This window comes from Plectropomus leopardus, chromosome 13 (assembly GCF_008729295.1).
Source record: "Plectropomus leopardus isolate mb chromosome 13, YSFRI_Pleo_2.0, whole genome shotgun sequence".
Lineage (NCBI taxonomy): Eukaryota > Metazoa > Chordata > Actinopteri > Perciformes > Serranidae > Plectropomus > Plectropomus leopardus.
In genome coordinates this window covers 12,235,506-12,352,217 of record NC_056475.1, presented here as the reverse complement: position 1 = coordinate 12,352,217, position 116,712 = coordinate 12,235,506, and the positions used below count along the sequence as shown (strand labels likewise).

General features: G+C 38.5%; 6 protein-coding genes and 1 pseudogene across 9 annotated transcripts; 5 read left to right on the top strand and 2 right to left on the bottom strand.

Annotated features, from left to right (window-relative positions):
* Positions 1–1,322: 1,322 nt before the first annotated feature.
* Positions 1,323–9,732, top strand: camlg (calcium modulating ligand). The gene is made up of 4 exons (XM_042499439.1): positions 1,323–1,621; positions 3,399–3,871; positions 4,199–4,264; positions 5,227–9,732. The coding sequence occupies exons 1-4, from the start codon at positions 1,468–1,470 to the stop codon at positions 5,416–5,418; spliced, it is 885 nt and encodes a 294-aa protein (XP_042355373.1). The 5' UTR covers positions 1,323–1,467; the 3' UTR covers positions 5,419–9,732.
* A 1,059-nt stretch (positions 9,733–10,791) lies between these two features.
* Positions 10,792–26,925, top strand: ddx46 (DEAD (Asp-Glu-Ala-Asp) box polypeptide 46). Its single transcript, XM_042499177.1, has 23 exons — positions 10,792–10,902; positions 11,158–11,316; positions 12,398–12,520; positions 12,624–12,711; positions 12,805–12,973; positions 13,330–13,568; positions 14,414–14,521; positions 14,793–14,958; positions 16,293–16,413; positions 17,065–17,240; positions 17,724–17,845; positions 20,239–20,317; positions 21,428–21,510; positions 21,887–22,051; positions 22,248–22,410; positions 23,090–23,283; positions 23,432–23,569; positions 23,701–23,850; positions 24,069–24,296; positions 24,982–25,200; positions 25,514–25,658; positions 25,758–25,831; positions 26,429–26,925. The coding sequence occupies exons 1-23, from the start codon at positions 10,886–10,888 to the stop codon at positions 26,474–26,476; spliced, it is 3,174 nt and encodes a 1,057-aa protein (XP_042355111.1). The 5' UTR covers positions 10,792–10,885; the 3' UTR covers positions 26,477–26,925.
* Positions 26,926–27,945: 1,020 nt separating this feature from the next.
* c13h5orf24 (chromosome 13 C5orf24 homolog) lies at positions 27,946–33,660 on the top strand. Of its 2 annotated transcripts, none has more exons than XM_042499285.1 (2): positions 27,946–28,031; positions 29,322–33,660. In XM_042499285.1, the coding sequence occupies exon 2, from the start codon at positions 29,325–29,327 to the stop codon at positions 29,934–29,936; it is 612 nt and encodes a 203-aa protein (XP_042355219.1). In that variant the 5' UTR covers positions 27,946–28,031; positions 29,322–29,324; the 3' UTR covers positions 29,937–33,660. The 2 variants fall into 2 exon arrangements, with proteins under 2 accessions (XP_042355219.1, XP_042355218.1); XM_042499284.1 differs by having other exon boundaries at positions 29,319–33,660.
* Positions 33,661–36,072: 2,412 nt separating this feature from the next.
* On the bottom strand, positions 36,073–38,267 carry LOC121952180 (annotated as a pseudogene).
* A 1,122-nt stretch (positions 38,268–39,389) lies between these two features.
* txndc15 (thioredoxin domain containing 15) lies at positions 39,390–45,108 on the top strand. Its single transcript, XM_042498705.1, has 6 exons — positions 39,390–39,560; positions 40,974–41,290; positions 42,112–42,258; positions 42,776–42,939; positions 44,018–44,148; positions 44,765–45,108. The coding sequence occupies exons 1-6, from the start codon at positions 39,464–39,466 to the stop codon at positions 44,959–44,961; spliced, it is 1,053 nt and encodes a 350-aa protein (XP_042354639.1). The 5' UTR covers positions 39,390–39,463; the 3' UTR covers positions 44,962–45,108.
* Positions 45,109–45,602: 494 nt separating this feature from the next.
* Positions 45,603–64,643, top strand: LOC121952659 (pterin-4-alpha-carbinolamine dehydratase 2-like). Its single transcript, XM_042499461.1, has 4 exons — positions 45,603–46,093; positions 47,765–47,896; positions 61,245–61,325; positions 64,318–64,643. The coding sequence occupies exons 1-4, from the start codon at positions 45,980–45,982 to the stop codon at positions 64,411–64,413; spliced, it is 423 nt and encodes a 140-aa protein (XP_042355395.1). The 5' UTR covers positions 45,603–45,979; the 3' UTR covers positions 64,414–64,643.
* A 16,177-nt stretch (positions 64,644–80,820) lies between these two features.
* On the bottom strand, positions 80,821–94,968 carry pitx1 (paired-like homeodomain 1). Of its 3 annotated transcripts, XM_042499206.1 has the most exons (5): positions 94,866–94,942; positions 93,611–93,665; positions 88,153–88,302; positions 86,764–86,966; positions 80,821–82,061 (listed from the first exon to the last, which is right to left on the bottom strand). In XM_042499206.1, the coding sequence occupies exons 2-5, from the start codon at positions 93,654–93,656 to the stop codon at positions 81,513–81,515; spliced, it is 948 nt and encodes a 315-aa protein (XP_042355140.1). In that variant the 5' UTR covers positions 93,657–93,665; positions 94,866–94,942; the 3' UTR covers positions 80,821–81,512. The 3 variants fall into 3 exon arrangements, with proteins under 3 accessions (XP_042355140.1, XP_042355139.1, XP_042355138.1); XM_042499205.1 differs by lacking the exon at positions 88,153–88,302 and having other exon boundaries at positions 94,866–94,968; XM_042499204.1 differs by lacking the exons at positions 93,611–93,665; positions 94,866–94,942 and adding an exon at positions 88,407–88,541.
* Positions 94,969–116,712: the final 21,744 nt, after the last annotated feature.

Genomic DNA, 116,712 nt, shown 5'->3' with positions numbered 1-116,712 from the left:
AGAGTAAATTGCAGAATTGTGGACTCGAGTCACGTGACTTGGACATGAGTCTTAGACGATGTCATAAAAGAGTGTGCAAAAGGCGAGCTTTGAATCAATTCAGTATCACTTTGCGTGAGCTGAATGGAAAGGCACATTACACATGTCACAGGAACAACAGACCAAAGACACCTGATAATTTAATATCGAAAGCAATAAATACAGATTTTAAAACACATTCATTTATCTATTTAAATTAACTAAATGTTGCTCTGTTAAATGTCATAAATATGGTGATTATGCACATAACATGAGACTTACTTTTAAAATGCAAAACAATGGTTTTAAACCACCTCAGGTGAATCACGAATCACTGTAAAACAGTCTTTGATGTTCGTAACAACACTCAATATTTTCTCACCTCTATATGAAAATTCCATGCATACATTTGTAAATCTTAGTCCATGCAAACAATGAAAGTGAATTTTGAAATCTGTGATACTTTTATACCTATACGTCATTACAGATTCATATTGTTAACACAAAATTTAAATTAACTAATAAATTTTAATATTTTAGGGACTGTGCTTTATTTATCAGAGGAGGGGGTAGCTTGGAAGTGACTTTGTTTTTTGTGTATGACCCTCCCCTGGAGCTACAAATATTTTTCCAAAACAAACCTTGCAAAACAAAACTGTGAAATATAGACAAAATATACTCATTTAAATGAATGTGTGTGCTAAGCCAAAATTAAAAAAAAACCTCTCACCAGTTCCCCCCCAAGGACAGATGCCTTTCACAAATATTTAAACCATTGAAACCTGAACAAATTGGTGCAACTTCTTTCAAAAACGTAAAAAGGGAAATTTAGAAAATTATTCTTTGAAAGCAAGGGCAAAATGTCAAAGGAAAAAGATAGAAGCTATGGGGAAATGTATCATAATTACACATTAAATGCTATTTTAAACAATTATTCTGTTTTTATGCACTTTTTTCAAGTAACCTTTAAATGTATTTATTTATAACTTCCAGGCAGTTTTATTGATCCCCCCCCCCCCCTTATTTCTTGGTAATTTTTGGGTTATTTCTTCTTTCGTTGCTCATTACCCTCTTTCCATGTTTTGAGAAAAATCAAGTAAATTTGCCCAAGTTTCAAAGGGTTTAGTATGAGTACAATTTTGAATGCAGGACTTTCGTAACACAGTATTTTCCATGGATATACTATAGATATTTTCATCGCATCCGTGATTTTCACGCTGCGTCTCTGCTTCCTGCAAGTCATCGTTGAGGGCTGCAACACCTGCTGAAACTACTTTGTCATGCTTAACGATGATCTCATCACTGTGCGTCCTCTCTTCAGACAACGCTCGGTCCATTCCGTTGTGTTTACCGTGTTATTGATTCAGTGAGACGTTTGTGTCGCCGTTAAATCGCTATTTTTTGCATGTATCGGGAATACAGTTTGTAACCGACGCTTACATATTTACTATGGAGTCCGGAGAGGCCAACGAGGGAGAGAAGGCAGGCTCTCTGTCGGCGGCGCAGAGGAGGGCAGAGATCCGGAGGAGAAAACTGCTCATGAATTCAGAGGACCGGATGAAGAGAATCGTAGGCTACGCTAAAAACGAGTCCGAAAACAACGGTATGTTTTTATAGATGACCCGGTGTTGTGCTGAAGACTGTTTTCTCGTCGGTATCTATTATCCTTATCACCCGAGCTCCCTAAGGGACCGTGCTTTATTTGTCAGAGGAGGTGGGTGGCTGGGGTGTGACTTGTTTTTTTTTAATCTCGACCCCTCCTGAAGCTATAAGTGTTGTCTACCATAAATAACATTACTTTTGTATTCACGTCATATATAGGTGTTATTGGGGCCAATGCAGCTAACAAACACTGTGGGTGTTAGTTATGGCCAAAATAAACATCTCTTAAGCAAAATGCAAATCCTCCTTTAAAATGATTTGTTAAAGCACAGTTGGAAATTTTGTTTTCTGTTTTTACAGTCCTGGCTATGATAAATGGTGTGATTTGGCAGATTTTTTTGAGAAAACCTGCCTTTTAGTCCAGGAGGTGACACAGATGTGTTCTTTTCTGTAAAAGCACACATGAATTACTAAAAGGCGTGCGCATCATATGTAAATGCAGGGTGAATTAACAATGCAGCAATGCAACACATTAAATGCACTCTTTCAACTTGCTAAAAAGTGATTGCTGCTCCTATCTCGTCGCTGAAAGACTGTTTCTGCCTCTGAATGACTTGATTTCAGTCATAGTGAGTTAGTAAACGCGCACGTGCAAATGAAAAAATAAAATGCGTTCCCGTAATACAAGTAAATCACGCACACATTTTAGTAAGATGCACACACGATATAGTAATTTGTGTGTGTGTTTAAAAAAAAAAAAAATCCTCAAAAAACATTCATGTCATCACCCTGATAATTTATGGATTGAGAAAATTCTCCTACTTCTTAAACCTGAGCACATTGGTTTGATTTCCTTCAAAAACACGGGGAAAAGGCAAGCAACTTAAAAAGACATGGCCCAAAAATTAGCAAAAAAGGTTACGATAAAATTACCTGAAAATAAGCACACAAAAAAACAAAATGACCTAAAAAAGTATTATATAAGTATAACATATCTGTATTTATCTTAGAATTTTTGTCTATAACATAATTCTGAATACAAAACTGGTATAAATATATGTAGTTTTCTAGACATTTACCTATTTTCAGGGATATTTTTCAAATAATATTCTCATCTTTTTTTACAACTAGTTTTTAGATGAATTTCTTGACACAATTTACTAATTTCTTATAATTTGTGGGACATTTCTTAGCAAGTTGGTCATTGCCTTTTTTCACAAAAAATAATAAAAATAATATGCTCCTATTTCAAAGGGTCAAATAGATTGTAAAAGGCATCTGAACGCAGCACAAGAAAACCGGTGTCAATCAAGGACCCAAAATAATTTGGGTCCACATTCTCAGTGTGATTGTTTCTCATTCTTCTGTGATAATGCTAATGCTAATGCTGATGGTTATGTTTCACTATTTTTCTGACATTTTTAAATAAATGATTACTCAATCATTCAAGAAAAAAAGCAGCAGATCAATCTATTTGAAAATAATTGATGGTTGCAGGTGTTGCTCTATGTCTACAAATATCAATGCGAGGTCCTGTAAGAGAAATGGGTACAAATAAAAAAATGTGTCCGTTCAAGTTCTTTGTCCACATAATAACACGTCTGCAGCTGAAATTAAGCCGAACTAATACTGGATCCTGATCAAAATTTTAGAGTTAAAGGGCCTGAACTCATTCATTTTGGCTGATTACACCTTCTCTTGCAGACTGTGGTTATTTAACATCTCACTCACTCCTGTTTTCATTCATCTGATGTCTTGACTTTGTCTGACATCTCCAGCTGGAGCACTCCGGCGTCCCACAGAACCCCGCTTCCACCTTGACCTCGACAGGACAGATCCATGGTCATCATCGTCCTCCCAGAGACCGTCTCCCTTCCTGCCAGAGACTTCGGGGCTCGGCAGTCGCTCCCTCAGTGCCACTCCAGAGAGGAGGGGCTCCCCTCTGCCAGACTGCAGTGAGCCACTAGGCGGTTCTCTTGGAAGCTCTTTGGAAGACGAAATCGGAGGGATCCGGCCGAGACCGAGGGGGGAGCGGGCGTCAGACGACCTCAGCGGCTCCCCGCGTCGAGGCCTCCAGAAGTACCTGTCCCGTTTTGACGATGCCATGAAACTGCGGGGTCAGCTGGCCAATGAGAAGCCGGCCCAGGACGGAGGGTCTGACTCAGAAGAGTTTGATCCCTTCAGAATCTTCAGGCTCATCGGCAGCATCCTCCTCGCTGTTTTTGTTCGGATATTTGTCTGCAAGTTCCTGGTAAGTGTGCTCGCTTTAAACCACTACATTCCTGTGATAACTGTGAGATTGACGTGTTCGTTATTTCATATGTTAAAGGCTTCTGGTCATATTTAATCTTTGAGCACTTAAACTTAACAGTGCAGATATCTATTACAGGTTTTAGTAATTATATTAAAGTAAAAGGTCCTTTCAGGTGTGAAATGTTGCTTTATCATACATATGCATTTTGTGGGAATGTCAAATATTATATACTTCACTGGGTTCTGATATCAGCCCAGATTTAATAATAGTGCATCAGTCTACTTGAAACATGATGGTGGTCCTTGTATTTTTTTTTCATTTTAGTCAATATTTGCTCCATTTCTGACCCTGGAACTGGCCTACATGGGGTTATCCAAATACTTTCCAAAGGTGAGTTTGTATCAGATATTTTATGAAAAAATGATGTCAATGTAAAAATGCAAAAAAACTGCAGTTCCTCAAATGTGCACTTGAGGCTGGCTCCAGAAGCGAGTTAATCTCCACAGACCCACATGTTAAAATGGCCAACCCTGCAGCAGAAATAAACATGTTTGCAACCTTTTGCCAATAAACGGTTTTGGTCTCTATATCTAATTTCAACATTCATGACAATTGTACAGAGTGACGAATTTTTATATAACTCATCCATTTAAATTATTATTATTTAGGCCCAACATTACGTATATTTAAATGTGAGGCTGCTTGAGTAACAGCTGTCTTTGAGATGTAGCTACAGTCTGAGTCAGATCACATTATTTTATACAGTCTTTGTAAAAACACAGTTGCAGACAAAAAATAACATAACATTTCAAAATAAAAACATTAGAAGATATCAACATTTAAAACATCTACAGCCAGATGTGCCTGCTAACAAGTCAGGATCATTTTTAATGCATCAAAGCTACCCTTTTTTCTTAGTATACTATGGACAGTTTGTAGTAATAAGTCTTGGGAGAAAACCTAATAACTGCCCAGATATTTCTGTAGGATAGAGATCCATGGGTTAGAAGGACACAGTTCAAGAAAACCTTTACTGATTATTGAGGTTAAGAGATACTTCAGAAGTGTCTGTGTGGAAAATTTAAAACTGTGACATGAATGGTTTTGATTGATTTTAATGTATTTATGTGTCACTTTTTTTGGTCACTGCACCCACAGTAAAAATATTACTGAGAGTTCCCCAGTTACTTCTTTGAAACCCAACTTTCATCTGTTTTCTATTATTTCACTTTTTATTGACAAAACAATTGGTTAATTATCTATAATGAATAGACAGACAGACAGACAGTGAGAAAAAATCATTAATTGCAACCACACATTATTTTCTTTGCATTATACTCCTGTTCCTCCAGGTAGAGAAGAAGGCCCAGACCACTGTGCTGACCGCTGCCCTGTTGCTGTCCGGCATCCCCGCTGAGGTCATCAACCGCTCCATGGACACCTACAGGAGGATGGGGGACGTCTTTGCCGACCTCTGCGTTTACTTCTTCACCTTCATCCTCTCACACGAGATCTTGCTGCTCTTTGGCTCAGAGACTCCTTGATGGACCAGGAGGTTCACCCCGTCCCCCTTCTTGTTATCCCCTCCCTCTGTCTCCCATAGCAACAAGGCATGGTCATATAAATACTGCTGACGTGTGTTTGTTGTTGACAGTCTGGAAACGAGTCCTCGCTGCCTTATGATCAGGGTTGCGCGTCAGCTTCAGGATTTCACTAATGCTAAGCTACATGTGACCAGAGAGTCCAGTGTTTGTTAGAGATATCCGAGTCATTTTTGCTCTGGATTGAACCCGAGAAACAGAAAGGCAGCATGTGTTCACTTGTGCAAAGAATGGCATTTATCTTGCTGAGTGATATTTATTTGTCAGGTCTAGCACAGAAAAAGGTAGGGAGTGGACACCAGCACTGTTTTTCAGCAGTCTGGCAGCCACAGATTCCATTTAACTTATGAATGGGAAACACTGGAGTTCCTCAAGGGCTGGGCGAAATTTCTCAAACTGGCACAGCATTACTTTAAAAAATCTGATATCGATGCATAAGCAAGTAAATGCCAAACCACACAAAATCAAAAACAATCTGGTGTTTAGTGCAATGAACTGTCTTCCAGTACTGTGCATAACATCAGAAAAATCCTTTAAATTTTCAAAACAGAAACTTAAGAGCAACTTAACACCAGGCTGAATGGCAGTGCTCTGCCGCCCTCTCTGGTTTAATATTTAAAGTTTGTGACACCTGTCACCAAACCCAACAGTGACATCGTGATGTACTAATGCTTCAATCCTTTGTACGTCTGATTCAATAGTTCTGACTCTGCATTCCAGACATCTGATCTAAATGTGTCCCCTGTCCCATGCCAAGTCTCTAAGCTTCACAGCCATCTACAGAGGACATGCTTCAGTTACCACAGCGCCATTAGCAGAGAGAAACGACATATAAAATAATCACCAGTCTTGCTCGTCTTTGCTCATTTAAATACCATGCAACGCAAAATTCTGTAAATGGTTGCCGTGCATAATAGTGTGAAGTTATTATGTGCTTAATTTTGTGTAGACTTTAGTGAAGCATACATCAACTGAATGGAGATGGCAGCTACAATGTTGTTACGGCACATTTCACAACACATACATAAAGTAAATTATGAAAATGTCGTTTTTCTCAGTTCACTGTATGCACTGCCTGCCCTGTTGCTGTGACATCGGGTGTGTTCACATTGGCAAACTTTGTCTAAACAGATCATGCCCTGAGTTTACGAATTCTCAACTGGAATGACCGTTCCAAGGCACTTTTCTGTGTCGGAGGTAGTTTCTCTTCAAAAACAATAGATTGAAGCATTACACATCAGGAAGTACACTTCTACATCCCTGCAGTAAGGTGAGAATTTAAACCAACAGAAGGCAGCAAAAACATCTTTTTCTGATACTACCTAAGATGTACTTTAAATTTTCAAATTGTTTGATTGGAATAATTTATTTAAAGTGAGATTATGTACATTGTGCTTAACAGCAGCTATTGTAGCCACAAGCGGTAATTTCAGGAGGTGAATGCTAAAATTTCGTGCAACACTACAAAGAATAAATACTGGTAAGTTAGTGGACTGACTCACTAATGTCTGATATAACATTACCTACAATAACGCCGAATCACACTGGATACGGAAGTGCCCCGATCTGTTAATTGTCGGGCAGCTGCCCATTAGCAGTGGCCTGGCTCATCACACCAGGTGCGCATTTCTCCACGCTGGTCAGCGATTCTCCTTCTCTGCTCCTTTCTAATCACACAGAGAGCTCTGCCCCGGTCGCTCTGTCCCTGCTTGCTTGTGTGTTTCTGGCTGTGTACCTGTGTGTCTATGTGTGTCTGCTTTTCGCTCTCCCTGTCTGTTTAGACTTGGCTGACAAGCATTGTGTAAGCACTGGATGCATATTAAGTCATTTATTGAAATCAGATCATGTATATCATATCTAGCATATCCTTTATATTGTTCATAATAGAGTACTTAGTGTGCCGATTCACTTGCGGCTCACAGAAAAATTAAACAGACATCGAAACTATCGCTGCAGATCGTCAGCCTGCAGCAGAGCTCGGGGCAGCGAAGCGTCCAGTGTGAACGGTCTGACTGCTTAACAAGGGCATCGAAGGCAAGCGGCCAGCGCTCAGTGGAAAATTGGCGTGACAGTTCTGCGTCCGGTGTAAACCCAGTGGACCCTCTGTGGTATTGAATGAACACTGCATTTAATAAAATATTAAGTTCTTCAGTTTTAAGAAAATGAATTAAAAATGACATAGTCTTGCTTTAAATAATAGATTTTCTAAAAGCCGACCTAAGTCCTTCTGTATCCTAATAATCCCCAAAGATGGTGCATAAAATGGGCAGCGTGTCATATTCTCAGCTAAGGCGCTGCAGACTACTCCGCAGGTTACTGGCTTTGGAGGTATGGTACTCATATGCAGCACTATGAATATGTTTTTATTGTCTTGCAGTATGTCAGGCAGAGTTGGGGTCCATGCATTTTCAGGTACTTCCATTTACAGCCTGAATCTAACCTTCACATAGCCTGCTGGATAAAGGCTTTTCATGTAAAGCTTACTCCTAAATTTAAAAACGAAAAAAAAACATAACACTTCTTCACTGGAATTTAAGTTAACTGACAACAACTTTGGAGCAAAGAGGTTTATATGGAGCTCTTGGTCTGTCATGATTGACAATCGATGATTGAATTAAGCAGAAAGCTTAAGACAGATTATCATCAAGACTGACAGAGGCAGGTGGTTTCTTTGTGGCCTCATACATAATCTTGCCTCTGCAACTCAAGCAGGAGACGACCTTGAGGCTTTGCAGTTGCGTCACAAATGACAACCTCCATTGAGGTCCAAGAAAAAGTTTCCTTCAAACAAAAGTGTTTACATGGAGGTTAAGCACCATTTGTATAAAAATATATATTCTGAGATTAGTTTCTGATTTTATTCTCAGGATTCTTACTCAAATTTCTGAATTATTTCCTCCTTTTTTAAACATATTGCCCCCCTCTTCGCCTTATATACATCAGAAAGACAGAAAAGTAGAAGTCTCTTTTTTGCTGGATCACCCCAATTTCAAGGCTTGTTATTTTTAGGTCAAAAAGTATGAGGAACAGTTACACACGATCATCCAGCTATACTTTGAGTATCTGATAATATCCAGTTCCTGATGATGTTAAGTGTCTTAAAAGGAATATCTCAACCACAAACTGACCATTTGTAAGTCAATTAGTCATGGTTTTCTCGCGTTCCTCTATGGAAAATGGTGAACATAATGATTAATTGATTGATTGGGGACCATGTTTGTATAAAATAATAGACGTAGCTACTGTGATGTCACCTATTGGTTTGTGGACTCCCATTGTAAAGCCTAGAGTTTGGCATTTCTGTGGCTGCTATCTTGGTTTTTGCAGCCAGAAGTGACCATTATTTCTGCTGTTAAGTTTGGTATTTTAGCATGGAAGTCTATGAGGATTGCTTCTGGAGCCAGTCTCAAGTGGCCATTCAAGGAACTTCAGTTTTTGGCATTTCCATGTTGACTTAATTTGTCTGCCGCAGTTTTCTACACAAATTGAAGGTAACCGCACGACTGATCGATTTACAAATGGCCGTTTTGTGGGTCAAGTATACCTTTAAAAACTTGCGCTCTCCTTTAATTGGTAGATTTGAATCTTGTGTGCTTGTTTTGTGACAGATATCCTCATAGGTCCTGCTTTTAGTCATATTTTATGCTGCGATCTGTCATCCAGCGCTCAGAAGGGTCCACCCGTGTTACGAACCAGTTTTCCTCCTTTGAGTTGTGAGAAAAAGCATTTAGTCCTTGAATGTGGAGTGTATTATTTTGCACGGCTGTGAGCTTAAAAACGCAGTAAACTTCATATAGTGTAATGAAAAGTGTGTTTGACAGGAAAGTCTTGTCTTTTACTGGAAAGTGCTGTCGCTGCAAACAAACGTGGGGCAGTGGGAGTTTATGCGCTTATTTGTGTTGAGTAATTCTGGTGATGTGGCCTGCTTTGCTTTGTTTCGAGCCTCATTCATAAGTACTTCATATATATTCAACTTCTGTGCGATAATGTCCTCTCTCCAAACTTTTAATTTCATCCAAATTAATTTATTAGTGTGAATTAATTTTAGGTTTTTTGTTTTCATGTAAATAATATGGTGTGATTTATCCTACGACTTGTCTGACCTACTTGATTGTTTTTGATAAAGTTTACAGAATAACTGTTTTTAATGGCTCTTAAAGTGTCTTACTTAAGTAACCAGTTCAGTGTTGACATGAAGTAAACAATCTCTGATTAAAAACATACACAGGAATGAATAAACTGACCATTCATACCAAATAAATCCTACTTGCGTGACTTTCTTTCTTTCTTTTCATTCTGTCTTTCTTTCATTCTTTGTATTCATGTCAGCATTTTTGTATTATTTACTTTATTTTTTTATGTAATATTGTGGGCCTACTTATGTAATATTTTGTGCTATTATACATTACATTAATATTTATGTCTATTACTATTATTTTATTTAATGTTATTGTTACTATTATTGTTGCTGTTCATCTCTGCTCCCTCTGCCTCCCTTTCTCTCCCTATTTTTCTCTATCTCTCTCTTTCCTTTGCATCATTTTGTCATCTACTGTATTTTCTGGAACAGGGATCCCTCCTCAGTGCTTCTTCTTGAGGTTTCTAGAGTTTTCATTAGTTGATGTGAGGGTCTAAAGACAGACGGATGTCATATGCTGTAAAGTCATCTGAGGCTTATTGTGATTTGTGAATATTGGTTTATAAATAAAATTGAATTGACTTGAATAGACTATTTTTTATTCATTCATTTACATGTTTATGTATTTGTTTATTTATTTATACTTTTGTCATTTTTCATCCTTCATAGTCTTCCCCCTCACCATTGTAATTTATTGGCATCAGCATTTACGTTACATTGTTACCAAAGCAAAATAACAGATGAACAGATGATCGCATTTTGTGCAAGAAAGTTATATTGATTATCACAAGATAAGAAATACATTACAGAAATATATTTTAGACACATACTATATACATACTGTCTTGATTATGTAGTAACATTTAGTGTAGAGCTTGTTTCTCATAGTTTCCAACAACATTCAACATACTTTGCAGCTAATACTGCACACTGACTTTTCTCCCTGCATAGATATTTCTCTCTGATATTTGACTGAGGAAACACATATGCATTGTTTTAAAGAAAATTTGATAAATAACATCCAGAAGTGGCCACTTACTCAAGGTCCTGAAAACATTTTGTACTCGCGGTGTAATTTCAGTGCAGGTTTGCAGTTCTGGCCTCCCACCACGCGGTGGCGCATCACACCGTCAGCTTCACGAGTTTGTGAACCGCTGTCGCAGTTTTCTAACGTGAAGGTTCAAAGACACAAACAACCGTCCGTCGCACAAGACTCGTTGTTATCTGTGAACTAATTTGACTTTTTTAAAAAACATAACTTCGTGGAAAGCAATGGGACGTGAGTCAAGGTATGTCAGAATTATCGGGTGTATTTGGTGTTTTGTGTCTTCGGCTGTGACTACCTCCTGTGGCCGCTAAACTTTAAACATTTTCATTTCTGTGGCTAATTTCGATTAGCATGCTAGCTAAAACACACTTTTGCAAACCAACCCATTGGTTAATCTCATGTATCCGTGTAAAATGAATTAAAACGTTTTTAATTATGTAGTTTTTAATTAATAAGTTTTTCAACTGTCGTGATTATTTTGCTGTTTGGTCCTCAGACACTACAGGAAGCGCTCCGCGTCTCGGGGACGGTCAGGCAGCCGATCAAAGAGTCGCTCCCCGGACAAACGCTCCAAGAAAGACGACCGGAGCCGGAGGGAGCGGTCGCGGAGCCGAGACCGCCGCAGGTCCCGGTCCAGAGACAGAAAACGTGCCAGGTGGGTGCTCTGCATTATTGTATGCTAACAACGCGTGAGTGTTAAAGGAGACTACAGTTGTTAAACTTAAAGAGGTGAATTAGAGTAAAAAGAGACTTGGAGGAAAATAATTTGGTTGATTAAGGAGCTTTTTAAAGATCAAGATAAACTTCCACTGTAGGACAATTTATCTTGGGCTACAGAACTGCACAAATCTGCAATCACAGCTCCACTATTCAGTCTTTAAGTTAATTTAACTAAAACCATGAGCACCAATGAAGACGGAGTTGCTGGCATAGTATACAAAGAGATGCAAAGAAAGGTACCAGTAGATGTAGTCAATTATTTTTTTTAAAAAAGTGAAGGAAAAAATGTCCAGTGAAATATATTCAAAGTTGTATATTTGAAATTATCTTACTGAATTATTAAAAATATTATTATATTAAAAATGTAAGTTTTTTTTTTCAGTTTTGTTGCTGTTATTTTCTAGTTTTTTGCTTGTTTGTATTGGTTTGTTGTTGTTGTTTTTTTGGGGGGGCAAACTTTCAGGTAATTGTCTTGTACTTTTTACAGATTTTTTGTGAACTTCTGGGTCATTTCTTCTTTTGTTGCATTATCTTCTTCCCATGTTTTTCTTTCTTCCTTTTCTTTTTAAGAGTCAATTTACCGAGGTTTTAAAGTGTTAAATCAATAAATTGATCGTATTTCCTTCTCAGCTAAGCAACAGTTTTGTGTGAGAGGAATTAAAAGCCCATCCAACATAGACACTATTCCCAGATATAAGCCTGTTGAGTTCATTGGTTAAAGCAAATGATACCCTGGGCTAGTAATTGAAGTTTTACATTATGTGCAAACGTTGCTATGACTTTTTCAAACAAATGATTGCAGTTTCAACAAAACTATTCCTGTAGTGTTTTATTTTACACATTTGGGCTGAAATTCCCTGTGCAAAGGGTGTGAGTCATCATTAGAAATAGAGCTGGCTATCCTCTGTAACTGTCTGGTGTACAGGGACTCTGGGCTCAGCTAGTGAAGAAGAAATGAGACTGTCTCCCTCTTGTCTTGTGTGTTTTTATGCCATATGCTTGCCTTTGCTGTCCAGGCGCACCAGGAGCAGAGAGAGGAGGAGGTCCAGAAGCCGAGAAAGGAGGAGGTCTGGCAGCAGGAGCCGAGCCCGGAGGTCCCGATCTGTTAGCCCCAGCAAGAGCAGGAGACCAGATGAAAAGTAAGACATAAGAAAAAAAAATCAAACAGGATGTGACTGATGGCTCTGGTAACCAAAACCACGCAACTGTTTTTCTTTTTCTCTATTGGTATCTTCCTTACAGGTCAAGGAGCAAGGAGAAAGACAGCATTGATCCTTTATCTGACAAGAAAAAGATAAAAGAAGAGAAAGAGGATGAGAAAGTTGAGGATGTAAGTTACATATATTCAGTTCTTGCTTTTCTCAGAAAAGTCACCACACAGTAGATGGGAAATATTTTTGATATTTCCTCTGTGTCCATGCAGCAAGACTTTGACCAGAACAAACTTGAGGAGGAGATGAGGAAGAGGAAGGAGCGTGTGGAGAAGTGGAGGGAGGAGCAGAGGAAGAAGGCCATCGAAAATATCGGAGAGATCAAGAAAGAACTGGAGGAGATGAAGCAGGGCAAGAAGTGGAGCCTGGAGGATGACGATGGTAAAAAAATCAGCGCTGTTTGATTCCCCATCTGTTGTTTTATTGTAAAGAAATTTGGGAGTCTAAATGCGAAGACCCATAAATGTACCAAAACTACCCCTATCCAAGAATTATTTACATTTTTGATTGAACAATTGATTATTATTTAGCCACAGAAGTTAAAGTGATGTAAATACTGGAATAATTGTTTGCGTTGTGAAACTGTATCCAGCAAATGTTTGGTATTTGCACTTGATGGGTAATTAAATTAATCAATTCAAATAGAGTTTTAATCAATTAATATACTTTTATCAGCCAACTGATCACTTGACTAGTACAGACCTGCAGCAGAGCCTTACAGTGACTTTTTATTTCAGACGATGACGAGGATGCAGCTCCACTGGAGGGAGACGATGATGAAGATGGGGAAGGAAAAGGGGAGAGGAAAGAGAGGGAGACAAAGGAGGAGGAGAAAGAGGAGGGAGATAAGGAGAAGGAGACTCCTATGGAGCAGCAGACCGAGGAGGATGACGTGGATCCTCTGGATGCTTACATGGAGGAAGTGAAACAGGAGGTGAAGAAGTTCAACATGGGAGGCATGAAAGGAAATGATAAGGTGAGTGCGGGAGTTAAATACGGCGTTACTTTGACCCAGAGTTCTGCTTGGCTCTGATTTACAAGACTGGCACCCAAACTGGAAATGTGATGTAACCATACGCTGTTCAAATGATTGAAAGTATTCATTTTAAGACATTTTATACATATGAAACCAAGATTATGGATTTTAAAATGGAGGTTTTCAGGAAATACGATTTAAATGAATATTTTTTTTCATATAATCATGATATTGAGCAGCAAATTTTCACCGTTTATGTGCCTGTTTGTAACACGCTTGATTGAAGCAGCTCTCATTTTCTAGCTGCAGCAGAAGAAACAGCTGACACACAAGCCAGCAGCCAGGGAATTTAAACGTTTAAACAATAAATGATTATGATTGTTCTAATTTTATTTAAATACAGCCATCATCCAAAACCCCTAATCTGACCAGTAAGTTATTTGTTCATTCAAAACTGAACCAGAAATTAAAATCTGACCAAATACTCCCTGTGAATCACCTTTTTTACCGATCACAAGCAAAGTACCGGCATATACCTAACCCAATGCAGGACTATGAAGAAGAAGAAGAGAATCCCTCTAATGTTTAATAGTGGTTATGAAAAATTATTTAGATGTTAAAGGGTAATTTTTGGTTACAGTTAATTGTTCAAGGGTCTTAAAGTAATGTATGACTATAGTTGACTTCCATTAGAAACCAGTTGCAACTGAAGCAAGATTGACAGCCAACTCCTGTCAGTTGTCAACAACAGGATGTCTTCTTGTGTTTGACTAGAGGTCGTCATAGTGGATGTTTTCCTGCACTGTTTTGCCAGATAACATGCATGTTGTTTTTCTCTTCGACAGAGAGGAGCCATGACAGTGACCAAAGTGGTGACAGTTGTTAAAACCAAGAAGGGACCCACTCATAAGAAGAAGGGTGAGCTGATGGAGAATGACCAGGATGCTATGGAAGTGAGTTTGTTTCAACCCTCATCAGTGTTTGTGATGAAGGTCACACGCTCACCTGCGTTTCTTCAATACGAATGACTTTTCTTTCATCAGCAAAAAAGTGCTTATTTTCTCACGTATTTCTATAAAGTACCCATCAAATAATGTATCAGTTCTCCCAGAGAATTAAATTCAGATACTGATATCATCAGGCAGTAAGCTTGACAGTTTCATCTAGTTTTTTCAGATTGAACCCGCTGCTAAATATCCAAAATGTAACCGATGTGTTTGACAGTACTCATCAGAGGAGGAAGAAGTGGATCTGCAGACAGCTCTTACAGGCTTCCAGACCAAACAGAGGAAGATCCTAGAGCCTGTTGACCACGGCAAGATCCAGTATGAGCCGTACCGCAAAAACTTCTATGTGGAGGTCCCTGAGCTCGCCAGGATGACTCCAGAAGGTCAGGAAAACTAACACGAGATTATGATTTCAGTTAGTTGAAATGTTAGGCTATCCAGGCTAGTCTGTTAGTGTTTGTGAACATGCTCGCCAGGGAAAGTGAAAGTATCAGCCCCATTTCCATTCTCATGTGCACTGTGCAGGGTTCCCACAGTCATGGAAAACCTGGAAAAGTCATTGAATTTCACAGTCTCATTCATGGAATCAGTAAAAATCATTGAAAGTTTGGGAAAAGTCATGGTTGTGTATGATGAAATGAATTGTTATATCAATCTTACGTAGATGACCTGTAATGTCACATAAGAGTGAATATATTTTCTGTAAGTTAGCTTTTTATGTAACATACGTAGCGCCAAAATGTGTTGATTAGGGCAGCACAATACATAGTTTCAGTATCGATATTGCGATTTGCAATAGTCGCAGTGCAGAATGTGCAATGTCAAGCAAGGCAAAATTTACCCAGATCACTTATTTTCTTCCTGATACAAAAGGAAAACTTGCAGTGTTTTAATTTTCCAATAATACCAACCAAGCCCCCCCCTTCAAAATTTGTTTTGTTTTACCAATAAACCTCTCAAGCAAAAAAAATAAGATGAAAACTGAGAAAGTACAGGCAGAGGCAGATTCTCCACAGAAAAATACACTGTCACACAATCCCAGTGAATCAAAAGTGATTATGGAGAGGGATTACTTGAGTCTATATGTTGTGTTTTAGGAACATCCCCCCTAGTATCTTTAACGTCTGCATGGTATGAATGTAATTTTATTTATACACATTCGACGGTTACGAATGGTGTACCAGCCAGCTTAACAAGAATTGGTTATTGTTTATTATTTTGGCTGGGTATGAAACCTCATTACCTTTCTTAATGCTGCTCGAAATGTGTATATAGCACTTAATATTGAAATAAGCCAAGTAATATAAGATATCAGAGTTAAACACTTTAAGGAATTGTTAGTCTTTTTTTATTTAGTCTTTGTTGTAGTCAACCCTAAAATAAATATAACTCGGGATAAACAGAAGTCATCTGTTTTTAAAAGATACTGTTAAATCATTAGGAGCAGAAGCTATTGTACCTGTATATTACTCACTGCAGCCTTATTTAGCGTTGCTGTGATCTTTTCAATAATGATGAATACACATAAGCCAGTTATCTCGACATAGGTATGAACCAAAAGTGTAAAATGCTTTTTAGCAATTAAACTACCAAACACTGTGTTTTTCAGCACATAAACTGTATATTCCTTGCATGGTTTTATTGTTGCTTTGGTATTCAGAATATACATTTTTGAAAACCTAACATCTCTCTGTTTGGCTGGTTTGAATCAATATAGAAGTGAACGCGCACAGGCTGGAACTGGAAGGCATCACCGTTAAAGGGAAGGGCTGTCCCAAACCCATCAAGACCTGGGTGCAGTGTGGAGTGTCTATGAAGATCCTCAGTGCCATGAAAAAGTGAGTGACTGATGGTGACTGCTGATGTGATGGACAAGGCAACTTGTTGAGGGTGGAAAAAAAGATGATTTTCTTTTCAGTTTTATGAAAGGAAAGCACAGCAGTCAGCTTGTTTGTACATGGCTCAAGCAGTGATTTAGGCTCGTGCAGAGAGCAGCTCCCATTTTTTAAATGTCAAATAAAGTATTTCACAGTATATTACACTGAACATGAAGTTGCAGGAAATGCAGCAGAATCAAACATGTCTTTGTTAAAACATTATCAGAGAAACAATTGGCCGGTGTGTTCGTGCCACAACAAAAATAACCCTTAAAAAGCGTGACCCCTCTTTTTTTTTGGTCTTGCTGTATATATCAGTTTTGATTAAACATTTGCTAAAGGCATTTAAACAAAGTTTTTTGTTGGAACGTTTTCATTTTTTTTATTAATGCATATCGGTTCCAAATATCGGTTATTGGTCTCAGTTAGTACTAATAATCTGTATTGGTATCAGCCCTGGAAAACCAGTAACAGTCAATCCTTATAAACGCTTTTGGCTTTTACTTTTACACGGATCAGCCAAAAATCAATATTGTATGTGACACTTGACCCTTTATGACCAGAGACCAGCACTTCATATTTGTATTAATTCTTTCTCACAAATGTACCCAGGCACAGCTACGAAAAGCCCACCCCCATCCAGGCCCAGGCCATCCCTGCCATTATGTCGGGCCGAGACCTCATCGGCATCGCGAAGACTGGCAGCGGGAAAACCATAGCCTTCCTGCTGCCCATGTTCCGACACATTATGGACCAGAGGCCCCTGGAGGAGTCTGAGGGACCAATCTGTAAGGAACAGATCATTTTATACATCCTTCGGCTGTCATGTCGTGTCATTGTAAGGTTGACAAAATGCACAGTGGCGCCAGAGGAATGAATGATGAAACCATCAAAACACCTTTGCACTCTACTCATAAAAATGAGCATATCTCAAAAATTAAATAATGTACATAAGTCAAATAAGCAATACGCAAAATATTTCACAATAAGCCAAACTACCAGTGTAGGCACTGGCATACTATGTCTATTGCAGAGTTAAAAAAATAATAACTGAATGAAGTCAGAAATAGGATTGTGGGAAATAAAGGTGTGATGTCCAACTATTGTGCTTTTCAAAGACTGGGTTTAAATGTAGGTCAAAAGACTAAAAGAGGACCCATTTACAAGGTACAAGGTAGATTTATTTGTAATAGTAACCCACAGGCTGTTATGCTTCCACAGCATTTCTAATATTACTTATCAGCCATCCTGTTTTTCTTCCTCCGTCACAGCTGTTATCATGACTCCGACCCGAGAATTGGCTCTGCAGATCACCAAGGAGTGTAAGAAGTTCTCTAAATCGCTGGGGCTCAGGGTGGTGTGTGTTTATGGAGGCACGGGCATCAGCGAACAGGTAAACACACACATACACTAATTTTGCCTGTTTATGTTATATCCCCAGGACTTTAATGGTTTTCTAGTGGTTGGCAAAGTTGAGGTCAGTGTTGCACAATAATACACAATGTTCCTGTCATGGTCCATGATGATCTTTGATAAGTGATCTAACAGGAGAGCCTTAGTTGAACATTACGTATGTTATGTTATTGCAAGGGTTCTCAACCTTTTTTAAATCAAGGACCGCTTCTCAATGCTTTAGCACCAACCTCCCAAATATCTAATAAAAACAACATTATATGACAGAACAAAACAACCTAAGTAGTAAATATGTGTTATGCCACTTTCTCAGCTGTTAAGGTTGTGATGACTTTCTGTTGTGCCCGAAGCCTGTCCCTCTTCATTTAGAAAGATTGTATTGGCTTCCCAGCATATCCTGAGAGCTTTGTGTTTGGTGTTATCATCTGACAAGATTTCAACACATTAAACACATCTTCTCAGCATCACTGCCTGCCGTTATGAATCAAAATCTAATGTATTCAGGGACATATTTCCCTACCATGCAGTGTTTTCTCAAAAAACAAAAAAGTAAACACAACAAAACAAAACAAAAACAAAAAAAAGTGCATCAGGAACAAACCATTCTGTGTTACTGCACAAGGGAATGTTAGCCAGCTAACAGAAGCAAAAACACATCTGTTTCTGCCCGATGATATTAAAACATATTTTTCATTTAAATTATGCATTCTAGCTTGACTTTTTTCATTTATGTGATGTCTTGTGCAAATTTTGATGTAAAAGCTTTGTAAATTACCAAAAAAGTTACATTTGACTTACATCTTATCCCACTAGATGGCAATCTGAAACCCACCAGTGGGCCTTGGATCACCAGTTTAGAATAGCTGATTTTGCAGTTGTGGAACCTAGCAGAAATACACAGCGCACCACCAGCATGCACTCAATACCTCCACCCCCCCTTAATTATTTATTTATTATTTATTTATTCATTCATTTTCATTCATTCTTCTTTATTAATTATTAATTCATTTATTTATTCATTCTTCTTTATTATTTATTTATTTATTAATTTATTTGTTTTTGGGTATAACCCCTATCCTCGATTTTCCCACCTAGCCTCCCTGATCCTGTCCCCCTGCCTCCTTTTCTATCTTCCTTGAGGGGAGGAGAGAAAAGAGAAAAAGGGGACATATTGTCATCTCTATCATGTCTCTCACCTGTCCTGTGTTGCATCACACAACAAAGAAAGAATTGCTGATTTATAAAACACCAAAGAACTTAATGTCCCTTGTTAATGTTCCTCTTTTTGTCTGCTAGCCCATATAAAGTTAAGCACAAATAGAAACTGGGAGAGGTTGTTCTTTTATTTTCTTGTTTTGAGTGCTCCTTTCATTAAAGCCACAGTTGGTAACATTTATGAAAAAAATAACATTTCACATTTACAGTCACTCTTTTCACACAAAGCAATAACTGAGACAGATAATCTCTCTCTGTAGCAGCTGTCAATCATGTCAATCACTGCTTGTGAACTGCGGTCATGTTGTCAAAAAAGGCAGCACAGATTGAATGTGAATTAGTATTCTGTTACTGCACTGACTATTTCACGCCTCAGATGTTTTCAGAAACATGCTATAGTGTACTGTTAAGTTGTAAAATGAGAAAATTTGTGAACTTTTGAGGTGAGAAATGGGCAATGCAGTTACAGAATCCTGATTCACACTTGATCAGCACTACCTAGTCTTACAGTTTGAAGGAAGTTCACATCGTGTTTGACATGAAAGCTTTGTTTGTGACTTCTTGGCTCTGATTGGTTGTTGCTGCTGCCAGTCTGATTGGGAGAAGGGGCATGATTTTTTTTTTTTTCACAGCCAGTGTGTCTCATGCACTTCTTTCAGAATATAGACAGTTTCAGTAGATTTGACATGAAGTTTGTAGCTTTAAATGTTGTACTTAAAATATCTTTAATAATTTTTTGGCTGTATCTGAGAGGGGCAAATATACGTAAGCATACGTTTCAGAATAACTCAGGGGAAAAGTCTGACATTTTAGGAAATGAGCTTTTTCACTCTCTTGCCGAGAGTGAGATGAGAAGATCGATACCAATCCCATATCTGCACAGTTAATATGAAGCTACCGCCAGCAGATGCCCAATTTAGTTAGTTAATTAATCCATAAAGTGAGAAAAGGCCCAACTGATTAATCTGATGAGAATAATAACTGGCTAAAGCCCTTACTTGGTAACAGTGAATTTGATTATGCAAAAACTGTACAGTTTTTACATAATCAGCACCAAACAGTGTCTGGAAGATATGTAAGCTCTGCTACTTTAATAGCTGTTATATTTTAATTTTAAATGCTGCATTAATACTTTAACCTGCTGTCTTTGGCCTTCAGATCGCTGAGCTGAAGAGAGGAGCTGAGATTATCGTGTGCACACCGGGAAGAATGATCGACATGTTGGGGGCCAACAGCGGTGAGTTCATGCACCTTGACCCTCTCACTTCTTTATTCTTTTAGGATGTCGATGCAAATGAGCCTTTTTTTAAGCCTTGTGAGGCTTTTGTTAATTACCCTGCATGACATAAATGTTACAATATGATAAAGTACACAATTAACCAAGTCAGTACCACTTACTAAACTGTCAACATTATTTGACCATCCTTGGGCTCAGTCATATCGACAAGACAGTGGTGTGTTTCCTGAAGATCAGGGGAAATACAGGTAGGTGGACCTGGTGCTGCTTCCGTGGCTCTTCAACCTCCAAGCCAGAGACGATCAAAATGTTTGATAAGTGTATTGTAACGTGGGTGTAATCAGGATGTGTAATTATGTATTATTAAACAAGAGTAGCCTGAATGCTCAACCAGGGTTCTACAGTGTTGTTTTAGTTCATATACTCACATAAATAAATCAATTAATCAAAAAGCATGTGCAATTTGATAGTCAAAGCACAGAAAGACATTTTCCAGTTGTTTTCACAGACCACACATCTGTAATACCTCACCTGTTTAGCTAATTATTTTTAATTAGGAGCTCATGTGGCTTCTGGGAGTAAATATCACTGTGGAGCCCTGTGCAACACTAAGCTTTTGCATACAAATGTGAGGAAATGCTTGAAATGTGTTTAAGAAGCTGTAGTTGTTATATTTACTGACACTTTATTGTGTGAATCTTTTCTGAGCAGTTTAATAGAAGGGTTTTTGTTGTTTCCACACATGCGAGGTAATCTGTAATATGTTTCCCTTGTAGGTGAAAAGGCGCTTGGTCAGATAATGCTTGATGGGGCTCCATCTCTTGTTTTGTATCTTGAGGCTGTTTTCTGACTTTTACAGGTCCCTCATGCCCCTGAGATGGTACGCAAGACCAGAGAAAACAAACAAACAAAAAAAGCAGAACAAACTAACAAACAAACAAAAAAAATCAAAATAGAATAAAACCCTGGTCCCTTGGAAAATTAGTCTTACCCTGAAAAAGTTGTCTGTTTGTTAAATTATTTTTTTTTTGAAGAAGGCAGAATGTGTATGAGGACTAACCTTTCTTGAAGTTAACTGTTGTCCTCATGCTCCTCTACTTTGGTGTGCAGGTCGAGTCACCAACCTGCGCAGAGTTACATACGTGGTGTTGGATGAGGCGGACAGGATGTTTGACATGGGCTTTGAGCCACAGGTGGGTGTCACCCGTATTTATCAAATGTGGTTCCTAATTATTTTTGTATACCAAAGTCACAATTATGAACTTTGCATGTTTGTGAGCCCCAGAAAGGAAGCAGAAATAGTTGTTTATTGCCATGAAGAACAATTATGTAAACAGCTATCTCACACAGTTAGAGGCAAGTGGATGTATAATGTCAAAAACATGCAAAACTAGCAAAAATTAAGAAAAAATTCATTTTTTAAATAAAAATTGAATTACAACACGGTCACTTTCTTCTGTTACCTTGGATCTTATGTATCCAAAAAGAAACATAAAATGAAAAAACATTAAGCGAGAATGATTGGACAAAATCCGCTAACCCCCCGGTGTTATCTGGTTCCTCTACCAGGTGATGCGTATTGTAGACAACGTGCGTCCAGACCGTCAGACGGTCATGTTTTCGGCCACCTTCCCCAGAGCCATGGAGGCACTGGCCCGGAGGATCCTGACGAAGCCCATTGAGGTCCAGGTGGGAGGCCGCAGTGTCGTCTGCTCCGATGTGGAGCAACACGTGGTAAATCATCTCCGTTTCATCTCTCTTCTGAAAATGATTTATTAAAAGGGAATTTTTGGTTTTATTTGTCCAGTATCAAGACAGATGCCAGTATTGTAATTTAGTTTTTTTTTTTTAATTCATAGTGGCAACCAAGCCCAATACAGACACCTCACCGTCTCTCTCTCTGATTTCTTCTTTGAATATGTTTCTGTAGCTGGTGATTGAAGAGGACAAGAAGTTCCTGAAGCTGCTAGAGATTCTGGGTCACTACCAGGAGAAAGGCTCAGTCATCATCTTTGTGGACAAACAGGAGCATGCAGACGGACTGCTAAAAGACCTGATGAAAGCCTCGTACCCCTGCATGTCACTGCACGGAGGTAAGGAGCCACATTTGGGATGCACTGATTACAACTTGGCGATAGTTGGACATTGGTAATATATATTGTTTAAGTCCACATTCATGACAGTAAACTACAGAATTGTCAACATAAATGTATTAATAAATATATGAGGAATTAAAAATAACATTGTTAAGACACCTAGATTTCTGAGAGACAATTGATTCTTGGTGCTTGGTAGAATTAGTTGGTGTTGTGCTTAAGTTGAGAAACAAATTCATGGAAAAAGAAAAGCCCCTATATACACCGAGGGTCCTACAGTGCAAAAGCAACAACAATAAAAAACATGGTTATTTTGGACCTAGGAAACAATGCAAAACTGTGTTGCACTCAGGGTATCTTACTACCTGGTCTGACCAAAACACATGTAACCTTGGGTTCAGGAGAGCATTCTCCTGCTCTTCTAACAACAATACAAGATGAACTATAATCAAGTAGGACATTTTGTGATATTAAAAGTATGTAAACATATAGATTGTAATATGAGTCCACTGTCAGCCAAATTGGGCAAGTTTGTCCTTTTATGACGTCTCTAGTAAAACTCTTCCCACAGCTACATAGGGGATGAATATATTCACTATCACAGGCTCTGAATCCTGCCTTATCATAATTCTTGATATTTGGTCTTCAGTATATTCCTTTCCTGCTGCCTCTTTAGGAATTGACCAGTACGACAGAGACAGTATCATCAATGACTTTAAGAATGGAGCGTGTCGCCTGATGGTGGCCACCTCTGTGGCAGCCAGAGGCCTTGACGTCAAGCAGCTGATCCTGGTGGTCAACTACAACTGTCCCAACCACTACGAGGACTATGTCCACAGGGCCGGACGCACTGGCCGAGCAGGCAACAAGGTCAGCTACTTAAAACTGAATTTGTGTTTGTGTTGAGTGTGTTTTTTTAGTTCTTTTTCTTAACGTGTTAAGTGGACTTGTTAGCGCTCACTTAATGGCCTTAATATTCAGTGGTTAACACGTCTCTTCATCTTGTTTCTCCTGCTAGGGTTACGCCTACACCTTCATCACAGAGGATCAGGTTCGCTACGCTGGAGATATCATCAAAGCCTTGGAGCTGTCTGGCTCTCCTGTCCCGCCTGAACTGGAGCAGCTTTGGGCCTCATTCAAAGACCAACAAAAAGCGGTAAGATGAGGGAGTAGTTAAATCAGTGTGCTGTCTTAATTAGCAAGTAGACCCAAGTAGGCATTCTAGAAACTTGTATACTTGTAATCAACATTTATTTATCTCCTTGTTTCTTCCCTTCTCCCCTGCAGGAGGGAAAGACCATTAAGAGCAGCAGCGGCTTCTCTGGAAAAGGCTTCAAGTTTGACGAGACAGAGCACGCATTGGCCAATGAGAGAAAGAAGTTGCAGAAAGCCGCTCTTGGATTACAAGACTCTGATGATGAGGACGGAGCCCTGGATGTGAGTAACATTTGAATTTCATTGTTAATTTCATTATTCTAAGTTTTCTTGAAATTGGCAACTTGCACATTTAACAAAATGCAGTGCTCAGCTGTTTAAGATCAGTTTTCTTTTTGATATCTTCTGTTGGCCTTCCTTCTAGGCACAATTACAACAGTTCATTAATTAACTACTTGTTCTAACCCATCTCAATCTTCTCCCCTTTTGTCCCTCTTCAGATTGAGGAGCAAATTGAGAGCATGTTTAACTCCAAGAAAAGGGTGAAGGATCTGTCTGCTCCTGGGGCGGCTGCCGGTCCCACAGGAGCAGCTGCCACCACAACAGCTGTCCCCGGGGGGCTGCCAGGCTTCGGACCCACATCTGCAGGAAACATCCAGAAACTGGAGATGGCCAAGAGGCTGGCGCTCAAAATCAATGCTCAGAAGAACCTGGGTGCCGAGGCTCAGGTACGTCACACAAAGAGGAAATATATTAGTGCAGGTGTGTCTGGGGAGTTTTTATCTCTAAATCTTACATCTATAAATTATCACATATTCTACTTAGCCATTAAGGACTTAAAATGCAGTTGTATCAGTCAGCAAGTGACCTTTTGTCTTAGAATTGTTCTGGTCAAAACACATTTACTGCTTGGCAAAATTTAAAAAAAAAATAGTTACTTAAAATATTAATTAATTCATTTTCACCATTTTTGTGTGTATATTATCTCAGTTAATACTGAAGTAAGGTGCAAGTCATTAGTATCACAACATAGTGTAATCATTTATATAAGAAACATTGAAGTTTTTAAAACCTGTGCTAATAAGAACATGAACTTTATTTTTAACATGAAATGTCCAATCACTGGCTTTGAAACATTGTTTTTTCCACTTCCTTAAAATAATAAATGTGTGTGCACCTGTGAGCCTCATCTGTGGTTGCTGCCTTCAGGTTTGTGTTCCAGGTAGCTATAAACTTATTGAAAGAGTCCATGAGTTCTTATTTGACATTTAAAAACTTTCCACCTTTAACATCTTTTTTTGTCATTTTCTGCCACTCATTGCATGTTTTTTGTGTTTGTATCCTCTCTGATCTGTTTGTGTTTCCGTCCATGTAGTTCAAATAAAGTCACATTGGTTTTCTCTTCGTGTACAGGACGTAATGCAGCAGGCTACCAACGCCATTCTGCGAGGCGGCACCATCATGACGCCCTCTGTGTCGGCCAAGACCATCGCGGAGCAGCTGGCGGAGAAGATCAATGCCAAGCTGAACTACACCCCAGTGGAGAAGCTGGAGGAGGAGCGGCAGGCGGCTGAGCAGGCTGAGACCATCAAGAGATACGAAGAGGAGCTGGAGATTAACGACTTCCCTCAGGTCAGCAGCATGCAGTGCAGGGCTGTACTGAAATATTTAGCAGATTCACGTTTTAATTTTGATCTTTGTTTTGGGATTTTCTGTAGTTTAGCTCTTTGCCATTCAGCTTGGTTTTGTAGGTGCCCAGGAGCAACAGATAAGAAATGAAAATACAGAATCTCAATCTCATTGTTTTCTTTGAAAAAATATCGCAAATAGATCTCAATTTTTTTGTGAAGTGCAATCCCACATAACCATCAAATATTTATCTATAATTGGATTTTTATTTGTTTGCAAATTCATGCTCTTTTTTTTTCTTTTCTCTGTTCCTCAGACGGCCAGATGGAAGGTGACATCTAAGGAAGCTCTGCAGAGGATTGGTGAATACTCTGAAGCTGCTATCACCATCAGAGGAACATATTTCCCTCCAGGCAAAGAGCCCAAAGAGGGAGAACGCAAGATTTACCTGGCTATTGAAAGTATGTGTCAGAGAAATTATTTTTCAGTGTTTTTTTTTATTTTTACACTGAAACTTAAAAAATGTATATACTGTTTATAACTATGTATTTGTTTTCTAGGTGCAAATGAACTGGCTGTGCAGAAAGCCAAAACAGAGATTACTCGGTTAATCAAAGAAGAGCTCATCAGATTAGTAAGTATCTTCTACCTCTTGAAGTCAATAACCAGTGATGGATCTCATGCTGATCAGATTTTCAAGGTTCCTGCAGTCATGGAAAACCTGGAATAGTCATGGATTTTAACAATGGAATTTTTCAGTCCAGAATAAGTTATAAAATTACTGATAATCATTGAAAGTTGTGAAAAAGTCAATTTTGTTGTGTGTAATGACATTGTTACAGTAAACATCGGTGGATAATCTTCCACATACTGTAACATAACGGCAAATCTATTTTTTGTGGCTGTCAACATAAGATAGCTCTCATATGCACTGATGTGTGACAATGTTTTGTTTACGTATGCTCCGTCTCTCTTTTCATATATGCCAGCTAACTGTAAATACGTTTGAATAGAGATTGCGTCTGATATGTTTGAAAAATGCCAGTCAAGTTTAACAAACGTTTTTGTAATTATGGTTTCCTATAAAGTCATGGAACGTTGTGAAATTTTGTCCATGTATGAAAATGTATGAACCTTGTTGTTAAGATCAGTAACAATGAAACATGGTAGGTTGTTATTCAGCAGATATCTATGAAAGATGTCACTTATTGTCGCTTTTTTTCTTTTTCAGCAAAATTCCTACCAGCCGACGAGCAAAGGCCGTTACAAAGTGTTGTAGAGGAGGAGCAGGCTTCATGGTCGGGTTTTCATCTCCCAGCACTCTCCTGTCATCTCTACAGTTTCATCAAAGTGGTTTAAGAATATTTTAGTCTATATTTTTTAATAATGTTCCTTTTCATTATCTAAATTCATGGTCTGGTTTAATTTTTATTTTTCATACTTTTTTCCCCGTAGTTTCCACTGTGCTTCACTTAAATTCCCTGATTTTATACCAACAAACCATGAATACCAAAATGTCTGATACAGTTTTGTCATCGAACTATCACAACCTGCAATATGTCTTAAATGTAAGACATGCTTTATATAAGTGATATTTTTTTGGGTCAGATTTCACCATCTCGTATGTACAAGAAACATCCCAACCATAGTCTTTACGAAGAAATAATCAGATGAAAGATGTTTTTACTTTTCCGCACAATAAAACAATGTGTTGTTAAGGAAAAAAAATTGTCCAGCTGTTTGCGTTAACAAAAAACTAGTACATTTAATATACTTCTATGGAATGCCTTTAAAGTAAATTTTAAATACATAAATAAATAAATATATAATAAATAATAAATATAAAAATAAAATAATAAATAATAAAATAACCAATCCTAAAATACACGAATGATGTATTATATTTATAAATAAATGCAATTAAAAATGTATGAATTAGTCAATATAGTTAAATAAAACATTTTTTTTTTCATTAGAATTTTTTGTTATGATTCAACATCTATTTATTTTAGGAGACTTTCATTACCTAATGTCACGTTTATTCCTTATATTCCCCAGATTTTATTGCTCTTTCTATTTCCATCTGTTACAAAGAATTCCAGAAAAGATTCCTATAACATGGGAATTCACTTACTTATTTGTTAAACCATACTGACTATTATAGATTTCTATTTACATTATATTTATTTCCTCATTTATTTATTGCAGTAATTAATTCATAGCCAAATTGAACTATTTCAGAGGCATATGCATTTATTTATCTGTTTATTTATTTATTTAATATTGATATAAATGACATTCCATATGCTCCTGCCCACTGTTTCAATTATTCAATAGCCTCTCCTTTGTATATTATTCATCAGTAGTGGGGTGCTGTTTGGTAAGCATTGAAACTGCATTACGGTTCAATTTCAGGACAATGTCATCAAAAACAATAAATCAGGATTTTGCAGCTTTAATAGGTTCAAATAAACAACGTTTGGATGTGAAAGTGGTTCAGCAGAGGAAGGAGAAAAAGCTGTCCACATCCCCTGTTTGGTGCTCTGCGCATGCTCAGACTGCGCTCCCGTCTTATTAATTTTTAATGGAAAATGGCTGCGTTTCTTATCCAAACCTCTGGAGCTGGGCAATAAAAAAAACCCGTCCGAGCTGAAGCATCTCGCGTCTCGCTAACGTGCACACCGAAATAATCCGATGTGGTGATTATACGACATTTTACCGACGTCCTGTGGTGCGAAAACATTTTTGGGAAAATGGATCGACTAACGCTTTGAGGGATGAAAGATCATTTTTGTGCTTAACCCTTTCTGCACCGAGATCTGCGAACAATCGAGGTACAGTAACCTTAGAGCTAACGTTGGTGGCAGGGAGGTGTGTATAGATTAAATATATATATTAGATGTGAGCAGTCAAATCGTATTAATGCACACTTTTCCACTCTTCTGTTAAACTGTTAAAGCATTTTCTTGAAAACCATTATTCGGGCCAGGCTGGATCCAGCCGTCAGTGCTGTAACGTTACACAGGGGCAAAGTGACATGGAGAGGATGAGCTTTTGTCGACAAGGATGCAGAATCCATGTGCATATTTTTTGTGAATGAATATTACTACAGACAGACAGTGTGGTGTTTGTGATAGTAAAGTCCACACCTCCTCGCACCCTGTGTCCTCTGCAGAAGAGACAGTCTCATCAGCTGCAGTCTGTCCTTTTGCCTTTAAGTATTTATAGCCTCGAAATTAGTTAGGAGCATTGCATTGCTAAAATTAAAGAGCAGTTGTAAACATTAAGCGTATTAACTAGTTGTAAGCACTGTGTTATTGTTGATTGATGGTCAGGTTCAGATGCGGACCACCAGCTTGTAAGTATTCAGCAGATTGCTCAAAGGCACTTCAGCATCACTTTAAGTCTTTGAAACCTAAGTAAACTGACTTAATTTCTCTTAAAAACATGGAAAGAGGGCAATGAGCAACTTCACAAGAGTTGGCTCAAAAATTAGCAAGAAATTAATTTTTAAAAAATGTAAAAAATCAAACAACAACAACAAAAAAAAACACAAACCAGAAAATTGCCTGAAAATAGGAAAAAAAAAACGAAAACGAAACTGACACCAGGAAAGTGCTAAAAATAAAATTTTCCTGTAACATAATTTTTCCTTGGGTTTTTTTTTTAGAATATCGTTTAAGCCTCCCCATCTATTTCTTTAGATCATTTCTTTGCCACCTTTTGCAATTTATTTTTATTTTTTTGCTGTTTGCAGGACATTACTTGCCAAGCTGCTGATTATCTTCATCCTGAACATACAAAAATGTAAAAAAGTTGCAATATAGGAGGGGGAAAAAGGCAAATATAGTGGTATACAATTTAATCAGTTGACCTACACCATAGGTTATTGCAGTGCAACAACTTTGATAATTAGAAATGACCTCTCTTTCATTTAATAGATAATAACATTGTGTATTTTAAAGATATTGAATGCCAAACTCAAAACATCCCCTTCTGTTATTTCCAAGATCTGGTCACCTTATTGTACCAAGACAACAGCACTGACTCCACACAGAGGTATTAGTACTTCTTATCTCTGAGTGATAATAACACAGTTGCAACTTATTTCTGACCCCCAGCAGAAGATGATGCGCCAGGTGACAAGCAGTGACTTCTGCATGAATAGCAGGCCGTCATGCCTTGCAGAGGACGGCCACCACCCTGCCTCCCACTTTGACCTGTGCACCCAGGCCAACAAGTTCTACCCTCCTCCTCCTCCATCGGCCCTCCAGATGACGCTGGCTCCCATGACCTTACCTGCTCAGAGCCACAAGCCCATGGTGTGCCAGAGACAGGAAGTGCTCGGGAGTTCGCCTGGAAAAATACCCAGCATTAAAAGCACTGATCAAGCGCCGGATGACGGCAAGAAGAAGAACAAGGCTGCCGGGAAGACCGGCAGACGCGGGAGGCCTTTGGGAACCACCAAGCTTGCTGGATACAGAACCAGCACAGGGAGGCCCCTTGGCACCACCAGAGCCGCTGGCTTCAAAACGAGCCCAGGAAGGCCGCTGGGTACAACCAGAGCGGCAGGGTACAAGGTCAGCCCCGGACGGCCCCCGGGTAGCATCAAGGGTCTCTCTCGCCTCAACAAACTGGCTTATGGTAGCACCTGCAGCGGGGCGGCTTTCCCCTATCCGCTACCACACAAGGAAATCCTCTGTGAACCTTCCTGCAAAGAGAAGACCGCTAATGAGTAAAAGGCTCGACTCTGTTTCCACTCACCCTCCATCCACTGAATAAGAGACGCATGTGTACAGGTTTCCTGCCAGATATTGGGGGTGATTGTAATCTCTCCCAGTCTGCTGTGAGGCTGAGAAGAGGAGATTTTTTATTCTATGTGTTGGTGTCATCTGTGTGCCTGCCACCTGATATAACACTGTTAGTATTCCAGTGCTGGAGATCTTTTGTGTGTGAAAGATTTCACGACACACAGCTCAATCTGTGTTCTTGGGGGAAAATAATATCAGATGTATTGAGCAAGGGGCTTTTATCTTTCTAGCAACTGTAGTGGAAGGTCAACTTAAATTTTTAGTGTGCTTTATGTAGCATTTTAACACCACAGGATGATCGAGACATTGTTTTATTACTGTAAACAAAGGAGACCATCACGGGAAGACCAATTGGTTGGGCAGCAGCACAAAACAAAGACAAAGTTTAATTTTTTAGTGTTTATCCCACTACAGTTTGAATAACACATTGGATAATGTTGTCGGATATTCGCTCTTGTAATCTTGTTACATAAACAAACATGTGCAAAGCAAGAAAGGAGGAAAAAGAGGGACAAAAATTGTCTTTGCAACAGGAAAGTTTGTTGAAATGTGGTCTTTAATTTAAAAAGCAAAATGCTATATGTAGCACTTTTTATGGGTCACATTTGTAAAACAGGAGGCATCTCACTGGATTCAAACAGCTGGGGGTCAAGTGCCTTGCTCAGTGGCACTTCAAAGACAGATATACAGATAATCCTCCAATGCTAACCAGCACCCCGAAACTGAAATCCAATTACTCCAAATTTCTCCACTCGGCTCCAGAACCAACACTAAAAAACATGCTTACGATGTCGTACTGTTCACTCTATTAATGCCACCACGGGAAATGTCTTCATATTATTTGCATGCAAATGTCATCAAAGCAACTGAGTCAAGTTACAGATTGTTGTGAGGAATAACAATGTTGTCCAAGTTTTTTTTACTTAAGGTATAAAACTAAAAAAAAATCATAAACATTGAAAGCAATTTAGTTCACCTCCTGATTTTCTTGCTAAAAATGGACCCATGTTGACTGTGATAGATCACCATAGAAAAATTGTTAGTGGGCAATCATTTGGATGAACTTTGTTCGTATATTCTGCTTGATGCTGGATACATTACAGTACAATTTGAGGTAGTTGTCATCCACTAGACAGTTTAACCCCTTTTTTACAGAAGTCTCACTGCAGAAACTGGACATTTGTGTGTTTACTTCCTTTAGAAATGTTATTTTTTCCAGCTTCCCTAAAGGCTGGGTATCATGTAAAAAAGTGTCATTACTGAACTATGAGTTCTGCGGCAGATACCAAAATGATACATTTCAGAACTCACTTTGTTTTTTTTTGGTTTTTTAAATTTTCTAAAAAACCTCACTTATTTCTGTTAAACAAAACACCCCAAACATTTTAGCTTTAATTTTGTCTCAACATAAAGCAGCTGCAAAAGAACTTTGCTGAAATCTGATTTAATCAAGAAATATCTGATAAAAGATTAACTAAACAAAAATCAGGTGAAACGTTCCAGCTTTTAATACCTAAAGGATTTTTTCAATGCATTTTGTTGTGTTCTAAAAAAAACTCACAAAACCAGCTCTGTATCTTGCCCTTATTTCTAAAATATTTAATTTTGCGGTTAGAAATGATCAGATCTGATCAAAATTTGAGATCTTTGTTTAAATGTCCCCAAGGTCTGTAACAAAATTTGGTCTTATTAGGTCAATCTTGTACTTTTGTGACAGTCTTAATACACACATGTGCTGTACATCAAGTAAATTGCTTTTCTTTGAAAGGGTCACCTTGTAAAATTATTTTGTCACATTGTAGGAAAAGTCTGTCACCCAAAGAATTACTGTGTATCTTTTGTGTAATACTTTTAAACAACAGGTTGATTAAGGATTATGATTCATATAGTTAACAGTCTAGTCATAAAACAAAACCCAAAAAAACAACCTCAAACTTTCTTTTTTAAAAACACATTCATTTGAAGTGATATTTGTGTGACAGACATTTACCCCTGTTTTCCTTTGCAAAAAGAAAACAGGTTTTGATTTGCATTTTAATGCTGAATCATAAACAAATGAGACCATCACTGACAATCACTGCTGGCCTCTATTCTGAGTTTTTACCAATCCAATCAACAGAATTAATATTGGCATTGTACATTTCTGCAAACAACAGATATGATACATTTCACATGAAGCAGACATGTTGAAAGTGTATGTTTATTAATTTAAAATTGATGTTGTGACAAGCTGTGGTTAAAATGGGGTTAAGTGTAGGCACAAAAACCACTGGATTAGGGTTAGGAAAACATATTTTTGCTTGTATGAATATCTTGATTGTCAGCTACAAACACCGCTGGACATCTCCTGAACTACTGTTAAAAAATACTCCCCTTTGTTGTGAAAACTGGGCCAGCGTTGTCCTGAACTTGCATTAAAAAAGACCTTCTTTTGAAAAAAAAAAAAAAAAGATCTGTATTTGTTGCTACAGTGTAGCCGGACATGTCCTGAACTTGTGTTAAAAAAGTCCTTCTTTTGTTGGTCTTGAACAGTCAGATGCTGCTGTTTGCTGCTCTGCAGCTGTCTGGTGTTACACCATCCACTCCCAAAGTCCCAGCCTCCCAAAAACACATAGTCTGAACTATGTCATGCATATAAAACATACAAATGTAATCAATCTGTGGTTTATAGGAACATACAATGCCAACATTTTATTCTGGCAACTTGTCTCGTTGGTTTTTACACTGTGAACCACCAGGTACAGTTGGTGGGAAATGTGCAGACAGGGGGCGCTGTTTCTGTCGAAGTAACTTTAAGTTGAAGTTATATCAGAAACAGAGGGAAGCAGTAAAATCACCTCCATTACACTGAACAGCCTAAATAAATCTGAAGAGAAAAGAACATTGAACCTGGAGCACTTAAAACCACTATCACAGCTGTGAGACAGACCATCTCAATCATGGTCTCATTTGTTTACAACCATCACACTAAAGATTTTAAGAATTATGTATTGATGTTTTGTTTTGTTTGAAATCGTACATTGATCTTTTAAATTTTGATTTTAACAGTGAGTTCAAATGTTGTTAATGTTGCTATTTATTATTTGGTTTTAGGTACATGACATTAGCCCCGTAGATCACTTAAATCTGACTGTTTGGAAAGTTGGTGTTTTTTGTGAAATGCTAAAGTAAAATAATTTAATGCAGACAGAGTTGAAAGATTTAGTAGTTTAGGGTTTGATATTTGACATTTCACAACATGCTTAATTTATAGTAAATATGGCAGATTACATAGAGTCAAATAAGATCCACTGTTTGGCGATTTGACTATGTGTCACAATATTGTATTCAAATTTTTATCATTTTGATTTTTTGGTATTATTCATACAAAGACATTTCAACTCCTGAGAGTGAAGAAATAGTGTAGCTCTCTCAGGATGAAATTATAAATTGTTACATTTTGGTGCAATAATCTGTTGTACGTATGTATTGTACTGTGGAAACTTTGATACTATCACTTTTTATTATCGTTGTATTTTTATACTGGTGTACAAGGCCTTCTATCACTTGTTTTGTTGATGTGTGTCGTGTTAACAGGATACAGAAATGTCACATACAAGCATCCTTTTCATCCTCCTTTACCAAAGAATATGACGTTATCTAACTGTAGGCATTTATGCTATTCGATTTTTTTTTTTGAAATCCAACATCTCACAAAAAAACCTTAGCATGAAAGTTACTGTGCAAAATGTAAATGAAAAAGCACTTGGAGACCACTGTCCCATTAAAGATAGTATGATTGTTTGAATTAGTAAAAGACAAACAAACAAAGCTATTAAATGCCATTTTTTTTGAATGCACTGTATATTGCCATCCAGTGATGACGTAAACTTCGTTCCTTACATTTTATTATATTTATATTTTCTGTTGTTCTACTTTTAAAGTAGTTTTTTTCTATGTATAATTCTTATGTAGCCATGTTTGAATATTTAACTCTGTTTTTCTCCTTTTTTTAAAGATTATGGACGACATGATACCAGGCTATCTCACATTTTGAAATTTTTAATTTTACAGTGTTAATCTCAGAATGCTTTTTGTTTTATTCCTTATTTTGTTTTTCAGGCTTTTGATACATGTGATGAGGCGGATCCTGACGGGATAAACATGCAGGCAGGATGCACCGTTAGCCATATATTCACAGAGGACACTTTGACATGTCACGGTAGGAAAAGCACAGTCACTGTCACACTGTTAAAGCGTCCTGAGACACTTAAATAGATTGTTATTGTCACCGGTAACACCTGATGTCCTTCTGTGACAAGTCAAAATCTCTGCTCTGAAAAGCCAAAACATGTTTTTTTGGGTCCATATTCTAGTGTAACTGGTTTAGAGTTTGGTTCTCTCAATCCACGTAATGTGTCTTTCATCAGTTGTCCATATTGTAAGATAGACAAAGGTCTTGGCAGTGTTTGGTAAAGGCAGCTAAAAACAGCATTATAGCAAAAATATCCCTGTTGTCTGGACATAAGGAGTCCACCACGTGCTGATGAGCACGGCTGCGTTGTAAGGACTTGATTTTTAATGATTTGTGCTACAACAAATCAGTAAGGTCTTCTCACCTCTAGTGGAAGAGATTCATTAAACTTAGAAATGGAACAAAAACCCGAGAACCATGTTCAAGCTTTTTTAGAAAGACAACACAGGAAAGAAAGGCAATGAGCATCAAAAAAATATGTAGATTTAGAAAATTATTTTCAATTTTTTTCATTTATTTATTTTTATTTTTTAAAAGCTAGGGCGCAATTTGCAGAAAACAGTATGCATAATTGTCATAATTACATATTTAAAAATATCTGACAGAATTTTCAAGTGTTTTTTTTCAGGTCTTTTTTTTGTTTTTACTTTAATTTTTCTTTCTTTTTGCTTTGCTAGCTTTAATGTTATTTCTTTGCAACTTTTTATAAAATGTCTTGTGGGTTTTTGTGGATTTTCTTTTGAACTTACTCATTGCCTTCTTCCAAGATTTTTGAAAGAGATAAAACCAATTTGCTCCCGTTTCAAAGGGTTAAATAAGTGTTTGACATGACACAATTTTCTGTCATATTATCTCAGATTGTTAGGTCAGATAGGGTGGTATGGGGGTGTAGTTAGCACTGTCACCTTACAGTCGCTGTAGGGTTCTGTGTTTGAACCTGGTGGCCGGTTTGGGCTCCTCTGGAGTTTGTGTGTTGTCTCAGTGTCAGCGTTGGTTTTCAGCAGGTTCTTCAGCTTCCTCCCACAGTCCAAAGACATGCAGGTTAGGTTAATTTGGCTTTCTGCACTGTTAACGCCTTCTTAATTCTTAATTAATCTTAATTCTAATTACTTAATTTCTTTCTTGAATTTTGTTACCTTGATGGACGGTACTGATATTTTGATTCTGACCCTTCGGGACGACATGAAGGGATGATGATAGAATGTGGATTACACTCAGTAATGTGGAAAATGTATTAACATTCCCGGCAGCTTTAGTTAAGTAAAAATGAGTGCACAGGAAATGATAGTATATGTTTCTTTTCTCTTGTTATTGTTTATTGGCTGATTTTCTTGTCCCTCCGTCATCAGCATTAAATCAACACATGGTCTGTTGTCTGTAGATGATGATTTCAAAAAAATATTACCTCACATTTCGAGTGTTTTTGAGATGACGTGAAGCCCAGTTATCACTGAAGAGTGACTGGCGAAGCCTGTAAAGCTTTGTATAATTCCCATTTTATTCCTGCATGATTGTTGTGGAATGTTTAAAAGTTGTGTAATAAATCTGGAAGTAACACATTCTGCTAAAGTATTGCCCCGAAATGTTTTCCTCTTCAAAAGAGTCAGCATTTTACAAACTTAAAAGCATTGCATCATTGTGCTATTTCTGGTGGAGTATTTAAAAAAAATAATCACCCTGTGTATTTGTCTGATACCAAATATTTTTCAAACAATATATATAAATGATTGGAGAAAAACTTAGTAGAAAAAATATACATTTCTGCGATACTCTGTCGTTGAAAGAAAGAATATAGAGTGTTTCATCAGTGCATTTCTTTTTTAAAAACAGAGGTTTACTGTAAAATGGTTACAAGTCAACAATTTATTTATTTAAAGGATTTTGAACATTGACTGTTCATGAATGTTTCCTTAAAATTGTTACCGTGTGAAGACACTTTGATTCCTAAAAAGACTATTAGCAAACTCATTTTCTAAGGTTACATGTAAAATTACTCCAGTTTTTTCCATAAAGCATGTATGTGGAATACCAAAAAGAAAATGTATACAAATTATGTTTATGAAGATAACTGCACAGCTAAAATGACCTTTGAACCCCAAACTCATTTTAAAACTTATTGCATTCATTTTGCATATGTAATATTTTCAATGTACTGTATGTCATGAAATGTATTAGTAAACATAAGAATCAAATTTCAACAGAAAACATACTTTAATCTCTATGTAGCAAATTAAAAAGACTTTTTTTTTTTATCAAACCATTTCATTGAGTTGCTGTAACATCAGCAAAACAACATAACCCCCCCCCCAAAAAATTTTTTTTTTAAAAAAACAGAGGTCAATCACTTTTTAAACTCCTGTCTACTTGAGCTCACACAACTCAGCAGTGTCTCCGCCAGAATTTGGAAGCCAGAATCCAGGATGGAGAGGCTGAGTGAACGTGGTCTGGACTCTGTGGAGTAGAGTCATGGTTTCAGAGACGCTGTAGTAAGACAGAGTACCGGCTCTGTGATCCAGATAAACTCCGACTGTGGAGGACTGAGGGCCGGAGATGGAAGTAGCATTATTGTTATGTCTGAATTGATAACCTCCACTGTTACACTGTAATGCCCAAGATTTGTCATTATTTCCAAATCCACTTTCATATCGGGTCCCTGTTCTGCTAATATTCTTGTATGCAACGGCTACATTAACATGCCTACTCCACTTTACCTCCCAGTAACAGCGCCCAGTCAGACCCTCTCTACTCAGGACCTGCCACCATTCAACAAATCTGTCTGGGTGATCTGAATATGACTGTTCTGCTTCCATTAATGTTGCTTTTCTGTTCTTGTCACTCAGTAACAAATGTCTGTTTGCTGTATTTGGATCCAGTGTGATTTGACAAGAATATCTCATGAATTCAGCTCTGGTTGTGGGCAGTAAAACTTCCACTTGAGTCGCTGCCACTGAGATCTTTGCCCACTCCTCACTCAGAACAGCCTGCAGTTTATCTCTGACCTCTGACACTGCCGCTGTCACATCTTTAAAAGAGCTCAGAGTGATATCAATGCTGGGTACGTCTTCAGACTCACTCAGGTGAGACAGTGAGGAATAGTTGTTTAGGAAATGCAGGTGATCCTCTGTGTGTGGAGAGCTTCTCTCCAGCTCCGTGTCTTTCCTCTGCAGCTCAGTGATCTCCTGCTGCAGCTTCTCCTCCAGCTCTTTGGCTTGACTCACTTTAGTTTTCTGTTGGGATCTGATCTGCTGCTTCACTTCAGATCTTCTTTTCTCGATGAGACGGATCAGCTCAGTGAAGATCTTCTCACTGTCCCTCACAGCTTCATCAGCAGAAAGATTGAATGCCTCCACCCTCTGCTGAAGCTGCTCGATATCTCTCTCTCTGTCCCGGACTCTCTGTGGATGTTTTGGCGACTCACCCCGAGCTGCGTCTGCCTCTCAGCCCTCTCTGCTGCAGCAGAGACGATGTCATGGCCTTTATGATCGTCCATGGAGCAGAGATAACAGATGCCTGCTGATCAGTGCGGCAGAAGATCTTCATCACCTCGTCGTGGCGAGAGCAGATGTTCTCCTGAAGCTTTAAAGTGGCTTCAACCAGCTTGTGTTTCTTTAATGGAGCCACATTGTAGTGAGGCTGCAGGTGCTGCTCGCAAAAAAGAGGCCATACACATCAGACAGGACTTGAAGGCTTTCAGCTTCATCCCAGAGCAGAAATCACAGGCCACATCTTCAGGTCCTGCATAGGAATGATCAGGTGAAGCAGCTTGAAGTCCAACTTTCTTCAGTCCCTCCACTAACTCTGCTAACATGGTACTTTTCACCAGGACAGGCCTTGGTGTGAAGCTCTGCCTGCACTGAGGGCAGCTGTTTGTATTCTTGTTCTCCTGCTTCTCATCCCAGTACTCTTTAATACAGCTCATGCAGTAGGTGTGCCCACAGGGAATAGTCACCGGATCCTTTAGAAGATCCAGACAGATTGAACAGCTCAGTTTTTTCTCGATCCAGAATCACTTGCTGCGCCATTTCTCCTCTAGACAACAAAGTGTCAGTAAGTTTCACTCTCTGTTTCCTGATAAAAGGCTGTGGCTCATTTCCTCATTCTCATTCTGATCTGCAGTGTATGAGCTCACAGCTTTTACATTTGATCACATGGTGTTTACACCCATCTGCAAACTGGCAGATCTGTGGAAGGGGAGGGGACGACAAATTTCTGAGCTGAACAGACTTTGAGCAGGAGGTGGAGTTATAAACATTTATTAAATAAGTTAGAAACAAGTTGTGCTTTATTCCAGGAAGAGGAGCAGTTTTATAGTGTCAGTATTACATAACTACACACTTAGAATATCCACTACTACTACTAATATAATACTATTAACATATGTATCACATTTCAAGTAAAATGCATTTTTGCGGTGTGTTAATCGAATTGTTAGGACATGTCAATGAATACATAATGTACCACCCCTGGACAGGACAAGGACCATATAAAGTAACAATATTTTTTATAAAACCAACACCAGAAGTCAACCCAGATTACTAAAAAGAATTTCAGAGAAATAAATGTAATTAGACAGATCAGTTATACTTCTGGAAATCCATGAGGGCCTGTTGGTGTTAATTGAATCAAATAAAAACTATTCACATAAGACAGGACAAGGAAGGCCGCTTTTATTTTTTAGTCCTATAGGCTTCACATTTCAAACATGGACAAATTAAAGTGCTTCACACCGGCATATAAAAGCAGTAGAATGACATTAAGAGCAATCACCAACCATACATTTTTTTTAATTTTAATTTTAATTTTTACATGAAATCAAATAAGATAGGCGCACAAATGGAATATAGCAGAGATGGGTTTACGTAGAGTAAGAGAATACCCAACCTTAATCTTATTCCAATACCTTTTTAATAGCCTAAAACATTTTAAAACTACACATAGTGTGTTTAATTTTTCTCTCTAACTCTGCCTCTCTGCCTGCTTGGTTACATAACCTAGCCAACAAATTCTTCACAATCAAAAAACAGTTTTCTTTCTTTCTTTATTTCTATTTGTTTGCGCGTTGGCCCTCCGGAAGTCGGATTAATATCCGGAAGCAGAATTTAGAGGTGCAACATTTATTTTCTTCCGCTTCAGCTTGAAATGCTCTTTCCTACGAGCCGAACAGGACCGCCTCACAGCTCAACATGTCGTGATAACTGTTCATCTAGTTAAATCAAAAAATATGACGGGGATTTCGAATAAACTTCACTTCTCGTTTGTTTTATTTTTTATGTCCTATCATTTGGATGTTTTGAGGTTTTCGGCTGTGACCGCTCAAGGTAAGAGGCTGACTGACAGCAGCTTGTTAGCACAGAGCTAACACAACACTGTGACAGCTAACGCTAACTAACAGCTTAATAAGCGCTCCGCACACTAACTTATTACTCACTGCATTTAATGTCAGGAAGCTTGCTGTTGTCTCAATGCTGTGCTCACGTTTTAAGCATATGGTTAAATGACAACGCTCAAAACTCGTGACTATTATTATTATTATTATTGATAATTTCTTCTATCTCTTTTATTATGTTTTATTTATTTATTTATTATTATTGTTAATTTAATAACTTAACTTAAAAGGAATTAAATTTGTATTTTTTAATTAATTAATTTTTTTTTTTTATAAAGTTGTGGCCGTTATCATGATTTAATAGGGATGTTTAAACGTTATACTACTAATCAAGCGTTTATGAATACATTAAAAGTTTATGTAGGACTTAAGTTTAAAAACTAGTGATGCTCTCTTTTTGAATAACATAGTAATTTAATTTAAAGCAGACTGCAAAGCTGCAATAATTATTGTAACACTGCCTTAACTGTACAACTAATTCCAGCAATAATTCAACTACAGCAATACTAATATGCATTATTCAACTGTGCCTTATTCTTTTCATTATCTGAATTTAGTCCTACCAATACCACGATTTAACCCTTTTTGAAACCTTTCTTTTTTCCCTAGACATTTCCCCCTGGCTATTTTAAAATAATTTTCTAAATCTAATAATTTCTTGCAATTTGTGGAACATTTCTTACCAAGATTTCTTTCAAAAACATTGGGAAAATGCAAGTAGCAGAAATCACACCAATTGCTCTGAAAACACCACAACAAAGTGATGTTGCTCCAGGTTTCAAAGGGTTAACAATATGCTGCACGTATTGTAAAGATTTCTTATTGTTGTTTCTACTTATGTATATATTGTGTTGCACATTGTCGCATTCTACACATATTTTTGTATTTCTAACTTTAAAAATGATGATTTACATTGTAATGTAGCATAAGGCACATATTTCAGTGTTGTTTGCACATTTTAAATACTCAGCAGATCATCCATATTTTGTATTTTTATTTTTTACGTACTAGTTTTAACACTGTAATGTAATGCACATATTTTTACTTTTATATTTTTTGACATACTTTATTCATACACTAATTTCTGTGTCTATAATTCTTGACACTTTACATCAGAGCGACTGTCACATATAATTTTCCCCTTGGCAATCAAGCAAGTATTTCTGTTTCTGTAAGAAGAGCAAGAGATTAGTTTATAAAAAATGTTATGACTTGATTTTATTGGGCGGGACCTAGCTAATTACTTAGATAATATTAAAGACACTTCTTATATAACAGTTGAAGCAAACATACTAATGAAGGCTTGTCATAATAGAAATCTCTTCTGTTGTGTCTGTTTTCTAAGAAAATGATGAGTCACTGGAGCTCATGCTGCCAGAGGATGCGGTGTCCGACTTGGAAAACAGCCCCAAGTTTGTGGAGTCAGAAGACCTGGACTCTCTGCCGAAGAGGCAGTTCAAGACAGCTGAGATCGCAGATGCAGTGATGGGAACCGAAGCTCCCATCGATCCATCCGACATCGAGTCCCTATTCCCCAAAAATGTGAAAGACTTCCAGTCAGGCTTCTCTCCACCTTGTGATGAGAACAGCGCTCAGTGCGGTTCAGCTGCTCTGGCTGCTAAAGAAGCCTCACAGGAGGACAGCAGCGAAACGTCACAGCAGGTAACACACGAGGAGCACTAAACTATGAGCAGGAATAGTTATAAACTGCAGCTGAACGACGAAGGTAATGTCAGTCCATGATTTTGGGATAAGAGAAAAATCCATCTCTATAATGCATTATTCATTGTGCAAATTAAATATTAGTTTTCACATGTAGTTGCTGCAAATTAACTTATGCTTCCTATATTATTTTAATCAAGTATGATCAAGTCTCTTGATATTTGAATATTAATTAAATCAGTTAACCCCCCCCACAAAAAAAAACAAAACAAAAAAACAAAAAAAGAAAGTCAAATGCTAAAATAATGTAGAACATATGCCCTAAGCTTTTTTTCTGGTATAACTGAAATGATAGTCAATTCATGGATTATTTCACCACAAGTTTATCAGCACCGCTAATCGTAACTTAAGAAACTAATTAAGTGGTTTTTAAGCGAAACACCATTCATTCTGTGGTTACAGGATTTACTGTTTTTCTTCTTCTTGTGTGATTGTAAATGGAATAAATGGTCTTTGACTTTTGGTTGAGCAAAACATTTTAAGACATCGTCATGAGCGAAAAGAAATGGCTGTGTTACTATTTTCCAACTGATTATAAACCAAACAACTATCAATAAATTGAAAAAAAAGTTAGTTATATAAACAAATAATGAAAATAAGCCAGTTGTCGCCTTAGTTTGGATTTTAGATTTTGATGTCACATTAAATTTGCTGATTTTTTTTAAAGAGGCATGCCTCAGCTAAGACAGTCAAAATAGACAATGATGAGTGCAGGAGTAGAAGCAGTGCTTCAGAAGTTGTCTTTTGATGTCTACCTCCAGATCACTCTTGACATAGTGCGTGCGGACATCACGCCAACCGAAGAGCAGAACACCACAGAGACCGCCAAGACGTATAAGGTCAACTGCGACAAGAGGAACATCACAGGAATGGACATTTTTACTGTGCAGGTCCTCAACGCGTCACAGGTATTCATGCTGCTAATTTTGCATCATTGTAATTGACCCGAGGCTGTAGGTTTTAAAGGGACAGTTCACTCCAAAATCAAAAGTGGGGTGAAGTGTCCCTTTAAGCTAATAATGTCTGTCAGGATTATTTGTTAATTAAATTTAACGGAACAAACATACAAACTACTTAAGACGCAAGAACAACTACCTTAGTAGAGGTAATTGTATCCTTTGTCATGCAGTATATTAATACTAACAAACTGGGTTTTGCAGACTCATTTGCAAATAAATTATGAGCGAGAATTACAGCAATACAGAGAGAAAGTTGATGCATGTTCTGGGAAAAGGGTTTTATAAGCTGTCAGATCAATCCAGGGTTTGTTTTATTTTTCTTTGGCTTTCATTTCTGCTTTTCTGCAATGTGTCCTTGATATGAAATGTTGCTGATAAATCCCATAATCACAATTGTTTTTATTCCTCAAATAAAATGCCAGAGGAAAGTATCCATCCTTCAGTCTTTGTTCCTCTTTTCTCTCAGGACCTGATGGAGTTCCTAAACGCTAACAGCACAGAGTGCTCCGTGGTGCTGTTCTTCACCGCCTGGTGCCAGTTCTCAGCCAGCCTGGCACCTCACTTCAATGCTCTGCCGCGAGTCTTTCCCAGCATGCACTTCCTGGCTCTGGATGCCTCTCAGCACAGCAGGTGAAGGGTCATGTTTTCTGTTATTATTGTGTATCATCCCCCTCTCTGTGAAAACCCGCTTTAAAGCAGCATTAAGGGATTTCTGATTTTTATTACTTTTTGTGTCCTGTGGCTCCGGTAACATTAGTCTGTATCTGATAGGAATAAAACTCGCAGTTTTATGAGCAACGAGTAAACTAGCTAATTGGATTAGGGATCCTTAAAAAAACATAGAGAAGTGTGTGTGTGCATGTTAGCAAAAATACAAACTGTAAAACAAGGTTTTCTTTGCTTTAAGGGGTTAATAATTTCCCTCAAAGCAGCCAGTATGTTAACAGAAACTGTCTGTACATTTATACCAGTGGTTTCCAACCTTTTTAGCTTGTGACCCCCTAGAATAAAACATTTTTTACTTGTGATCCCTCATCACAGGTTATGGCCTCAGTGTGGGATATGGGCCATAAGCAGTTAAAAAAAACAATTTTGTTTTCTTCTCGGATTTATCAGATGCTAGGAGCTCCCCAGGAGGTGAACGTTTTTAGTAAATTACAAGTGAAATGCAAAAATGATTTAAAAAAAAGAAGCATTTTTTGTATTTGCTTTATCTCTTAACCATCTAGTGAACGGCTGCCTTAGACTTGTGCTTTGCGTGAGACAAAAATCAGAACAAATAAAAGCAAAGCCAAGCGTGCACGGAGATAACCAGGAAAATATTCATTTTGAAATTTTCAGTTTTGTTGAGACTTTCACAGATGTTTTGATTCCATTTTATGACGTTTTTATTTAATGGTAGATTGTATTATATTGAGAGGTGTTTATAATATTCCCTCGTGTGTATGCAAATGTGTGTGAAAAACTTAAAAAACACCCTTGAATATAATGCAGAGGAACCCCACATCAGACACAAAAAACAACACAGAGATCAATCAATGACCTTTTGAAAGAATCTTAACCAAACCTGAACATTATATGCATGTTTATATTTATTTAGTCATTTTTTTTTTTTTGTTTAGATCAGAGCATATCAGCAAATATCTAAAGCTGAATTGTCATTTGTCATTTTTTATTGTTTTGTGTGTCTCCATCCTCCACCAACCAGCCTCTCCACGAGGTTTGGGACTGTGGCAGTGCCCAACATCCTGCTGTTCCAGGGGGCCAAACCCATGGCTCGCTTCAACCACACCGACAGAACACTGGATACGCTCACCTCCTTCATCGCTAACCAGACAGGTACGCACTGAGTAGAAGCAGCCTGAGATGACGTTATTTGTAGGTTTTAAGAGAAGCAAATTTCTCTGGAAAGAGTGCTGACTCTCAGCTGATTTAGTTTTGATCGGTCACTCTTCGTCAGTCACACTTGATGAAATAATAACTTTACAACTAGGACAGAGGTAAGATATTCCTCTGCCCATTTGTTTTGTAAACACCGTGCTCAGTAATTTTAGACATGCTGTGTGTGCTGGATAAATGAAGCTCTTTCACTTGTCAAATTTGCAAAGGTTGACTTAGACTTAAGTTCTACAACACAAGGTGTTGCTACACCTGAATCTCAGAATCCCCAAAATTTAGTGAATGATAATAGATTAAAATAAAAATATATATTGTCAAGTGTTTAAAAAGTCTACATTGTAAGTTGACTGTTCTTGGTCCTGCACTCTGGACTGGGTCCCAGGTGGTTTTAAGAAATTTGGGTGGTTTGAAGGCACTTTTTTGACAAGAAAAAAATGGATCACTCCTGTGCAAAATGAATGATGTGCATTTTTTTCTGGTTGCCATTAGAAACATCTTTGTATGTTTCCCATCCCTGCTCACCAAGCCTGCTGTATTTTCTGTTAAACTCTTCCAGGGTTTGAAGTCGGCCCCGACAAAAACGTGACAGATACAGACCGTCTCGGCCCTCTCCCAAGCGTCCCAGTGAAAAGCATCGACTGGCTGCTGGTCTTCTCTGTCCTCTTCATCACAGGCTTCACTATGTACGCCATCCTGCGGACAGACAGCATCCGCTGGCTCATACCGGGACAGGAGCACGAGCATCAGGACTGAAAACACAGACTGCAAGTCACTGGATGTAAACGATTATTTGATTAATGATTTAGTTTGTTATTGAAATTAACAAATGCTAATTTGCTTTTGTTTCAAGTGTTGGATGAACAAAATAAACTCATTTGAGCCATTGTGATTTCTAATTAAGAATGTATTCATTTGTTGCTGTTAATTAACATTTTAGGCAGTTAACGGGTGTGTGTCTTCTATGCTTTTTTATTAGATTTTCTCTTGGTGAGGAAGGAGCTGGTTGGCAAAAAGCAGGCATGTCCAAAGTCCGACTTGGGGGCCCGCGGACCAAATTTAAACGGCCCGTGGCTTGTCTTTCAAAATTTACAATATGTGGCCTTCCACAAAATAATGATTAATCAAACAAAATCGCTTTGCATTTTTTGTGTTCATGTCATAATGCCAGGACTATAATAGCTTGTAGAAATGTACCACATGGGAATGGAACTAATTTGTTTTCATAAACAGGTGGTAAACAAGCAAACAAATGGTTACCAAACAGCAGACAATTCCTTTGACGTAGCATACATGGCCACAGCAAAGAAGTGCAAAACTTTTTCACTGAAAGAAGAAACAGTTGTGTTTCATTTTTGTGTTTTTTTTTTCAGCAACCCATTCAAAAAAAGTTTGGACACCCCTGGAATAAAGCAAAAAGCTGCAGTGGAGACAACTAATTTAATTCATTGAAAACAAAAAACAAAGCAAAATACACAAAATATTTCCCTCTGAGAGTGTGGTGGAGTAAAAGTATAAAGTGAACAAGTACCCCAAATGTTACTAAAGTGAAGTACTTGAGTAAATGTACTTAGTTATATTACACCAATGATCACTAAATTAAACACTTGGAGGAGACCCTTAGGCATAACCAGACTACCTTTGAAAATGTTGGATTTTAATCAGGCAGTAAACTGAACAGCTCTGGTGAAGTGTGTGAGGACAGGGAGAGGACAGGCTGGGAGCAGAGGAGGTGGCAGTGGAAAGAGGGATAACAGCTGACAAAGAGCAGGTTATGTCGGGGTTAATGTTTAGCCTGAGGACGAGCAGCTTATGGCCCTGCAGTCGTGTGTTCAGACTGAGCAGTCTGCTGCTGCCTCCGCTCTGCAGGAACCTCTCGTCAAAAATGGTGAGTGCTCCAGTGACAGTCTTTTAGCTTTAGCATGTGTAAGTTTGTATATACCTGTTTCATATAAAGTTGGGGACATGTACGTGTGAGTGTATCTCATGAGACAAACGACAACTGAACAAGCTTGTAGGCTCTGAGGTAGCAGGTGGCGATTGTCCCACGCGTATTAAGAAATGCGTACGCCAAACTCCATTCAAAACGCTCTAAATTGAAAGTTTACACGTTCTCATGTAAAATGAAACATGTTTCAAGCAGCGTTTGTGGTATTTTTGGATTGATTCGGAGCTCTTCTTTAATTCGGCGTAAATAGTTTGATGAATATAACACACCAGACAATATTATGAGTTCATTCGTGCTCTTCCGTCCTTCACTCGACACTTTAATTCTGTAAGTTGCCTGTATTTACAATGCAATTAAGTTCAAGATGTCGACATTGAATTGTTATATAGGTGCCGAATTGAAGAAGGGGTTGTTAGAATTCAGGCAGTTGTTACATTTGTATAACTTTGCGTGTGAATTTGCAAATAAGTAAGTTAATATTAAATTGATTTTGAAGTAATAATGAAGTTCGGTGTGTTCTTTTTGTAAAAAAAATTAAGTACAGATTGAGGATTCAAGCTCAGAAATTATATTCATACTTTGTGATATTCATATTTAACTATATAACTCTTGCTCTCTTCAAACATCCATTGAAAAACTTAAATATTATGTGTGGCCATTGCTTCTTTGGTTCTTATGCAAGCGTTTATACTATTATTGGTGCTAGGCTGCCACCCTGCGGACGCAGCGTTATTAGCTTAACTGACACATCTCAAACTTTACTTAAAAGGAGTAACCCACCCACAAAATTACTATTTTTTCAAATTTGTTTTACTATATTCATGCCCTGTTACCTTGGATTTGAGAAGAAAGCTTTGTTTTTCTTGCATGCCTCCACAGAAAATGGTGAACATACCATTTATTGATTAACTGGGGGCCATGCTTAAAAACAACAAAAGTATCTCAAAACACCAGTTTACAAGCTCTGACACACAACTCGTGAAGTATAGGTGAACTATCATATAAAGCTGAACACTGAAACTTATCAATGCTCTTTTCAAAGCCAGACTTTTTTTTTTTTTTTTTTTTTTTTAGCAAAAAATGCATGTGTTCTTAAATTCTGAGCATACTGGATAAATGAGACTTTGAGTATACTGCATGAGCTGTATGAGGGTTTGTAAAGGGGTGTTTTTATATAGTTGTGCTGTTGTTAACTGTGGTCTCCTAACATTCAGTATCTTCCCTGTTGGAGGCATGCAAGAAAAACACAGTTTTGAATACAAGGTAACACTAACTGATTTACAAATGGTCATTTTGTGTGTAAAGTATTTCTTTAACACCTGTGGTTCCACAGTGGCAATAACCTAAAACATAAACGTCAAGAGCCACTGATAATAATGCATCTGTCAGGTACAAAGGCAGTTTTAGAGATGTGATGTTGTTGAATAAGAATTACTTACTACTTTTTTGCAGCTGAAACAAATACAGTATTTAATATGACCCATGTAGCACACCACAACAGACTGAGGAAAGCAAATAAACACAGAACAATTGTGTATTCCAAAGTTATTACCGTGACGAAAACAGCAAAATTAAGTTGCACATGTTCTAAATTTTTATGTTTGTCTCTAGTCGTCAGACTCCCACTGGCTCTCCCCTGCAGACCGGGATCAGCAGGTGATGGACCTGAGGGCCACAGGATGGGTGGAGGTGGAGGACCGCGATGCCATTTTCAAAGAGCTTCATTTCAAAACCTTTAATCAGGTGTGTTTGTGATACACTTTTGACACGTTGGAGTCCGCGTTAGTTGACTTTCAGTTCACTAAATTTTTGTAAAATTAGGTTATTTAATCACTTCCTTTGGTTTAGGTTAGGGTTCAGATTTTGGTTTAAACTAAGATTATAATGAGGCAATGCTGACAGTTCACAATGCACAAGAACAGAGTGTACAGCAGGTAATCGTTGATGATTTACCTGCCCTGTAAATAAAAGGAAAACAGTCATGAATTCAAACAGAATTGTGAGAAAAAAATAGTTGATCCTCAGATTATTGAGATTAACAGTAATAACTAATCACTGGGATCACAGTATTAGAAGAATGCACATGCACACACATGCATGCACACATGCTCGCATGCACGCGCACACACACACACACACACACACACACACACACACACAGAGGTATCTTCTATCTGCAGCTGTCTTTTTTGGTTTTTAACCCAGGGGGGTGATTAGAGCTGGAGCTGAAACTATTTTTTAAGTTTTTTTTTTTTAAGAAAAAGAGGGTTCAGCTGTGGTCTTCGGAGGGCTGTTGTAAGCTGGCTGGAGATTTGTTTGTTGGGGATCAGGATGCAGACCACCAGATGCACGACCATCTCGCTAACCATCGGAAACACAGAAATTCATCCGTGTTTATATGCTGATTGGTTGCAGGTGCAGCAGGGAGGCAGGTCCCTTTTTCACTGGATTTTTTTTTGGTGCTTTTGGTTCTTACCTGCAAAAAACCCCACTAAGTGCATTTATATGGACATGAGTTACCCGTTTAAAGGCTTATCCTGGTAATAATCATATACGTAATTGGAATACTCCAAAACCTCAATCATAAATGGGTTGTTCATATCCATGTAAATGTACTCACTGATGACTCCTACAAGGTTTTTGTCTTAAGAGAAAAAATAATAAATATTGAAACCTGTTATAAACTAGTACATATGAAACGTTTTGTTGCTATGTCAAAAAATAGTCATTTTTAAAAAAAATTAAAATAGTGCTAATTTAAAGTACTTGGAAAAGTTTTATCAAATCTAGGGCTGCACTTCCTTTTATATTTTCAATACTGGCACTTATACAATATCAGTACTATGTGTAACAGTACAGGTAGAGCTCCCATACCAAAATTATACTTTAAAAAAAAAAAAACTTAATCTGAGGAATATTTAAATGTTTTCCTACAATAAAGGAATATTTTACTTTTGTGTCATACATCAAAGTGGCCTATATGTAGCAAGATTATGATGTAATGCACTATAATGTTCAAAAATACCACAAAAAATCCTGTAGCTGACACACAGTTCAAAAGGAACAAAGATCAGTGCTGCATGTTTTCCTAAACAGTAGTGTAAAAACAGAAAGCATAATTTACACATAAAGCAGAATAGTGACATAAAATATATCATCCATTATGCCTGTAAATCACATTTGTTCTCTGTGCCCATGTGATTACCAAATAATCTTAATGTGCAAAATTGTGTTTTAACAGTCCTTCCATTATTTGTAAAAAAGGTATTCTAATAGGTGTTTAGGTTTTTATTTTTAAAGTTAAATGAATTACAGACCAAAAATCTTGAATTGTCTAAATCAAGTTTAACTAAACAACATGTTTTATATCAGAAAATATTTAACTAGAAAATAACTAAATAAGACAAATTCTAAACAAGAATTCAATGCCAAGTTTGGGAACTTCATTACTTTATTTTGCAGTTACATTTTGGTTGGCACTCAACAAGTTGTGGGTTTGATACCAGTCGTCAGTTCAGGTCAGAGGTGTAAAACTTGTATTAGTGCACTGGCCACATGTTGCCTAATTTGATCTCACATGGGCCAAATCAGTTAAAGCGTCACATAATGACCTGTTAATAGCAACACCTGAAAATTTTCCCTTTATTGTATTTTAAAGAAGTTAAAGAACTGCAAAACAAAACAAAAGTTTCAGTGAATCTGAGGATTGACAATATTTTTTTCACCGCCCTCAATATCTGTAAATATGAGCACAATAAATATTGAGTGTTTTTTCAGAGAGCCGTATTGTGGTTAGGGTCGAAAGGCTCTGAAGCACCCACTGGTGACACCTGACACCTCTTAACCTTGTTCATGTGCATCAATGTTAGGTGTGTGAAGTCATCCAGTGGTCAGATGGGACCCTTGTTTGGGCTGGTTCTGGCCAACTAGTGTGTGTATTTGACTCCTCAGGTTTAAGGGATGTAAGTCTCTTTGGCACTTAGTGTTGCTGAGATCGTTTCCCCATGCACACAAGATCTGTGTGCATCCTTTGCATATTTTTATTAACAGAATGTTTTACTTTTGAGCGCTTTTAAAACCACCCAGAGACATTGCACATGAATTCTTTAAATTAGAAACAAAAGGGATTTTTTTTAAAAAAAGTGCTAAACAAAGATACAAACAAAAGATATAGAAATATACATTATATTTCATGTTCGAATGTGTTGTGAGAAAATATGATTGAACTTTTGAAACCAGTACAATACAACAATCTGCGCTTGCATACAATTCACAGAAGCTTGTGCAATGAAGAAAATACAAAGTCTCTCTGTGACATATTTTAAACACAAGTTTCACTTACTAGCCTTCTCTGGAGATTTCGACAGTATCCAACAGCCCTCTTTAACAAATGAAACTTGCTCTGCTGTTACTGTGACACCCAGTTTACGATGTGGTCAATAACAAGCCATCAAATGAAGTCATAGAACAGAAACAGGTGCTGGCCTATTGTTAAAGCCCTGGGATATGATTGAAAGCTCCAGAAAATAAACTAGCAAGTGAACCTTGAGATTAGTTTATTTTACCACACGTCAGTCTTCCCACAGATATGTATTTGCAGCATGCTTTTGTTGTAAAAGGAGTTCATTTTTCTGCCTCTTCTGTGTAACCGACCTGCTTCAAGTAGCTCTACAAAAACTTGAAGTGTTTAATTTAAAGTGCTTGTTGTACCTGACAAGTGCGCTCCCAACAATATCACACTTATTGTGGCAGTTCATACTTTCTCTACTACTTCTGGGTGTAAAAGAAACACTAAAAGTGATGTATAAATGTTTTCTGGCAGAGCTTTGGGAGGCAGCTTGCTACTTTGCTTCACCCTGTATTGTGAAGTAAACTGCAACATCTCAAGGCCACTTAGCGGACTTCCTCTAATCCTGTCGTTAGTTGTTTTAGCCCCTAAAATAGTCTGTTTTTACACTTCCCAGTGTTTGAAGTCGGGGGGCGAGCGCTGACCTCCCCCATCTGCTCCGCCTGGCTCTAAAGCCTCTCCTCTTACCCCGACACGTCAGGCTGCATTACCCTGAGACACGCCAGGCGACCAGTTGGCAGCAATTGGGGTTTCGATCAGAATGATTTCTTTCACAAACAATCAAATTGGTTAAAATGTTTCATCTGGTTCACAAACCACTAACAACCCCATCATTCCTCCTGGTAGATGTGCATTGCTTTCTTTTTTTTTTCGTGCTCGTTGCCACCCTCCTTTCCCCATCTCTGTCTTTGTCTGTGTCTCATTCCCACTCTGTGCCCCATGTTATTGGGGAATGAGCTCATGTTGTTCCAATTTTAAATGTTGGCAACTCTCTCCGTCTGTCCTCCTTTTTTCGCTCTCTTTTATTCTCTCTCCAGCCACCCCTCCAGTTCTCTGATGCATTTTCGCAAACTCTCTAGCTCGTTTTTCATGGCCGTTCTTAAAGGGCTTTTACCAGAGGGGAATGGAGATGAGGAGTGACACGCTGGCTGATTTCCATTCGCCACTTATCTGCGAGTGATGGGCTTGAAGAAATCAGATCCCCAAGAGTTTATAATGAGAATAACAAATCCCCTCTCAGTGAGTTGAAACACTTTGTCTTGTGGTCTCTAGGGGGCGGTAGAGGCAAGTCTATGACGTGCAAACCCACAGTGGCAGTGTGTCGAAGTGCAGCTGAATATTTGAGGCAGAGGGCCACTCATGGCTGCAAATGAGCTCAAAAAGAACATGACAGCTGGATTTACTCCTTCTTTTTTTTAACTTTATTTTGTCTTTGAATATGGCAAGTGGAAAGTGTTATGATGCTGTTGCAGCTCGGTAATTTAACTGCGGCATGTGGGTAAACTGTGCGTCGATAGTGGCAGTAGTCTGAGAAGCAACTGTGAGTTATTTTCCTCATCAAGTCCAGTGATGTTTAATCAGGTTTGAGAGGTGAAATCCTCTGTCTGGAGTCGCTTTGGTCAGTGAGAATCCCTGCAATCATATGTGGAAACATCTGTGTGTGTGTCTTTAATACTGTAAATTTTGGTTGGAAATAGTGCTTGTTCTTTAAGTTGCAGTCACTGATATTGTTTACGCATTGAGCTTTATGTTATGCATGTTTACAGACGAGCATCTGCTTTACATTTCAGTGGATGAAGTGGAAACATTCATGTGACACAAGTGAAATGGGTAGCCTTAAGATGCAGTTTGAATAGGAGAGGTGAGCTGTGCATGCTCAACTGTTGTGTTACGTTAGCTGAAGCTGACAATGATGGCATTCCAGCTCTTCCCACAAATACTCAAGTGGAGGAGACGGATTGACCTGAAAGCTGCATTCAGGATGGAAAAATGACTTTTTTTCTTGAGTATCTCCTGCAAAGTGAACCCCACCGCCTTTAATGTGGAAGAGACACTTTTAGTCAGGTAAATGTCTGTGTCCAGTGTAAATTGTTTTTATTTAAGGGTTGATGAGGCAGATGAGGTTGTCCATTGGGGAAAAATTAATTTAATTTTCTAGGTATTAATAGGTTTAGTGCTGAAATGATGCGTCTGTCCACCCCCCCCAAAAAAAGGATGCACAACAATTCTTACAGTCACTTAAGTCATTTGAAAAAATGCCAAACATGAGGATTCACCTCCTCTCTCTGTTTTTATATATTTGTAAAGTTAATATAGAGTTTTAAATGTAGGGTATTTGTATCTTCAGACAAAACAACCAATTTTGATACATCACAAAGCAATGTTTTGTTCACTAGGTGGTATGAACCTCGATGGTTATCCTACCATGTACTTCTGCTTAGCTATGGAATAAAAAAAAAAAGCCACCAGAGAGAGAACCTCATCTTTATTTTGCTTATTTTTTACACATGCAAAAAAATTGTGTCAAGTTCTACTTATGATAAAGCCTTTGTTCGACCCAAAAAAAAAATCCCTAAAAGATCACTTTTACTTATAATAATAATAATGATAATAGTTTTACCATATACGGTGAAAACGTTATATTTCCCGAGTAGGTTATCATACTTGAAAATCTTTTACCTCGCAATGTCGCCTGTATTTTTTTCTTCTTTTTTTTTTGGTGTGTTTGTGATATTGCCGGGCACAGTACACAGTTGTGGTTAGGATTTTACAAAAAGTTAATGACCAAGTGCCAGACCATAAGCAGCACGCATCCAAGAAGCTACAAAAACTGCAGACACAGCGCTGAAAAAACACAAATATAAAACACCAAGTGGACAAAGCTAGTTCCAAAATGAGATTGAATCTTGGGTTGGCTATCAATTTCACATTTTTGACAATACTGTTTACAAACAGTAACCAACAATTCCTATATAGTATACCTTTACCATAAGCAGTAAAAGAATATTGTCTGTAATGGTGCAGCCACTATACAGCCACTATGGCTACCAAAGAGTTAGAAATGAGCAAAACTGACATATTTTACTCTCAAATAAAAATTTTAAATATTGGCCATTTTCAAACAGTATTTCCTTGTATGTCCATGTCCAGTATTTTGAATGAAAATGGTGCAGGGATTCACAACAGTTATTGTTTTATAGGAGACATGCTATATTAACCAATATGATGCATTATATTGTTATATTCCTCATGAGTATTTGCAGTATTTGCTCTTATATTAGTGGGGGCTGCATAAATGCAGCAATTATGTTCTTCTAAACTTTCAGTGACCTCTGCACATGTCCATGTGTAACATGAAAAGACATCAGTCTGAAAGGGTCAGCGATCAGGCCTCCACATATTTTAAGGAGGTGTGTTAGCTGGCCACATTCAACCTCATAATGAGCACATAAATGTCACAGACCGATGCCGGGATGCAGTAAAACTCCACAAAGCTGCTTGAGAAACTTACTTGAGGTCATATTAAAGAGCTATTTCGTGTCTTTGGATTGCTAGAACAAAACAAATACCAAGTATTATTCATAAATTCACAACATTTACAGTCATATTTGTGCAAAAAAAAAATAATGTCAAACAGAATACGACACAAACTTTGAGACAAACAACGCGCCAAAGTTGTGGTTAACCACAGACGACAACCGCATTACAAGCACCGGAAAAAGCTGCAGGGTCCACACACAGCTTCTGGACTTAAGTTCCAATTTTGAGACTGAGGAGAGCGCTGCTGTGTTCAGACAGCTCCCTCCGCTCCGCTCTCTGAGGCTGATACCCCTTTTTATATTCAGTTGGGGGCTCCCTCTCCATCAAATCTCCTTCAAGCCTCTGCCTCTCGTTACGGGCCTTGCTCTGCTTCTGTTGAATAAGTTGTCCTACAACTAAAACTGAGCCCCTGGGTAAACCAAACTCCCAGAGCCATCCCCCTCCTGCTTTACACACACACACACACGCACACACACACACACACACACACACACGCACGCACGCTTCTGCTGTATGCATGCATCTATATCGCCATATTGTGCTACCTACTGCTGAATACCATTAACAAAACTGACTACTTCATTTCATTCTTTTGCACAATTGAACAATTAATTTCAGGTGTTTTTTGTGTTAATACATATAATTATTACATACAGCTATAATTATAAATAATTAAATAAACTTTGCTTATTACAGCCTTCCAAAGACATATAACTAATACAAATTTGTAAAAAAAATAATTAAAATTAAACTTTGACCAAAAAAATACTAGAAATTAATACTAAATGTGGATAAAACTATTAATTGAAAAATTAATAAATATATTTATTAATATTATAGATAATCAGCCCTTACTCACTTAATTGTTCAATTAGATTTTTCACGGTGTTCCGAAAGTATTCTAAAGTTTTCTAACTATGGGACAGGTGTAGCCAGTCAATTTGTTGTGAAAGAGCTGCTAACCCTCAAAGAATTTAGTCACTTGAGGACAGATTTACTGACATAAATCAATTGTTTCAATGGTTTTCCAGCCTGACGAAAAGAAAATTCTGATCTGAACACACAAAAGAAAGCAGTTTTCTGGCTTGAAAATATTTCAAACTTAACGTAAAGATATTCAAAATCAGTCCACCTGCTTTAAAACTCCATATGCAAACCCGAGTATTTACACACGCATGTATACATAATCACCCTACACAAGCGCTCACACCATATCCCTTACTCACAGCGAGAGGCCGGTTAATCGGCTCAGCGGTGTTCAGTTCCCACCTCCGTCTCCAAAATGGAACTTTCCCTGGGAACTGGAGGCATCACGCATTCATTTCATCTTGTGAAAATGGCTGCAGGGAAGCAGCGAGGTGTGGCGCCCAAGCGGAGGTGGTTAGATAATCTGGCTATCAGTCCGTGGGTAAGCTAAGATGGCCCTGACGTCTGCTGTCTTTTGACGAGCCCAATGTCTTTTTAAGCCCTTACTGGTAACCCTGCAGTTAATGAGGGGGTTTGCATAAGTTGGCCTTAACGCCATGCCTGAGCATTACATGACACTCTTTACATAAATAGGAACTGACTTGCGTGAACATTTGTTACACAGGATATTAGTCCCTTAATGAGTGTTCACAGCATGCAGCACCTTTGTCAGAGTGTCAAATTGGAGCCCCTCAGTGTTTCTCAACTTTAAGAAGGTGAATTCAAGAAGATTGTGATGTTACACATGCCCAGCAGAGCTCTCTGTACTGCACAAGAGAACTTCAGCGCTTGGCAGCTTTGCTTCATAATTATTCAATATTTTGCTCTAAGTTACATGTCAACTTAGCGGGCAGCCTTGTCTGGCCAGCTGGAAGCTTGCGAAGAGCTGTTTGGGAAGGGAGAGAAATGAGACATAAGAGGTGTGGTCGTCATCATCATCATCATCACCACCATCGCCGTGCAGTTCACAGCATTCTTGCCTTTCACTGTGGAGGAGCGAAGGTTTTCCAGGGGGCTGATGCTGACGCGGGTGATGATGGGGCTCGCAGGGGTAATCATCGGGTAGTCATGGTGGTGTGTAATGGAGGAGAGCGGCTTGTCTTCATGTGTGTAGACACGTACTTGTGTGTACGCTGAAGAGGTTTGCATATGTGCATTCAAACATGCATGTGTGTGTCTGTCAGAGTAAAAGTATAGGCACAATCTGCATGCACTTAGTCCTGGCAAGACAGAGCAGGCGTTTCTAAGCCCCTGGACCGCGCGGCGGTGGAAAACCGATCTGTAAATAACAGACACATGTGTTTGAAACTGAGTCCTGTATTCCAGCCCACGGCCGCAATGAGAGAGAGAACACCACTCTGCTCCGACGTCAAATTGTCTCATCCAGTGTTGTATGACAATCATGCCGTAATAGCACCAAATCGGCTCCTCAAAAGCGGGTGTGTGGGGGGGAAAGGGGCATAGCGGGGGTCTGCCGTCGGGTGTTTCTGATTATTTGAGACGGGGGCCTGCATAATGTCACGTCAAATTATCTGACTCTGACAGCTACAGCTTGTTGGGCCAGTTGGAGAGAACGGCTGGCTGGCTGAATAGGTGGATAGCGAACTTAGTGGCTGACCTGTTGGCTCGAGAAGTGTGGCCCGCACAATACAAACGGGGTAAACAAAGCACTTTGAGAGGGAGAGTCCTTGACCTCTGTTGACATAAGACCTCAGCTGGGAGTTGAGGGATGGTTTTATTTCCTTGTTTGGTCCAAGTGGAGGGCGTTGAGATGACCTACAGGTGACAGACAGGCGTAGCTCCGCCACTTCGCCGTATTGTGTCCTGCTACTCTCCTTACTGCCCCCGAGGGACCACCATCGATGTAGGCCGATTTTTCAGGCCTTTTCAGGATTTCAGGTTATTTGGACATTCAACTCCAATTCATTTGTAGTAGGAGATTACGGCTTTACTTGCCTTTTTCTTGCCTCATTTTTGTCTTCCTGCTACAAGAAGAGTTATATCTTAGGGTTCATGTTGCATACAGGCTAAACGTCTCATCTTATGTTTCATATTCTGCTGTCCTCCACATTACATTTTTGCTCTGTGGTTTAATGAGGTCTAAACATGAACATGTAAAATTTTGGGGAGTGTGACACTTCACTTGATAAAAGCAGTGCCACCCGTGTATTGTGCATCACTTTGAAGTTTGGATAATGAGTATAAGCTCTGGTTAGCGTTGGTTCACTGTCAATTCTGGCAAACTTCATCATGCGGTGAGCTGGCTTTGGAAGACAAATATACTTCTTGAATTAAAACTGAATTGATGTGACCAATTATTCATCCAGACTATGAGTTCCTTCATCTGCCAAGTTTTGAAATCTGTGGAAACACATCGTACAGATGTGACTGCAGATGTACCAGTTGCAGAACCATCGTAATGTCAGCGAATCTACAACTGTGTTATTGTGATATTGTTGCTTTAAAGTGGCGTGACCCAGTTGGCAAATGTATAGTGTTAAAAGGGATCCTCCCTCTATTAAAGAGGGAAGTACACCCATTATTCACACATACTGATCAAGGCTGGGAGTCTGAGAACAGTTCATCTCCAGCGGGAATAAATATGAAACTCTTCCAGCAAAATGCAACCCTATATTCTTTCAGTCATGTAGACGGCAATAATCAGCATACAGTATTTGAGCTGTTGACCAAAATCCTTGAATTTAGGCAACAAATGTAACAGGCACTAAGTAGAGCCTGACTGGATTTTTTAGGCTGATACTGATATTATTTTTCTCAATACAGTTTACAGTTGCTACAGCTGTAATGCAGTACAAAGACATCTGATAAGTCATAATTGGCCAATAATATTGATATGGCTCTAGCATGGATGTATAAAGAGAACTGGATAAAGGGTTGGAGGAAGGAGGTTACATTCATTCCTATGAAAGTTGCTCAGTGGCCCTTGAAGCCTAAAAAGCTTGATTTATATAGTATGTAATTACTCGAATCGTCTGCATTATTAGGCCCATAGAGAAAGCTTCGACTTACTTACTTACTTACTTGCGCTGGCTGAGTGGCTAACTTTTGTTTTTTTGCTGCGTTCACATGGAATCAGTCAAGACGGTAGACGGCATAAGGAAAAAGGAAAACACCTCATAAAGAATGGAATAAAATGTATTAAATAAAATGATTTTAGTTTATTTTTAATGTCCAGTAATTGTTCAGATCGCCCATGTTTTGCCTTGTGTAAGGGAACTATGTAACATTTGTTTATAAAGTTCCTTGCCAGTATTCTCTGCCACCGTCACCTAATTTTAGCGTCCTGCAGTCATGAATTGACATGACATCATGACACATGGTTTGCTGTGTGCTGTATCCCATGTGAGATTAGCATTAACCCTACGCTAACTTAAATAAAAATAATTTAATCATGTGGCTGTTTTAGACTTTCAAATTTTATTAGACAAAACAGATAAAAATCTACCATTAGAATGAGTCATTTGTCAGGGTTGTGATGTTCTAAAAAGTGTATCCACAGACATATCATATTGCTTATCATTTTTCTGATAAGTTTGGTTTTAATTTTATGCTTTTAAAAGCTGGTGTGGCATCATGATTGACAGCTTTGTGTGTCAGTTGGTGTGCACATGATCATTGGCGCTGTTTGCAATTGGGTTGGACAGGTGTATGGGCAGGAACTCGTTACTGTGGCTCCACTTTGTGAACACTACTACGCAGATTCTGGCATCAAAGTGCAAGATGGCTCTGTCTGGGATATATTTTGGCTTAATTTTGTACATGGGAGGAAGTGGAGACCCATCGTCCATCTTTGTATACAGTGATGAGGACAAGCATCATTAGCATCTGTACTTTGAAGGTCCAGAGAGTGCAGACACACTGAATCAAAGAGCGTCTGGTGTGAATGATAGTGGCAAAAATAAAAATGATTGGTTTAAATGCTTTTGTAAATAAAAAACACTGTCTTCATGCATATTCTTAGGCCATGTTTAGCCAGTCGGGAGTGTGTCAAGCAGATGACTTTTTGTTCCATAACAGAGTCCAGGCTGGAAAGTGAGTTTTTGAAAGAACACACTGTTTTGAAATGGGACAATGTGCAGGAACCCTTAAGTGATCACACAGAATCCTTTTACCTGTCACTCAATGTTCCTCAGCAGCAGCAGATTAGCCTGAGCTCGGCCCTGTGAGAGAGAGAGACGACATGTTTGGACAACACCTGACATGACAGGCTGCTTAGCCATCTCCATTAGAGCCAATGAAAACTGAGAAAAAGCAGACCGCCTCGGTCTCCAAATTGGTGCCAGTGGGGTCAAGTTTCAGGAATATGCCAATTACTTAAATTGATCAGGAGACGGTTTCCTTGATAACCAATTTGATCAGGCTGCCGATCGTGTTACATGTGTCGCGCTGCACGAGCACCAAACAGGACGTCTCAGAAATTGGTTACAACGCGCTAAAAAGGCTAAATGCAATTCCTTCTGCGAGAGTAATTCTGTTTCGTCATGTCAGGTGGTGGACGGGGCCGCAGCCATGGTCTGTAAACAATGGCGTTTCAGTTGATTTAATTAGGCAGGGAGGAAGTATTTAGGGGCTTAATTGAGATTGCAGTGGGAAATTGCTCTGAAATAGGTCTACCTGATTTTTTTCTCCTCTCTTCATAGTGGGCATGACGAGGGATTTCACTCTCCTCTTTGTAGATAATTAGAATAACCATAATCACTCCCTGGATGGCCTGTGATTGGAGAGAGCCACATGCCAAACTCTAAATATGAAGAGTGTGTATGTTTCTGAGTGTGTGCCTGCATGCTGTCTGCTCCTTACATGGGTGTGGAAGTATGTGCATACCTTCATGAGGGTTTTCTGCATGCAGAGAGGCGCCGGCTTGTTCTTCTCTGCACCTCAGATGGCAGCATTGCTCCTTGGGTTGTGTGCATCCAATGCTATATTTTACCAATTAATTTGCAAAAATTAGTCAAAAATAAATCAGCTATGTTGATCATTTATCTTCTTGAGTCATTAAATAATAAATTTGAAAAAAAAAATGCAGAAATTCTGAGGTTCCAGTTTCTATTACATGAATATTTCCTGGTTTATTAGTGTTCTATGATTATAAATGGAATATCTTTGGATTTCAGGCCGTTTGTCAGACAAAACAAGATATTTGGAGGTGCAGAGGTGTAGACTTGAGTCACAGTGTGCCACAAAAAAAATCCCTACATTTTTTTGTTTTTATTTCATTAGACAAAAAGCATGCAACAGTATAGAATATAGCTTTTAATAAAGACTATTTTTCATAGAAAATGTCTCAAAGATTTGGCAAGAAAACGTTATACACAATTTTCTAATATGAGATGAGATAAACACAAGAAGTCATGACAGGAACATACAAATATCATTCAGATTAATAGCTGTATGCTTTGAAAATGTAATATCGGTACTACTTTTTCATGATTAAGTTAATTTGCACTTGTTTTAACAAAAATAAAACAAATGTTAAAAAACACAATTGTTATTAACATAATATTTTGTCAATCTGTTGGCATTACATTTGGTAAAGAACACAGTATGACTTGTTTATGACTCAAAAGTTTAGGACTTGGGAGTAGAGTGCAAAGACTTGAGACCTTCTTGAGACTTGCAAACCATTCCTGACAACAACAAGGTGCTATCTCAGGGTTTGGGAAAATATGATTGGCATTTTTTCCCCATTTTCTGCCATTTTTATGTAATAATTAGTAATCTTATTAATTGAGAAAATAACTCACTGATTAATATAGAATGGATATAATTGTTGTTACAACCTTACTTTTTTTCATCCTGTGTTTCTTGATTGTGACCTTATTAGCAAAGGTTGAATCAGTGCTGCAGTACATTTCTGGCCATAGTGTCATTTGTTGTGGTAGAGCATTATAATCTTTTAGGATCACTTTAAGACGGATTATATTAAATTAGCTTTACTAAATGATTGCATTTTTATTGTCTGACAGTTTTTTGAGTAGCTTTTCTTTTTTTTTGGTCATTATCTGGGAAACACCAGCAAGATTGGTCAGTGTTTATTCAACTATATGTGCTCTATTTTGGAGGCTTTAGATGCTTTTTAACTTCTTTGTATTATACTGCTACCACTCTAGTTATATCAGTGAGTAACAAATCATACAAAGATACTTTTTTTTTATTTTTGGAAGAGAAATCCACCTTCTGTGTTTGATTGACGGTTGATTGTTTCCTCCTAACCAGGCGTTTGGCTTCATGTCCCGAGTGGCTCTGCAGGCAGAGAAGATGAACCACCATCCAGAATGGTTCAACGTTTATAATAAGGTAATAACTTTCTCCATATTATGGCCCAAATCACAATTTGTAATTGTGACTGAGGAGTCACTCACAGCGCTGAATTTGTTTAGTATCCATTACCGAAATCACGGCTTGTAGGCTCAAACAGCGTTATCACGGCTACATGTTTGAGTTACTGCCATATTTGCAATGCTATGGTTGGCTTATGACAAATTACAGACACACCGAGATCAATCAACCCCGGATAAAGTCAGATTTTTTCATGTCAAACAATCCTCACTGGTTCTGGAGAGCTCTCCACTCAAAACCTGAAACACACTCCGTTAGTCAGAACGACAAAAAAGCGCAGTAGCTTCACACTCTAATCCCATCGTTTTTCTTGTGAAAAGCTCTGCAAATATCTCTACCTCCCCTCCACAACCCCAACACTCACACACACTCTCACTTTCCCTGCCTCAGAAATAAAGTAGTGGTTGATATGACAAACCCAGTCCCTGAAAATCTCTCAGCATTAGGCTGTAGCCGCTGAGTTACTGTGTGGTGGACCGGGCCGCTCTGACAGGAATGCTGCTCCTAATCCACTCTTTATTAAAGTGGCTGTAGAACTGTGCTACAGGTCTCTGGGCCCCCACAGCACTTTCCACCAGACACTTACACATAAATCCCACTCTGACTGAGCTTCAGCCTCAACAAAATAGATGCTGTGTACACTGAGCTGCTGCTAATGTTCTGTTAATATTCATTCATGCTCTGGTCTGTTGTATCGGATCTTTGAGATGGAGGTTTACAAACATTTCTTCCTGAGCCGGAGCGGCGCTCCAAGGAGTAACCTCATTGGTTGAGTCAAATGCAGCCTGTTGGACGTGAAGTTTGAAGTGCACCGAATTTATTATATTATTTTACCAATTAAAAGGACAATATATGTCTGTGTAAATAAAAGAAATATATTGAGAAATATGGTCATTTCACTTTCCAAAATTTAGAGCAGAGGATCAGTTTCATGTCTGAGTGTGGCACTATATCAGTTTTTCACTACACATGGCTGAAAGAGTTTATGATGATGATATTATTCCAGTATTTGTAACAAAAAAATAGAAAATAATAATAATGCTATCAGTCAGTCTTTAACTTTACTTATTGCACGTTTTGTGAATTGCTCAAAATACAAGTGTGGGATGTGGAGAGAGTCTGTAACTGTATTAGAGTGTACAAAAAGGAAAATTTAGCAAACACAGCTTATTGGAGGGTGCAAAGGCAACCAGATGGAATTGGGAGAGGAAGACAAAGCTAGAACTGGAAGAAGCAGAAATGATTTTAGAGGCACTAGGTTATTTACACAATATTATCATTTTTGTATTATTAACATGATATCAATGTTTTATTTTCAAATATCACGGATATAATCAGTACTGGTATAGTGCAGCACTCCAAGCACAGAGTCAGGATGTAGCATAAAGACTGGAAAGAGGGGGAAACAGACAATCTTGTTCTGTCCAAAGTAAGAAAAAATACACCTAACATCACCTCTGATGCTAAACAGAAATGCAAAAAGAAAAATTTGTGGTTTTAGGGAGATTTGTGTTTTAGAACTACATTTTGGCAGTGCCTGTGTGCTTTATGTGACATTTTAGTAATGTCACATAAAGACCAAAATTTAAAAAACCATCAGCTATTGTCTGACAATGATAAGCCAATATTTTAGGTGATCCAGTGTAGCTTGCAGATATCCAAGCCAAGACTTCCTTTTACATGCGCTGGTTATTGTGTATAGTTTAATTTCGCAGCTTGAGACAGGTCCAGAAAACATTTCAGCTAATATCTATAAGCAGATAACTGCATATGAATGCATGAAAATTAGAAAACAGTTAATAAAAAGCCAAAACCTGGTCAGACGATAACCAATGGGTTGCAGCCAATGTGTCCTCTCTTTTGCTCTTCACGTGGATCATTAACCAGCAGGCAACCAAAGCCCACTCAAACGTGATTGGTCAATACTATGAGGACTTCAACGGAAACCAGAACCAAAATCTTGTACTGTTGTTTGTGCATACATAGACAGGTACCTATTTATAGAGGCTACACAGAGACATAATCAAGACCTGTGCTCAACGGTTGAATGTGGTAACCCACACTGTAACTGGAGATGCTGCACAGAAGTGCTGGTTTGGTGAATAAACTGTTATTAGTCAAGAAATACCTCCAACACCTAACTCCCCATGAAAGTAAGTTTTAAAGTCAACAACAACATAATTAGGCACAATTACACCCACCAGTACACAGTAATGTCAACTTGTACCTCTACAAGCATGTTTCTTCAAAAGACTACTGTACCGAAAAACTGTGTCTCGATCAAATTCTACTGTCGTCTCGGAAAGTGTCTCTGTATTCAGCATTTACAAGGGATTCCAATGAGGACATTTTTAATAAGTGTATAAAATCATACATAGAAACCTCTGCTTTTACATATTCCACCTCACCCGTATTGATTCAAAAATTATTTAGGGTCCAGATCCTTAAAAATTCTTAAAAGTCATTGAGATAATCAGTCTAAAAATAAGGTCTTAATTGGTTTTACAATGTGTTAAAACGATTTTTAAGTCTTAATGTACAGACATAAGAGACATAAAGACTAAAAGGTAAGATTTTATGAATTTCTAGTAAAATCAGTCTTTAATTTCATTCTGAGTGGCATTTAAAATGTCTTAAAAAGTCCTATATTCCACTTGCTGCAAACTGTTGGCACCCTGTATATTGAGTTTACTGAAAGTTTCATTAAAAAAAATTCAGTGAACTCAATGCTTGACCCTTACGAAGACAAGCGGTTACGGACAATGAATGAATGAATGAATGAATTAAATTTTCATTGTGCCTAGATGACATGCACTCAGAAAAGAAGTGTTAAACACTAAGATTGATTTTGTAGTAAAACAAAGATTACAGCAAAATTCCTTTTTTTTTTTTCTTTTTTGGTTGACCTTTTATTGCTTTGCGATTGCAAATAATGTGTGTGTCCTCACAGGTCCAGATTACATTGACTACACATGACTGTGGAGGGCTGTCAAAACGGGACATCAAAATGGCCAAATTTATTGACAAAATTGTACTCTCAATGTAATGCTTTGACTTTAATTAGACAGTGTTTCTTGTTCCTTTGCTTTTAGTCACAACTCAGTTAAATCAAAAATGATTCCTTATATAAATAAGTTTGCTGTCTCATATAGATCCATAGACCTCTGGGTTCATCTCAAGTGAAATCTGTGATATTCTATTTTTTATGTTTTTATTTTGTTCGCATTGCATTTTGTACAAGCTTTCTGTAAGAATAAAACATTGATTTTGTGAAAAGGTGTTGTGTCTGTAATTGCTTCACAGTATTATAGATCTGCACAGACTCTTGCATAAGATGAGGCTTTGGAGAAAACCTTGCCCTGTGGTTTAGATTCCATCACTAACTGAATCTGGCAGATTTAATTTCGCTGTGTGTGTCACCGTGTGGTTTTCTTGTTTTCGGCAGTGTTTATTTTCACACATGGAATTAAAATGGAGCGTAATTGCTCTGCAGTGCTCTGTCCGGTACTTGCCAGCGATCCAGAGGATACTTTTCCCTGTCAGTCCCTCACCAGACCACATGTTCTCCTTTTGGCCATGAAGAGTGGAGCAAAATGAGGAAGGGGGTCAAAGTCAGTAGGAAGGGGATTTATGTGATTTACGGTTTGGTAAGGGATGAGTCAGATAGGGCTGCTGTGTTTTTCTGACCGGATCGCCATCAGGAGAAGATCAGCAAAGAGAAAAAGAGTAATAAAAGCCAAATCAGTAGAACAATGTTCATGCTGCCAACCTGTGCAGCTAAAAGCCTCTCTCTCGGTCCTGTCTTGAGCTTCATACCTTTAGCTTGGAGAAAGGGATGTTATGTTAAGTTATGTAGCTCTTGTTTCTCTTAAGCTGCATCCAGGTAGTGTTATGCTGAACACCTCAAGTGCTCTGTTGGATGGTCGTGATTGCTCAAGGAAAATTCAAATTAGTTTATTGTTCCATATTATGGGAAGTACACTTATTTACCCCGTTGCTGAGTTAGATGATATCTGTATGGTAAATGTAAAGCCATAGCCAGCAGGCAGTTAGCTTAGCACAAAGACTTGAAACTGAGGGAAACAGCTAGCCTGGCTCTGTCCAAAGGTAATAAAATCTGCCTGCCTGCACCTCTAAAGCTTGCTAGTTAACATTTTATAGCCTATTTTTTTTATACATACAAAAGAAGTTTAGAAACAGCAGACTGATAGTAATAGTAATACATAGTAAATACATTCACATCACACAAGAAGGCTGCATTGCTTCATCTTTTATATGAAATGTTGCAAACAAGGCATTATAGTGATTGCAATGTTTCATATGAAGACAAAATCAATTCGGCCTTCTAGTTTGCGGTGAATCTACTTATTTACTATTAAAGCATGTGATTTTGAAAGTGTAAAATGTAATAACAGTTAATGCAAAGTGGGATGGCCTTTCTAGCCGCTTATCTGCATGTTTATTAAGATTAAATATGCTTCTCTCAATTTACCAGTGCATTGTGAAAATGTTAAAGTTCAGCGTGCTTGTAATTTCTAAACCTAAAATGTCTCTTTTTGCTTGGGTTGATGCAACTTGGGTGTCAGATGCGTTCATTAGTTCAGAAAAATCACCAAAAACATATCTGATTTACTCATAAAAGGTGATGAATTGAAATTTGCCATCCTTTGGTGTAAGGCATTACAGGTTGACTTGAGTGTATTCTGTGTAGTTCACCATCAAATTACCTCGTTTTTGGATAAGTCATGTTGAAAAGCTGGTGTATAATGTTTTTTTCAGATGACACTGCTGGATCACAGTTCTGTTCAAACACATAAATCTCCGTTTGTAACCTACACTTGACTGTTGCTGTTGAAGCTCAGTTTTCCTGTTTTCCTTTAGGCCTCAACTAACAGAGTAACTTAAACCTCATGGCCCGCAGACTGCCTGCATTTACATTAGATTAAATAATTTGTCAAATTTTCACAGTTTCGCCTTTTTACAGTGAAGGCCATTCAGGCCCACACATGTTGGTTATAGCACATGCTCAAAGTTAGATATATATCATATTGCAAATATAACTTGTGAGCATTTAACCTCATGTTCATTAATTTGTGTAGTCAAGTTCTGACTAAAATTAAACAACGGTTGCAGCTGTTGTGTATTAAACCGCACAACACTGACCCACACAGCCACCAGTCGTACTGCTTTTTGTTCTGGAAGACAACTGCAAGGCTGGAAACAATGCGAGACGTATCAAGTCAAACCACTTTGCCTCTTGAATGTAATGTCCTGTGTATCTTGTGTATTGTAGTAGGTGGGCACACCAACATGATAAGACCTTCATCTTTGTGCAGCTCTTATTGATGTTTGAAGGATGTGTGTAGGAATCCTGTAAGAAGTGGTAAGTACTCAGATACTTGAAAGTAGTGAGGTACAAGTTAATACTGTAAGTAGCATGTTGCAAAAGTGGTTCTACAGAAAATGGTCTCTTGAATATATCACACTTTAGATTGTTAGTGATGCATGAATGTGCACGTATTATTTTACTGTTGTAGCTGCTTGAGCTGTAGCTATTTTTAAATACTGTGTATACAGTTAGGTTGTTTAATCCACTGGTTCCCAGTCTAGGGGTCAGACCCACTCCTGAGGGTCACAAGATACATCTGAGGGGCTGTAAGATGATTAATAGTGCAGGAAAGAGGAGAAACCAAAGTGAAACCATCTGAGTGGTTTAGAGGGTGAATCTCTCTTTGGTGAAACAGATAATAACTGATCTCAAACTTGGCGGCTGACTGTCATCATATATTTAATGGACAGATATGAAGGAGGTATCGATGTTCTCATCTAACTCATCTACGAAGAAGTATATTTCCCAAAATGTGGATTTAAGTCCAAAAACCTTACCAAAAAAGGAAAAACAAACAATTATTAGGCGATGTGCTGCACTTCTCAGGTCCTTAGCTGATGCGAACTAATTGAATCTTCTGGATCTATAATAGAGGACGGGAAACTATTCTCTCTGTATACACTCAGGTGTATTTAATGAAGATCAAAATTAACCAAAAAAAAAGATGTAGTATAGAGCTTAGTCATCAGCTGAGGCAGTGCATGTGAACCACTCACTTTTCATTGCTAGGGTTGCAACAAATTCTTTTCTTTCCTCAATTAATGTGGTGATTTTGTTTCTTACTTATCATTTAGTCTACAAAATGCCTTGTTCACTTGGTCCATCACAATCCAGTCCTCACATTTGTACGGCGGCCAAGATGCTCCGAAAAAAACTGCATACCCCAAACATTTGCAATTTGAAAACACAAGCACATTAATGGGAAACATAAATGCAAAAGCCCCAGCACAAACGCAATAACCAACTATTATTGCCGACACATGAAAGAGGAAGGTTTTTGCCCATTTGAATTGAAATGTTTTTTGCTAGCTATCTATGATTAGGCCTACTGTCACTTTGAGCAATGTTGTTCAATTTCGTTATTCTTTCATATTTCTGAAAATGGTTCTCTGGTTGGAGATGACTTAAAACCTGTCGTTGAAGCATTAATTGAAAATGAAGCACGGCTGTTTACTTTCTGTTGAACAACATTTATCAAAAGTGTTCAGTGACCTCACATAAATCAGCGTTAATATTGCTATGCCTCCATACATAGGTACAGCTTGGGTTATGATCATCTGATTGACTAATGTTAGTTAAATGACAAAATAGCTTCATGATAGCCTAATGTTATATGGCAGAGTACATAAACATAATTAATATTAATGCAATAATATTCCAACGGCAAAACCAGTCAGTCTGTTTCATTGTCAACATCCGTTGACGCTCAATTCTGTTGCAGCTTTTACATTTGTCTTCCATTAATACACTTGTGATTTTCAAGTTTGCAAAATGTTTTGTATATGCAGTTCATTCAAAATGTCTCAGCCACTGTACATCTGGAAAGCTGGAACCAGTTAGTGTCTGGAAATGTTCCTTGATGTATAACTTAAATGATTATCAAAGAGGCTGTTTATTAATTAATTTCTATCAGTCAACAAGTGGATTAATTGAGTGATTGTTTCAGCCTTACAAGCCTCTTTAGCTGCTAGGCCACCATCATCTGTCCTCTGAGGAGGAGGTGGAAGAGGAGGAGGAGGCGGAGTAGGATGAGGAGGAGGAGGAGGGGGAAACTTTTAAGTGACCAGACACCAGTTCCTACAAGGCCAAGCTGGGCCAGACCAGGCCAGATGTGGCCCCTTCAGATAATTGGCCTCAGCTGATGGCCAGAAGCAGCAGGCAGCCAAGCCAGCCCTCCCATTAGTGAACTCCCTGGATTCTGGCTCCTTAATCCGTTTTCAGCTTCACCTACTAATTCTGCACCGCCAGCAGTCCAAAGCCTATGCACACACACACACACACACACACACACACACACGAGAACCAGAGGGAGAAAGACAGACAGACAGGGGAAGGAATGAGGAAGAAAGAAGCAGTTGAGGGGGGTGAAGAGATTGCAGGGGAGTAAAAGACAGACGGGGAGAGAAGAATGGAAAGAAAATGAGTCGAGAATAGATGAGTGGGATGGGCCAGGTGGGGGATGCCTTTTTCCCTTTTTTTGTGCAGACCTTGAGATGGAAAAATAATAATTCTCCCCAGTGTAAAGCGACAGAAGAGTAGAGAGAGAAATGGAATGGGGGGGTCATCAGTAAGTGAGAGAACAAACCACAAGTAGAGCAGGAAAGAGGCTTTCTGGGCTTTTTCCAAGTAGCGGCTGTGCGTGATAGCGGCCCATATTTCTCCTCCAGTGTGTGAATCACAGTTTCACTCCCTGGCCATGTGGGGAAGAGTTGGGGGACCAGTAGTTGCAATCTGATACTGCCAAATAAAGATAACAAGGTCATAGAAAGTCAATCTTGACTTAAGTCTGCTTTTGGAGTCTCCAGGGCGAGTGCACAGGCCAGCGTTTAGCATGTGGGCCCGTCTGTTGTGGGATTCACTGCAGACACTCCGCTGATAGTAATCACAGTGTGCGCTTGATGCCAAAAAGCAACCAGGAGCTTAACATGTGCAGAGACATTTGTATGGCATTTGTTATTTGATCAAATGCACCCCGTTTGTCCTACATTTCCCATGTGGTGTGGCGGTAACTACTGGTCGATCACTGGCTGTTCACATCTGTGTTAACAGAAACATATTGTTTTCTGTTTTGCTGATGAATGGCAGTTTCACGCTGTCTTCTTCCATTTAAAAGACAAGTTGTCTGTAGTTCTTTTTTTTGTAAAAAGGAAAACACATTTTCTCTGGGATATGAGGGATCATGGTAATGGATGTTATGCTGATGCCAGAGTGAAGTAAAGTATCAGCAACAGAGAAGCTCCCTAATACAGACATCCATTATGATGGTCAACTTTTCCTGAGTTAAGAAAACACTGTTTTTAGCTTTGTGGCGATACGTTTTTATGACAGTCCAATAGGATTTTAAACACATACAGTACATTATCTGACATATAAAATAGGAGGGACATGTAATTCTTCAATTTATCTAAAAATTGTAGACGATATGTGGACATAGCTTTTTTACAGGAAAGCAATGTTCTATATGGCTGTTTAGTAGTGTCAAATTGAGTCCAGTTTTTTTTATATACCAAGGAACCATTCTAAAAATATGTAGTGTGTAATATAAACAAAATCACCATGTTACACTAACAACAGTCGCTTTCAGTGATGGTTAATTTTAATTGTTGAGATATGTGAAACTGGCAAACTTGTTTATTTCTGTTGACACTTTCAACCGTAATTATAACATTTAAAGATATGTAGTAAATGTATGTATGACCTACTCCACATTGAACTGCATTTGAACATGTAGTAGTCCATTCTGATAGATATTTGTACCTGACAGAATGACCTACTGTACTCCACATTTGACTACATTTAAAAAGGTAGTAGTCCATTCTCAGAGATATTCATACCTAACAGAATGACCTACTCCACATTTAACAACATTTATCCAGATAGTAGTGCATTCTGAGAGATACTGATGGATTGACCTACTCCATTGTAGGTGTATTGTTGATACCTGCACTGAATGTCATGGGAATTGACCCAATAGTTTCCAAAACATTTCACCAAAAACCTCTGATTGTGGTACTATGGGAAAATTCAGTGGTTAAACAAAATGATTAGGCTAGGTCATCTGAGGACCAGAATGTTTGCACAAGATTTCATGGCAATCCATCCAAAAGTAATGAGATTATTCAGTCTGAATCACATTCAATCACATGTCGATGTGATGTTCCTGTGTCCATGTACTTTTGAACATGTACAGTGAAGTTGCTATATTACTTTTTTTATTATAGCCACTTTTTTGTCATGCCCAGCCTGCTGTTACTGGCGATTTCCTACATTTCCCAGCATTCTCTATGTAAAGTGGTTGTTTCAAAGAAAGCAACAGTTGAGCTCAGGGCTTTTATTTTTTATTCCTTACTATGAAGGTACAGTAACTCTGCACACCTGCCGCTGATGGGTTTTGATGAGTTAAATCAGATAATTGGCTTCCTTCAAAATAAATAAAGTATGTTGAGCCAGATCCTTCGTACAGTAGGCTTCATTCTTTACTCAGCCACCCACAGCTCTCTTTAGTGTGTTTTAAGCACAGACTCACACAAAAACACTGGGCCGTGAAGTCACTGCAGTTTGACTCAGCACCGTCACTAATCCCAAAATGACTGTCATGTGTCAGCTTTGTCAGAATTACTGCGGTACTGAGACACAGTCTTGGCGGTAATTACATCATTTTCTCAGGACACATATAATTATAGTAATTCATGCTGTTGTACTTTGGCTTGCTGCAGCATGCAGTTATTGGCCAAATGCTCCTTTGACTATGTGATCCAGTATTTTGTAATAAATCTTCAACTCCATAAATCAAAGTGGGTTTCTTTGCAGCACAACATTGATGTTGGCTTGTTATAGCTGTTAATATTGGAACTATTAAGATAACATATTGAACTCTGGGTGCATGCTCAACATACTCAGCAGATTTAGGTTATATAGTTAATGTACAAAATTCAGTGAAATATTGGAGAAGAGGTCAAATTTGCAGAGGACATTTGGCTGATGCTCCTATCCAGGAAGAATTTGAGCAAAGTGTTGGTTTTTAATATTTTGTTGGAAACTGTGGGGGTTGCATAGATAGTTTAACCCCTTGAAAACTATTCAAATTGGCTAAATCTCTTTCCAAAACATGAGGCAATGACAATGAGCAACTTTAGAAGAAATAAGCCCAAAATTAACAAAAAAAAATAGTGAGAAGTACAAAAAAATTACCTAAAATTAGCACAAAAAGGAAAAAATAAAGGTGTGCTTTGACAGTGCAGGTGCGCTGCTCCTTTAAGTGACCTGCTTCTTTAAGACTTTTGACTATTAAAATGAAATAAGAGGAAAGTTAAAAAAAACAACCACAAAAAAGACAAGAAAATGACCTGAAGAAAAATGCTTTTGAAAAAGATAATCATTCGTTGATATCATTTTAAATATGTGATTATGATAAAAATTCTGTTCTCTAGACATTTTGAAAAAAATCTAAATCAGCTAAATTTTGCAATTTGCTGAACATTTCTTGTAAAGCTGCATTTTGGCCAGAAATCACAGATCGCCTGTATAACATTTGAAAAGTTTACATTATCCATCAATACAGTAATTGGAGACTGTAAACAGATGGATAAACAAATTTGATAAGATCTGAATAAATAGGACTAACAGGGTGTGGGTGCTTCTATGATTTCCTGTGCAGACTGAAGGCTGCGGGAAAAGTCAGAAATCTGTCCGACTTGATGGCAGCTTTTTGTCACCTCCTCCTGCTCTCGTCCAGGCCAGGAGCAGTCCAGCTTGAACAAACCCATTGTCACCACCCACTGCACTGGAGTACAACACACCTCACACAACCACCCATTTTATTCTCTCCAAGCAGAAAATTGGAGTGGACTGCGCCATCTGTAGGGGGGCTCACCATGCACATATAGACAGACACTTTGGTCACATAGATATTTACTATTTATACACTATTGTTTGCATATCGCCAGCGTCAAAATATATTGTCAAACATATATGTGACCACCAGCTTCAGAAAAACATCTTTCATGAAAAAAATCAAACATGGTGTTCCCCCCTTTTTTTATTCAAACATGGTAGAACCAGGAAGTATAGAAAGAGAGGGAATCCATTTGAAATACTTTTGCCTGGAAACCAGAAAGAACATCACCAACAAAGGTAAGAAAGAGTCTTGAAAACACAAATATGCAAAAAGTGCTTTATTTACTGTCAAACATTTACAACAAACACACTTTATTGTGTTACTGGCCCACCTGGTGGTGTGTTTTTTGAACTTTGTGGAGCACTGACTTCCATGGCTGCAAGAAGTGCAGACTCATGAATCCTCCTCTGCTGCACAAACTCAAATGATTACACACAGAGCATCAAATGCTTTGTTTGCTATACAACAATCACTTCTGTGCTAAAATAGGCACTGACTTGGCTTATTAAGTATAGCACAGGCCAGTTCATTTTTTAAATGTGTGTGTGTGTGTTTTTGTCAGGCATGCTGCTGCATCAAAATGCTCACCTCAGCAGTGTTGATACCTGCACAGTGTGTGCTTACTATGTGATTTAAATGACATTGATATATTCTGTAAATGAGAAGGCTGTGGGAAATATGAGGGTGAGACTGTTTTGCCCTCACAACAGACATATGAGGCTACACTCAGCTCACCTTGCATGCTCTGCTCTTTATTGTCTTCATCAAAATCAAAAAGAGATTCTGAAGGAATAAGAACTGCTGTGTGTATTTTATTAATGACATTTTTTTAAAAAAAGTCTCCTTTAATGATGAAAGCTTAAAATCTTGTGCTATGAGTGACAAATGTCTGCCAATAAGACTTTTAAATTGAATTTGGTGTGATATGTTTTGCATACAGGATGACACTCCTGGGCCAGATGGGGATGAAGTATCGGAGTCATATTTTAGTGGAAGTGCAGATGACTGAGTGTGTCTGGTGTCTACTGTAAGTATCAAAAGTAATTTTATGTCAATAAATTTACTATATTGCCATGCCATATTGAAAGTAAAAGTACAAGTAAATACTGTTAATTAAAAAAACAAGCTGTCAGAATTTTTAGAAATATGAAGTTTATTTCTTTGTAACAAACACTGCCTTAAAAATGGAGCAGTCATCACACATGAAGAAAAACTAAGTCTCAGGTTTTAAAGAACTAAATCCATTTTTTCTTCTCTTCCACTCCTTCATTCATCCATCCCCTCTTCTTTTCCTCCCCTTCTTCCCTATTTGGTAGTAAGATGATTCGAGGAAATGTAGTGGAGTCAAAGTAGATATTTTTATTTAGGGAATGCAGTGGGGTAAAAGTAAAAGTTGAAATACAGAAATAAAACCCAACTCAAGGTAAGTTCATGATACTTCCAAAAATACTGAACTACTGAAACAAAGTATTTTTTCTTTTTTACAAAGCATTTTACTTGGTTTCATTACACTGCTGCTTAAGGCTAAATGCAGTTTAGTGTACGGTCACATTCACCTAGTTTTGACTTGCAGTTACAAATACAGAAATCAAAGACTTCAGTTCTTAAAGTAAAATTAATTAATCTGTTTTCACAGGATGGAATATAAGACTTGAGAATGTCAAGCAGACCGGGATTAAAGCGGATACCACTCAGACTGATGGGAAATATGAGGCCCAGCCCCATGAAATCTGGGAATGTGGGAGGTTCTCTTGCTGCAGCTGAACAGGTAAAATGATTTATCATTTTTGTAGGATTTTTGTGGGTTGGTCTTAAACTGAAAATGTATTTGATAGCTGTTTACAGAGGAATCTCAGGATTGAGCTTCTTGTCATTTTTTGATCACGAGAGTTAGAGACTGAGCATATCTACCCAAATGAGAATTTTCTTTCAACATGAGTATGGGTATTGACACTGTTTACCTGCAAAAAGTACATAATTTGTACTGAAAGCTTGTTTTATCCGAGCACTCGGCTTAATAGTCTCTTACTACACAGCACAAACAAAAACTGGACATTAAAATCTTCATGAAAGTAGAATTTATTGATAAATTGATATATGACAAGACTCTGCTAGCATTAGTTTGGTGTACCTCATACACTGTTAACTGAATGTTTTATCCTCAAGAAAATACCTGTTTATGCTGATTGAAAAGCTGATTTGTATTGTTTATTTTGCTCAGAATACTCTGGTGAGGAGAAATGTATCTCTAAAATATAGTGCATCCTCTACGTGCATGCAGGATTCTAAGAAATATGCGTTTCATTTGAATTGTTTTGATTTATGGTATGATACATGTATCAATACCGAATAGCCAAAACTGAACAAAATATGCGGACACTGAAACATTACAGCAAATATGAGATTGTTGAACATCTCATTCCAAAACCACAGTCATTTTCATACTGCTAGATTGGGCTCTTCTTCTTTAGGAAAACTTTCCACAAGATTTTGGAGCCAGGCTGACAGTTCTTCCATGCCAAACTGGGAAAATATCCCTTATGCACCTGGCTTTTTGCAGGTCATGTTGAAACAGGAAAAGCTCTTTCCCAAACTGTTGTTGTGTGCTTCATCATTAAGATTTCCACCATTAGAATGAACTGAATGATAGCCCAAAATATGGAAAACAGCCCCAGAAAAACATAATGTATGGAGTGTCCACATACTTTTGGCCATTTCATGATCAAGTCACTTTCTTGGAGGATGTACATATTCAGCTGCACTGGTCTTACTATAGACTTCCTTACTGCTATATTGATAATGCAAAATGATGTCTTAAGCTTATGCACATTGTACCCAACACAGCTTTATATATTGGCGTTTATATTTGGCAAGTAATCCAGAGTCATGTGACTTGTGGTGCATGGTGATTGTATTTGAACATTTCAGTTAGAACTGGTCAGTCTTGTGTCACTCACCTTTTGCAGTTGCCATAAACTTAAAACCCCTGAGCCGCGGTTAGCTTTCACCGCAATGACACACACATCAGGAGACAGAGAGACAAACAGTGACTTCATGGTGTGTGCTCTCTGTTCAGTGAGAACTTTAAAGGGACATACGATAACCCGTATTGCATTTGAAACAAGGAAAAGCAAAAACATGCAACATCTTGAGTTACTGTTTGTGATGCAAGTTTCATGGCAACATTAATCCAAAAGCAATCAAACGTGAGCAGAAGTTCAGGATTCAGCCTGTTGATTCACCTTCTTGTAATGGTGTTTTTAGTTCTCTGCAAGTCTGAGATGTGAAAAAACATCCATGTGAGTGTAAAAGCGATGGTGTTGTCGTCCAGGATGACATTGTGAGGCTGTAAAGGACCATGCAGCAAGTTCAACAACATATTTTACATCACTGTGAGTTTTTTTTTGTGCACAGCATTTGGATTAAATGCATTTTTTCTCCACTGGAAACGCATTAATAAGGCTCAAAAACAACTGGTATGCTTTAGAAAATGGTCAGCAGTAATGTAAAGCACATAGAACTGATTTGTTTGGGCTGCTGTCTTGCTTTTGGGGGGCAGCAGCTTTGTTTACACCCAGAGATAACTGTCACTCTTGAGTCTGGTGCTGTCCTAATAGACCACTGCTGCTATTGTTTGATCCCAGGGCCAGTATTATGATATTATAGAGTCTAGGTGATGCCTCTGAATAAACTACAGGTTTGGATCTAAACTGGGACTTTATATGTTTATGGGATGCAGCAGCTGTAGTGCAGATTTCAGGATCGGATTGGCTGCAGCAGGGAGCAGGCAGCAGCAGAAAACTATCAGAAGCTGAGCAGCATTGTAGTCATAGCTGAGGGAAGGCCTTGGTTTAGCAGTGCTTGTTTTGTTAATTAGGGTACACCAGATGGGCGGGGTTATATAGACTATTCAGTTGTCGGCCACTGAAGCATAGTGACATTCAAATAATGGCTTCAAATACAAGTTTTTGCCTTTTAATTATGTCAGGGTGGTATTTTGTTAAATTGTGCGTGTCGGACACTTTGATGAAATATATACTTGTGTTTCTGTCGCTTTAATAAGGGTGGGTGGTGTTGTCTCTTTGTTGCAACTTTTAAGTGTAGTGCAAATACTGCTTGACTCTTGGTTTCTTTACTAGATTTTCACCATAGCCCACTTCCTCAGCCATGGCCGTATTAATCTCTCAGGGGGCCCCATGGCAAAAGATATGCTGCTGGGCCCCCCTGTCCAACCCAGTTCCTAAAGGCCCAGACACACTTTGTTTAAATCAAAGACCTTGTGGCCAAGGAGGATGACTGTTGTGTCACCTCATGTTGCCTGTGACTCAGACAAAAAGTTGCACTTGAGCACACTGCAAAGGCTACAGTTAACAGCCGAGCACGCTCGTTCTGCTCCTGCATGAAAGGAAATAACTCTCCATAGCAGCAAGTGATGATAGTCTGTCATTCAAAAAGGAAACAGGAAGACTCGCAGGAAGAATTCAAGACATTAGATCCCCAGTTAGTAAATTAAAAACACAACCTGATGTTAAAAAACAAAGGACATTTACCGTGCGTCAGCGAGCAATAACTCTCAGTGGCTTCAAATAGGATCCTATATTTTGTTTTGATCTCAGGCCCTCTTTATTCTATTAATAATGTGTGCTCTTTATTCTCTGTTTTTACTGCATGGTGCTGCTACATCCCAATTTCTCAGTTTTGAGATCAATAAAGTATATCTATCCATCTATCTATCTATCTATCTATCTATCTATCTATCTATCTATCTATCTATCTCTTGACCCAAACCTTTGTTTGCTTTCCTTACTGAACTGCCAATCAAAATGATTTAATACACTAACGGGCCCCGATGTCACTACATCAGATTCAACATGCTGACTGGTCAAATAAAGATATCAGAAAAGGCCACATGAGGGCCAACTATGTGGGAGACATCACAAAAATTAAGGTGACAGATTCTCTTAACCTCATGACATTGTCCACAATTGCCAACGTTCAACTTGGTGTGTCAGGGCCCTATTGCGCTCAGCTTCAGTTTGCTGTAATTTGATTAATAAAAAAAACAGTTTTATTTAGAATTGAGCATCATGTGAGCACTGTAAAAATTATAATTAAAAAAAAGTCTTGAGATTTCAATAACAAGCTACAAGTAAGTAGTAGTAAAATCAGTTTTGGACTTTGGGACTTTCGGGCCCCTCAGTATGCTCATGTTGTCAGGAGGAGCACCGATGAATTCTAAAGGGGCTCATGTAAAGCCAGTGTGGTTATTTACAAAATAAAAATACAAAAGGACACATAAAAATGTCGTAAAAACCAAAGCTTGCTGGTTGAATTCTCTTTGAGCTACATGACTAATCAGTAAATGTCTGTGACAACATTTTAAAGTCCTGCATTATCTCTGTTTCACGATGTCTTGATTTAAGTTAATTTGCATTGATTGTGCGTCCAGTTTGACTGCAGATCCCTGCTGTGACCCTATTGTGGTGCTGCAGCTAACAATTATCTTATCATTTGAATGTTTTCCCTTTAAAAATAAATAAATAAATATGAATATAAATAATATAATATATTAATAGAATAATAATGACAATCAAAATAATCCAATTAGGCCTAGTAATGTCATAACTTGGTATATTTTTTTCCAACACTTTTTTTTTGTGGTGTGTGTGTGTGTGTGTGTGTGTGAGAGAGAGAGATTGAGTGAGTGGGTGAGTGAGTGAGTGTGTGAGAGAGAAATAATTCAGTAATCCTGATTTCCACTGTTAAACACATAAACATGGACAGGCTCGCCCACACAACACACGTGGTTACATACTGTAAGTCTATTCTATTCTATTCTATTCTATTCTATTCTATTCTATTCTATTCTATATCCTTGCAGTATTTATAGTAATGCAGGAGAAGTGGGGACTTCCATCCTCACCAGAGAAACACTAGTTCAAATATTTACCGGTTATAAAGCGGCATGTTGAACTTTGCCCTCCGGGTTCAGGCGCGTTCACGGTGCCGCGCGCTGTTATTTATAACCAGAAACAAGTATTATGGGTGACGTGACATTTACGACAAGGTGCGCGCTTTGTTTTCGTTACGAATTACCGTGAGCCTCTTGTGCGCTTTGTCTTCTCGTCAAACATTTCCAAATCAAAGCGGACAGTTGCAATTACAGCCGGTGCGCATGCACACCCTGAGTAAACGCTCTGCCCCTCCGTGCGCGTGGGCGCGCCCAAGGAAAGAATTTGAAGCCGCGCGCGCTGCTGATGTTACTGTTGTGACTTGTTATGAATGGTGAACCTCAATGACAAAAGAGCTTCAGTAGGCTAAACTTGTCACAGAGTTACAGTTACAGAAATAGTAACAGCTGTGTGGCTAATATAATTTTTATGAAATGTAATAACATTATGATATAAACCGTCTAGGAGATAAAATCCCCAAAACGCACCTATAGGTAAACTCACAAACAAGTTAGGGTAAAATATTACAGGAAAAATGATTATAGGAATGGAGACAATGAAGGAGATACATTTACAAACAAAACACCTGAATTACTCTTTTGAGTGTCAGATAGACTATGGAAAAATATTAAAGAGATATTATTCAGCTCATTTTCCAAAAAGGCACTTAATATTAACCTAAACTCGCTTGTCAGTATCACAGACACAATACAAGTAAAGATAAATTAATATAGAAATATTGTTAAGGCAGGAGGATAAATATGAAAAAACCACCATCAAGGTTAGGAAACTGACTTTTGAGTGCTAGACCAGCACATGCTGGCAAAATATGATAGGAATATTAAAAATCCATTAAAAGAGAATAATAAAGAGAAATAATGTTAAATGTTATAGTAAAATATTAAATCATAGTCCCTATAGGAGACTTCTTTTTTTTACTATAAAGGGTACTGTAAGCTCAACAGGAACTTAAGTTGCTACAAATTAATATATCATTTGATTATATAGGAACTATAACAATTACTAAAAATCCATTTTGTGGTCAAGTAAACTGTTGATTGTCAGTCACACTATGTGGAATATTATAGTCATTGACATACTCCAAAAAGGCACCTTATTTGAACTCACTTCAGAGTATTGCAGACACATAAGTGGAGATAAAAATAGTGACCAAAAATCCACCATGAATTCACCATAAACTCACTTTTGAGTGTCAGATGACACTGAAGCCTATGATAAAATATTAGAGGACTACATTAAGACACCAAAGTTAATATAAGTCAACCTTTGATAGTTAAGATAATTACAGAGAGGTGATTAATTTTGTGTCATATATTTCCTGAGTTGTCATAAACTGTTTTTATTAGTCATTAGAAGCCTGTTTTTCATTTAATGGTTTATTCAAGTGCTGCCTCTAATCCTAACATCCTCCCCTCACAGAGCACTATCAGTTAAAGCACACAGTCATTACTGCTGCATTTGTGCCGCGCGCTAATATCAGTCCTAACGGTGAGTAATATAGATATGGGGATTTCTGCAGGTGTCAGAAAACAAGATATGGTATTGATTAAATTCATTTTGTTTGCGCTTGGGCAAACACGGCGTGGAGTGGTCGCTGAAGAAGAAAGATGCAGTTTTTTTCAGGGGTTTTACGCATATTGAGACACTCAGCTTCGCATTTTTTGCAGCTAAAAAAACGAGAAAAAAGTGGTTTCAACTCACATATAGTACACTTTTCTTAAATCCTGTAATTAGTTTAAAATGTTCAGGTTGGATATAATTATTTGAGGCAGAGACACACCAAGAGCCATAAAATGGGAGTCGGTTATAGGCCCATTTAGAAAGGTGAAGGCTCCTGCCAAACCTCAGCCAGCGACTCCAAATTAAATCTCGTGGTGCTAAAATGATAAAATGAGAGCAAAAATCAAGTAATAATAAATATATTTGCACATATCATAAAATAAAACGGGTGTAAGGCTCTTTACTGTATTGGATATATTCATCTAATTACAATGACCCATGATATTAAAAAACGGCTTTAAACAATGATCCAATTTATTCCTAGGAACTATATAAGGATATAAAAGTCTGGAAGTTTTCAAGATGCATATAAACTCCGGTGGATTTACTTCCCTCCGCAGAGAAAGTGCAATTTTGTGTGCAATGCAGTGAGGGGAAAAAAGCAATAATGCAGGAATACGCTTCAAGATAATCAAAATAAAAAAAAATAAAATCTTGTAGTTAAAGCCCAGATAACTACAGGCTAGTCCCATTAATCCCTAAAAATCTTAATATTCTGAGATAATCCTTTTAAAGTGAGTAGATCAATAGGCTACAGAACTTTAGCCATGTTCTTCATTTTGCTCCTCTTTGGGGGGAAAAACTGCGGTTTCTCTCGTTAAACAAAGACTCCTCTAAAACATACTTGAAATAAACCTCTCTTTTCCTGGAGTTTATTCAAACAAACATGTTACCATAAACACACGAGGACTTTGAATCACCTTTTGTATACAGTTTAGGCTAATGAACTTACTTCTGCAAAGTCTTACATTATCGTACAAAACACGTTTCACTCAAGTTTAAACATGCGGGGTTTTCTATTTCAGCAAACAAAATGGAAACAAAAAAACATTTCAAAGTAAAGTCACTGAACGGGAGGCGTCAAACGGGCCGGTGGCACCCTGCATAGACGGTAAATAGAAAGCACACAGAAGCAGTATAAAATATCTACAATATAGGATTTCTTTTTTCGAATTGAGTTGATGATAAGTTCGACACTTTATTTTTTTCTTCTTGCAAATCCTTTTTGAGGTCAAGAATCCCCCCAGACAGTCTTCAAAAGCAAGCAAGCACAAAAAAAAGAAGAAAAAAATCCCATTGTCTTTTCCATATGTTAGGCCTGTATATATTTACATTTATATATGTACAATGCAGCAATGTAACACGTCTTCATCATTTAAAAAATCCAAAAAAACCTGGACATTTCAATTGCTGTGCAAGTTCATTGGTAAACACATATAACCCGCATAATCCATTTTTCTTTTCTTTTTTCTTTTTTTTTTGAAAAATGATTGCAACTAATCCAGTTTAGTTGTCTTTGATTTTTTCCCCCATCCGCAGCTAAGCTCTGACACCGTGTCCGTTTATCACATATATATTTATTTATATTTGTAACATATTTTGGCCCGTCAGCTGTTGTATTGACACGCGTTCAGGCTCGAGCCGGGGCTCTGCAGGCCGCTGTATCCAAAAGTTGGATGCTGTTTGGATTTGAGTCTGAGGGTGGCCAAGCTGGAGTTGCAAGTGTCCCGGTAAACGCTGTACGGAGAGCCGGGGGGCCCGTACGGACACGCGGACGACGACATTGCTGAGTTGATGCCGGACGTGCCGATCCCGTTCAGGTTGCTGATGTTGTTGAGGCCCGGGGTGGGCATCCCCGGCACGGCGGAGTGGCCCATCCCGGAGGCCATGGTCATAGAGGAGATAGAGTTGGGCGCAGAGAACATGGACTGCGAGGTGAGGGGGCTCATGGAGTTGAAGAAGGTGAAGTTTTTGGTGGACAGAGGCGCCGGGGTGAGGCCCTTGTTGGTCCAGTTGTTGTAGGTGTACGCCGGGTACATGTCGTCGTAAGGCTGCATGAGGCCGCTGAACTGCGGCAGGTAACTGTTCTTACACAGGTCCATCTGCTGGTTCCGCTCGCGCTTCCTCCACTTGGCCCGGCGGTTTTTGAACCACACCTGGCGGACAAACACACACACACACACACACACACACACACACACACACACACACACACACACACACACACACACACACACAGTCAGTACTGTGGAGACTCAGAAGCACCTGCACTGTAAAATTTGACAAATTGATTTTACCTAAAAAAAAAAAAAAAAAAAAAAGGACAGACAAGAAAAAAAGAAACCAATTACCTTGAAAAAAGTTAAAATTCAAGTTAACATGACTATTAGTCTTAATTTATGTTTGCTTTATATCTATTCTTTACTTAAAATAAAGTTAATATATTTAGGCTACTTAATTTCGTGAAGTTGTTACAGCTTTAAAATGAGTTTTAGCAATATTTGTTAACCATGTTTTCTGTGCTAAATATCTGTAATATGCCGGTATAAGCAAGCTTAACAATCAAAGAAATATTGTTCTATCACGATTTACACAGTTTACGACATTTAGGGGGAGAATACACTGTAAAATCTGACGAGTTGGTTTTACTTGAACAAAATCTAGGAAACCAATTATTTATTAAATATAAAAAACTTGTTGCAACTGAAAAATGACAAGTTTAATTAAAACAATCCTTTTAAGTTTTAGCAACATTTATAAACCAAGTTTCCTGTGCTAAATATCAGTGTTTGCATGCTAGTCAATCATATTTGTATTTTCTTAAACATGTTAACAAAACAGAATTTACACATTTACCTTCATCATTGCCATAATCCTCTTTTACAATAGCAATGTAAACAATTACATTTTAAACACAAATGAAGATTAAAAGTTCTATTTACTTTTTTTTTTTTTTTTTTAAAGGCAATTGGTTTCCAATATTATTTTACATAATATTAACCTGTAAGATTTTACAGTGTGAGTCACTTGAAGAATGAGTGAGGGAATACAGGCCATGCAAAATTGCCAAATACGTCCTGATTTTGTTTTTGCCATTAGATTAAGAACACTTAATTAACTTATTGTCTTATTGCCCCAAATCTCCAAATGTCACAAGTAGTGGCAGCATCTTATGTTAAACAAATCCAAGTTTCCATTTGTACACTGAGATCTGATAAATTGATCTTATACTTAAAATAATGTTAGACACCGACTGCCTTGAAAAAGTAAATATTAATCTTAATGTATGTTTACTTTCTATCCCATTAAGTTTACTTAAAAAATAGCTTTATTTAATTAATTATGTGAAGTTGTGCAAGTTCAAAGTGGAATTACCTTTTTATATTTCTAAGTGTTAACTTCAGTAACCAAGATTTTACCTGGTAATCACAAAGAGGATTATGGCAATGATAAAATTAGGAGATGTGCAAATTCTGTTTCGTTAACACATTTAAGAAAATACAATATGACTGACTGTAATGCAATACAGATATTTAGTACAATGAACTTGGTTTACTGGTGTTGCTAAAACTTCAATTGATTTAATTAAACTTCTCATTTTTAAGATGCACACAGTTCTTCACACAATTAAGTAAATATAACGACGGAAACTGGTTTCTTTTGTTCAAGTAAAAGGAACTTGTCATATTTTACAGTGTATTTTTTTCCCCTAAATGTAATAAATTGTGTAGTGTAAGAATAATATTTCTGCCATGGTTTAGTGCCCCCAAAGAATATGTTTACAGCAATTTGTAAACGGCAATAAAATAAAGTCAAGCACACACACACAGGTTTACTTGCCTCATGGTCAGATTAATGGTGACCAAAAAAAGTTTGTGCTTTTTAAAATGTAGAATATTACACTTTTTGCCAGTCAAATTTATAATCAGTTTTCAGTGGAGATTACAGAGTTCTTCTCTTTTTTTCCATAGTGAACATATCAAACTGGACTTGGTCCTAATTATCCTTTACCACTAAAATCCTCACAGTCAGTCCGTTTTTTCTGCATCGGGAGCCTACATTTAAATTAGAAGAGCAGCTGCTGCACTATAGAGTCCAGTACAGACTTACACTTTAAATTCATCCAGTAAACTCCTCATTTTAATAACTCCAAATAACTTATAAATAAGAAGTGAATATAACTGTAACTAATATTTGTGGAAGGTGACTTGCTAACTCGGAGTCTCGTAGTTAAAAACTTTTTTTGCACTTATTTAGAATATGGTATTTATAAAAGCCTTATTTTTAAAGCCACAGATGTTTTGAGTTGTTTAGCTACTCTGCTAAATGCGAAGGGATAATTAGCCTATTTTTGTCCATGATATTCCCATGTGTGTTTTTTAAATTAAAAAAAATTTCTTGAAATATGTGATTTCATATCACGACAGATAAAAAAAAAATTGCGCACGAGTTCATGCGAATGAATCTGATTAAGTTTTTTCGAAAACATTGTTGTAAATAACATCAGTCCAATTCAAACAAAACAACAGTAACAACATAAATGCGTTTTGACTCTCAAGACAAGGGTGCGAGTGTTTAAACGGTAATAATTCAGAGTATTTATTTTATTTTGTATTGCTTCTTTTCTAGCAGTGGAATTAAATCAGTATGTAGGTCAGACATCCCGAAATAAAACCAACAAGTTTACAACATGAATCAAAGTGGCGCAGGGCATGACTGTAAATGAATCAGACACGTACTTCTGGATATCCTCACGCCTTATCGAAACCTGACAAAATATCCGTTAGTCGGCACTCTGCGAGTCATTTTTAATTCACAGTAGAAACAGTTTACAAGTAGAATCATCAGACGGGCCCGTGGAGCCTATTTATAGCCGTGCAGGGAACAGGGTGCTGCGGACAAATTGTCCACAAAGACAAGAGCGATGTGACAGAGAGCTGCCGAGGAAACACGCAGTGTGGGGCTGCAGTTTCCTCTACCGAGGAACAAAATTATGATAACATTAAAAAGAAAAAAAACCCCAAACAAAACAAAAAAACATCACGAGAACTAATTAAACAACATTTAAAATAGCTAAGCCCACATTCAGTCTCAATATATTATCTGTCAATCTTTACTGAACACTGATGACCTTAAAAGGTCAAGTCCAAACACTTTAAAATGTCAAAACATTTTAATAAATGCTCAGATGTGATTCAGAAACATTCTGGCAGTGCTGTGTGACGCCTCGCGTTTTACAATGTTTTCTTTTTATTCCCCCCAAATAAAAGACTCTTCTGTTTTAAATTCACCCTCTTTGGCCCCAGAAATAAAAATCCAGCACTCTAAACTTGTTTAGAGACTTTTTTGAAAGAAGAAAACCCGTTTCCCTCTGCACTTTAAATAGCTGTATGCATTTTTTTATGCAATTTGAGACGGTGGATTTTGCAAGGACGGCCCGCCAGGCGCCAATTGCTGTAAATGAAACCAACTGCAATTGTATTGTGTTTAACACACGCTTCTTGCATCCACTTTTTTTTGCTCAGAGAAAATGCCAGCCAGCATAAATACCTGTGTGTAAAAACCGCGTATTGAGATGATTCCAAAATGCTTAGTCACCCGGACAAAAAAAAGCAACTTAGTGGGTCAGCTATTTTCCACTGTAAATGGGCGCTATTATAACAAGAATTCAAATACATGAATTACTAAAGACGAAAGCTGTTCATAGGAGACAGATATTGATCAAATATTTCCCCAGTTAATAAAATATATCGTCCTGACGCTGAAACATCCTCCCCAAATAATTATAATCACATGCTGTTCCTATTCACTGCAAAGCTCCAGGTAGATTTAGCTGCATGAACCGTCTCCTCCACGGGGACAAATAAGGGTCCAGCGTGGTGATGATGTCATCATAAGACAAATCCTCCATTGGCTCCATTAGCAGCGCGGATACACCCTCAATCAGAGATGTCATTTCCAACAGATCCAAGATAGTTAACGACAGCTTGTATTTCTGCTAAATATTTAACATGAAATGTGTCGACGCGAACGTTTTTGGTCCTATAGGCTATACTTGTGTGAGAAGTGCGCGCGGTGTTGAGAATTACGCACTTGTTTTAATAATGGAAGACTTGCTTTTTTGGATGCACCGCAGCAGTCAGGGATGACTGCAACTTAATATGTGTTAACACTAGAAAATCTCCGAGGTTTTTGTCAAAGGATTTTCTGCAGCGTGTCTTTGAATTCTATCACACGTTATTTCTAAACCGCGTTATTTAAAGTTATTGCAGTAATTTACTCCGTTATGAAAATGCTGGATTTTCACTCTTTCATTCAGTTAGCAGTACAAAAAAAATCGGTGGGGGAAAGGCGACACTTCAGTACCACGTATAGTATGATTTATGATAAGGATGTTGTTGCCGGCTTGTCCTGAAATTAAATGGAGAAGTTAGAAGAGCGTTTTGTTGTGTTTGTTGTTGTCAGTGGCTATTTGTCCGCAGTGTCTTTTTAAAAGTAGCTCAAATAAGGCAAATAAGTAGTAGTAGTTTTGCACCTAAAATTGTATTTGTAGCAAGTAATAAATAGTAAAATTCAGCACACCTATACACCGTGTTACTCTTTTATTAAGCCGTTTATTCTGTGAGTTTTGTATTTTTTTAATGTTAGAATGACTCTTTGTTAATTTTCTTAGCGTTTTTAATTTCGGGTATTTTGCCAAACATTTAAATATTTATTTAGTTCATGTGTATTGGAGTTGTTTCATTCATTTAGGCAATTGCTAAAGTTTTCGCTAACCCAGAGTGCTCTAATTTATTTGCCAAATCGTCTTTAGGCATGCGTTACGCGCGGCCGGCTGCCTGCCTTTTGGCCTCTTACCCGGACTCTGGCTTCGGTCAGGTTGGTCCACACGGCGATCTCCTCTCTGGTGCTCATGTCCGGGTAGCGGTTCCTCTGGAAAGTGGCCTCCAGCTCCTGCAGCTGCTGGCTGGTGAAGTGAGTCCGCTGCCGCCGCTGCTTCTTCTTCTTGGGATCGTCCGCGTTCCCGTCATCGCTCCTGTGTTCGGCGCTCCTCTCCTTTTCTGTAGATCATAAATCGGGGCGAAGTCATTGTATGCTACAGATATGTTACTTTGAATAACATGAGAAACACTGCTAAAGAGGTTTTCACCCTAAAAGTTATTCGTTTTAGACTGGAATTCGGTGCTCCAACGTGCAAAAAAAAGCCCCCAAAACTAAAACTTTGTATCAACTTTAACAGCAAAGGCCTGTCAGTATGAAATAAGCAACACCAAAGCTATAAATGAAGTATTTACAAAGCTGTTCATGAAAAATAAGCTTCAGAAGAGAAGTGACGGATTACAGCCAAATATTTACAAACATGTCTGGGAGTTTTGCATCGATTCTGTCAAACACATTTGGATGTGCCTCGCTTTAGGCTGACAGATCAATATTACTTTCTTTACGACTGCCCACTCTTATCTCACAACTGCTATCTCGTATTCGTGTCCTAACAAGAGTGCCTCATTAAACTGACGGGTCAACACGTGCAAAGGTTAATCACAAAAAAAGGGAATAGCCTCTTGAATGTTTGCCAAAAATAAAAAGCAACTTAAAGACACATTATTTTTTATTCTAAGCCCCATAAATAATTTTAAAAAATGACATCCACCCGTGTTTCTTATTTCTTCCTCATATGGAGAGAAACAGAGAAGAATTTTTCTAAAAATGTGGCCAAGTTGAAGAACAAAAAGCTTCTCCAAGAATTGTTAATAGAGACCTTCTGGCTTTCAGTTTAGATTGGTGGATGGGCTGAATATTTATAGTTTGTTTTAATGCATTTACTGACAGCAGGCCAGGCTGCTCTGCACATTTTTCCCTGACAGCCCTCGGTATCCTGCCAAATGTTTGGTTCAGCCAGCGTAATAAACAAAATGGGGTGTAACTGCACCAAAACTGGATAATTTCCTCTCTTCTGTTGCATTTATGCGCATAAAACTACAGCAGAAATGGACCAAACTAAGATTTACTGCAAATGTGTTTTCATGCATTTTATCTATGTGCACGTTGCATCGTAACACACGGAAATAAATCGTCATTGCAGTGAGAATAAGCAAACACTGGGGCACAAGTAAATTTAGTCTCCTTTTCTCGTAGTGTTAAACAGCTGAGCCCCTCTGTGGAAGCCCGTCGTAAACGTGCGTAAAATAAACTGTTATTGCACTCTGAAGAAAGAATCGAGTTGCTGAAAGCACTCTGACTGTGTACCTGCCAACTCTGTGTCTGAAGACTCGCTGCTTGAGTTCTCTAAAGTTTCTCGACTGCTGTTTGGAGTTCTCGGTAAATGAAACGCGGGGGCCACGTCGCGGGGCGGCGGTGCTCTCACTGCCTCTGCGATTCTGTCCAAATTCATCCCACCTTGAAGAGAAGGATGCGTACAAAGAGGAAACGAGGGTGAATCCCGGGAGTGCACAAAGCTTCACCTCAACTGCTAAAAAATCCACCCGATGCCTGACACACACCACGACATGAGAGGATGAATCGTGCAGGGAGGATTTCCACGAGAGTTAGGTTCCTCCACGAAGTGTTAAAGGGAAAAAAATCACACAGCCCACTCTCCCTCCTCTACAGCAGTGACGGCCAGTGCGCTCTCCTTCTCTCCGCTGCTGGGGAAAGCTTCTGCCCGCTGTGACCGCGAGGAAGCTCCGGCTCGCCAACCCACACATGAGATCCACCCATCTGCTGCGTTTAACCTCCCCAAAATGAGAGTCCCACCCACTAAGCCTGCCCGCTGCAAGAAAACATCCACCCAAACAAGTCTGACGTCGAGCTAAAGCATTTTTTTTTTTTTAAAAAGGCTATGATTTTATCAGACGTTTGGTGTACATACGCAAATTAATTATCTCCTATCCAATTTAAGTGAAGTAAAAACGTAAAAAGCGTCCTTTCTGACCCAATTAGGCTATTTTTTAGCAACTGGATTTACTGGCCATTGTTAATATGCATACAAGGCTCTGTATTTGGCTGGATGTGTGGTTCATTTCATCAGACATTTTTTGCAGCGTTCATTTGATTTTTTTCGGTTGTCGGGAGCGCGCAGTGCAGCGTTTTGCTCTTTAGGAGTAAAATGGACCTTTTATTCGTGCAGGCATGTTTGAAATGTGTCCAGCGCAGCGCAGCTGGGTGCGCTTATACACACACGCACCCACACAATGTATGCCTCGGATATGTACTGAGCTGAATAAACATTTGCCATCTAACACGGGCCTGCCCAGTTACTGTTTTTTTCTCAGTATGAATAGTGCACGGCGATATGAAGATTATTGTGTTTATGAATAAGGACACGCACTGTAAACTGACAAGTGTCGCTCTATCAGCTCATTGATTCACTTTGACAAACAGTCAGCACTAGTAAAAGCCAGGCACAACAGCGCGCTCATTACTTCACACACAAACACCAGGCTTTTTTCTAGCAAATAAATTAGGGAATAATAATCTGTTGACAGCAGCGCATCCCTCTGCGCTGCACCTCCCCACAAACAGCGTGATATAAACATGATTAACAACTTCTAAACTCAATGGTCTGACTACTACAGTGGTAGATCTTAATCTCTCATCACAAAATACATTACACAAAACATTACACATTATGATTGATGGTCCGAAATAATAATCTGTTTACAAAAAACTGTGCTATCTGACGGTGACACTTTTGCCTTCAGCCCGTTTTGTTGACGCACAAATGGCAGTGGTGACCAGTTGCAGGCGCGCCGTCATCACAGAATAGGCGAGATTGCGTTTATTATGTAGTTGACGGCTGTGGAGACTGAATGTGAGCTAGCAGAGTCAATTTGGAACCCAATCAAGCCCTGTGGTATCATTTCGAGTTGTGGAAGAGCTATAACTAAAATCTGAAAATGAAAATTCCAATCAGATGTTATCTTATCAGAGTGTTTTCTGGTCTGATTAGAATCTGTCATCCCTCGCACGCATGCTCAGCGCGTGCGCTCACTCCCAGCGCACTGTAACCCCTATGAACATTCATAGGCCTGTGTGGAGAAGTGCAGAGCTTCGTCCAGATGTAGACTTTCTGATCTCAGTGTGTGCTGCACTGGAGTAAAACATGCAGTAAAAAACTTGCAGTAATAGACTACAATAGCTGCAGGAGAAATGAGTTCATTTTTTTTCTTTTACAAACTAATTTCTTTGTTAGAAAACGCAGCAGCCTGCTGGAGCACGTGGGCCAAACGTCTTATTTTTAATTAGTTTGTAGTCAGGTTGGCGCCAGGTGAGACCTTAATCACATATGAGCAGATCTGGTGCATCTTTGCACCCTGGGAGGGCAGGAATGGGTTTTTTTATTTTTATTTTTTTATTTAAAACCTATAAGAACTTATGTTGTGTGTGTTTTCACGCAACATTTTCCCGGACACACTACGTGTTCTGCTTATAGTATAATTGACCCTTGTGTGTGCTAAGCTCTCTTTTAGTGTGATTGCGCTCTGTTGACCAACAGCCAAATTTCAGGCTTGAATAGTTTTCTGTAGTTCTATAAAGTCTTAAAATAATATATTCTCCCCTAAAAATGAGGCAAACTTTGCCAATGGAGACATAAACTTGTCTCCATTAAACCTATATGTTTCTCTTGAATTAAGTGCACTGTTTTTGCCAAATAATGAAACAACCAATGAGTCCAAGCACAACTGGAAAATTAACCTTTTGAGGGAAAACAGCTCTGAGTGACGCACAAGACATATTTTACGGTGTCTTTGCGCAAATATACGCCAAAACAGAAAACCAAGTGCAAAACAAATTATGTCAATTTAACCATTTTTGTTGCTTACACACTGTTACCTTTAAGTTTCTCCTGCAACATGAGAGCGGCTGACCTGCTGACTCGCTGTCTCGGCCTGCAGACTACATGTGTCGGGTAAATGCGCACCGGCTCAGGCCTCACCGTCAGTCTGAGGCTCGGACTGTCACCGGCGCCAGTCTCGAGCATTTTTGGCCTTTGTATGACAGTGACTTCTGACATGAGATCCCTGTAAGACTGGAAAACTCCCCCGAAGGCCCTTTCAAAAGACAATTGTGCAAGCTCTCAACAATCACTTGGCTTTTTCCATTTTATATTTGTTCAACCTCTTTCTACACAGTGCGTGTTCCGAAGATAATGAGGCTCATTTAAGGGCCTGTATTATATTCCTGAACATTAATAAAAGGCGTACCGTATTAAAAAATCAGACTAACTACAAATTGAATTAAGTAGTTTAAGTGGTTTTTTTTTTTTTTTTTTTATATCATAATGATGTCATTGTTAGACTATCCAGCTCCAGCATGCGTCATGGTGGCCTGTTGTGCGCAGTACAGGCTTGTATCTCTCTTCCAGAGAACCACTGTTGCCTACCTGTTTTCTCATTGTTTTAGCTGTGGGCAGGTGCGTAAAATGGTTTTGAACAGATATTTGGCGCAAAAAAAGACAAACTGAACTGCGGCGTTTGGCCCAAGCGGGTAGTAAGTGGAAGTGGGATGCGCTGTGAATGATAAATGATGCATTTTGTAAAAAGTGACCTCGAGGACCTGGTGATCCCATTGTGCCAGCAGGTGGTATTTACTATGCAGACTGGGAAAACTGAATGAAGTGAAAATGGTGCGCGTTAGTTGGGGGTATAGGGACACTGCGTGAAATGTATGGCTCTGCTCGGGTCAATGCAAGATGATTTTAAAAGCAGTAGTGTAACTGTGTCCTTAAAAAAGAATTTAAGTCTTTCTTAAAGAACTTTAGGGTAACAAAAATCAATTAAAACGGGGAATCCTATACAGGTCAGTTTAATGTAAGTTACAACTTGGACACTGTTGTTTAAAAATACTTTTTCCTAATATTACATCAATATTACAGCAACACCCGTAGAATAAAATTCACAATAAACCCACTGACCCTTGAATTCCCCACAGGAATATTAAAGGATTTACAGCACATGGAGATTTTCCATGGAGGGGCTCCTGTGATTCTACCTTCCTCTGTCCTCCAGCAGATATTACAGGCTGATAGATGGGGGTAATCTAAATACCCAGCCTCCTCAGCCTGCGTCCCTGCCCGCGTCCTGCTTCTCCTCTGCTCTCGAGGGCACTTGCGTGTGATGGATGACTTAAAAAGCCTTTCCATCCGGCAGGACAGGTTAAAGGCCAGTGGAAATGCAAACACTCATATTTTTCCTCCAAGAAGTGAAAACAAACTCGGCGACCGCCGTTAATCACACACCAAACACACATAAAAATACAGTCCGGGTGTATTTTCTTTTAAAACTCTCCTAACTGTAAAGCAACCAAACAACGTAAAGCTGGAAGCGCGGGGGGCGAAAAAAACAAAGCATATAGAAAATTAAAGCTGGCGAGCAGATTCAAAGGCAGGGCAGCAGTGGAGATGTAACAGGACACGGTGGGTAACTGGAGAAGTACAGAGCTGATTATTTCCTTGGTGATGGTTTCCCTGCTTAGTCCAAGGCCTGTTTGACCTGAAGCCTCACAGCCAACAAACAACCTGGCAGAAGGGACGCAGGTGTAAATAAAACAATAACCTCGAATGGCCATCACAGGGAAGACTCGGAAGAAACGGCTATAAAATGCTGTAAAATGCCGTTTTTTCGGATTAAGCCAGTTCGGCATGCATACTGTACATTACAGTATGTTTTTCCCCAAAAGCAGCGCTTTATTGTGGTTTTATAGAAAAATAAAAAATGGTGACTTCAGATGGAATTAGTCCTCAAAAAAAGTCACACATGAAAAAGAATTCCCTAGTCACGAATCATAGAGTATTTAAAAAAGAGGAAAAGAAAAACAAAACAAAACAATAAAACGCACATGTTTATTACCAACATAGATTCCACTGTAACTTTAATGAAGCTCCATTTAGTTTCCAACCAAACGGTCCAAACCTCTTTCAGTCGGTTTTACTTTAACATAATTATTTTTTCCAACCTTTAAGTTGAAGTTGCACCATTATTATTATAAATAAGTATTTCCTAAAGTACATTTAAAAGGATTGTACACAGACAGTCTCTGCCTCACGTGTATGTCTGGCATTTTAATGTCATAAAAACAGTGGATTTTTTCCAAAGTTTTCACATTGGACGCTTTTTGGGTTGGGACTTAATCCGGGTTCACAGAAAACCTCATTTTAAAAAAAAAAGTATTACAAAAAAAATATTACATGCCAACCTCTGCTTTTGGAAACAATATCCATTCCAAGCTTTTTTATTGCTTGCTGTTTATCTAGCTTGTTGTTTTTCTATTTTTTTGTTGTTCAAAGGCAAAACTACTCACAAGGAATTAATCATCAGAAACCAGACACACACAAATAAAGCAGAAGACGGTGTGCAAATAAATAAACATTAACTATATGCTGCATTGCTGAAAATGTTGTTTCAGTCTGCTTTCATTTTCTGTCCGCACGCTGGCATTTGCATTTCATTATCTGATATTTCCGCATATCATCATGTCGTAAATGCCATGCGCATTAATTCATCACATATCGAACATATTGCGTCTAAAAACAGATGTCTGTGAACACGCACAGCTTTTATGCTGCGAGATTTACCAAAAACAAGTTTTGACATTGCGCCAAAATCAAGAGTAGGTCCGACCTTAGACTGCAGCATCATTTTTGCTTTAAATTATAGTGATTTTCTCAATATAATAATTCAACAGCTGTGAAGAGAACAAGTCATACCTGGGTCCCCACAAGAAATCACATTTTTTGACAGATTCAGTTCCATTCCAGTTACCTGAAAATCAGAAGAAGAAAGTTACATTAGAGGAAACATTTTCTGCTTATCACACTTTTTAAATTAAGAAGTCGTATACATTTATTTTACTTTCTTTAACCCACTTTAACCAAACAGTGCGAAAATTATAATCTCTGTTTTTTTTCGGATACACATAATATACAGTTAAAAATTTTTTTTTAATCGTTCAAAACCAACAATCAGTGATCTTGCCATACATTTTTTTTTACACAGCAAACTTTAAATTAATGTAAAATTCTCTTTGCGTCCTTGTCTTCTTCTCAAACACTTTATTATATATATATATATATATAATATATATATATATATATATATATATATATAACCACCACCAAGCAATGAATCCAAGGCAGTGCAGCCAAAGCACAACAATAAAAAAATATTATTAAGCAGTAACCCAAAACATTTCACCCAATGCATCATGATTAAAATTGTCATTCTATTTTATTATGAAACATTTCCATGTAGCGCTCCATGTTTTGGACCCTCAGTAACAACCCTAACCCAACATCACAAAGTTTACCTTTGCCATGATAGTGTGTACACGCGCGCGCGCGCACACACACACACACACACACACACACACACACACACACACACACACACACACAGATCCCCTCTTATCTACAGGAATCCATTTGCTGCTTCTCTGTCCTCAGTAAATCTTCGCTCAGCTCTCTTCTGTCCTCCGTGTTCACACGCTTCAGTGGCGCGCACCAGCCTGCACTTTATATTCATTTGGTTCATTTAAGGAGTCAGTCAGAGATTAATGCAGGAGTGCACTTGGAAATAATAAAGTGGTCTTCGTTTCTATATCTGGCTGACAATGATGCTCAAACACCCTGAATAGCACTCACTGTGTTTTGGCTGCTAACTGATATTTTCCAGAGACGCTGCTGTTTAACTCCAAAAATGTGCGTAAAGCTGCATATCCTCGGTCTCATGGCCTCTCTACGGCCACTACAGCCTCTCTGACCCGACAAGCTGACAACAATGCACTGGTTTAATGGACTGTGCTAATTATTTCTTTATCATTCTTAACAAGGGCTTTTGTTATGACTCATATTTGCTACATCTGAAGCATAAAACGGCCAAGAGGGAGATGCCAGCCAGCCCTCTGACCGATCCCCCGAGCTACAATTCAGCAACCCGACAGACGGTGGTGTGTGTTTTACTCACCAGTTGGTCCCCAGCAGAGGCAGACGACAGAAAAAAGGAATAAAGCCTCAGAGTTTCCCCATGCAGGTGTTCAGTAAATCCACTTTATGCGTCGGCTGCGCGTAAACGCTGCGTCCGCGATAATCAACGCTTTGGTTGCGTCTCTTCGGTGATGCTTTGGTTTTCTTTCACCAGCGCTCTGCAGCACGCCTCGCGGTGACGTCACGACACCTCAACCCCCATCTCTGCCCCTCGCCGCCGCCACAACCCCCTCCCACCTCCCCCGTTGTCATCCTCTTTATCCTCCTGCACCTCCAATCTCCTCTCCATCCCAGTGCTTTTGATTTGAGATTCATCACTTTTTAAATCCTCATCGAATTCCACAACGTTTTCACCCCAATTTCAACCCTCAAATTCACCTTCATTGTCTTCATGCCAAAATGTATCTCAGTTTCTGATATTCAATTCAAAGTTTTATTCTTATCCTCATTTCTCATCTCCAATATGAGCAAGGAGCAGAAAAAATACAACTATTGCTAAAAATACCTAAAATTCAAACATATAGCCCAATGATGACGGTGCCGCTGCTGCTGATAATAATAATAATAATAATAATAATAATAATAATTTATTATTATAATTATAATAAGAATAATAATGCCGCTTTATTTAAATGTATGATTTTAACAATATACGTTTCTCATATTGTCCTCTATTATTTGTATGTGAGCTGTGACAGCGGCTGTGAAAAAATGCTAAGGCTTAAGAATTTTTATGAGCTCATCATTTGTGTGCAAGCTACCTTTTAGCCGCTTTTCTTTAAATTTACACAGATTGCATTGGACATGGAAAAAAATGCGACATAATAATAATAATAATAATAATAATAATAATAATAATAATAATAATAATAATAATAATAATAATAATACGATTGTGATAATGATGATGAAAATTTCTTCTCAGGTATAATCTGCCGTCTCACACATGTTGAGGAATGAAACACACATCTGATAGCCTATTTAATTTAATTTAATTATTATTATTTTTACTGTGTTAGATTTAGCTAATATATTTACTCATTTATCCAGCGTCGTTTCTGAATGTGCGTCTCACACACGAAAAATCACAATGTTTTAATCCTACGGTTGGCAGCAGTTCATTTCTTTAAATAGTGTCGTTATAGCTATTAACAGCTGTTTTTGCAGATTGTTTGAGGGCTGTCTAATTACATTGTAAAGCCCTTGTCAACGGATGATTATTTCAACAATTAATTGTTCATATATGAATATTTACAAGCACGTTTAAGATACATTTTTTTCTGCTTTTGGTATCAAAACATTTAATTGCGTCAACATTCCATTTGTTCTGGGCTTAAATACTGTAAACAGGGCTGAATTGAATTTCTTGCGTTAAAAAGTAAAACAATTTAGAAAATAATATCTTCTGGATTAAAAAAATATTCCGATGGCAAAGAGAGACACAAAGAAACAAAACACAACGAAAGCGACGGAGACACAACACTTTTATAAATCCTTCTGCTACAGCAAATAAACCAATGATTTGGGTCAAATCTAAAGCGTTGCAGCACGGCTGTTAATAGATAACCCAGCCTAAAAGGCAAAGTAACAAAGTAGGCCACAAGTAGCCGAGATTAAAGTGGGTTTAGACTGTAAGCCGTGGGCGGACAGGATCAGACATGAAGACTTTTAATAAATAAATCCATGCATGTAAAAATCACACAATAGAATATTTAAAGAATAATTTCATTTATTGTAGGTCTTTTGATTTTTTTCATGTCCTTATCACCATCTCAACTGCAGAACTGATCTTTGAACAGAGACAAAAACGCGCTCCCAGGCCGGTTTTTAAACGTCCACGGCCAAAATATGCAGCCCACGCACAAGCCAGTTCCACCACTAAACCACCACAGCGTCTGTGTGGCAAAGAATATTTCCAGCTTCACATTTTTGGTTTACGAGCTCCTTCTTTTGGCCTGAGACATGGGAGAAAGTGTGAAATTTGTCCCACCCTTACACTTTCCTTTTTAACTCGGCCAAGAGCTGCGCACGAAGCAAAGCCGGGCTCTGAGAGAGGGATCCTGGAGGGATTAAAGGGGAGCTGCGGGCCTCCCTCCAGGACACGGACAGGCCTCCTTCCCATGGTGCCTCTCTGAGACACTCGGAGGCTCTCTCACCTATCCTCACGTCAGCTGTTTTTCTTTCCAAGGAGTACATCGGGTTACTCCTGTAACAAAATGGAAGTGTAAATATGCGCACTGCGCATCCAGGTGAGATGCAGTGATGCAAGACTGAGGCTTGAATCTGTGCACGAAAAATCCAGATTTTTGGAACAACCAGATGTTTACATTTATAGTCAGCAACAGGGCTGCATATGTAAGCACTTTCCTTAACTGATTATTGGTAAAATGAACGATCGATTAATCAAACACCATAAAACGTTGGTGATTTCAAACAATACCAAATGCGTTTTTTTCACAATCAAAGCTCACAGTGACATATTGCATACAGCATTGCATATCTGATCGATTATTTGATTAAATATCACATGTTCGATTAATTTCTTAACAATAGATGAACCAGTTGTTGATTAATTGTTATCAGCCATAGTCAGGAACCATTTTTTGAGTCAAATAAAGTGAAAATCTAACTAAATTGTACCACAAGAGAGCTACAAACACTTGTAACATCTAAAATTAAATATTAAAAGTTACATTCGACCAAATAATGTGACAGTATTCAATTGCTGCAAATGCAAAAAGTCTGCACTTAAAGCCTAAAGCATGCAGGTCATCCTGCTTAATTGGGGCCACATTACAAGTGTGTTCTTGCAGGCTGCGATACTGACCCCAGCACCTTAGCAACTGTATCCACAAAATAGCAATAATATGCAAAAATCAGTGTAATTGTCTACCTGTGAGGCCTGCATTGCTAAATAATGAGTCTTTCACACATGTACGCACACTCTCTATAATTAGGTAGTAGGCAGGCAGGTAGGAGAATGCTGTGATTACTCAACGAGTGACTCGAGGAGTTAAGTAGTGCCCTGCAGGTGAGGCCGTGGCCTCATCTCTCCTGTGTAAATAGGTGGAGGGATTATTTAGCCCGTTTGGTGTGTGTGTGTGTGTGTGTGTGTGTGTGTGTGTGTGTGTGTGTGTGTGTGTGTGTGTGTGTGTGTGTGTGTGTGTGTGTGTGTGGGAGGGGGAGGAGGAGGAGGTGTGTGTCTGTGGCCAGGACCTGTCTGATGGTCACCCACCCCACAGCGTAAATAGTTATTCCTAAATAACAGCAGGGCTGATGCACACTGCAAAGAAAATTGGAAAACAAGCTCACACCCCTTCAGGATAAGGGTTTGGAGGTGTGTGTGTGTGTGTGTGTGTGTGTGTGTGTGTGTGTGTGTGTGTGTGTGTGTGTGTGTGTGTGTGTGTGTGTGTGTTACATTGGACACACACACACAAGCATCACACACTTGCAGATTCATGTGTTTTTCTGAATCATGTTAATCTAAGAATCAGCTGTTTAAATCAGGTCCAACCCAAAGAAAAGAGGACTTCTATTTAATGTTCTTCATCTCTTCAACCAGTGAGCTCCCCATCCTGGACAACCGTAATAAAGCCGAGCTGGTGGCATTAGTATGTAAGGCCTGCTTCCGCTGAGCGAAGAGCAGAAGAAGTGCTTTTGAACTGTATGTCGTCCAGACTCTGTAGAATCAATCAGGAGGGTTTTGTGAGCTTGACGCTGGGCAGCTCGACAGGATGGAAAGCCTCTTTGTAACGTTGAAGCCGTGTTTCTAACTGGGTGCAGAGCCGGAGAGTCCGCCTGCATGTCAACAAGCCAAACACTCCACCAGCCAGCCTGCCCAGACAGACACACAACAGTCTGTTAGAAAGACAGCCCTGATATTTACTGCATAAAGTTTCCACTATGGATATCCATCCACTTCAAAACATGTGAGGGGACGAGGATGAAGTCACCCTCTCATCACTGGGGCTATTATGAGGAATGGATGCTTCCCAGTTGCCTATTTTTTTTCTTTGAAGCAGTCCCCCTTGAAGTGTGTTGAAAACGCAGATGTCACAGTTTCCAATCGGCAGTGAAATTAGTGATGTTTTGATTGCGCAGGGCTCGGAGATTACCAACGTAAACAGGTCTGGTGCATAGATCATCATTTCAAGAGGAGGCATCATCCCTTTTTTCCACTTAATCCAAACTCGGTGGGCCTCTTTGGCTTAGTGCTGATGAGAAGCGGACGTCCAGCTTCCAGATTTTCATCTGAGCATAAACCTAATGCTGGCTAAAGTGATATTTCCTTTTGGTGGAACATTTAAATGGGCGACCACCAAAACGGGCAGCTTGAGTACCATACTTGGACCAAGCCAACATATTTCATTTCCATTACTTTCTTTGACTTAATAAGTAAAAACAGGCAAGTTATCAATACAGTATCATCTTCTTTCACTCTAGATTTTATCATCTCTTCAAGAAATTGTTCCTCTGGTCAGATTTTGATGAATCCAGGAGACGTTTAGTGGCTTAACACTCCTGGTCTCAACACTAAATGTAACAGTGTAAATGTAACAACCTTACTCCACTCACTCATTATTCACTTATTGACTACTGGTGTGAAAATGCAGCACATCCTGGTTCGGAGTTGAAGTTTAGAGTCGTCTCTTAGGAGACTGGTTTCCAACCTGGTTGCTATCCTCCATTAGGAGTTGCCAAAGCTTCACTGGGGGCCCCAAGGCCTTCTTGGTTTTTAAACGGTGTAAGAAAACCTTTAAAAATATTATACAGTAGGCCTATAGCAAAGCATTTCATTATTTCTGTTTTAAAAAACTGCATTAAATTGTAATTTTTATTGTTTAGATTATTATTCAAAACATAAACTGAAAGAAAATCTTACCGAATGAGGGCATGGTGAAGACTTGAACACAAGTCATATTCACAGAGCCTTGACTTTCTGCTTAGCAGCCCCATCCTGCATAGAAAAGTATGCAGTTTAAAAACAACCAAAGAGCTGACAGAACAATGGCCAAGTGTGAGGGAGAAGAAAACACTGACTTTGTCAAAAGTAATCCTATTAAATGTGCATGGCTGTTAAAAAAACAAGCATAAAAAAACCCCCAATTCAGACAGAGAATTGTATAAAATGTTACCAGCAATAAAACCCATCTCTGATTCCATAGTTAGAGCAGATATGCTCAAAATGCACCAAAATTATTTTACACAAACTTCCTACAATTATTGTGTTCACTGTTTTGGCTTATTGTACAGTTTATCAGTCCTTCTGTACTGTTATTGATATGCACCCAATATAATGCAAAATAACCATAGAATATGTGACATAGGCATGAGTTTACTCAGTGATAGGGGTCCCTCACAAGGGATCCTTTTCAAGATCAAGGCACAAACATTCCCAAAGATACCAAATATACCAGAGTGAAATTGGGACAAACATGTATAAAAATGTTGCCCAAGACATCAAGAGTATTTCCGTTTGATGTGAAACCATTTCAACAGAATGTATGTTGAATATTACAGGGATGGCAGGTTTCCAAGAGACAAGGGATCAAGTCATTTGCAAGACTAAAATCATGTGTACTTTGTGATATAGTCACAAGCACAAACTACATAATTCAGGTAATTTAGTCTCTGTCTGTGTTTTAGGGGGGATTTGGGTGCATTAAGAACCCTCCAACAAAGACAAAAAAACAGAAAACTATCTGCTTGATCTGTCTATGATTTTATAACCACAAGAATATCACTTCATGTACCAATTCTTGAACTGAGAACCAAGGCTGCACCATGCTATTGTGCACGGTGGCGGCTCCAAATGGCAGCAACAGGTAATGTTTAAAAACTCAGTGAACCTCAATACCCAGAAATCCCTAAAATCCTGTAATGTGACGTCTTTAAAATGCACATGGTGTTTTTGTGTTTATCAGCCCAGTATGAACCAAAGCAAAGAGCCAGAGATCAAACATAGTGAAACGAGCACTCAGTTTTCCACTTCCTGCCACTTGATTTACTTCAACCTGACACCAGAAGTTCATTTGGGCAGATTAGGTTAATCTGTTGTTCACTGTTCACTGTTCACAACTGAGACTGAGGCAAGATAAAATGGGCATACACGTGTGTTTTATATAAAAATCCCTACTACAGAAGCTGTAAATCCCCCAATTCTCTGCTTCCTCTGTGGCACGACATGGCAATCCAAGAGCTTTACCATTAAAATGTGAAGTTGGAATCTGAGTAGTCCGCCCCCTTTGCCGTGTTTTGTTTATCACACCAACTGAAAGCTGAGAAAGACAAAACAGCAGCCGGGACACGGGATACAAATAGGTCCTCCAGGATTCAGTCCCGGGCCAGCAGGAGTTCATGTCCAGAGGCAGAGGTCTTAAACAATAAACCATCACTATGCTCAGCACAATGAGATTTTAAGCTGCGGATATTTTTTCCACAATGAGGTTTCCATATCTGTTTATCCCTTCAATCCACCTGCATCTATAAATGATAAAAACTAATCCAGAGGAACAGGCCTGTTTTGTATTCAGAAACACCTTGAGCTGCATGGAGTGCACGCTGCTGTAATATGTGTGTTGTCCCAGTTGGGATTAAAGGACTGATTCCACTCACTGAGGCAGTTTGTATTGGACACAGCCTCATTGATAATTGCTTAAAACAGATTTCCAATATCATCTGCAGGAAAAAAAAAACTCCCCTCTTTTTTTTTTTTTTCTTTTTGGTTCTTCAGTTTTGATAGATTGTTTTATTTACCGTCTCTCTCCAACATCTGGATTCTGGCCTCTGGAGCGGCACACAGCACTGAACAAGCTTGGCTGTGGCTCGGCGAGCTCGGAGATTTATGGCAGAGGCTTACAGCACTAGGCTGTGTTTGGGATAGCGTAGCCTTTCGCCGTCCCACTCAGATCACCATACGCTCTCCTCCCCTGCTTCCCCGCTTTCAATCCAGCCTCTGGCTCATCAAGGAAACCCCCCCCCCCCCCCTTTCCCCTCTCAGTCTGCTTCTGTCACCAGTGAGGGACAATAAAAACCATAAGGTCACGTGGCTGCTCTGATTACAAGAGGCTGTTGACTGTTGGGTTTGTAGCGAAGAGGCTCAAGTAGGCCGCGTGCTTCTTTTCACAATCACATTTGGGTGATTTAAGGGATTTTTAAGCAATAAAAACAGCAAAATAGATCCACCTTACCTCATTATTAATTGTCTTTTGATAGAATAAACCCAAGAGACCTCAAATTCCAAGTTTTTATTGAGGGATAAACTTCACTTTGGCACATCAGAGAACAGACAGCACCGGTTGACTGGTCAAACATTCAAATGACCAACTTTTACGTTTCCCTGTAATGGACAACTTTCAGTAGCACGAATAACAGTGTTGTCAGTGAGGAGTGAAGACGAAAGTAGCATGACATTACTGTTCTTTGGTTTACGGTTTCTTCTAACCCTAATCAGGATCTTTTCTCAAACCTTAAAGAAATTGTCTGATATTTTGGGATTTACATGTTTTCGCTTTGTGGAAGTTACGATCGGATTCACACCACTCTGATGTCTCTCTGTAAAATATAAATTTACAGTCAGCAGTTGGTTAGCATACTGACTGGAAACAGGTTAAAACTGCTAGCCTGGCTCCAAGGAAACAAATTCTGGCTAAAGCTGGGCATACACTGTATGATTTGAGTGCATTTTAGAATCGTTGTTGCTTAATTCCAATTCCCACTGTACGATTAAAACATTTGTAATGTTAAACCAAAATTCATGATTTATGTGCAGAAACTGTGCGGTCTGATTGTCAAACCATAACTAAGGTGCCCACACTGAAAGTGTGAAATTTAGCAAAATAAAATGGTCCATCGGCTATTGTGGACTGTTTTGTTTATTGACAGTTGTCCGTAAAGATTAATTTGAAAGCTCTGGTGCTGTGGGTAGAAGTTTGTTTGCTAATTGAGGTATGGTTCACAGTTAGTCATCCCTTGACAGGCGAGCCACCTGTCAAGGTGAACCTCCAATTGGACTGAAACAGCACTTTACAAAGAACACTCATGCACTTTTCTCAACTTTGCTTGAACTTACTGCTAAACTGTTGTGATGCTGTGTGTTTTAAATATTTTTGTGTGTCTGATATGTCTGTTTAGTTTTTATCTTAGCAATTTGATATTGTTTGTATTATTATATTTATAGTTGTTTTTATAATATTATTACTGCCTTTTTTAAAATGCACTGATAGGAGCCGGTGAGAAACGGTATTTTGTTTCATTCTGTGCATGCGAATGCTCTGGGAAATGACAATAAAATGAATCTTGAATCTTGAATCTTGAGCTAGTTAGAAAGTTAGCAGCACCCACAAACTAGCTTGGTTTGGCTACACTGTACAATTGATCAAGTAAGAAAAAAAGCAAAAACCTCGGGATTCGACTCGTGGCCCTGCTTCACTTGTGCGAGAGCATAAAATGAGTTGTGCACATCAAAAGTCTGTTCAGAAATGGGCTCAAATCCTTTAGTGTCCGGCTTGCTCAATAACTAGCATGTAACATTTTGTTTGTTTAACTAAAAAGCAAAAGTGTAAAAATGATAATTTGCTGTTTTGTGGCAAGAAATAGGCTGGATTATTGCAACGCAGTTGCAAAGCAACCAGCAGATTCCAGAAAGTGACTGCATTAGAGCTAAGAAATAGTCAAACACATAACCCTGAGTCATTGCTTTTGTAGGGATTAATCAAACAAGACATAACTTGTTAATTAGTGAGCTTTAGATGTGCAGTTTTTGGATTTTGCTACCTTTGGACAGAGCCAGTCTGTTTGCCCCAGGGTCTGGTATTTATGCTAAGCTAAGCTAACTGGTGGCTGACTATAGACGTATATAACAGGCAAATGTGAGAGTGGTGTCAATCTTTCATCTTAAACTTTGCCAGAAAGAAAGCAATCATATTTCTGAAAATATCAAACTTTTGCTGTGATGAGGAAGATTTAATTGCATCAAACTTAGCTAAACCTATATAGGTGGAAGATTGATAAAAAAAGAAGTCATATTATTTAATTTTGTAATAGTCATTTGAATGTGGAGGCTCATGCACCTCTTAACAAACCTATGAACTTTTACCTCATGTCTGTAGATTCTTACTAAAATGGAGGTTCAGATAAGCAGCATGAAATGGACAGATTATTATCTGGTTAAGGTTATTTTTTAGTAAAGCTGATGTTTAAATTAGTGCTGGAGGTCATAATGACTTTTTGGCTATTGCTGTGAAGATCTTGTACTTTTTCTCTGGCTCAAATCTCTCCATTTCTCTTGCCTATGTCAGTTTTTGCTGCTCCACTTCCTTGTTTTTGGGCTGAGAGAGGCAAGCATGTCCATTTTTTTCATCATTTGAGGTGCATAACTTTCCCTCCCCTCTTTGTCTTTTTGACTGAACTTCATCAGGGCTGCCCAGAGTGTCTGTAAAATCCCTTTGGCCTTTTGTGAAGGGTTCCCATAACAAGAGATCAGTTTAAATATAATGACATTGTACTTGAGGAGTGATTTCTAGATACGTTGTTTTTGGCAGATGGACCAAGAGCTCGTAGCTTACTCAGCACATAGCTCTATAATTGGATTTTTTGGCACATGGCCACAGGCGATGGATCATGTTAGAAATGTGTGACAACAAAATGTTTATAGCATGATGTATAACTCTGCGGATTCTCAGTGCCTTGCTCTGAATGGGCATGTGAAGGTAGCAAAATGTAGGGCATGAGAACTGCCAAAGGTTACTCAGAGGAAGGCAGCTCCAGCCTCTGCACTGGGCCTGATACATGTCTATATAAACCTACTGACAGCAGGCTGGAAAAACAACCTGGCAGAGAGAGAGAGAATGGAAAGTAGAGTGGAGAGTAAACCAGGAAAAGAGAGAGAGAGAGAGTGTCCAATCCGACCCACCCAGGTTTCGACCTATAGCTCTCTTTGTATTCCCCTGACACAAAGATTTATTATGCAAACATTACCGTTCCCAAAAATACATATTGAAACAATTTTTGGACAAACACAGGAGACAAAGTGAGCGTCCTGCGCTGTCACGGGAGTTTGGAGCTCAGGGCGAGGCGGTGAGGCTGTAGGGAGAGCAGCAAGTGCATTAGTAGTCTCGCTTCAGGAGCCCTGAAAAGGGAAGCAGGCCGGGGCGGGGATGTGGGCCGTCACACAAGAGCGAAGGACTGTCAAAAGAGAAACAAAAAGGAGGGAGAAATGATTAAGAAGCTGCCACGGCCTCCCTGCCTGTCAGTGTGTACCTGCCTGCTCAGTGGAACCAGGCTGAGCAAAGGCTTGAACCCAGAGAGTGTAAACAGTTATAAACACACTCCCATATACATGTGCATGGACACACACACACACACACACACACACACACACACCCCAACTTGTACAGCTGTATGTCCTCAAGGCACATGCACTCACACATGTATGTATCGCTGCAGCTTTGAGGTCATTTACTGCTGGCTCTGTGCTGATTTATTCTGCTGAATTGAATCAGTGTGGTACCTGTTCCACAGGTGCCTGTGGTGGCTCTGCAGGTATGGTGAGTAATTGTGATTCACCTTTTCAAAAATAGGTTATTCAAGCTATGCAAACAGTAGGAAAATGTGATTGTGCAGCTTCTGCTGCCTCATGTTACCTCTTACTTCCTCTAATGGTCACACCAGAAAGGGACAGTGAGATTCTGTCAGATGTTGCTGCAAAAAAAGAAGTATTTAGTTGCTTTTTTGCTAAATCAACAACAAAAAGCAAATCACAAGTAAGAAACATTTACTTCCCACTTTGTCATGACAGGTGGCAAATAGGCAAAATTTTGGCATTGCAAATTTTATTTTGCAAGAACTGTGTAAACTGAAATAAGTGATAGAAGGATAGCTTTCACCTTTTATTTTGGCTCTACAGTGCCGCCCCCTCAGAAGTCAACCATCCATCTATAGATGCTCTGCTGTGTATTTGAGTCCAGTTGTCTTGACTGGAGAGTAAGCAAGGTAACCTGGATGTTCATCTCCCCAACAAGATCCTTTGGCTCCTTCTGGAGGATCTCAAGGCGTTCCCTGGCCAAATGGGATATAAAATCTCTCCAGTGTGTTTTTGCAGGATGCTATTTTTTTGACGTGCGAATATGTGCATCAAATTTTAGTAACAGCAACAACTGGTCACAACTGTTGTGCTCAAATGAAATGAATTTGGAGTGAAAGTAGCTAACACACCAACTCCTTTTCCAGTGTTGTCTCAGGGACAAAAAATGTTAGAACAAATGAGCTCTACCGATTCTAGCAAATCCTTTTTCTGTCCTCTTTGCTGTCACCCTAATCACTCTAAGAAATGTGAATAGGGGGAAATGGTTAGCCCAGTTCTGCCTGAAGGGAAAAAAAAACACCTACGAGCTCCTCCAAAGCTTACTTATTAAAAGGGTTGAGCCGAATTCTTGCATGACATGAGCATCCAGTATGGATAATATGCTTTTTACGCATATTAACGGAGTAAAATGTGTCAATATCCATACTAGTGAGTAAGGAAAATCCTCATTTAGGCATGTGTTCATTCTCTTACTCTTGTGATCAAAAATGTATGTATCTGAAGCTCAATTCTGAAATTGTTCTGTAAATATTTTCTAATATGTGATAAATAAATATCAATTTCAGGCTTGAAATAAAAAATGATGGTAGGTCCAAACCTATTTTGCTTTAAGCTCCAACCATTTGTGGTATAAACTCTGCCTGCTTAAAGATCAAACAACATTTACACATCAAATCCCCCCCCAAAAAACAAAAAACACCCAAAAAACCAAAGTTTAAAAACTTCAATTTGTGGATTTCGAGGTGTTATTTCTTGGCGTCCCAGTGATCCACTGAAGTCATGTCATCACAGTGAATGAGCATATTACCCAAAATACTGAAATACTGAGCTTAGGATCGTTGCTTTTGTGATAAATAGACAAAATGTTTGTACTTAAAAGTCCACTGTGCATCTTGTTAGAGCACTTGTTTTCCACAGTTTTGCTGCATTATTACTTGAGTTATGAAGATTAGAAAACCTGAAGCACCATCACACTTATGGCAGACTATTATGGATTTAAACATAGGCCTCAGATCCAATAATGAATGCATACGGCACATTGACTTACACCTCAGCTTTCAGAGAACTGACGTATAACGTCCTGAATTGACCACAGCATCGCTTTATAAAACCACTGGTGGATTTCATTTCTCTCATAGTGGCTGATACATCAAAACAGCATTCTGGCCACTAGCCAGTCAAGGTGACATGTTCTTGGCGAGGTTCGAACTTTTCTGCGGCAAGTAAACATCACATATTGATCAAGAGAAACCGCTGAGGATTAATGAGCCTCCTTTACATATTTGCTCAGGAACTTCAGCCATGTTTGTCCATCAACAAAAGGTCAACAATGTATTTAATTTCTTACAAAGCACTGCGCTCCCTATTCACTTGATCTGGGAAGTTGTTTGGCCTGAGAAAGTCGTGGACTGAATGCATTCACACACACGCTGCTCCACCTCAGGCTCACATGCTCCCTTAGAAAAAAGAAAAAAAAAAGTGATGTATGTGTTTTTCAGAAAGGACACGTAGGTGAAACTCAACATGCCTCCTCTCTTGTCTCTTTTTCTCAGAGTCAGAGGTATTCAGGAGGGAGAGGACAACGTCGCCCCGCTGGACAATTTACTGCCCTTCTCTGGGAATTCCACATGATCCAGGTATGGGAATGGAGAGTGGGAAAAGCTGAAGCAGTGAACTCACTGTGGCAGTTTTATCTTGATTGTCAGATAAAACAGTACGTGCTGCTCTAAAGCTGTACATGAGTCTTTAGCAAGAAGCACTTTAGCTCCTTCTCACGTTCTGGTTTCTGATAAAAATCGTTCAAACTGTGTCATTAGCAAGGCCAATAAAAGTGCAGAGAGGCCTGGAGCTTCTTCTGAAGACTCCCTCTAAAGCAGCAACAGACTTGTGGAAAAATAAAAACCTTTTCTTTCTTTTTTTTAAGTTCATCAATTAGAATCTCATAAATACTAAACTTCTTCAAATATAAGCATTGCATATGCAGTATGATGATTTAACTGTCCATAAAGAAATAGGACTATCATAACTATGATTTGCAAAAAGGTTTGATCTATGGCTGCATTTGTACCAGATGCCTATTGTCATCCAAATACTGATTTTGAATTTTAAAACCAGTTTTGAACCACCACAAAAAAATCCAAAATATGGCAACTTTGGCATCAACATCATATTTTTCAATGGCTAAGATTTGCACTTAAGCCCAAATGTTGTTCAAATGTTGGTAATGCGAAGCTTCTATAAATTTTAGCTCCAAAGGGAGCAACTTATTTCCCCCTCTGCTCTATTTCATCTTCTTCATTCTTTCCCATGCTGCACACCAAGCCAGACACGCAGACACAGGTATGGATTAACACAGGTATATATATATATATATATGTATACACACACACACACACACACACACACACACACACACACACACACACACACACTAATGCAAACACATACACACAGTAGCCTGACCGAGCAGACCAGGTTAAAGAGGAGTTAGGGAGGAGGAGGAGGAACTGCAGGGACTCTGGTTATCCTCAGTCAGGAAAGAGTGTTTTCCCACAGCAGCGCACGCAAACGCCTTCACATGGCTTCTCGTGTAATGCAGCGTTTGGCTCTTGTGTCTTTACAGCTCCTCCTCTGTCAGTCTTATCTGATGATGTAGTTTCTAATAAAAAGAGTGACCTATGACCTCTTGCTGGTGATTATCATGAAGCACAGCCCAAATGCTGTAGTGTAGAAAGTCTATTATGCTTACAAAAAAGCATTAAATTATGCCATTTTCTTTCTTGCAACCCTTATCTTCAATATTCTTCACAATAGTTTGAGTTAATACTGTACTATGAATTTATATCAGAAAGTCATGAAAAGGCACCCATACTAAACATGCAAAGCTGAGCATATTTAAGTACAGATATCACTATATTGGCCCCCAGTGCAATATAGAATCAGCTGAATTTCGTCTGTATATACAGTTTGGCTCTGCTGTAAAGTTCTGACCTGTGCGCAGTCTATGATTCAATAAGTCCTTCAAATTTAACCGCAAAATACATTGTTTGTCCTCAAGAACAAAATAAGCCCCCATCAAGAGGATGACACTGTTTGTTGTTTTTTTCTGAAATGGTTAAAATCACAGGTATTTAAAGTTTTAGGAGCTAAAATTAGAGTGGGTGACATCAGTCAGTGACATTAAAGTCCAGCCAAAAGAGTTAACACCATTCTGATAAGGCCTACTGTCACTAGAGAAAGCTCTCTGTATTTCTCAGTATACAGGAGTTGTGGTGTTGGAGGACTGTAGCGACTTCCCCAAATAGGCGCACAGGAAGTGATTCATTTGTTTGATGTCAACCAACCGAAGTGAAATGGAAAGATTACTTAATTAATTTGACTTTATTTTACATTGGATTTATTTTGCTTTTGTAGTCTTTTTCTGATTGGCACTATTTTGTTTCCTCAATGCTTCATCTCTATCTGTCTCTATATATTCGGTATTCTCAATGCTTCATCTGGATCTGCAAATGTATTCTTCTGATACTATGTGTGATGATAGTTTGAAAAAAAAAAAGAATTTGAAAAAAAGGAAAGGTGGGGAGAGATAAGAAACCATAGGAACGGAGCAGCAACTTTGAGTATGGTGGGAGCTTTAGCGGAAAATCCTAGGTGTCCAAGAAAAATTTCTTGAGTAGATGCTTGAGCTAAAAAAAGAAACTCTGCATTCAGAAGAAGGATTAAGGTGAAAAGGAGACTTGAGGAGAGCGCTCCCAGAGGTGGGGGAGATGTAGCAAGCTCTCCTGCTTTAAAGTACATGGCATATTTCCTTAACATAACCTCAACCAGGTGTTTGATATTGTTACCATTATGACAAAACTCCCTCATGTACTGTTTTATTCCAAAAAGTTAAATTTCCAAAACCTAACTAAGTCATTTTTGTGTCTAAACCTCAATCATAGCATTGTTGCATCATTGAACGCATTTATTTTTCTGCAGTGATTTGCAATGTTTTTGGAAAGCACAGACTAATGATGTTGTTTTGTTGAGAGAAGCTTCAGATCAGAAGACACTTTATAGAGAAGAAGCTCATTATGTCATTTATTTTTCTGAACATGCAACAAGTAGGATTAATGCTCAAAATTGGAATAAGAGAAGCACAAGTAGTAAGGAGTCCTTAAGTCTGCAAATTGACTCAATAATATACATTAAAATTTATCTAAGGTTACTGTTGGTCATACCAGACCAAGTAAAGTTGTAGAAGAAAAACTCCTTTGTGAATTGAATTGAACAAGGGAACATTTTATTGCTCATAAATGAAATTAAATCTGCAAGCAAAAGAATTTGTTATATATGTAATGGCTTTTAAATAATATTGTCCTACCTTGCTAAAATATAAAGGTGTTTAAGCTCTATTATTACACATACAAATTGGGTCAACAAATCTCTCCCCAAGCTTCTTTTTTTCTGTGCACTCTTTATCCGTGTTTCATTGTCTGTTTTGTTGGTCGTATCTCCCCCTCCCTCCTTCTCTGTCCCTGTGGTCGTGATCTTCCACCATCTGACATCTGCGATGAACAAACTAGTTCCCAATGTTTAGTTGGAGGGGAACACTAGAAATACACTCCAGTGATAAAGCAGGTGTGGGTGGCTTTTGTTAGACTCTAGTCTTAGGGGACTTTATTCCCAAATGTTTTGAATTGTTTGGAAAGGCTGGACTTGGCAGGGATTTGCTACTTCAGTGGTTGTGTGTGTGTGTGTGTGTGTGTGTGTGTGTGTGTGTGTGTGCGCGCGCACTTAAGATAACTGTGTGAGGTGTGTTATACAAATATCAAACCAAATGTCGTTGGCCTAATGCTCTGATAATTTTGGTTTGACCGATATTTGTTAATCAGGATGATACATTTCAGGTTCCTTGCCAAAAGTAAAACATACCCAAGAATTTTGAACTCATTATAATAAGAATAATACAGATCTGTCCAATATAGAAACATAATGCTGCTAATTTCGAACTGAAGCTGCTGGAAAAAAAAATCCTTATATTCAGCATCGCTGTACAAATGTTATTCTTGGGTAGAAAAACCTCAGAAACAACATTTAAATTCTGTGCTCTGTGGTCTGGAGGCGCATTATGGTGCATTAGAGCCTTTGATACATTTTGAAAGGACCATTAAGTCATCTATGACATTTATTAACCTCTATTACCAACCATGGATAAACTTTAAGTCACTTTGCATGACATTATGCACAAATACTTGCTGCGTAGCAATTCAGTCTGAAATTTCTTTGCTCTTTTTCTGTCCTATGAAACATGTCTTTATTGCCTGCTTTTCTGCATCCTGTAAGGAGATTTTTTGTGTGGTGTGTGAAACAATGAACACAATCAAATTTTGGCTGTTGTGAAAGCATCAAGCACCATCTCGCAGAGGTGTGGCCATAAATCACATGATTTGGACTGGAGTCAGACTCAATTCACATATTTGACCTTTGACTCGACTTGACAAACTCAAAAAAGACTTGCAACCTGACTTGGACTTTAACATCAGTGACTCATGACTTCACTTGAGCCATTTGACCGAAAATATATTTCCCCAAGCCCAAAGATTTAAAGTAGCCCATGTTATTTAAAAAAATGCCATGCATCAATTTATTTCCTGAAATCAACTAATGTTAGCACTATTTATTCCCAGCAAGTCATTAGTTAACTTCCCAGATCCACTTTGTCTGAATCAATCCGACAGCATCCTGTTGCAGGAGAGAACCATGAAGAGCTAACATTACGTTCCTGAGCACCAGTTGGAAAAAATGACAGCAGAGATGATTTAATTTGCATTAAAACTAATCTCTGCTCAACAATAAACCAGTTGCAGTATGCAAAATGTGTTGGTCAAAAACAATAGACTTCCATTAAAGTAATTATTTCTTCTCCATTGTTAAAAAGGCATTACATTTGCTGGAAAGTGCATTGTGACTTTTACAACTCGCAACTCAAAGTTTAAGACTTGGCTCTTGCCCTGGGAGTTGTTAGTCTTGTTTTGGGACTTGATTTGGGACTTAAGTGCAAAGACTTGAGACTAACATGAGACTTGCAAAACAATGACTTGGTCCAGACTCTGCCATCTTGTCTTGCCAAGTCTCCATGTAGCAAAGCGTTGCATCATTTACTGACACCTGTCACACACATCGGACGCACCATAGAGTCAAAAGTAGTAGTCAAGGCAGGCATAGTATCCTAAAGTATGGTAAGATAGGTTGCATTACAAATATGCAACAAATATCTTCAGATAATCAAATATCATCTACAGTAAAAATCGGGTAAGAGACGTAGACTAGGAGGCACAGTTAGGAACGTCAAGGAGGAAAAGCCGCAGACAGGAGCTGGTGACGGTGGGAGAGAGGTGGGAGGAGGGTGTGTCGGGTGAGGCTGTGAAGGGTGAGAGCCTTTCTCAGGTAGGTCTGCCCAAACATGACAGCTTGTTTACCTGTCAGGTTGTTGCTTTTGTCCCGGCCTCCCACGAGAGACAAAGAGACGGAGCTTTAGCTCCTCTCCAAGCGGGACCACCAGTGTAGTGTGTGTGTGTGTGTGTGTGTGTGTGTGTGTGTGTGTGTGTTTGTGTTACAGCGGAGTGCACTCATACTGGTGTGCATGTCTTCACGTGTGATGGTTAATACATCCTCACAGGTTTCTGTGTGTAGTTATGCACATGCATGTGTGTGTTCATAAATGTATGTGTGTTCACATGTGTGTTTGACCCTGAGCCTCTGTTGTGTTTGTTGGTGGGCGGGTTTGTGTAGTTTTCGGGAGCAGCAGACAATGTACGCAGTAGACGGCTGTGGAATTGGGTTTAGTGTGAGGGGTGTGTGTTTGTGTATAAGGGTGTGTGTGTGTGTGTGTGTGTGTGTGTGTGTGTGTGTGTGTGTGTGTGTGTGTGTGTGTGTGTGTGTGTGTGTGTGTGTGTTTCTTTGTCTGTCTACATATGTTAGGGTATGTGTGTTGTAATTTGAGCACCGTCACTCAAACAAGCACATTTATTATGGAGTCATCCCACTGACTTACTGTAGCCGGCAGTATATGGTGTCATGCAGACATAATGGGCGCAATGGTCTAAAAGTAAATTCAACTGGGAAACAGTTTGACAAATAAATCTTAAAATTATCAATCATATTTTCCCCACTAGAGTTCAATAAAGATGCATTTTAACCTAATATTAATCTAACAGATGACAGGTGATCATCCACGGCTAGAAGAAAGATAAAGCAAACTGTCCACATTTAACACCACAAAACATGTTCGAACCAAGATCCCCCTCCTTATACAACCACCTGTTATCATGTGACTGAAGTTTCTTTGGTCATGTGATAACAAACAGTTTTTAGAAACTGTTTGCTCTGGTAAATGCTGTAAAATGTATAGACCACACCATACAGATATTTCGGCAATTTGTGGCAAGGGCTGCTTTAATCAGTGCAGGAATTATTCTGTTGATGATCTGTGATATCAAAAATGTGTTTCATCTTAAGTAGGGCTTCAAATGTAAACAAAAAAAATTTTCTCTTTTGTGTTTATTACACTAAAAAATATTATCATTCATTAAATCAAATAATTATTTTGATACAATGAAGGAATTTAAGGAATTTAACTGGAAAAAAGTATGGTGGCCTAGATGTACACGATTCACAGGATATAGAGTAAATGAATATGACAGTAAAACACACTACAGGAGAACAGATGTTTGCGCATATATATGCTATATTAACTTATTTTTATTTATTTAATTGCTTTTAGCTCATTTAAAAGGACAATCCTTTACACTATGACTATGCTTGCTTGTATAGTTTTTTTTACAGTATATAAAACACTACATTTGAAAGGTTATGTGCAAAATCTGGCAGGATAATTTAAAGTTATTTATTGCACAATAATAATAATAACAACAACAGCAGCAGCAGCAACGGCCACAACAACAACAATAATGTTAATAGTAATAATAAGAATAATAATAATAATAATAATAATAATAATAATAATAATAATATTAATCTGTTTCGTCCAGATGTTTATTATTATTGCTGCGGCAGCAAACGCTCTGAATAACACTGAGATCATCTCGGGACACTAAAACTTTCATTTAAACTCAGACTAGTAAAAATCTTGTCAGTAAGGCAGGATGACCCCACCTGTCCAATAATAGAAGAAACTCTGGCATGCAGTCCTAGCTTCAAATGAAAAATTAATTTACAGGACATTACTCAGCCATGAAAAGAATGAATTATAAATGTGCACCGTAATATGTCATCAGGTTTTATAGATAGTTTTATGAAGCTGTTGGGTAGGAATGTTGAACAATTTCTAACACAGATTGCTCTGCCAGTAAAAAAAAAACAAAAAAAAACAAGAACTCAAGATAAATGCTGTATATTTTTCTCTGTTCAGACTTTTAACAGATTCATGTTTCAAAAATTGCACATGAATTTCTTTTTGCAGGGCAGCTTGTGCTTAAATATTGCAGCTTTGTCTTGAGCCCCATGTGGGAAGGGGAAAAAGCCATCAAATGTATCATATCTATAAGCCTAAAGTACATTGTTCTGTCTGTTTCTTATAACATCTACAAACAATTAATCAGAATCAAAAGGCTTACATATGCTCATTTTGAAATATACACCTCTTACTCAAGCTGCAGACGCTTATGAAAACCACACAGTTGCAAAATGTTTTTCATATGACAGTAAAAGCCAAAACTACATTTTTCACTGATGCATCTTTGGAAGTGATACAAAGGCTCTTTTCACAGGCTGAATTAAACTCAAACACCGCCTTAAGTTCTGATCAGTAAAGCAGCAAAGTGGCAGTTCCAGATTTTATTCCTGAAATTGATTGCAACAGAATTGGATCCATTTTCTTGCCTTTGTTGCTTGTGTTTAATTGTGTGTATCTTAAAGCTTTAGCTTCTGTCTGCTGCTGTGTGTGTGAGTCCTTGTGTGTCATGCATGTGTGTTTGACAGAGTGTCTACCTGTGTGGCAGTAGGTAAGCCTAGTAATCTCTGTTTGTCTCAGTCTGAGAAGTATAATGCTGTGACTCATTCCCAGAACGGGTGTGCTAAAACCCAAAGCACTCTATCTATCATAGAAATCAACAGTCGCCACTGTAATTTACTGAACTAATCCTCAAATGCCAAATTAATATGTTAAGTATAGATGTGATTAAATGATGTGAAAGATGTCTGTAGACTCCAAATGTTTAGTCAGTGTTCTCATCTGTGGTGAGTGAGGGTGAGTTTAATGTGGTAATCCTCAGAGATCTCTGCTTTTTCTTTCATTCAGGACAGCGTGGGCGATGCTGTCTCTTTTTTCTTGGAATTAATGTTGGTGAGAGGTGGCGCTCTTTTCTCTCGAGCCATGATTGTTGTTGTTGGCAGCGCTAACAATGTAGTTTGTGTTGTGTTTAAACCAAACAAAGTGCTTGTTCTGCCGCCTGAGGAGGAGCACTTAGCTTTAACCCTATCACCGGTTCCTGTCTGCATATTTCAGCTGCTTATCCTTATCTTTACCTCTGTGTGTGCTTGATTTCGGCACGTCAGGAGCTCTAATGAGTATTTGATGTTTTTTTTTTTTATAAAAAAAAACAGAGACAAAATGATAAACATGTAACTTCCTGTGTGGCAGGTACACCAAAAAGTAACAATGGCCTACCTACATTTTTTAATTAAAATGCTGACAAAATTAATGAATGTATCCAGCTTAATCGCCAGAGCAATATGTTGCCATTGTACGTTTCTGCAAACTATGAATATGTTACATTTGTACATTTCATATGTATTATATAAAGATTTTTACAGTCATGTGTTTTAGATCACATATGAGATGAGTTTATCATCAGGAGGAGGTATTTATAGCGACATGTTTTTAGCAACAGCTGTGTTTGTGGCGACCAAACTGGGTATTTTAATTTGATGTTTTCTTAACCTTAACCAAGTGGTTTTTGTGCTTGAACCCAACCGAACATTAACCACAGTGTTTTCGCAAAATATAATTGAAAAATGAAACATAACTTCTTTAGTCTTTAATCATTACTGTACAAAAGTGTACAAAAAGAGCAATTACACATAGTTAACTTAGTGAAATTGCAACATGATGGCATTATTGGAGGGAGACAAAGTGAGAATGGAAATTTAAATGACTTAAGAGGCATGGGATAATTTACACGATATTGTCTTATGTGTAAGGCGTATGTCGTATGTGCATAAATTCTATAATTTTTTTTTTTTTTTTTTTTTAAATCATGATTATTGTCAATACTGGTATATTGCAACACCCCTAAAACATACAAACAAGCAAGTTTTCATTTTTTTCTGTTTCCTCAAAATTACATTTACATATAACCAATAACAGTCCTTTTTTATGGTGGCCTTTTTGACTTATTACAGTTAGAAAAGCGCAGGTGTTGTGATAGGTCTGTTGTATTCAGCTGTCCAAGTAAGTCATGATTGTGTGACAGCTGACTAGCATGCACAGTGCATGGTCTTTAAACTGTTTCAATTTGGAATATTTTTCTATTAAAAACAAAGATTTGATGTTTACCTGTAAATCAATAAAAAATATGATCCCCATGATATGGAACAATTCAGCAAAACTCCAGTGTTATTTACAGCCATTTTTATGTTTTAAAATGTAAAACTTTGTATGTGCACATGAAACCACTTAAAAGTACATTGTGAAGTGTGGATTCATCTAGTATAGAGTTGGGTAGTCATCTGAGATCTACCT

Bases quoted from the DNA above. Each gene is read 5' to 3' on its own strand.
- ddx46 (XM_042499177.1), top strand. The intron at 21,511-21,886 runs GTGGGTGTCACC...TTCCTCTACCAG, and splicing joins ACATGGGCTTTGAGCCACAG to GTGATGCGTATTGTAGACAA. The intron at 23,284-23,431 runs GTCAGCTACTTA...TTCTCCTGCTAG, and splicing joins CTGGCCGAGCAGGCAACAAG to GGTTACGCCTACACCTTCAT.
- pitx1 (XM_042499206.1), bottom strand. From the start codon at position 93,656: ATGGAACTGAATCTGTCAAAAAATGTGATTTCTTGTGGGGACCCAG. The intron at 88,303-93,610 runs GTATGACTTGTT...CTTCTCTTCAAG, and splicing joins GATTTCTTGTGGGGACCCAG to GTGGGATGAATTTGGACAGA. The intron at 82,062-86,763 runs GTAAGAGGCCAA...TTTGTCCGCCAG, and splicing joins TGACCGAAGCCAGAGTCCGG to GTGTGGTTCAAAAACCGCCG.
- LOC121952659 (XM_042499461.1), top strand. From the start codon at position 45,980: ATGTCGGGGTTAATGTTTAGCCTGAGGACGAGCAGCTTATGGCCCTGC. The intron at 47,897-61,244 runs GTGTGTTTGTGA...CCTCCTAACCAG, and splicing joins ATTTCAAAACCTTTAATCAG to GCGTTTGGCTTCATGTCCCG. The intron at 61,326-64,317 runs GTAATAACTTTC...GTGTCCTCACAG, and splicing joins GGTTCAACGTTTATAATAAG to GTCCAGATTACATTGACTAC.
- txndc15 (XM_042498705.1), top strand. From the start codon at position 39,464: ATGACGGGGATTTCGAATAAACTTCACTTCTCGTTTGTTTTATTTTTT. The intron at 39,561-40,973 runs GTAAGAGGCTGA...CTGTTTTCTAAG, and splicing joins TTCGGCTGTGACCGCTCAAG to AAAATGATGAGTCACTGGAG. The intron at 41,291-42,111 runs GTAACACACGAG...GTCTACCTCCAG, and splicing joins GCAGCGAAACGTCACAGCAG to ATCACTCTTGACATAGTGCG.
- c13h5orf24 (XM_042499285.1), top strand. From the start codon at position 29,325: ATGATGCGCCAGGTGACAAGCAGTGACTTCTGCATGAATAGCAGGCCG.
- camlg (XM_042499439.1), top strand. From the start codon at position 1,468: ATGGAGTCCGGAGAGGCCAACGAGGGAGAGAAGGCAGGCTCTCTGTCG. The intron at 3,872-4,198 runs GTAAGTGTGCTC...TTTTCATTTTAG, and splicing joins TATTTGTCTGCAAGTTCCTG to TCAATATTTGCTCCATTTCT. The intron at 4,265-5,226 runs GTGAGTTTGTAT...CTGTTCCTCCAG, and splicing joins TATCCAAATACTTTCCAAAG to GTAGAGAAGAAGGCCCAGAC.